This window comes from Mustelus asterias, chromosome 25 (genome assembly GCF_964213995.1).
Source record: "Mustelus asterias chromosome 25, sMusAst1.hap1.1, whole genome shotgun sequence".
In the NCBI taxonomy this organism is placed as follows: Eukaryota; Metazoa; Chordata; class Chondrichthyes; order Carcharhiniformes; family Triakidae; genus Mustelus; species Mustelus asterias.
Genome location: NC_135825.1, coordinates 35,896,798 through 36,040,976, shown reverse-complemented (window position 1 = coordinate 36,040,976; position 144,179 = coordinate 35,896,798). Strand labels below are relative to the sequence as shown.

General features: G+C 43.6%; 2 protein-coding genes and 1 non-coding gene across 3 annotated transcripts; all 3 read right to left on the bottom strand.

Moving 5' to 3' along the window:
- Window positions 1–29,195: 29,195 nt before the first annotated feature.
- LOC144479277 (uncharacterized) lies at window positions 29,196–45,113 on the bottom strand. The gene is made up of 5 exons (XM_078197953.1): window positions 44,748–45,113; window positions 40,560–41,170; window positions 40,211–40,364; window positions 30,355–30,475; window positions 29,196–29,658 (listed from the first exon to the last, which is right to left on the bottom strand). Exons 1-5 carry the CDS (start codon window positions 45,021–45,023, stop codon window positions 29,399–29,401), a joined length of 1,422 nt encoding a protein of 473 aa, XP_078054079.1. The 5' UTR covers window positions 45,024–45,113; the 3' UTR covers window positions 29,196–29,398.
- Window positions 45,114–53,081: 7,968 nt separating this feature from the next.
- Window positions 53,082–140,967, bottom strand: LOC144511893 (immunoglobulin-like and fibronectin type III domain-containing protein 1). The gene is made up of 24 exons (XM_078242324.1): window positions 140,722–140,967; window positions 128,702–128,786; window positions 126,874–126,996; window positions 122,463–122,602; window positions 119,058–119,157; window positions 116,750–116,791; window positions 115,753–115,798; window positions 103,453–103,633; window positions 102,763–102,876; window positions 101,655–101,823; window positions 101,291–101,560; window positions 94,714–96,447; window positions 92,830–92,954; window positions 85,818–85,959; window positions 82,320–82,616; window positions 80,635–80,934; window positions 80,339–80,512; window positions 76,342–76,470; window positions 73,157–73,459; window positions 68,987–69,075; window positions 68,703–68,895; window positions 65,193–65,492; window positions 61,574–61,900; window positions 53,082–53,360 (listed from the first exon to the last, which is right to left on the bottom strand). The coding sequence occupies exons 2-24, from the start codon at window positions 128,742–128,744 to the stop codon at window positions 53,356–53,358; spliced, it is 5,346 nt and encodes a 1,781-aa protein (XP_078098450.1). The 5' UTR covers window positions 128,745–128,786; window positions 140,722–140,967; the 3' UTR covers window positions 53,082–53,355.
- LOC144479312 (U2 spliceosomal RNA) lies at window positions 122,223–122,421 on the bottom strand. Its single transcript, XR_013495504.1, has one exon. It is a non-coding gene; the product is annotated as a U2 spliceosomal RNA (small nuclear RNA).
- Window positions 140,968–144,179: the final 3,212 nt, after the last annotated feature.

Genomic DNA, 144,179 nt, shown 5'->3' with positions numbered 1-144,179 from the left:
CGAAGTACAACGTTTGCTCAAGGAAGGAATTAGTCAGGCCAGCACCAGCCCCTAGAGGGCGCAGGTGGTCGTAGTTAAATCGGGGGAGAAACACCGCATGGTGATCGACTATAGCCAGACCATAAACAGGTATACGCAACTAGATGCGTACCCTCTTCCCCGCATCTCTGATATGGTCAATCGCATCGCGCACTATCGGGTTTTCTCCACGATTGATTTAAAATCAGCCTACCACCAGCTCCCTATCCGCTCGGAGGATCGCCCATATACTGCCTTTGAGGCGGACGGTCGCCTCTACCAGTTCCTCCGAGTCCCTTTTGGTGTTACCAATTTACTCAGTTTTCCAGCGGGCCATGGATCAAATGGTGGACCAGCACGGGCTACGGGCCACTTTCCCGTATCTGGATAATGTCACCATCTGCGGCCATGACCTGCAGGACCATGATGCCAACTTACAAAAATTCCTCCGTACTGCCACACTCCTGAATTTGACATATAACGAGGCGAAGTGTGTCTTTCGGACACGCCGACTCGCTATCCTTGGGTACGTGATGGAAAATGGTGTCCTTGGTCCCGATCCAGCCCGTATGCATCCCCTTATGCAGCTTCCCCTCCCTACTACTCTCAAAGCACTGAGGAGATGCCTGGGCTTCTTCTCCTACTATGCTCAGTGGGTTCCCCATTACGCGGATAAAATTACACTTCTCAAATCGACCTCTTTTCCCCTGGCGGAGGAGGCCCATCTGGCCTTCAACGACATCAAAGTGGACATCGCGAAGGCCGCGATGCATGCTGTGGATGAATCCATCCCATTCCAAGTGGAAAGTGATGCGTCTGATTTTGCCCTAGCCGCCACCCTTAACCAAAGGGGCCATCCGGTGGCCTTTTTTTCCTGGACCTTACAAGGCCCTGAGATTCGACACTCCTCGGTTGAGAAGGAGGCCCAGGCCATCGCGGAAGCTGTCCGGCACTGGTGCCATTACCTTGCGGGCCAACGGTTCACTTTACGTACGGACCAGCGGTCCATTGCCTTTCTGTTCAACACCAGGCAAAGGGGCAAGATCAAAAACGATAAGATCTTGCGGTGGAGGATTGAGCTCTCCACCTATAGATATGATATCATGTACCGGCCTGGGAAGCTCAATGAGCTCCCAGATGCCCTGTCCCGTGGCACTTGTGCCAGCGCCCAACTGGTTCAGCTACAGTCTCTCCATAATGATCTCTGTCACCCGGGTGTCACCAGATTTTTCCACTTTGTCAAAGCCCGTAACCTGCCCTACTCCCTCGAGGAAGTCCGGTCGGTTACCAGGCAATGCAGGGTCTGCGCAGAGTGCAAGCCACAGTTCTATCGGCCAGGTAGGGTGCACCTTGTAAAGGCCACTCGCGCGTTTGAGCACCTCAGCATTGATTTTAAAGGCCCCTTCCCTTCCTCTAACTGCAATATTTATTTTCTGAATGTCATCGATGAATATTCGTGTTTCCCTTTTGCCTTCCCCTGCCCGGACATGATCTCAACGGTGATTTGGACCCTGAACACGCTCTTCACCCTGTTCGGTTTTCCATTCTATGTTCATAGCGACCGTGGGTCCTCATTCATGAGCGGCGAGCTGAGGCAGTACCTGCTCGCCGAAGGCATTGCCTCCAGCCGCACCACTAGCTATAACCCCAGGGGTAATGGTCAAGTAGAGCGGGAGAACGCAACTGTCTGGAAGGCTGTTCTATTAGCGTTACAGTCTAGGGGCCTTCCAGTCAGCCGTTGGCAAGACGTCCTCCCGGATGCACTACATTCAATTAGGTCACTCTTGTGTACAACGACCAATACGACCCCTCACGAGCGGATGTTCACTTTCCCCAGAAAGTCCTCCTCGGGTACCTCGCTCCCAGCTTGGCTGATGTACCCTGGGCCCATTCTGCTTCGGAAGCATGTCCGGACCCATAAGGCAGACCCGTTGGTTGAGAGGGTCCAATCGCTACATGCGAATCCTCAATACGCTTATGTGGCGTACCCTGATGGACGGGAGGATACAGTCTCTGACCGTGACTTGGCACCTGCAGGTGCCCCTGAGGCCACCACGTCCCTCCGCCCCACTGTCCCAGTCCCTTGTGTTGTGCGCCGAGAGACCGCTACGCCCCTCCCCCCTTTAGTCCCAGTCTCCTATATTGTGCGCTCAGAGCCCACTACGTCCCTCCACCCCCCAGCCCCAGTTCCCTCTGTTCTCCATACACCTGAAGAAGGGGCTTAGAGCTTCGAAAGCTTGTGTGGCTTTTGCTACCAAATAAACCTGTTGGACTTTAACCTGGTGTTGTTAAACTTCTTACTCCATACACCGCCAGGGCCACAGCTCACTTCTCTCACCCCTATGTACAGCTCGCTTGAGTCGCCGGTGCCGTCGCCACGCAGTACCCGACTACTAGACGGGACGACGGCTGGTTCCACCTCACACCACCTGGCGCCTCCTCTCGACGCTCAGTGCCTGGAGCCTAGGCTGACATCGCTCCCTGCTCGGACGACTCTGCAACCTGCACTACGACGATCGCGACGGCGGATCAAGCCACCAGATCGTCTGAACTTGTGACATTGTTTCCGCTTCACCCCGTTTTTTTTTAGAGGGGTGAATGTGGTGGACTACAGTTGCGCCTTTGTCCTGTCTGGACCACCGTTGTTGTGTTTGTCATGCCTGGACACATCCCCTGCCGGCTCCTCCCCTTGTCACCTAGTATAAAGGTGGCTGTTTCCTCCCCCTTGTTCAGTTCGGGTCGGTTATCTGTTGGGATATGCCTACATAAAAGCCTACAGTTGTATTGGCACACAAGTAGTCTTTTGCCTAATTGATAGCGCTTCAATGCACTACAGAGACGGTACTATCTGCTTGGATAGAAGGCGATGGGATTCCTCCAAATAGCGATGTACTCTGAGGAGGGCTGCTGTCATCCCTTCCTGATACTCCTCACAACTCTGCCTTTGCACCTCCGGCTGCTGTGAGACAACCAGGCCCAGGGACACATCATCGGCAAGGGGCCCGGCAGAGTGCTGGGCTCCGGCGTCCCTCTGACTGCCGGTTTCCTGGGACGTCTCTGCCTGCCGTGGATATTCAGCTGTGAGGTGCTCACCAGTGAGTGAGCCAGAAGCCTGCCTACTTATTGAACCCACCGAGGTGTGAGTATCTGTGCTGGTGCCAGATGTGGGTGACAACTGTAACGCCTCTTCTACAAAGAAGTGCCCCTCTGAATTGCTGGAGTCCAGTGGGTGCAGGGGGGGGGGGGGGGGGTGGGGGCGTGAGGATGGTCTGGCCAGGAAGAGAAGGAAGATGTCAACAATGCATTATAGGGGATACAGAGAGAACATTGATTACTCACTTGCAATTTGAGGAATGACAGCATATGTGTTGAAGATTCTCCCGTTTCTCTGCTGCCCCCACTTCACCAGCAGTGTAGGCAACGCTCTTCCTCCTCCCCGGCCAGCTTGAGGCTGACTCCTCAAAACATGTGAGTGTTGTCGGCTCGGGCATGACTCCAGCTGGCTGCACCCACTGATGCCTGTTGTGGTTGAGTTTGTCCTGCAATGACACAGATAGGGAGAATGTAGGTGGGGGTGTTGACATTTCAGATGGTGATGAGGTGTGGCAGGTGTGAGGTGTAGCAGCAACAGGGGGGACATGGTGACTGTGGGAGGGTGGGGGGAATCTGGTGCCTGGTGTTGGCAAAGGCCAAGGAGTGAGAAAAAGGGTTAGGGGTATGCAAAGTTGTCTAGTGGGAGGCTGGGGGTGGTTCACTTACCCTGTCTGATTGAAGAAGTTCATTCATCTTCTTCCAGCACTGCTTCCTGTCCTCTTCTGCAGTGCGCTTGCACTGACCAGGGCTACCACTGCATCCCAGATGGGGATGGTGATCTTGCTGGAAGGCCATCTCCTGGAGTGGGGGTAGAGTGTGTCCCACCTCTGCTCCACTCCATCCAGCTTCCTGGTGAGTGTCCCCTCTGAAAAGCGTGGTGCTGCCTTCTTGCCTGCCATCCCCTGCAGTTGTTGTGGAACAGGTGCTGGGGTGCTGTATATATGGAGCCTCCCAGTGCTTGCAGCAGTTAAGTCATTGCAGGGCAGGCAAATCAGCAGGAATGTGCCGCTGGAATGGCGTGAAACTCGTGGGCATAAAAATTATCACTAATGAGACATAAGATTCAGCCTGAAAACACACTGGTGCCATTGATGGGAAACACTCAGTGTTTTTGTGCCGAAACCAACACTCTGGCACTTTTTGGTAAGATTTCACCCCCCCCACCCCCTCTCCTATTGGCTTTACAATAGCCTGGAAAGTTTCTGAGGTGAGACATAAAATGCAATTACCTGTTCTAAATACTGCAGTATACAGGGACTAATAGAACTTCCTTTGGAATATACAGCCAGCAAGGTACTTTAAGAGACTGTTCCAAGCAAAAGAAAGGTCAATGATAAGAATGCTGAACCTAAACAGGCTGCAAAAAAATTGTTTGGTCTCTCTCTTTCTCTCAAAAGCATTGTGGCTGGATTACAAAGTAACCATCCTGAAAGGAGCAATCTACTGCAAATGAAATCTTTTGGGAATAAAATGTGGAAACTTGCCCCATACAACTACATTACAAAGACAACTGAGCACAATGAGAGCAACATGGAATCATCACATTGAAAGCAGCCAGAAAACAGTTAACTGTATACTTATTTGTTTCATCTTCTTCACAAATTGTACAAAAATAACCTCAAGCTATTCTCTTATTGTACCATCTGTGCTGGTGTGTGGGTCCATAGAGAGCGTGTGTGATTTATGAATGGTAATTGCGATTTACCTCATTTTATAAAAAGAAATTCTGGAAATAGTTTCAATGAACTAATTTTGTTCTTTGGTTAACCTTAAAAAACCTGTCTGACCAATTATTTTTAATCGGAAAGTGTAAGTACTGGGACTTGGGGACTTTCACAGTAACTTCATGGAGTGCGGTTACAAGTGGTGTACCTCAGGGATCTGTTTTGGGGCCACTGCTGTTTGTAATATTTATTAATGATCTGGATGAGGGTATAGTTGGGTGGATTAGCAAATTTGCTGATGACACCAAAGTCGGTGGTGTGGTAGACAGTGAGGAAGGGTGTCGTAGTTTGCAGGAAGACTTAGACAGGTTGCAAAGTTGGGCCGAGAGGTGGCGGATGGAGTTTAATGCGGAGAAGTGTGAGGTAATTCACTTTGGTAGGAATAACAGATGTGTTGAGTATAGGGCTAACGGGAGGACTTTGAATAGTGTGGAGGAGCAGAGGGATCTAGGTGTATGTGTGCATAGATCCCTGAAAGTTGGGAATCAAGTAGATAAGGTTGTTAAGAAGGCATATGGTGTCTTGGCGTTTATTGGTAGGGGGATTGAATTTAGGAGTCGTAGCGTTATGTTGCAACTGTACACAACTCTGGTGCGGCCGCACTTGGAGTACTGTGTGCAGTTCTGGTCCCCACATTACAGGAAGGATGTGGAGGCTTTGGAGAGGGTGCAGAGGAGGTTTACCAGGATGTTGCCTGGTATGGAGGGGAGATCCTATGAGGAGAGGCTGAGGGATTTGGGATTGTTTTCGCTGGAAAGGCGGCGGCTAAGAGGGGATCTTATTGAAACATATAAGATGATTAGAGGTTTAGATAGGGTGGATAGTGATAGCCTTTTTCCTCTGATGGAGAAATCCAGCACGAGGGGGCATGGCTTTAAATTGAGGGGGGGTAGTTATAGAACCGATGTCAGGGGTAGGTTCTTTACCCAGAGGGTGGTGAGGGATTGGAATGCCCTGCCAGCATCAGTAGTAAATGCGCCTAGTTTGGGGGCGTTTAAGAGATCCGTAGATAGGTTCATGGACGAAAAGAAATTGGTTTAGGTTGGAGGGTCACAGTTTTTTTTTTTTTAACTGGTCGGTGCAACATCGTGGGCCGAAGGGCCTGTTCTGCGCTGTAATGTTCTATGTTCTATGTGTTAATGCAAATCTACTTGTGACTAATAAATAAACTTTTTTCGGTCGTATTGGCAAAGACTTCTACCTTCACAAAATTCCTGTTAAAGTCAAACTTGGAATGGTAGAATAGGGGAGACATTTCACCCCCTCCTCACGTGGTCATAACAACAGCACAGAAGGGAGTCATTCTTCTTGTCATACCATGTGGGCTATTCCAAGAGCCAACCAATCTTTTACCATACCCCAACAATATGTTCTCCTTTAATTATTAATTTAGTTCTATTTTGAAGATTCTTATTCGATCTTCAGCTGGAATTCTATTAGAAAGTGCATTGTAACATTGCAAATTGTTGGAGTGAAATCAAAGTAAAGGACACAAAATGGTTACCTGGCACAAAATGGACTCTGGGAAAGGACATTAAGAGGCACTGAATTTGGGCGCAGACATTACACAAAGAGTTAAAACCTGTAGTGTCTAAATTGCTGCAGGAAACTGGTCAGACCTTGAGGCACCTTAAAACTTGAGATAAGAGGAGACCCAGAACAACGAGTTTGATAATGAGATCAGCCACTGATGGGAACATAACTGCATAAATGTATAGAACAAGATCAGCCATTGATAGAGGACATAACTGCATAAATGTATCTACTCTATGTACAATGATGTGATAACTGTCAATGTCCGTACCTGTCTATGTATAACGATATGTTAACTGTCGATGTCCGTATCTGTCTACTCAACTTGTAATGATGTGCTAACGGCTAATGTCCGTACTGTCTATTATCTAAAAAGTATAAAAGATGCTCAACTATCATTGTGTGGTTGAGAAGGTGACTGCCTGTACTGTGGAGTGCCAGTGCTTCTCCCAAAGCTTTGTCCGAATAAAACTGTTCGTTGAACCTCCAAGTCTGACTCCGAAGTGGTGAATTTCCCACAACACAAATCATAAACATTCATTGCATAGATAATTTTTTCCCTCATGCCATGGCTGATTCTTCTGCCAACCACCTTAAATCTGTGCCCACCCTTACCCTGCAATCAATGGAAACAAAGGTGTTTTTCATTTACTCAATCCAAATCCTTCATGTGAGAATGGTGGGCGGCATGGTGGCACAGTGGTTAGCACTGCTGCCTCACTGGTTTCGATTCCCAGCTTGGGTCACTGTCTGTGCGGAGTCTGCACGTTCTCCCTGTGGCTTTGTGGTTTTCCACCGGGTGCTCTGGTTTCCTCCCACAGTCCAAATGAGATGCTGGTTAGGTGCATTGGGCCGTGCTAAATTCTCCCTCAGTGCACCCAAACAAGCGTCCGAGTGTGGCGACCAGGGGACTTTTACAGTAACTTCGTTGCAGTGTTAATGTAAACCATTTGTGACACTAATAAATAAACTCTAAATAAAGAGCAGCTGGGATAAAAGAAGATCTTGAGATTCAAAAATACATCGAAAGTGGTGAAGGTCCAAGGACAAAGCGAGAATAGGAAAGGCCACAGTGTGCGCCATGGAGGTCTGCTGGCACAGTGAGAGAAGTGGAGGCCTGAGTGGCTGGCAAGAGCAGTGGGAATAAAAGGAACTCTGGAGGCCCAAAAGCACATGGAGAGTAGTGGAGGCCCATTAGAGAGCACGGCAGTAGAAGCCCAAGAGCAAGGAGGATTCAGCAGTGTTTAAATTCAGAAGCAGTAAGGGACATATCAAAGGATATAGAACTGATTAGCGAGTTGGATAAAAATAATCAGAGTGGGTCAACAAGAGATGGAAAGCTTGACAAAAAAAACATTTTTAGCAATTACAGAATGTGCACATTTGGAGAGATATTCAGTACTCGAAAAGGTTAATGTGCCCTGTTACATATCACTGACTTTTACCAATAGCAAAAAAGTCACTGTGTCTTTTTTTACAATTGCAATTCACTACTGTTGTGACTACTGCAGTTTACTTTCAACATTTTCCCTTTTTCTGATTCAGATAACATGTTAACAAATGAATAAGTTGAACTTGCATGGCTTTCTGCTTTTCAAATGCTGAATAAAAAGGTTGGACGGCACGGTGGCACAGTGGTTAGCACTGCTGTTTCACAGAGCCAGGAACCCGGGCTCAATTCTGGCCTTGGGCGACTGTCTGTGTGGAGTTTGCACATTCTCCCCATGTCTGCCTGGGTTCCCTCCCACAGTCCAAAGACGTGTGGGTTAGATTGATTGGCCGTGCTAAATTGCCCCTTAGCATGGGAATTAGCAGTGTTAATACGTGGGGTTACAGGGATAAGGCCTGGGATGGATTGTTATTAATGCAGGCTCGATGGGCTAAAAGGTCTCCTTCTGCACTGTAGTGATTCTATGATTGCATGCTAGCACAACAGGCTCACTGTGTTCAAGACGCCATTCAAGATACGGCTATAGAGACTAAGGTTGACAGAGGGGAAAATGAAAGAACTAAAAGACTGTACTTGGAAGCATAAAGAACTCACAAGTAATCGGACTAATTAATACAACAGATAAAACTAAATAGATTTAATCTAATAGCCATTGAGGAGACATGGAACAGAATAATACGCTCCAATGTTGGATGGGTGGTGAAGATCCAGAAGTGGGCAACTTTCCAACTTCTAGGCCTGCCATTCAACTTGCCATATAACACATTAATTGATCCAATTGCGAGCAGAGGACGGGTTTGAAGTGTGCAGGCGGTGAACATCCCTCCCAATCAGTGATCTAGGATGGGATGTCCGGCCTCTGAGGTCATTGGCTGTGACCTGAAACAAGATCATGGCCGGTAATTTAAATGGCTCCCTGGCACAGGACAATGTCACGGTGACCAAGCATATGCCAGCATTGTTTACAGTTTGGAAGTCTATTTGAACTTTAGCTACTTTAAGGTTGGGTGTTTATTTATTTGAATTCTGCTGTTGCCACTGCATGGAGGTGGCTTTTTTTAAAACCTGAACAAGTTTTCCACATCTTTGCATGGAGAAGTTGTCTAGTTGTTGGAAATTTCCCACCAGATATGTCTGCACCATTGTAGTGAGGGGACAGGCAGGAGAGAAGCCCCTTGATTTAATGATGACTCTCAGAGCGCTCCTATCTGCAGTGTCCAACCATCCTGACCAGCTGTTGCCTTCGTGGGGTGGGGGGAGTGAGAAGAAGAGGAAGCATAGCCAATCGTATGCTTTCAAGGAGGAGGTATCCCAGGAGGTCAGCAGTGTTGGGCTGGTGAGGAGACCCTTGTATCAATGCCAGAAGAGGCCCAATGACTTCACAAGGGCGGCCAAGGTGCATCAAGGCCTTATTATGAGTAATCTTGTGCCAGAGTGCTAAAGAGCACGGTCGCTAATGCAGGAAGAAAGTGAGTTTGACTGGAGCTCTAAAGCAGCTCGATGCAACAAAGACTTCACTGTCTGTGACAATATCTACGTGCTTTTGATGATTTGTTCCAGTTGGAGGGTGGAAAGTTGGCAGAATGTGCAGATGAGAGATAAGCACAGCATTTAGGCTGCCATGCACTTTGTTAATAAAGAGTTAGCGTTGTGCCATTAAATAAGCTGAACTTGCTAATGAATGCAATCTCACCCATCTTTTCAAGAGAAGCGAGCCTACAATTTCCATTTTTCTCAACCTCTTTATAGTCCTGGAAAATGAACAAGAGATAAATAGAGCACTAAGCAGCTGAAGAAAATGACTCCAATTTATGAGGGTTTGAAAAGGAAATTCTACTCCTTGAATTGAGCAAACTGCTAAATTGAGACTCAGGCACTGCTGAACATTTTAAACCTGCACTAACAAGCTTCCCCTTCTAGAAACGGGAACATGACATGACGCAAACCAAACTCTACTGGTGTATTATTGCTGATGCATTGTATTATAGCAGTCAATTATGTCATTAACAACCTTAAATACACATTTAAATGGAACTTAAATAACACAGGCAGGTTCCTCATTTAAGATTGCCCGCCTGACATTATGGAAGACTGCCAAGAAAGCCATTCAATGTCATCGTATCCGATAATACCGGAGACGGGGAGTGCTTGTGATTTGGGAGCGTATTATTCAGTGCATGGGCGGCACGGTAGCACAGTGGTTAGCACTGCTGCTACACAGCTCCAGGGACCTGGGTTCAAATCCTGGCTCGGGTCGCTGCCTGTGTGGAGTTTGCACATTCTCCCTGTGTCTGCGTAGGTTTCCTCCGGGTGCTCCGGTTTCCTCCCACAGTCCAAAGATGTGCGGGCTAGGTTGATTGGCCATTTTAAATTGCCCCTTAGTGTCCCGGGATGCATAGTTTAGAGGGGTTAGTGGGTAAATATGTAGGGATATGTGGATAGGGCCTGGGTGGGATTGTGGTTGGTGCAGACTCGATGGGCCGAATGGCCTCTTTCTGCACTGTAGGATTCTATGATTCTCGAATTAATTACAAGGGAACCAGGGGGTATGAGGATAGTACATGAAGGTAGTGTTGAAATAGAAGATCAGCTATATTCTTCGTGAATATTAGAGGAAGCCTTAAAGGTCTCCTCTATTTTTTTATGTTCGTACTAGTTTAAACACAGTTGATCAGTTTGCTAGATGTCTTCTACGATCAATGTCATTTACACTACTTAACTTTCCACTCAGATGCAATCAGTTTTTGCTATATCAATCCTTCTTAAGTTTGGGGATACTCATTTGTGTCCTTTATGGCATTAGGCTTCACACTTGCACAAGTTTACAACAATTCAGGATTTGTTATATCTGGAACCCTCCAATGATAAATACAATTTTGGTTCAAATATCTATTAGCTCATTCATAATTTAAAGGCATTATTGCTGCTTAAGTATCAGTTTGAAAGGCCACACCCTTTTTGAACTTTAAGAGCATCACCCCGTTAATGGAAGACAATGCTTTTAATTTTAATACATTTCCACTATCCTTTTCAAAAAGGAAACAATGCAATTGTAAGAAATCTAAAATAAAAGCTTAGAATATTGGAAATACACAGCAGACCTGTAGAGAGGAAAGACCCCAACCTGTGTCTAGGCTAAACCATTAACATTTCTTCTCTTTCCACAAATGCTAACTGATGGGACAATCCCAATGTTATCAGTCTATTTAAGTAGGATCTCAGCATTTGAGGCTAATTAAAATGGCCAGGGTCCCTAACATTGCAAATCGTTCCTTGAATATAATATTGCCGTAAAACTGTAGCTTGAAGTAATAACTTTTTAACAATAAAAATCTCGAGAGAAACGAATTATGTTATCCAAAATGCTCAATTTTGCCGCTGCCTTATCCCTCCCTACATGTCTCTAACATTAAGTCCCTGTTGCCCACTCTCTAATCCGAACTCCAGCCTCCTTCATGCCCCTGCCTCTTTCTCATTGCCAATTGTGCTTTCATCACTTGGATCCTATTATTTTGAATTCCTTCCCTTAATTTCACTCTTCAACTTATCTAATTTCCTCAGATTCCAACTCTGGACAAACTTCTGGTTGCATGTCTTTCATATTATTTTGGTGGCCATTCCTTCCCTTGCTGGGCTCAGCTTCAATCTTTCATAGAAATCATAGAATCATAGAAACCCTACAGTGCAGAAGGAGGCCATTCGGCCCATCGAGTCTGCACCGACCACAATCCCACCCAGGCCCTACCCCCACATATTTTACCTGCTAATCCCTCTAACCTACGCATCCCAGGACTCTAAGGGGCAATTTTTAACCTGGCCAATCAACCTAACTCGCACATCTTTGGACTGTGGGAGGAAACCGGAGCACCCGGAGGAAACCCACGCAGACACAAGGAGAATGTGCAAACTCCACACAGACAGTGACCCGAGCCGGGAATCGAACCCGGGACCCTGGAGCTGTGAAGCAGCAGTGCTAACCACTGTGCTACCGTGCCGCCCACAACCACTGTGCTACCGTGCCGCCCACGGTAGCACAGTGGTTGTGGGCGGCACGGTAGCACAGTGCCGCCCACAACCAGAGTTCCTCAGAGTTCAGCATCTGTTCAACATGGTCACAGGAACAACATGAAAATAGTGCTGTCATCTCTCTCCTACTCCTCACAGCCATTCATAAAATGGGGTACAGCTCTTGCCTGTCTAGGCTCTGTTACAGTATTTCCAGTTCTTTAGCAATAAACTCCAATTCTTTCAGTTTGCATGTTTGGAATGTCCCTTTAAATGCTGGAGTTGAGACAACCTCATGTGGTTTGGCACAATACCACAATACTTGAGGTATTGTTTACGTTAAATACATTGTATAAATCTGAAACGCTGTGGTCGAACCTTTTAAAAATAAGAGGCTGGATTTTAATGTGCAGGTGTGTTTGGAGCATGGGAGTACAATAGCACATGGGAAATTCCAAAATATGTTAAGCGCATCCATTACTGGCTTTTTCATTTCATTATCATCTTCCTCCCCAGTGCCCTCCCCAGCAGCAGGGGGCACGATGCCAAACCACATGAGGTTGTCTCAACTCCAGCATTTAAAGGGACATTCCAAACATGCAAACTGAAAGAATTGGAGTTTATTGCTAAAGAACTGGAAATACTATAATAGAGCCTAGACAGGCAAGAGCTGTACCCCATTTTATGAATGGCTGTGAGGAGTAGGAGAGAGATGACAGCACTATTTTCATGTTGTTCCTGTGACCATGTTGAACAGACAGCTTCAGCGTGCCCCTCACCCACTGCTGTATCTGTTTTTGGGTGTAATTGAATTTCTGGGCCTCAGGGTAATTTTGCCCCATTGTAATTTATAAGCTCAGTCTTTTTAACCATGGATGTGAACTGCTATGTTCAAAAGGAATTATAGTTGTCCCGATAGCACTCAGTAAGTATATATATATCTATGAAAAGTGATCTTAGTTGTATGTGAATGAAAATAGCTTACATTTGAAAAATGCATTGGCACAAAAGCTGAGAGCTCAAGTTGTTGATGATGGCCCAATAACCATTAGTTTTCCCAATAATCTTTACCTCTTGTTAATAGGGTATAAGCCATTTGGTGAAGCCAAAACAAGAGTTTCTTTTTGTTAAGAGAGTTTACTGACTTTCTCGGTCTCAGAATTCTTCTCCCACCCACCCCAGTATCCCAGCTATCCTCTACTTCTAACCTTTGAGTGAGCCAATGGAACGAAAATGAACTAATTAAATTGACAGCCTGTTAAAGGGGCACTCATCTCCGACTTATGTGTGTTCAAAGGCAATTAATACCGATCACCTGATTCTTTTAACCATAATAACCATAATTGACAAGATGTTAACATTGATTAGTGGAGCTCTGGCTATTACCATTCTGAAAAAAACTCTGCGTGCTTATAGTTCACAATCCTTATAAAGAAGAAGTAGATATTTTGTTCCATCTTTCTCAGTGTAATTGACTCAGACTTCTCAGCCCTGATGATACTATTTGTTGAAGTAAATCTCATTGCCTGTATTGAGCTGCAATGATTAACCTTTTAAATAGGGCGGCATCATTGATTTTCTTGGCTTTTTGTGAATCATCTATACCAAAACAAGTATTTACAGGGTGCGCTCACTATTAATCACCCAAGTTTTTAAGGCGTTGAGTATTCAGTTTCTGATTTTGCGTGACAGATTGGGTGGATTCACTTTATCGTGATGTGGAGATGCTGGCGTTGGACTGGGGTAAACACAGTAAGAAGTCTCACAACACCAGGTTAAAGTCCAACAGGTTTATTTGGTAGCAAAAGCCACCAGCTTTCGGAGTGCTGCTCCTTCGTCAGGTGAGTGGGAGTTCTGTTCACAAACAGGACATATAAAGACACAAACTCAATTTACAAAATAATGGTTGGAATGCGAGTCTTTACAGGTAATCAAGTCCTAAAGGTACAGACAATGTGAGTGGAGAGAGTATTAAGCACAGGTTAAAGAGATGTGTATTGTCTCCAGACAGCACAGTTAGTGAGATTTTGCAAGCCCATGCAACTCATGCCCAAATAACTCAATGGCTGCTACTGGAGAAGTAGTTCCATGGATGGCCTCCTAAACTCCCATTATAATATTAGCAGGATCTCAAGAAAAGTATTAAACTGATACAGCCCATGTTGGGTGGAAAGCTTGCATGTAAATGATACCCTTTTAACACATTCATGTAGACAAAGATCAGAGGAGAAATTTGGCTGTTCTTTGAAACATGTTCATCATTCTGTCGGGAAACATTTAGCCCAAGGGCTGCCAGTATTTTGTCACTGCCATCAAGTGACACACCCAAGAATCATCTATATTTACAAAGACTTTGATTTGCCACTCCCAAAATCTAGTATATTTACATTACTTATGATGGATCAGATGTCTCTCCTATATTAATGTCTTTTGCAGAGTGATTCACCCGCAAGTTATTCTGCTCAATAATCCAACACCAAGCAGTTTCAAAACTGGTATGTCACATTTGAACTTTAGAGCTCTCATAAGAGTCGGCATGCCAGACACACACAAAGCAATACTCTTCTCTGAGACACTAAAAAATTTCGAAAACAGGATACTCTAATTCTGCTCACATCGTTTAAGCATAGTCCAAAAGCCTGAAAACTATGATAAAAAGTTGTGATAACAAGATTGAAGTACGATATTTTTTGTGAGCCACACACACTCGTAGAATCATAGAATCCCTACAGTGCAGAAGGAGGCCAATTGGCCTATCAAGTGCACTGCTCCAACTCTCCTTCAGAACATCTTACCCAGGCTCCATCCCCGTAACCCCACATATTTACCCCGCTAATTCCTCTAATATTTTGGGACACTAAGGAGCAATTTAGCATGGCCAATCCTCCCAACCTGCAGATCTTTGGACTGTGAAAGGAAACCGGAGCACCCGGAGTAAACCCACCGCAGACACAGGGAAAACGTGCAAACTCTACACAGACATTGAACCGAGGCCAGAATTGAACCCGGGTCCCAAGTGCTATGAGGCAGCAATGCTAACCACTGTGCCGCCCATTCTTAAGAGAAAATATATTGGATTTGGAAGGGGCACAGTGCCAATTGACCAGAATGATACTGGGTCAAGAAGGTTACATTATGAGAATAAGTTGCATAGCCATAGATTGGATTTCCTTCAGTATGTAAGATTGAGAAATGATCTGATCGAGCAGGTAAGTAAAAAAATATTTTTTTCCTGGGTTTAGTTTCTGGTTAGTCCAGGGTGGCAAGGTGCACATTAGTTAGCACTGCTGCCTCACAGTGCCAAGGACCTGGGTTCAATTCTGGCCTTGGGTGGCTGCCTGTGTGGAGTTTCCACATTCTCCCCATGTCTTTCTCTGGGTGCTCCAGTTTCCTCCCATAGTTCAAAGATGTGCAGATTAGGTTGATCGCCCATGCTAAATTGCCCCTTGGTGTCCCAAGATGTATTTGTTAGGGGCATTAGCGGGGTAAATACTTGGGGTTACGGAAATAGGGCAAGAGTGGGATGCTCTGTTAGAGAGTTGGTTCAGAATAGATGGGCTGAATGGCCTTCTTCTGCACTGTTGGGATTCTATGATTCACAGTTAAATTCAAAATGGTGTGTAAAAATGAGGCTTGCAGTTTTATTATGATAATTAATTGCTTACCTGTCCAATTGTCCACCTTGGACTTGCAGAGTCTCACTGGCTGTCCTGTCTGGAGACAATACACATCTCTTTAACCTGTCTTAATGCTCTCTCCAGTCACATTGTTTATACCTTTAAGACTTGATTAGCTGTAAGTATTCGCATTCCAACCATTATTCTGTAAATTGAGTTTGTGTCTTTATATGCCCTGTTTGTGAACAGAATTCCCACTCACCTGAAGAAGGAGCTTAAGGCTCCGAAAGCTTGTGGCTTTTGCTACCAAATAAACCTGTTGGACTTTAACCTGGTGTTGTTAAACTTCTTACTGTGTTTACCCCAGTCCAACGCTGGCATCTCCACATCAATTGTCCACCGACCAGGAATGGAATGGTCGCCTGCCCTTCCCACCATGTCTTCACAGTGGCACAGTGGTTAGCACTGTTGCCTCACAACGCCATGGACCCAGGTTCGATTCCCAGGTTGGGTCACTGTGCGGAGTCTGCACGTTCTCCCCGTGTCTGCGTGAGTTTCCTCCGGGCACTCCGGTTTTCTCCCACAGTCCGAAAGACATGCTGATTAGGTGCATTGGCCATGCTAAATTTTCCCTCAGAGTACCCAAACAGGTGCTGGAGTGTGGCAACTAGGGGATTTTCACAGTAACTTGATTGCTGTGTTAATGTAAACCAACTTGTGTCACTAATAAAAAAACTTCTGAAACCCTTTTCTCAGAAATAAAAACTTACCTTCTCCTTATAACATGTTTTGCGGCTCAGATTATCTGACTTATTTCAAACTTGAGGAACATCATAATTGGAAGAGACAAACCCTGTAAGGAAATTACTTCATTAGAAATTGAAAGGCTGATTTTGCACACGGAGGGGCTTGGGAGAGAATGAGAGAAGGTTAAGTTACACACATGATAGATTTCTAGTTTCTATGTATTTATTTGTAAGCCATGATGTGGAGATGCCGGCGTTGGACTGGGGTAAACACAGTAAGAAGTCTCACAACACCAGGTTAAAGTCCAACAGGTTTATTTGGTAGCAAAAGCCACTAGCTTTCGAAGTGCTGCTCCTTCACAAATTGAGCTTGTGTCTTTATATGCCTTGTTTGTGAACTGAAATCCCACTCACCCGATGAAGGTGCAGCGCTTCAAAAGCTAGTTGTTTTTGCTACCAAATAAACCTGTTGGACTTTAACCTGGTGTTGTGAGACTTCTTACTTTATTTGTAAGTACATGGTCACAATGAGAGCATGAAACAAGGAAAAAAAAACTTTGCAGTTCTAAATGTTTGGAATTAATTTCCGTTTTAAAGCTCTCAGTGAAACTATTGACCTAAATATCAGAATGCTGTTATGTTTATTTTGCCAAGAGTGATCATAGTGGAGTTTTGGTTTAGCCCTGAAAATCTTTAAAAGATACCTTGGCGAGTATTTGATGAAATTAGAATCATAGACGTAGAATCATAGAATCCCTACAGTGCAGAAGGAGGCCATTCAGCCCATTGAGCCCACAGTGATAACAATCCCATTCAGGTCCTATCCCCATAATACTATGAATTTACCCTGTTCCCCCTCCGTGTACCTGAAAATGCCAGAAATAGAACAGTACTAAACTTTATCCAACATGTAAGCGAGCTGATCTGTGAAAGCCAAGTTCCACAATTTTTTTTAGATAATACTGAAAGGCCATCAAATATAACTTTAAATTTAGATTACGGCTGGAGCTAATAAAAATATTACAAGATGCAAATCAATCATTAATCTAAGTGGTTATAATCAATGCTCAATTAGCAATAACACAGTTCACAAATACTTAGAAGAACGTCTACACCCTCTGCTGGTAAGAGGACGTTTAAACTCCATCTGAAGGAATACAAGTTTTAATGCAAAAGCTCCTCTCAATGGAAGGGAAGGGTTGTGTGTTGGAGTTAAAATTGACAAGAATATTTAAATAGTGTTCAAAAATCTAGTTTTTGTACAAATATTTCTCAACAGCAAGACTCTTTTATGTCTGTCACATACTTTGGGGCTAGACTTTCCGTTCCTTCAGCAGTATATTTGAAGGTGTTGGCGTAGAGCGGGATGTGGGCTCATAAAATGAAGCTCATGGTCTGCTTCTTGCCTGCCCACTGCCCCTGTCCTATCTCCCACCTTACAGGTAACTGTGGGGGCCTCAGGCAGCCCCTCCGCCCTTGGGCCTACAGGGCACCTTAAAAGTGCCTTATCCTGCCCCTGTTTGCCTGCAGCAGGGGGAGGCTCCCACAAACCGAGTGGCCCAACAACTTTTACTGGGCGGACTGGCATTGGGCAAGAGGCAGTAAGATCCTCTGTAGCTATTGGAGGGACCCGGGTTAAATTCTGGCCTCAGGTGACTGTGTGTATTTTGCACATTCTCCCTTTGTCTGCGTGGGTTTCCTCCGGGTGCTCCGGTTTCCTCCCATAGTCCAAAGAGGTGCAGGTTAGGTTGATTGGCTATGCTAAATTGACCCTTAGTGTCAGGTGGATTAGCAGGGTAAATCCGTGGGATTACGGGGATAGGGCCTTAGTGGGATTGTTGACAGTGCAGACTTGATGGGCTGAATGGCTTCCTTCTGCACTGTAGGGATTCTATGATAATCTCCTTCTTTTGGGACTGGCTCTATTCTCTGCAGTGGCCATAGCTCAAACATGTCAATCAGTTTGACGGGAAGCTCTCACTCCCCACTAAGTGGCAAAAGGCTTGCCCTCCCTGAACCAATGAACACCCTGCTGAGCTGTGGGAGAACTGGCTTTTTCACTGGCTGGCTTTTCAGTCAGGGAAGTGGGGGTGGCAGTTGGGTGGTTGTGGGGGGTGGAGGAGCTCATCCCGTAGGTCTCTGGTACATATTCTTTTGGATTATATATCATCAATGAATCTCTTAACCGGACTTCGGGCAATTTTTAAAATTCCTGTCAGAGGCTGCAGTGCCAAAAAACTGTCATCAGAGAGCAGTGTGCCAGTTTGTTGGCATGTTCCTGCCTCTGGCCCATTTTGGCATGGTCAGGATTTTAGAAGTGATGATTATCCATCCATAAGCAGTGGGAACCTTTAAGTCAATTAAAGGGCTAATTCAGGTCCACTGGAGGGGTCCAATCTGCCTGAAGACTCCTGTAGCAGCAACCAGTGAAACATAGCTAATGCATGGAGCAACATACTGGGCAGACGGAAGTAGGGGCAACACTCCAGCATATATTTAAAATGCTCCCCAGAGCAATGGCTGCAATATGGAGATGATCACAGGTGCAGCCACTGTGATGGACTTCACCCTCCACAGTAGATGCCTGGCATCTCTGGTCAGTTTTAATCTAGTTTAGTTTAAAGTTTATTTATTAGTGTCACAAATAGGTTTACATTAACACTGCAATGAAATTACTGTGAAAATCTCCTAGTCGCCACACTCCGGCGCCTGTTTGGGTATACTGAGGGAGAATGCATGGCCAATGCACCAAACGGACACATCTTTCGGACTGTGGGAGGAAACCAGAGCACCCTGAGGAAACCCATGCCGAAATGGGGAGAACGTGCAGACTCTGCACAGTGAGCCAAGCTGGAAATTGAATCTAGGTCCCTGGCGCTGTGAGGAAGCAGTGTTAACCACTGTGCCACCCGAATAACCGTTTGCAATGTCTTAAATTGTGCCTTCTCTCCTACGTACATTAGCAGTTCCCATCTCCGAGAGTGAGGCTGTCAACCGGTGCGAGAAGCACTCCAGCCTCAGAAGCTGAGCTGTTAAACTTAATTAACAGTGATGCACAACCTGACCATTAACTGGCTATCTCTTCAAAAAATCACATGGTGCATCTGATGCAACAGGGAGTCAGCACACAGAATTGCATGCCATGTCCAGGTCTTGGGCCAGGAACTAAAATTCTGCTCCTCACGTCCCGTGAATGGAATCAAATGTTCACTGCTGCAGTGACCAGGAGATCAGAACACAGATTGTCATCTTGTGAGCAGTGAATCTTCACATAGCTTTCGAGTCTTTGGGAAAGGCAAACTGAAAATCAGTCCAAGAGAAAAAATTGATTGCAAACCAACAAAGTGGCTTATTTTCCATAGAATACATGAAAGAACAGAATACTGTTTATTAGTTAGACACATCTTTATTTCCATAACAAGATAAGCAACCTTGCTATCATTTTAGTCAGAGCTCACTCACAACTAAGCGGCCACTTGGCTGACTGGGTGCGTGCAGGCCGGGGATGGTGATTGGTGGTGTAGGACTTTCCTCTGGGGACATGGGCAGAAAATCTCATTGTGATCTCTTAACTGCTTCCATACAGTGACAGTTAGCACTGCTGCCTCACAGCGCCAGGGACCTGGGTTCAATTACTGGCTTGGGTCACTATCTATGTGGAGTTTGCACATTCTCCTCGTGTGTGCATGGGTTTCCTCTGGGTGCTCCTGTTTCCTCCCACAGTCTGAAAGACGTGCTGGTTAGGTGCATTGAACCGACCAGGCACAGGAATGTGGCGACTAGGGGAATTTCACAGTAACTTCATTGCAATGTTAATGTAAGTCTTACTTGTGACTAATAAATAAAGTTTACTTTATCGGATTTGGTCAATTGGCATTTTTTGTTGTTGGAATTTTAAAGATTTTTTTCACCTTTGCCACAGGTGTGTCTATTAGTCAGCTTCTCTAATATCCACTCTCAGGATATGGACATCCTCAGGAGTTGAGCAGTACTTAAAAGCACTTTTTGGCCATCCCTTGTTACTCCTGAAGGTGGTGATCCTTCTTAAACACGCACTTTGCATGTTTAATGGTCAGGTTGTGCCTCACTGTTAATCAAGTTTAGCACCTTGACTTCCGAGGCTGGAGTGCTTCTAGCGCCCACAGATTGACAGCCTCACTCTCAGAGATAGGAACTGCCAATGTATGCAGGAGAGAAGGGGCAATTTGAGATGGAGGCACTCTTCAAAGACTTTGCAAAATGGTTAGATTGAAACTGATCGCAGATGCCAGACCTCTACTGTTGAGCGTTGAGCCCATCAGAAAGTGGCCTAGCTGTGGCTGCAAATGGGTACAAGGGGAGTTCCCCAACTGGAGCAAATAACAAGGGAGATGCTTCACCCTCTTGAAGAACCAGATGGTGTATGGTAGGAGCTGGACATCCACTTGGTGGTGGTAACGTTCCAGGAGACATGGAGGGGCGATTCTCCCTTCCTGGCGCACACATTTTATGGCATTTTGGGATGGGAGAATCGCGTGTCGGCCATGTGCAGGATTTGCATGTATTCCCGATGTATGTTCGTCTCCCAGAGCCAGAGAACAGGCGCAGTCAGGACCGCGCTGGAAACCGGGGGGGAAGGGGGGGGGGGGGGGGGGGAAGAGGAGTAGGTAATTTAAATTTTTAAAAAATGTATTTTAAATCTCATTATTGGTCCCGGCTCAGAATTCTCCAGGCCCGATAGCATCTCCCACATATTTCACTTGCGGGGAACTAATGGGAGACTCTGCCGGAGTGAAGAGGGGGCATTCAGGGCCCACGGGGGGGGGGGGGGGGGGGCGGGGGGGGTCGGGCTGGGTGGTGGTGCCCTGGGGCATGGGCACTCTGGCAGTGCCAGCCTGTGCCCCCTGGGACAGTGCCAAAGTGCTCATGGCCAGGGGCACTTTGGCACTGCCCATTGGGCAGGCAGTGCCAAGGGGCAGGACCCATTGTGGGTGGGGTCTAGGGGGCGAGGGCCCCGCTGCCGCTCTGCATTGGGATCGGTCGGGGTGCTCCGGGACGGGGGAGGCAGAGTCAGGGCTGGCCCAGGAATGCTTATGCGGGCCGCGATTGGGCTATGAAGGGGACTGGAGGGGCAGCAGTATGAGGGTCCCGGGCTGGCCAGCGATAGAGCTGGAGGCTGACAGATCGCATGCGCAGAGGTCTGGAACTGTCAGAGTCTGGCGTGAATAGGCCCCGCCTCCAAGCTTTTAATGAGATTCACGATTGTGACCTCTGCTTTGCACAGAGTGGAGATTCGGGTCTGAGGTTGAACTGAAAAAAACAGTTGTGATTTACACCAATGTTCTCACCAATTCAGCACTTTTGGGAGAATCGCCCCCATGGAACAGGCTGAGGGAATGCAAATTCCCAGAACAACATAGGGTGCTCATGACTCAGTGCTCTGTTCAATCAATGGCATCGTGGCAAATTTAAGTAAGGAACAGGGAAATTCACAAATAGTTCAGGGAAAAGTGAGATTGATGCCTTACTTAGCTCCAGAGCCACATGGTACAGCAGTTGAAGCAAGCCCAACCCGTGAGGTAAGGTATCTCCAAAGATGCAGGACAGAATAGGAATGAGGTCACAAACCAGGTAGAACGCTTTAAAAGAGGAGAGGCCTGCACCCTCATGGGATGTGCAGGCGTTTGACTAGCCCGGATCACCTTTTCAATCTTAGAGGGAGAACGAGTTCAGTGCCTGACAGACAAGTAGATAGTGAGGGGATGCTTCACCTAGTTGATGAGCTGCAGAGCAGTGCAGCAAGAGTTGAACTTTCAGCTAAGGCAGTAGTGTCCTCAAGAACATGGGACAGGTTAGAGAAAGATCCCCATCTAAAATAAAAAGAGGAAGAGCAGGAACTCTACCGTAAAGTAGGCAAAAAGTGTGCAGAAATCACAGGGAGACTAGCAGGGAAATGCATGCAGGAGTAAGCCCTGGTAAGCTTCTACATCCAATATAAATTCATCTGAAAAAGTCAAGTCTCTGAGTGGGAAGAGGCTGTCAAGTAAAAATTATAATTAAGTCATTATGAAAGCAATTCAACTATCCAAAGGATATATTACTGTGAAATAGGTCAGTGATTGATTTTAATCATTTTAAAATATCTTGCACATTAGAAATTTCAAGTCACTAATGAAAATAAGTTGGAAGTAAAAAGGAAAAGTTCTGAATAGGAGTAATTTGCAGGAACCCAGTGACAGGAGTGTGAGAATATGTCACCCTGTGATTGCACAATGAAATAATGTGGCAATATGAAGAATGGTGCCACCATCAACAACCAGTGACAATAGGAGGTATTCCCATGAGTTTTTAATGAATCCACTGGATTTAATATCTAATGGATAAATATGGTCATGAAATCACCAAATAACATTTATTTTTTTTCAATAAAACTAAAGTGGAACTGAGAAATTTATTTCATAATTCAGTTCATATTCCATCCCTGCCCCATTAGCTTCAAATAATTACCAATTTTAAAGCATACAGAAAGGCTGCAAACAATATACAAATGAAAAATTGGATCCAACATGAAAATGAAAACAGTTTTCCACATTTGAAATGAAAAACAACAACAAAGCTTTCTACCCAATACTGCCAGACCCAAGAGTAACATTATAATATTTTTAAAAATGTAATGAATTCAACTGTGCATCTTATCTCTACAATGGATATTGAAGCACTCATTATAGAAGCCTTATAGCACCAGGATACTTGAAAGATTTATCTTTCTCCCTACCTCGCACTCGTATTTTAAAACAGAGGCAAGGATTCTCCAAACTCGTTCACCCCGCCACCACTACCAGCAAGAACAGCGAATTTGGCACTTAGCCAAATCTCCATTCACAGCAGTAGGACCGGACAGTCTGAGTTACGGACAAGGTTGGTGAATTCCAGCCACAATCTTTTCAAGGAAGACAGTAGATGCATCTTCAAGTCATTCTCCATTATGGAAGGTGATGTACACCTTCCATTGAAACTAAATGTCAGCATGTGAAGGCACTCATTTGCATTGGAAGGCCTGTTTAGTAAACCACAAAGACTTTTACCACAAAGCTATTCTAAAGTTGTAAATTAGCTTTAGCCCCGACAGACAGATACAAAAGGTTCCACTAATTGGGTACCTCTTTGTGTACCAACCAAATAAACAAAATCAAATTAATTCAGGGACAACTCAAAAAGGAAAGCTCCCTAAAAAGGGGAATCGCCCGAAACAAAAAACAAAGCAGAAACTTAAAACATCAAATTAAAATGTGATTATTGGGGTCAATAATACACCCCAGTCCCTGCGGTGCCCAGCGGGCACGGAAGGCGTCCACTAATTGGGTATTGTATATTCAACATTACACATATCCAGTTGGATTGATGACTTAGTTGGATCGATTGAGGTCTATAAAATAATGAGGGGCATAGATAATCAACATCTTTTCCTGAAGGTAGGGGAAGCTAAAACTAGAGGGCAAAGGTTTAAGCTGAGATACAAAAGGGTCCAGAGGGGCAATTTTTTTTCAGAGGGTGGTGACTATCTGGAACAAGCTGCCAGAGTAGTAGTAGAGGTGGGTACAATTTTGTCATACAAAAAGCATTTAGACAGTTACATGGGTAAGATGGGTATTGAGGGATCAAATGAACAGATTGGCCAAATGCGGGCAATTTGGAATGGCTTCATGGTTAAAAGCTGGGTAGCATAGACAAGTTGGGGCAAAGGGCCTGTTTCCATGCTGTAAACCTCTGACTCCTATTGTTTTAACACACATCCAATTGGATTGGTGACTCCTATCGCTTTTAGCTAGTTAATGATCTGCCCACATAAAAAGGGATATCGGGTACTGAAACAGTCATGGTCCACTCATTACAAAAGCAGAAGAAATAGGGTTACTCATCCACAATTAAGCATGAATGAGATGAATATGCATTTTGTAGAGTGGCCTCCATTTGAAGTTCTGTAATTCCTTCATCTCATCTGAGAAAGTAAACTGCATGGTCATAATTAACTTACAAATAGTGTCAGTTAATTATAAAATGGTCTAATTTTGATGTAATTCTGTAAGCAGTGCAATTGGAAAAGTACAATACAACTTTTACAAGATACTGATACCTTTAAAGTTATAAATTATTTATATTAAACATATATTTCAAGGAGCAGTGTTCTCCAATCCAGAGAATTAACTAGTTTGGAGGAGCAAAATCAACATTGTACATGGCATAAAGATTTAGAACAGCTGATGGAATCTTTATATATAATGGAATTAAACATTAAAACTGCCTTTGCTAGACTTCATTTGGTGTGGTTGAACTCAGTGATAAACAAAAAAGTTATTTTTGATTTTGTTCCTGTACCTTCCATTTAATATTGCACTTATACCCAGTTTACAATGTTATAAAGAAAATGCGACCTAAAACTGCTGATTAATTTCCAGTATTTCCTATTGAGGCAACTTTATAATCTTGAATATTTCTCTGTACTCTTTCTATTCTGTTTCTAAAAGTAAAATACAGGAGGAAATGCTAGACCTCATTGAAACTTACGGAATATGCAAGGCCGGGAGGAGTGGACATGGGGAAGATGCTTCCATTAGTAGGAGACGAGGATCCGAGGGCACAGCCTCAGAGTAAAGGGACAACCCTTTAGAAATGAGCTGAGGAGGAATTTCTTCAGCCAGAGGTGGTGAATCTATGGAATTCATTGCCACAGTAGGCTGTGGAGGTCAAGTCATTTGAGTATATTTAAGACAGAGGTAGATAGATCCCCTTACCAATCAAGAGCCTAAGGTTACAGGGAAAAGGCGGGAAAATGGGGTTAAGAAACTTATTAGCCTTGATTGAATGGTGGAGCAGACTCAATGGGCCGAATGGCCTAATTCTGCTCCTATATCATATGGTCTTATCACAGTATTGTGAAAGGATTTCCATGTTCAGCTGGAGCTGTTCTGAACTCCATTTTGAATTTTAAACACTTATTGAAGTCAGAGACTGACTTAGATGCTGCAATATGTAGGTAAATGAATTGCCTGCCTTCAGATCTTAAAAGATTTAAATAGTATTTGCACATATTCTAGGTCTTGCATATCTTACATTCATTTTCCTCAGAGAGATTGAGTGACGACAATGTTTCAGGTAATTACAATGTATTTACTAATTACAAGGTATCAAGGTATGTCACGACTAATCAACTGGTGGATAGTGTTAACCAAAGAAGTACTACCATTTAGTGGTATTGATCATATAGATCAATGAACTTCTCAAATATTGCTAACAATTTCATTTTTAAAAGTGTATAAATAATTTAGAGTTGATGGAAGAAACTGATTACATTAGAGAAAAAAAAGTGTGCAGAAATTAAGGCAGATTTTGATTTGCTTTGGAAATCGGGAGATGGGAGACCAAGGGCAGAATTTAACGCCCTCCCCCATGGCAAATTTGGTGACAGGAGGAATATTTAATCAGGTGGGAGGGTGGCGGGTGGGGAACCTGCTATCTTGCCACCTCCACCCGGATTAAATCGTATAATCAAGTCTGCAGATTGTGCACTAAGTCGTGCACATTTAAGCAGAAGGTTTAAAAGAGACAGAGATTGGGGTTAAATCTGGACAAGTATTAAATTATCCACCTTGGGTGCTAAAACAGATAAACCAGAGTTTTTTTGGGGGGAGGAACTAAATTTTAATTGAGCAAAGAGATTTGATTGTTTCAGAGACACAAGGACTGATTAGGGACAGTCAGCATGGCTTTGTGAGTGGAAAATCATGTCCCACGAATTTGATTGAGGTTTTTGAAAGGGGTAACCAAGAAGCTAGATGAGGGCAGTGCAGTTGATGTTGTCTACATGGACTTTAGCAAGGCCTTTGACAAGGTACCGCACGGTAGGTTGTTGCATAAGGTTAAATCTCATGGGATTCAGGGTAAGGTAGCTAAATTGGCTTGATGACAGAATGTGGAGATGCCGGTGTTGGACGACAGAAACCAGAGGGTGGTTGCAGAGGGTCGTTTTTCAAACTGGAGACCGGTGACCAGCGGTGTGCCTCAGGGATCGGTCCACTGTTATTTATCATTTATATTAATGATTTGGATGAGAATATAGGAGGCATGGTTAGTAAGTTTGCAGGTGACACCAAGATTGGTGGCATGGTGGACAGTGAGGGAGGTTATCTCAGACTGCAACCGGATCTTGATCAATTGGGCCAGTGGGCTGATGAATGGCAGATGGAGTTTAATTTAGATAAATACGAGGTGAAGCATTTTGGTAGATTGAACCAGGGCAGGACTTATTCAGGTTCATAGTTCCTTGAAAGTGGAGTCACAGGTGGACAGAGTGGTGAAGAAGGCATTCAGCATGCTTGGTTTTGTTGGTCAGAACATTGAATACAGGAGTTGGGACGTTTTGTTGAAGTTGTACAAGACATTGGTAAGGCCACACTTGGAATACTGTGCACAGTTCTGGTCACCCTATTATAGAAAGGATATTATTAAACTAGAAAGAGTGCAGAAAAGATTTACTAGGATGCTACCGGGCCATGATAGTTTGAGTTATAAGGAGAGGCTGGATAGACTGGGACTTTTTTCCCTGGAGCGTAGGAGGCTGAGGGGTGATCTTATAGAAGTCTATAAAATAATGAGGGGCATAGATCAGCTAGATAGTCAATATCTTTTCCCAAAGGTAGGGGAATCTAAAACTAGGGGGCATAGGTTTAAGGTGAGAGGGGAGAGATACAAAAGTGTCCAGAGGGGCAATGTTTCCACACAGAGGGAGGAGTGTCTGGAACAAGCTGCCAGAGGTAGTAGTAGAGGTGGGTACAATTTTGTCTTTTAAAAAGCATTTAGACAGTTACATGGGTAAGATGGGTATAGAGGGATATGGGCAATTGGGACTAGCTTAGGGGTTTAAAAAATAAAAAGGGCGGCATGGACAAGTTGGGCCGAAGGGCCCGTTTCCATGCTGTAAACCTCTACGGCTAAGTTCACAAAGATGGGTGCAAAAAGCAATCTAAAGGCTAATGGCCTTTATCTCAAATGGGCTGGAATATAAAGGGGGTAAATTAAGTTTAGCCTCAGTCACAAATCAATCCTCATCTGGAGTGCTGCATTCAATTTTTTTCATGGGACCTCAGGGAGGTTTTGTTTGCCTTCAAGGGAGTGCTGCACTTTTGCAGCAGAATGAAGCCAAGGCTCAGATCTGGAGTCAATTATGGTTGCATGAACACAGGTTGCCTAAACTCAGCTTGTATTCCCCTGAGCATAGAAGTTGAGGGGTGATGAGGTATTTAAAGAGTTACAAAAACAGAAAATGCTGGAAAATCTCAACAGGTCTGACAGCATCTGTGGAGTCTGGATGACCCTTCGTCAGAGAGTTAAATGGTTAAGAGTTAAATGGATTTGATAGTTTCTTTGAATCTACCCTTTCCACTGGTAGGGGGAAATCTGTTTCCCATCCTGAAGCATTGTAGAAATCTAGAACTAACAAGCTCCATGTACAAGAGTTGGGAAATCATGTTGCAGCTATATAAAACCTTAGTTAGGCAACATTTGGAGTATTGCATGCAGTTCTGGTCGCCACACTACCAGAAGGACATGGAAGCTTTGGAGAGAGTGCAAAGAAGGTTCACCAGGATGTTGACTATGAGGAGAGGTTGAATAAGCTAGGATTATTTTCACTGGAAAGACGGAGGCTGACGGGAGACCTGATAGAGGTCTACAAAATTATGAGAGGCAATAGACAAGGTGGATAGACAGAGGCTTTTTCCAAGGGTGGAAGTGTCAGTTATAAGGGGGCACAGGTTCAAGATGAGAGGGAGAAAGTTTAAGGGAGATGTGCGGGGGGAAGTTTTCCATGCAGAGAGCAGTGGGTGCCAGGAATGCGCCGCCAGAGGTGGTGGTGGAAGCAGGCACATTAGCAACATTTAAGAGGCATCTGGATGGGTACATTAAAAGGGAGGGAATAGAGGATACGACTGAGTAAGGGCAGAAGATTTTTTTTTAGTTAGTGCATCATGATCGGCACAGGCTTGGAGGACTGAAGGGCCTGTTCCTGTGCTGTACAGTACTTCCTTTTGTAAAACTACAGCTGCAGGATAATTGGAGCCTTCAGACCTTCAGTATGAAATGCATATCGAGTAAAGGCAACCAAATACAGGTGACTTAAAGATAAGCCATGATCCAACTGTGTGGCTTGAAGGCCACATACTGGATCCTAATATTCTTATGTTTGTTTTGAAGATCTGTCCATTCCAGTTTCAATCATTATGAATCCTCACATTATGACCCCAAAACTCCAGCAATAACACTGAAGAAATTTGGATAAGTTTTCCTTCCTATTAGAATTTCAATTTACTTCAGTTCCAAAATAAATGGGAGTAGAACAACAATGTACATTGGAGATCACTCAGCACAAACAACTTCTTTATGAACAGGGACTTCATCTTGTAGCCTCTGCAGTCATCTATGGAACAATCCTTTGGCTTATGCACTCAAACATGAACCCATAGTATAGTGTGGTTCTTCCACCCATCTAGCCGCATGTACTCGTTTTAAAATTGTCATTTTCTCAAGTGAGAATTTGGCTATCTCAAACGTGGCGCTCACCCAATATTCTGCTGGAAATATATTTACATTAGGCACATTTGCAAGGATCAGGCAGCTCGGCGGAACAGTGGTTAGCACTGCTACCTCACAATTCCAGAGACCTGGGTTTGATTCCGGCCTGGGGTCTGTTGTGTGGAGTTTGCAACTTCGCCCAGTGTCTGTGTGGGTTTTCATCAGTGCTCTGGTTTCCTCCCACAGTCCTAAGACGTATAGGTTAGGTGAATTGGCTGTGCGAAGTTACCCCTTAATGTGTTTGGCTGCATTGTCCCTCAAGCTATAAACCCCCAGTGACAGACTAGCAACCTGTTCCAGGAATAATTAGCAACAGAAACAGATGAAAGTCCGACTTATGCACCATCAGGGTACGAAAAGGTTGAGAGAGAGAGAGCGCGACAGACAGACATTTGCAACGGTAGAATGTCATAACAGTCATGTCAAAAATTAATTTAGTCATTCAATCAGTCTTGCCAAAAACAGGTTCATTGTTTCGGTGTTAGAGTCTTCCTACTGATTATTCGTCTCCGAAAACAGTGGTTGTCGCTAGGTTTCCACCTCTATTTGTTCCTTGTACGGTTGCAACAAATGGGCTCTATTCGCAGATTTTTCAAGCTACTACAACTATGCACATGCCATCCAATTTACTCTCACAGTTGCTAGCTTATAACTACCAACGTTATTAATTTGGATCTTAAAGCCAGAGTCCATAACATCAACAGTTTTTACTGTTACTCCAATTGAATCAACGGAACTGATTTCAGCCAAGCTCAGCACAATCACTGGATCCTTCAATATGCGATGAGGAAAGTTAACTTCTCGAATGTGTGGCCAAGCACAGTTCTCTGAAGTTTCACAGAAAGTTCTTACTTCTCCTGAAAGACCTGTTTAAAGGAAGATGAGCAACAATGCTGAGTGTTATTTTCAGCCACACAAGTATCTCCCACCCCTACCCCCTGCCCCCCCACCCTCCCTTGATGGCACAAGACTCACATTTGCTACCAACGATCCTAAAATTAAATTTAATCCAGGTCATGCATTCATTACAATCAAAATAAAAATTCCCATTTTATGTTAGCGGTAAGGATGCATAGACTACCACAGATTGCCTGAATAAAATGATCCATTCCATCCCAATGGTCGAGTTGTATATACAAGGAGTATCTGAGGCCCACAGACCGGCTAAGTCCTCAATTTGTGCAGTGCTGAATTATTCCAGACAGTACAGTGGCTGGGTTGCCACAATTGACTTCCGCACTTCAGAGTTAAGGCTTGGGGAGGCGAGGGCAGAAGAAGATAGAAAAACACAGGATTTCCTCTCCTGATCACTCTCCACTGATCCCTCTAGGTGATTATGTGTATGAATGTTGGGCTCAAGGGTTAATTTGTTTTATGTCGAATGGCTAATCAACAGTCAGATTAAGGCTCACACCTGAATAGTGGACCCACAGAACCAAGTCTGGATGATGCTTCTGCAGACACGGAGAAAATGAGCAATGAAAAAGACATCTTGAAACAAGCACCAGTGAAATATTTATGACTGGTAATAATTCTTAGTTCTCTGGTGTGCCAATACTTACACTGTTCAACAGTGTTCTTCAACTTGGTTTCAATCTTCCCCAAACCTTTTTGCACAATTTGGAATGTTTCATCCATGACATTGGTTAGCTGTTTAATTTGCTTATTCCCCTTATCTTCAACCTACATGTCAGAAAAGAATTGCAATGTCAGTAGTGCAACTTATTTATATGAAGCTCAAGCGATAATCAGCCTCATGTGACATTTTTTTTCTGCTGACTCTATGATCCTCAATCATTTTGTGTGATATGCTATTACATATTTACATGTGTGTGTGGATCTTTAGAATCCTAGAATTTCCTACAGTGCAGAAGGAGGCCATTAGGCCCATCAAATCTGCACTGACCACAATCCCACCCAGGCCCTATCCCCATAACCCCATGCATTAACCCTAGCTAGTCCCCGACACTAAAGGCAATTTTAGCATGGTCAATCCACCTAACCCACACATCTTTGGACTGTGGGAGGAAACCAGAGCATCTGGAGGAAACCCACACAGACACGGGGAGAATGTGCAGACTCTTGCACTATGTTTGAGGTGAGGGACGACGTCAGTGTCCCTGCTGATTACACCTGTGGGAAGTGCAGCAGCTCCTCCAAAACCGTGTTAGGGAACTGGAGCTGGATGAACGTAGGATCATTAGGGAGGCAGAGGCGGCCATAGACAGAAGCTTTAGGGATACAGTTACTCCGAGGAATGAAAATAGATGGGTGACGGTGAGAGGGGCTGGGAGGAAGCAGTCAGTGCAGGGATCCCCTGTGGTCGTTCCCCTTAGCAACAAGTATTCCGCTTTGGATACGGTTGAGGGGGACGACATACCAGTGGTGAGCCGCAGTGAGAGGATCTCCAGCACTGTGTCCATCTCTGTGGCTTGGGAGGGTAAGCAGGAGAGCGGGAGGGCAATAGTTATTGGGGACTCGTTAGTTAGAGGGATAGATAGGAGGTTCTGTGGCAGCAAAAGAGACTCGAGGATGGTATGTTGCCTACCGGATGCCAGGGTCCATGACGTCTCGGACCGTGTTTTCCGGATTCTTAAGGGGGAGGGGAAACAGTCACAAGTCGTGGTGCACATTGGTACCAACGACATAGGTCAGAGAAGGGACGGGGATTTAAAACAGGAATTTCGGGAGCTGGGCTGGAAGCTGAGAGCCAAGACAAAACATGTGGTCATCTCTGGTACGTTACCGGTGCCACGTGATAGCGAGTTGAGGAACAGGGAGAGAGTGCAGTTAAACATGTGGTTGCAGGGATGGTGTAGGAGGGAGGGTTTCAGATACGTGGATAATTGGAACACATTCTGGGGAAGGTGGGACCTGTACAAACAGGACGGGGTGCACCTGAACCAGAGGGGCACCAATATCCTGGGAGGGAAATTTGATACGGCTCTTCAGGGGGGTTTAAACTAATTTTTCAGGGGAGTGGGAAAAGGAGTTGTAGTCCAGAAGTCAGTGTTGAGGGTGGTGAGGTATTGGGGAAGGTATCAAGGTCAAGGGTGGGTACCGGTAGACAGGAAGGTGGGTTGAAGTGTGTCTACTTCAATGCAAGGAGCATCCGGAACAAGGTAGATGAACTTGGGGCATGGATTGGTACTTGGGACTACGATGTTGTGGCCATTACGGAGACGTGGCTAGAACAAGGACAGGAATGGTTGTTGGACATTCCGGGGTATAGATGTTTCACTAAGTGTAGGGAAGCTGGTAAAAGAGGTGGAGGAGTGGCATTGTTAATCAAGGATAGTTTAACGGCTGCGGAAAGGCACTTCGAGGGGGATCTGCACACTGAGGTAATATGGGCTGAAGGTAGAAATAGGAAAGGAGCGGTCACGTTGTTAGGAGTTTACTATAGGCCCCCAAATAGTAATAGAGATGGGGAGGAAGAAATTGCTAAGCAGATTATGGACATGTGTGGGGGTCACAGGGTAGTTGTCATGTCAAATATTGATTGGAATCTTTGTAGGTCAAATAGTTTGGATGGGGCAGTTTTTGTGCAGTGTGTGCAGGAGGGTTTCCTGACACAATATGTGGATAGGCCGACAAGAGGTGAGGCCACATTGGATTTGGTACTGGGAAGTGAACCGGGCCGAGTGTTAGATTTGGTTGTGGGAGAGCACTTTGGAGATAGTGACCACAATTCGGTGTCTTTGGTTATTGCAATAGAGAGGGATAGGGCCGTACGGCAGGGCAAGGTTTACAATTGGGGGGGGGGGGGGGGGGGGGGGGAGGAGGTAATTATGATGCGATTGGGCAAGAATTAGGGGGCGTAAGATGGGAACTAATGAAAAGTGCAACTTTTTCAAGGAACAAATACTGGGTGTCCTTGATAGGTATGTCCCTGTCAGGCAGGGAGGAAATGGCCGAGTGAGGGAACCATGGTTCACGAAAGAGGTGGAATGTCTTGTGAAAAGGAAGAGGGAAGCTTATGTAGGGATGAGGAAACAAGGTTCAGATGGCTCAATTGATGGTTACAAGTTAGCAAGGAATGAGCTGAAAAAGGGGCTTAGGAGAGCGAGGAGGGGACATGAGAAGTCCTTGGCGGGTCGGATCAAGGAAAACCCCAAGGCTTTTTACTCTTATGTGAGGAATAAAAGAATGACCCGGGTGAGGTTAGGGCCGGTCAAGGACAGTAGTGGGAACTGGTGTATGGAGTCAGTAGAGATAGGCGCGGTGATGAATGAATACTTTTCTTCAGTGTTCACCAAGGAGAGGGGCCATGTTTTTGAGGAAGAGAAGGTGTCACAGGCTAATAGGCTGGAGGAAATAGATGTTCGGAGGGAGGATGTACTGGCAGTTTTGAATAAACTGAAGGTCGATAAGTCCCCTGGGCCTGATGAAATATATCCTAGGATTCTTTGGGAGGCAAGGGATGAGATTGCAGAGCCTTTGGCTTTGATCTTTGGGTCCTCACTGTCCACTGGGATGGTGCCAGAGGACTGGAGAGTGGCGATTGTTGTTCCTCTGTTTAAGAAAGGGAATAGAAATGACCCTGGTAATTATAGACCGGTTAATCTTACTTCGGTGGTTGGAAAAGGTCCTTAGGGATGGGATTTATGACCATTTAGAAAGTTGTGGATTAATCCGGGATAGTCAGCACGGATCCGTGAAGGGCAAGTCGTGCCTCACAAATTTGATAGAATTTTTTGAGGAGGTAACTAAGTGTGTTGATGAAGGTAGGGCAGTTGATGTCATATACATGGATTTTAGTAAGGCATTTGATAAGGTCCCCCATGGTCGGCTTATGATGAAAGTAAGGAGGTGTGGGATAGAGGGAAGGTTGGCCGATTGGATAGGTAACTGGCTATCTGATCGAAGACAGAGGGTGGTGGTGGATGGAAAATTTTCAGACTGGAGGCAGGTTGCTAGCGGAGTGCCACAGGGATCAGTGCTTGGTCCTCTGCTCTTTGTGATTTTTATTAATGACTTAGAGGAGGGGGCTGAAGGGTGGATCAGTAAATTTGCTGATGACACTTAGATTGGTGGAGTAGTGGATGAGGTGGAGGGCTGTTGTAGGCTGCAAAGAGACATAGATAGGATGCAAAGCTGGGCTGAAAAATGGCAAATGGAGTTTAACCCTGATAAATGTGAGGTGATTCATTTTGGTAGGACTAATTTAAATGTGGATTACAGGGTCAAAGGTAGGGTTCTGAAGACTGTGGAGGAACAGAGAGATCTTGGGGTCCATATCCACAGATCTCTAAAGGTTGCCACTCAAGTGGATAGAGCTGTGAAGAAGGCATATAGTGTGTTAGCTTTTATTAAAGCTGCAACTGTACAGGACCTTGGTGAGACCACATTTGGAATAGTGTGTGCAGTTCTGGTCACCTCACTATAAGAAGGATGTGGAAGCGCTGGAAAGAGTGCAGAGGAGATTTACCAGGATGCTGCCTGGTTCGGAGGGTAGATCTTATGAGGAAAGGTTGAGGGAGCTAGGGCTGTTCTCTCTGGAGCGGAGGAGGCTGAGGGGAGACTTAATAGAGGTTTATAAAATGATGAAGGGGATAGATAGAGTGAACGTTCAAAGACTATTTCCTCGGGTGGATGGAGCTATTACAAGGGGGCATAACTATAGGGTTCATGGTGGGAGATATAGGAAGGATATCAGAGCTGGGTTCTTTACGCAGAGAGTGGTTGGGGTGTGGAATGGACTGCCTGCAGTGATAGTGGCGTCAGACACTTTAGGAACATTTAAGCGGTTATTGGATAGGCTCATGGAGCACACCAGGATGATAGGGAGTGGGATAGCTTGATCTTGGTTTCAGATAAAGCTCGGCACAACATCGTGGGCCGAAGGGCCTGTTCTGTGCTGTACTGTTCTATGTTCTCTATGTTCCACATAGACAGTGACTCAAACCAGAATCGAACCCAGATCCCTGGCACAGTGAGGCAGCAGTGCTAACCACTGTGCCACTTAACAGGGCGTATATGGTAGGTAGGAGGAAAACTAAAATTACAATCTCAATCTTCCATGAGTTTACAAATATTCCGTTTTTAATGATCTTCTATCCACACATGGACAAGTGGAACAAGAGCTGCCAAAGCTGGTTGAAAAATGGAAAACCAAAGAAAAGTTAGGACAACAGGTCCCAAAGATCAAAGGCCAGGATCTAACCCACTGTACCATCCGGTTTTCTACTTTCCCATTTATGATAGCATTCCTGATCAAATTTAAGATATATTTCAGATTTATTCCAAAGTTAACTAGAACTTATGAGCATGAGTTGTGTTGAGATTGTGATATAATTGGTTTTTTAAACTTGATCATTATCGATATCAGTTCTACATGTTTGTTCACTTTTTTTTCTCTTTAAGTTTTGCCATTCAGGTTTTATTGTTTGAATTTGCTTTCTGCTACTGCTATTTAGTTCGGAAGACAAATTTTTAAATATTCCATCGCCAGTCAAATTTCTATTTGAGTAACACTATAACAGTGTAGAGAAGAAGTGCCATCAAAGTTTCAACACAATTACTACAAACTTATACTTATGTGACTGTCTAGAGGGTTTTAAAACCCATGCACAATCAGGAAAGATTTCAGTATGTTAAACTCTCCAGTACCTTGTAATCTATCATGTTAATGGAAATCCAACTTGCGTTATTCTCATGAAAATTAAAGAAGTGACAGTCCAGATTATGGTTGGCTTGGACTTGAATGGACAATGTTACTCAGGCCTACACAGATATATTTGGATCGGAGACATTTGCATATACCTTGGGAGGCACTTCAATCCAGGCAGGAAAATAGCCGAAAGGTGCACACACAGACAGAGATGTCATTAGCATGATTTTTATAGTGTGTACAAGTCAGCAAAAATCCACAAAAGGATTTTCAGTGAATTGTAAACTTGCAGTTTGAACACAGTTTACTGTAATGTTTATAACATATTATTGGGAGAACACACAAAAAATAGCTTTGCAGTTATGTTCTTATATTGCCCATTGGTTAACAATGTGCATTGCAGTCAATCAAATTATCCCAATGGCTACCAAACCTACATAATGCCGGATTATAGTAACCAACAGATTTAATTCCAAGTGCATAGCACAGTGCCAGGTTTTATTGAATAGCAAATATTACAGTGAATGTAATTTTCATTTTAGTATTCACAAAATTCAGTTACATCAAGAACATTTACAGTACATTTTTGATATAATCTGGATCCTTCAATCAAGGACATCACACACAGTTCAACTTGTAAATTATCCATTGCTATCAGTTTGTTGTTTTAAATAAATAGAATAAAATTGTATTATATTTTGTATTAAGTTTTTTCAAATCTATTTCAACTTTCTGTTGGCCTTGCTCTCTAACAATTTGGTGTTCCAGGAACACAGAATCCTTGCAGTGCAGAAAGAGGCTATTCAGCCCATCGGGTCAGCACTGGCTTTCCGAAAGAGCAATCTCTCCCCCGCCCTATCGTCTCAACCCCATGCATTTACTATGGTTAATCCACTTAACCTACACATCTTTGGACATTAAGGGGCAATTTAGCATGGACAATCCACCTAACTTGCACATCTTTGGGCTGGGGCTAACCAGGCTAGCCCCCTCGAAATTTGGATGCAAAAGAGGCAACTGTCAGAGGGCCATTTTCATATCATCCCAGCCCAGCCCAGAAAGGCTGGCCCAGGTTTCGGAGCCAACTGCGCACCTGTTGCCGTATCAACCCAAAGCACCTAATAAACAGAAGCTAGAACGCTAAATTTAAACTATCACCTGAACCGGAATCCTCAAAGAGGCCCAAGCCTCTTAAAACACCTTCAGACCTCAGCCTTCCCATAGTCCCTGGGACTGAACAGCTGAACTCACAGGTTACCAAAAAGTGGACAGGCAAGAGCCAAGCAGGCCAAGAGCAGCTCAGCCCTATGATTCCAGGACTCGAAACATCAGCCCTTTTCTCTCCTTACAGATGCTACCAGACCTGCTGAGATTTTCCAGCATTTTCTCTTTTGGCCTATGATTCCAGGGCCCGGCAGCCCCCAGAGTGACATGTCCAGCATTCCCCTGAAGACTACCCATCACTCTGAGTGATGACCACCCTGTAAAACCCACAGACCCTTTCAAAGACACTTAGTCAGAAGGTTGGAATGCCTGACATCCAGCAGATGGAAGACAGAACTCCAGCATTGAATAGACTTGCCCAGGCCTATGAATTTCAAATCCTCCCAAGTTACCTAAATGCAGTGGGAATGTACCATTTAAGCATTTCCCATTAGCTCAGTTGGCTGGTTTGTGAAACAGAGCAACGCCAACAATGCGGGTTCAATTCCCGTACCAGCTGAGGTTATTCATGAAGCCCCACCTTCTCAACCTTGCCAACACCCAAGGTGTGGTAATCCTCAGGTTAAACCATCACAAGGGCGGCACGGTAGCACAGTGGTTAGCACTGCTGCTTCACAGCTCCAGGGTCCCGGGTTCGATTCCCGGCTCGGGTCACTGTCTGTGTGGAGTTTGCACATTCTCCTCATGTCTGCGCGGGTTTCCTCCGGGTGCTCTGGTTTCCTCCCACAGTCCAAAGATGTGCGGGTTAGGTTGATTGGCTAGGTTAAAAAAATTGCCCCTTAGAGTCCTGGGATGCGTAGGTTAGAGGGATTAGCGGGTAAAATATGTGGGGGTAGGGCCTGGGTGGGATTGTGGTCGGTGCAGACTCGATGGGCCGAATGGCCTCCTTCTGCACTGTAGGGTTTCTATGATTTCTATGGTCAGCTCTGTCCCTTTCAAAATAAAAGGGGAGAGCAGCCAGTCGTGCTCTGGGACTTTGGTAACTTTCATTCCAAGTGAAATAATTCAACTCAAGAGCTGCAGGCATGTCGGTGTGAATACAAAACATAATAGAATAAAATTGTATTGATTTAAAACAACAAAACTGATAGCGATGGACAATTCGCAAGTTGAACTGTAAGTAAGTGTGTGTGATGTCCTAGATTGAAGGATCCAGATATCAAAAATGTACTGTAAATATTCTTGATGTAATTGAATTAATTCTGTAGGTTCATTATTGTTTCAGAACAGACTTGAAACGATTGCTTCAAAATAAAAGTTTTTTTTTTCCTGAAAAGCTCTTTGAAAATAAAGGACAGTCAGTGCCTAAAGTGTTGGGGCCCTCAGAGTGAGGGGGGCCCCCCAAAATTGAGGCTGGTAGGATAAGGCCCCAAAGTGGCTGCTTAATATTTGAATGGGTGGGTTTCCCGTCCTTGATCTTGTCGGTCCCAAGAGTGAAGTTGTATCTAGGTTTGAGCAGGCTGGTTCTGGGGTGTGTGTGTGTCGGGGGAGGGGGGGGGGGGGGGGGGGTGGCAGCGGCGTGTCCTGTCCATTGAATTGTACGTTACACCCCTCAGAGAGAGGGTAAAAACCTTCCCCTACGTCCAGGAGCCATTTTGTGGTTATTACCACCTGACAAAACCCAACAAGTAATCTGAAACTTTGGCAAGCTACTTTTTAAAAAAAGCAAAGCACAATACATGAGAATGAAGGGGTTCTGTCACGCAGAATATGATATTATGGTCCCTAATATCAACAACTTGATAGTGCTGACAACCCTCGAGGCATACTGGCATTAACTTGCAAAAAAGCCCAGGAAGTGAATTTCCATTCTGGTGAGCTTTAAAAAAAGAATGACTTATTTGATCATGTTGATTAACCAAACCAGTAGCTTCTCACAGTTTGAGATCTACATGCAAGCAACAAAATAAAATTCCAGTTTCATGTCGTAAGAAGTTTCAACTTAAAATATTATAGACCGATCCTTTTTGGTGTAACAAAAGATATGAACATATTCTGTTTGTTATGAAATCCCTAGAGAGTAATTGGATTTTGAATAGTTACAAACTAAACATTCCAGATTAATGAGACTGAATCCCCAAACAATTCCCAAGTGATTAGAAAACAATTTAAAGAGAACTTGTGAAGAGATAATAATTCTATCTTAAAATCTATCAAAATACGAGGTACTTGCTTTCCACATTTAGTCAGATGATCGAAATTTTGAAGTGTCACAAGGTATTTTCCGGATTACTTGTCAAGTATAAAGGATGGCAAGAACTTCTCTTATTTTGACTAATGTTTTCCCCCAATTGTATTCCACTCAAGCGAATACTGCCAAATTGCAGATCTGCAAGCATTACAGAACAGATTCTATGGACCGAATTCTCCGACCTCGCCCGTGGCTGGGATTCTCTGGTCCTGCTGCAGTAAAGGGAGTTTTGGCTATTCACTAAATTCTCTGTTCTGGCTGGCGACGGTGGCCGAGTAAATGAGATCGGAGAATCCCAGCCAATGTTTGTGACACCGGTCATCAACTCGGGTAGTTAAACAAACATAGGTAGGAATCCATCTTGTAAACATAGCATTGTGGGATGGATTTTCCAAAAGGCATTGGGACCTCAATGCCAAACCTATACCCTCTGGCACAACCTTCTGGGTGGCAGCCTCCTAGCTAGCTGTCTTCATGTGGGCTTCCAATGTTGCAGGCCCAATCAAAAGGCCAACAGCAATGTCAGGCCGGCAATCTCAGGAGAGAGAAGAAGGAGCTTCATGGAGGCACCCAAGATGCCTGCGCAGAAGCAACGTATTAAAGAGGCCTGAAGTCAGTACAGCCATCAGGGTCGAGGGGAAAACTCTCTTCAGGTCTATTGATGGATGGGACTTCAACATTTCATCCCTGTCAATCCCCATAGCTCCAACTTTGGAGCACGGAGTCTCTTGCTCCAGTGGCCTTTGGTCTGTTGCTAGGAAATTGCTCCAATGCAAGGATAAAACTGATGTTGACCTGAATTAGATTACTTATTTTCCCATCTCCATGGGGCAGGCCGCCATCCTGATTCCCAACCCACCCTTGGGGAAAGCCCTCAGTAGTAAAAATGCAGCACGGAATCGCCCAGATGCGGCTCCCTTTATTTTTCCAAGTTTCAGCAGACCCCAGTTTGAAAATAGCGGAGGAAGAATCCTCTGCTCATGATTCAGTACTTTGTCCTTGTCCCCTAGAAACCAGCTAGGTTTTTGTTGCTTTGGTAATACATTTCCTCATACAATTTAGTATTCCAATAATTGGCTGCACAAACCTGTTCTTCTAGCCTCTGTTCTGACAATTTAGGAGAAATGCTTCAAGAATCAGGTAACGAAAAGTCCAGGGTGGCCCATTTTAATTGATGCCACTTAGCTCTGCAGCAACACAAAGTATTCACCATGGCTGGGACGGGACACCATCCAACTGAAAAGGTCCAGCACCAAAGTGCCATTCTCATATAGGATTTTGTCCAACCTGTTAAGCAGGTGGTTCTTCAACAATTTTTATTATAGTTAATCAAACAATAAAGCTGCAATTTACTGAAACTTAATGACCAGACCATTTATAAACTGTTTACCTCAGTGATGTGATTCCGCAGATTAACCATCACTTCATCCATTTTGCTATTTCTGTTTTGCAGCTGGCTAACATCGTCAGCCAAAGTACTTCGAACAACATTCTCGAGTTCTTCCACAGAGATCTTCTCTGTTTGTAACCGATGGGTCAATTTTCTGAAATGGATACAGCAGGGCATTATGATATTATTCAGGTAATACCCACTATATGTACAACATACAAAATCTCAAACAAATCATATCGGAGATAAATTGTTCGTAATTTACTGGCTGCTACACATTAAATATCATATTTTTCTTTCAATGTAATTAATTACAATTCCCCACCCACTGACAAAAACATGGTCAAACCTGATATTTTCCAGCTCTTCTTTATTGGAGAGGTGCTCTGCTTGTTGGAATGATGTGGTCTCTTTAAGTCCCAGGAGTTCCTTGCCATGCTGCGTTATCTGTGATTGTATAGCATCAGTCATCAGAGCAGTCTGATTTAATTGTTTTGTTAATGTAACCACTCCATTGGAGAGGGAGGGAAGACTGTGATCCATTAACTCTTTGACCATGCTTATGTCCTCAGCACTTTGTTGTAGGGCCTGAAGATTCAGTCTCTCTGCTTCTAGGTCTGTGATTCGACCTGTTAAACTTGACAAAGAAGCAGAAAGCGAATTCACACTTTCCTCCAGTTTTGAACTCACAGACTTCACACTTGCAACTTGCTGCTCAGTCCCTCTAAGAAGCTCAACTGTCTCCTCCACGTGCTGCAAGTCAGTCTTTGTTAGCATGTTCTTTCTGAGCTCACTCAGGCTTTTGCCCATTTGCGATTGAAGCGTAGCCAACTTATTATCCAGGTCAGAGGATTGAATCTGTGCCACGGCTACTACTGTCTTATCCATTTTACGTTCAGATTCAGACTGAGCAACCTCAAGATTCAGCAACCTTTGTTCATATTCTTCTGTGATCAACAACTGAAATAAAAGCAAAAAGATATGAGGTAAGTGCTTGCTTTTCTTTTTAAAGTTTGAATCGTTCCTACTTTCAACCTACCACATTTCTACTTAGATTAACTGTATACTGAATACTTCGACATTTTCAATGCATTTCCGTATCAGTAGGCTACTCTGTTTTCAATTTTTTCTATGGCCTCACCCCTTCTTGGCTGGGAGCTTTTACATTTGCAAATTGGGTCTTCTGCCATCCTGTGCAGATGTAAAGTCTGGCGAGGTTGTCGTCAGATTGTGAATCTGACTTCAACACAATTATTTCCTATGAAGGGTAGGTGGGTGCCAAAATCAGAAGCCCGTCTGCCAATTAAAAAACATTAGTGAGCAATTGAGCTTCTTAGCAATCCAACTGACCATGGTGTGGTCAGGCAGGTGAACTTAATGTAATACAACAGTCTGGGTTGTTGGAGGGTGTCCTATGATGATAGCCCCTCACATCTGGTCTCTAAAACCCACCCCTCAATAACTCTCCATCCTGCCTGTGATAACCCTCTGGACTGGCATGAGGAATCCCTGATCTACTTTCCAGTAGGGTACATAGAATACAAGTTCCTGGATGACCGAAAATTACCTTACTCGACAGAATTTGTATCCCGAGCTGTTTATAAAGCATGCCCCTGAGCGGGTCCATTATTGTAATGTCCCGTTTGAGACCTTGTGGTGAACCATCGTTGGTTCCCACTAGGTAGTACTGAGCCAGGGTCTGGCCAGTACTACGAGTATGTATATATGTTGCTGTTGGGGTTAGGGATGGGTGGTTCTACTTGTTGCTGTTGGGGTTAGGGTTGGGCTGTTACACCTGTATGATAGTTATTACGGTACATCCCAGTCGGGCTCCGCCTCCTGGGAGAGGTATAAAGGTCACTGCTCTGTCTGGGACCCCTCAGTCTGGGATCGTGTACTATACATGGTAGCTTCGTTGTAACAGTAAATAAAAGCCTTTATTTCCTTGAGCATCTCAAGCCTCGTGTGTGATAACGCGCATCAGACCTGTATGTGGTTTTGCTTTACGCAATGAAGCTCTGTACCTTTACAGTCGACTCTTGTGTTATTACTCTTCTTAGGGTTCCCAATCCTGTGTTGTCTAAAGTCACTTACCCGAATCTATGTCCTCAAGGATCCATTGCTCTTTTCATCTTGCAACTGCTTGCAATCTCAGCACGAACCACTCCTAAATTCTAGTGCTGCCGGGACTGTTAGAGCTGTTGGCCAGGTTCTGCGGCATCTCGCACGCAAGACTTACTTGTACTGAAGGGAGAAAGTCCCACTCCCTGCTTCTTTAAGCTGGGGGCAGTTTGTTGTTGCTTACTTTTGTAACTGGGCAGCGAGCAATATGGCACCCTCCCCTCGTAAAATCCAGACACAATCTCTGTAATCTCCTACAGCTGTACAACCATCTGAGATGCCTGCATTCCTCCAATTCAGACCACTTCAACTTCAGTTGCTTAAACCCTAGGCTCTGGAATTCACTCCCCTAATCTCCATCTCACTTTCCTCCTTATGACACTTCTTAAAGGATATCTCTTCAACCAAGGTTTTGGTCCTCTGTGCTAATGTCTCATTACGAAACAAAATATAACAGTCATATAATATTCCTGTGAAGTACCTTAGAATGTTGTATTACATTAAGTTTAATCAGTGTCACAAGTAGGCTTACATTAACACATGAAGTTACTGTGAAAATCCCCTTGCCGCCACACTCCAGCACCTGTTCAAGTACATGGAGGGAGAATTTAGCATGGCTAATGCACCTAACCAGCATGTCTTTCGGACTGAGAAGAAACCAGAGCATCTGGAGGAAACCCATGCAGAATGGGGAGAGCGTGCAGACTCCGCACAGAAAGTAACTCAAGCTGGGAATCGAATCCAGGTCCCTGGCACTGTAGGGCAGCAGTGCTAACCACTGTGCCACCATGCCACCCAATGCACTAATAAGACGTTGTCTTTGACAACTAAACACTTGAACCTAATTCTCTCTTTTTTCTCTTATATTTTTTGCCAACTTTAAACTCACTTCCAAGAAGATCTAGACAGGAAAATAAACAGCACAAAATGTTGTGGATGAACAACACATTTGTAATTTTTATGCTTTTCCATTATGATAATGGACACAAATTGTTGATAGGTGTGGAAGCAAAGGAATGACTGAAGACTTTGTCATTAGCAAAAACAAGCCTCATTTCCTCTTTCCGGAACAAAATTAAAAGCTTGTCTCAAAACAACAGCTTGCTAGGTCAATGAATATTAAAACAAAACTGTATTCATAACCTGAAAGCACTGTATTTGTGTGTTAACTACATTGGTGACTTTGAAGATGGAAGAATGATCAATGCTATTATGAGATGCAAGCTACATAAAAGAAATCTGCATTTGTTTAATATAATGAATCAAGATTGAATGAAACGTTAAAATGTTTAAAGGCTCATCACAATGGTTCTAATCCTTATCAATAGAATGGTCAAGGCAATCTGATGAATGATTTCTGAGGGCAGGCAGTCCTAAGTTTATTTGCATCAGGGTGTCTGATTTAATCTAAATTGACCCAAGTGCAACAAACAGCTTTGGAGTCACATTCACAAAATGAAATTGAGAAATGCAGCTCAGTCAGTCTCCAAGTTGGATCAAAGGTGAAACGATTACTCAGATAGAAACTTTAAACTTATCTTCAATAATCTAAACTTAAATCAGCATTAAACTTGTGTTTACCAAAATTATTGCCCAGATAAAGATTTTAATATACTTAATGTTTATGGTAGGATGGGGGTGTGTGGAGGGGAAACTAAAGAGCTTGGCCACTAGTGGAACATGAGAGTTTCATAGAATCCCTACAGTGCAGAAGGAGGGCATTTAGCCCATCGGGTCTGTACTGACCACAATCCCACCCAGGCTCTATTCCCATAGCCCTACATATTTACCCTGCTAATCCCAACACTAGGGTTAATTTAGCATGGCCTATCAACCTAATCCGCACATTTTTGGATTGTGGGAGGAAACCACACAGACACGGGGAGAACATGCAAACTCCACAAGACAGTGACCCGAGACCAGAATTGAACCCAGGTCCCTGGCACTGTGAAGCAGCAGTGCCAACCACTGTGCCACCATGCAACAATATTTTATTGGGTGCAAATCACTTCATCTAAATAGTACACTGACCGGGGAAAGATGTGAAAATTCCGTCAAACTCTAAACCAATTAAAGTTACATGGTGCATCAATAGAGTACCACAGTTCTCAAATCCTACGTGAATTACATAAAGAAAAAAGTGTAATCATATCCAGCATTAATTGGAAATGACAATCTGATATAGAGACTTGAAATTGGAAGCTTGGAAATCCCAGAAATTAAAACTTTCACCGAAATTACAAGTTATGACACACGCACACACATAGGGACACTTTCCTGTTCATTGTCTCTCGTAACCCTTTCCTCCCCACACATCATTTCCCCAGGAATAATCCCCCTCCCGCAAACTTGACAATCGATTGTAAGATTAAAGGAGGTAAGGGGGTTGTGTTGTCAGCTTAAGGTAAGTGCATACCTTCTGGTTCAGCTCACGCACTTGCGCCTGGATCTTTTCGAACTGAGACAGTTTCTCCTGCAGGATTTGAATGGTTTGATCCAGGCTGTTAATGGTTTGGAGTTGTTGCTGAATGTACCAGCCGCCAACACCACAGCCGGCCACCAGCAGCAGAAGGGAAGTCCACAGCAAGGACAGGCCGGCTGGAGCGGAGGGAGCCTCGGACACATTCTTGCTGTCAGACCTGGTGAAATTTTCCTCCCCCCGCTGTCCACCTTTCCCTTTCCGACTTCTCATTGTTGCAAAACTTTCCTCCGAAAACTTTTCTTTCCAGTCTGGCCCCCCCGCCTGATTGACAGGCGGAGCCAAACCTGTGATAGGCTGATCTCGCTCGATCAGAGGTGAGGCTGGCTGTCAAAACTAGCCAATCACAGGGGGACACCCAGTGTTTTTTTCGGAGCTAACTCTATGCACCAATCACAAGCCTGAGATCCCACTAATAACAAAAGTCTGGTTGTTTTCTCCATTTCTCTGAACCCATCTGAGCCCAGCTGAGTCCAATGGCACTCAGCATGCCACAGCTTAAAGGTAAAGTGAAATGTTGTTAGCTGAGGTTTCTTAATTATTGTGCACAAATTGTCCACAAAACATCAATGCCTCTATTTCAAAAACAACCAGTAGCTCAGTACTTTCAGATGTCCAGAGCCCTTTGACAAGGTCCCTCATGCGCATGGGATCAGAGGTGAGCTGGCAAGGTGGATACAAAACTGGCTCGGTCAAAGAACAGTAAGAAGTCTCACAACACCAGGTTAAAGTCCAACAGGTTTATTTGGTAGCAAATACCATAAGCTTTCGGAGCGATGCCCCTTCGTCAGATGGAGTAGTTATCTGTTCTCCAACAGTACACAGACACAGAAATCAAGTTACAGAATACTAATTAGAATGCAAATCTCTACAGCCAGCCAGGTCTTAAAAGGTACAGATAATGTGGGTGGAGGGAACATTAAACACAGGTTAAAGAGATGTGTATTGTCTCCAGACAGAATCTGGAGACAAGGCTTGTGATTGGTGACAATACACATCTCTTTAACCTGTGTTTAATGTTCCCTCCACCCACATTATCTCTACCTTTTAAGATCTGGCTGGCTGTCGAGATTTGCATTCTAATTAGTATTCTGTAACTTGATTTCTGTGTCTGTGTACTGTTGGAGAACAGATAACTACTCCATCTGACGAAGGGGCATCGCTCCGAAAGCTTATGGTATTTGCTACCAAATAAACCTGTTGGACTTTAACCTGGTGTTGTGAGACTTCTTACTGTGTTTATCCCAGTCCAACGGCGGCATCTCCACATCATGACTACCATCGGTCAAAGAACACAGTAAGAAGTCTCACAACACCAGGTTAAAGTCCAACAGGTTTATTTGGTAGCAAATACCATAAGCTTTCGGAGCGCTGCTCCTTTGTCAGATGGAGTGGAAATGTGCTCTCAAACAGTGCACAGAGACACAAAATCAAGTTGCAGAATACTGATTAGAATGCGAATCCCTACAGCCAGCCAGGTCTTAAAGGTACAGACAATGTGTCGGTCAAAGAAGACAGAGGGTAGCAGTGGAAGGGTGTGTTTCTGAATGGAGGGCTGTGACAAGTGGTGTTCCTCAGGGATCAGTGCTGGGACCTTTGTTGTTTGTAATATATATAAATGATTTGGAGGAAAATGTAACTGGATTGATTAGTAAGTTTGCGGACGACACAAAGGTTGGTGGATTTGCGGATAGCAATGAGGACCATCAGAGGATGCAGCAGGATATAGATCAGTTAGAGACTTGAGCGGAGAGATGGCAGATGGAGTTTAATCCAGACAAATGTGAGGTAATGCATTTTGGAAGGTCTAATACAGATAGGAAATATACAGTAAATGGCAGAACCCTTCAGAGTATTGATAGGCAGAGGGATCTGGGTGTACAGGTACACAGGTCACTGAAAGTGGCAATGCAGGTGGAGAAGGTAGTCAAGAAGGCATATGGCATGCTTGCCTTCATCGGCCGGGGTATTGAGTTTAAAAATTGGCAAGTCATGTTGACGCTTTATAGACACTTAGTGAGGCCGCACTTGGAATATAATGTTCAATTCTGGTCGCCACACTACCAGAAGGATGTGGAGGCCTTGGAGAGGGTACAGAAAAGATTTACCAGGATGTTACCTGGTATGGAGGGCATTAGCTATGAGGAGTGGTTGGAGAAACTTGGTTTGTTCTCACTGGAGCGACGGAGGTTGAGGGGAGACTGATAGAAGTCTACAAGATTATGAGAGGCATGGACAGAGTGGATAGTCAAAAGCTTTTTCCCAGGGTGGAAGAGTCAATTACTAGGGGGCATAGGTTTAAGGTGCGAGGGGCAAGTTTTAAAAGAGATGTACAAGGCAGATTTTTTACAGAGAGTGGTGGGTGCCTGGAACTCGTTGCTGGGGGAGGTAGTGGAAGCGGATACGGTAGTGACTTTTAAGGGGCGTCTTGACAAGTACATGAATGAGATGGGAATAGAGGGATATGGTCCCCGGAAGCATAGGGGGTTTTAGTTAAGTCAGGCAGCATGGTCGGTGCAGGCTTGGAGGGCCGTAGGGCTTGTTCCTGTGCTGTAATTTTCTTTGTTCTTTGATATAGTGGTGGTGTGCTACTGTTCATGCAGCGAATCCAAGTTGCTGTGGCAATGTGTTGGGAGATGAGGGATTTGTTGGGAGCTTCCTCGGAAAAGCAGCCAACATAATCAAGGATCCCAGAAATACTCTCTTCCACCTTCTTCTGTCAGGAAAAAGATACAAAAGTCTGAGATTACGTATCAACCGACACAAGAACAGCTTCTTCCCTGCTGCCATCAGACTTTTGAATGGACCTACCTTATACTGAGTTGATCTTTCTCTATACCTTAGCTGTAACTGTAACACTATGTTCTGCACCCTCTCCTTTCCTTCTCCCCTATGTACTCTATGAATGGTATGCTTTGTCTAAATAGCGTGCTAGAAACTATACTTTTCACTGTAAACCAGTACATGTGACAATAATAAATCAAATCAAATGTAACACTTCTCAGCCTTTTGGCTAAGATCAAGCGTCAGATCAAACCCAAGATGGGGTGCAATGCCTCAGCTTGTCAGCTTGGATCTTGTTTGTCTCTCTTGTCGGGATAATGAATTAGATTCGATTGGATTTTGAATTTGTTTTTTGGAGCAAACAAGGAATGGATTTGGATTTGCCCGGTCCACTCTGAACATTGGCTTTGTAACTTTAAGGATGGAGTAAAAACTTTTTTAAAAAGAGGAATGTGTAGCTTGGAGGATTTATTTTAAACTGCTGTCAATCACTACCAATCAGACGTGATGTGATGTATTAATACTGTGGCAGTGGCAGTAGAAGCCAGATGTATATATTTAGCCTCCTGGTTAACTGGGGTGACTAACTGTCCCCTGTTTTACTGGATGGTTCCATAATCAAACCCACTGTCCTAGGTTGTATGTATCTGGGAAGCAAATGTGTTAATCGGTATTCTAAAACTCAATTCAATATATACTCAATTCAATATATATTTTTCAAAGTAAGCTGATATATTGGCTATTTAATTCAGCATTATGCTGCACCATCATTCAGTTTTTATAGTCATTGTAGTCAGAGTAAAACATAACAAGTTTGTTTTAAAGCTGAAACCAACACTTTATTATTGCCTTTTCATCCTTAAAACCTTCACACAATATAATTCCAGTTATTGTATTATGCATCAAATATATGACTGTGATACATCATTCATTCTGTGATATCTATAATGCTTGGTAGACATTATTATACAAAAAGAGAGGGGATAGGAACTAACTGAATGGATAACTACAAAATATAATCTTCCTTGTAAATAATATATTGAGTGACTTCAGAAGGTCATCTTCATGGGTAAGCTTAACATATCCCACAGTTACCCAATGAGTATTTTGTTTCTGTTCAAGAGCTTTTATTTTCTGTTTGTTTCAATGAGAGGGTGCTATAAATGTGGAGGACTAATCATAGTTACATGGTGCAGTTTTCAATTCTCATCATAACTGTTTGGATTCCATCCATTGCAACAGTTTTCAAAAGAGAAAATAATTGCTTGTAGCATTCCACTCCGACTTCACATGCTTGAGAGATGATGCAACGTGATAGCTTTAGATTTTCACACTTAAAGCTTTTTCACTACAGTTAGTATACAAAATAAACCTCCAACTTTAATAGACACAACTCCAGAACATACATCTTCAAATTTGGATCCATGGACAAGGAGAGAACCCTAACGAGATTTTGAGGCCCATGGATTTCTGACTGGAGTTAGGAATTTCACATCCAGTGAGCTATTTCTGGAACATTCTATATTCACATGGGATTTTTCTGTGCTTGTTAATTTATCCAACATTTTGATGTTGATTTTTGAATAGTTGGCAATGTATCTTGTATACTGGGGCGGGGGGGGTTCCTGGAAAGGAGTTGCTATTAGCAAGAGTTCCCTGCCCAGAAGTTTGAAATTATTCACCTTGCATTCCTTATGGTGTTTTATTTTCTGTAGCATGCTCATATTTATGAAAGGAAACTGATTACTTATATATTTAAAAAAAAATAACCTTTACAATTCATACTATTCTATATTGATGAGAAACATACTGAATTAAGAATGTAAGTCACATGCTTTTATACATTTGCAATAACAATATTATAGTAACATGGTGAAATAATATATGGCTAATTTGTGACTAAATGTTAACAAGTTACTGCTTTTATAACTTAATTAAAAAGAACTGACTGTATCACTCACATAGTAAAATATCAAGAAGTAGCATTCAGTAAAGTACTGTTCATTGTAACTCTGCATATAATTCTGGGTTGAACACACACAAAATTATGTGGAAGTAGCACAGTTTCAAGAAAATACTAGTGACCAGTGGAAGAATCTGTTATGACAACTTAGCTCAACAGATAATTAAACCTGGTTTATTAGCAATAGGGAACAATTATGGTTAATATAATCAGGCCACATAAATCCACAGTTTTGCATCATGGTGTGGTTTTGGTACCAAAATGGCTTCCGCACTGCACGTGCACAACTTTGACAAGGTCAGTGCTGGATGCCATTTTGTTGAGGGTGAGAACATTAGAACTGATCAGAGTAGGCAGATCATGACATCAGTCAACAATTTCCCAATAAGGAAAACACAGTGTTCTTATTTCCTAGTGTTTACTAGTGTTCTGTTTTAAGGCATACAAGACCAGTTCGAATTTGTATTCTTATTTCCCCATTTTTACTGTTGTTCCCTTCAAGGTTAAAATCAGCTGTGCCATTTTTGCTTTGTCACTCCAGGTAACAGCCACATAAGCTGAACATGTATTCAGCTGCAGGAAGGACCTCCCACCAACACCTTGAAAGGGATCATTAACTATTTTCAGCTTAGTTTCTAATTGATTTCTACTGGATTGATCTCAGATTGTAGAAGTGAATCATAGAATCCCTACATTACAGAAGGAGGCCATTCGGCCCATTGAGTCTGCACCAACACCAATCCCACCCAGGCCCTATTCCTGTAACTGCTAATCCTCTGACACGAGGGTCAATTTAGCATGGCCAATCAACCTAACCGGCACATCTTTGAACTGTGGGTGAAAACCGGAGCACCCAGAGGAAACCCATGCAGACATGAGGAGAACGTGCAAACTCCACACAGACAGAATTGAACCTGGGTTCCTGGCTCTGTGAGGCAGCAGTGCTAACCATTGTGCCACTGTGCCGCCCATAAGTGCTGTTGGGGTGATGTTGTTGGATAAAGCTGGCGAGGTTGACAGGAGTGCTGCATATGTGGACTTGGGTTCTGACCGCAAATGTTCTGGTCTGACCACTTGTGTTCAGTTCTGAGTGATTTAGTTAACCTTGGCTTGAAGCATGAAAGGGAGATTGTGCCGAGGCAGCACAGAAGAGGACGAGCTGCTCTTAGTGAAGGGTTCTCAGGATGAGGCTTTATGCATTGAGGGTCTTCAGCGAGCATTTCTCTTACATCAAACTAAGCAGAAACAGTGAGATGAATGTTTCGGAGGAACTTCAAATGCACTGGGGCTGAAAGCGGGAGGTGAACTCTTTGTTGGACAAGGGTCAGCATTTTGCTGGCAACAGCCAATTAATGATGGCGGTCCACTGCAAGGAGCTGCCAGCCTAATCAGAGAGCTAGCATTTCAGCAGCCCTACTATCAACCATGATCAGTGCTGATGTTGTATCACCGAGGAGGATGGGTGCCAGGTCCTTGAAGATGGTGAGTTTTCTTCGGAAAACCACAGCTAGGCAGGCAGGCCCTCATAATCTGACAGGATAGGTGCTCTCATGGGCAGGGGATGGCCATTGTCGCCGGGTGAACCTCCAAGAAGGAGGGCTCTATCCCACTGCTTGAAACCTTGTTTTCCCTTACTCTTTCATGTAATATTGGTGGCACTGGCAAGGCCAGCATTCATTGCCCACCCCCACTTGCCCTTGGACTGAGTGATTTGCTAGACCATTTCAAAGGGCATTTAATGGCCAACTGCATTGTTCTGAGTCTAGAGTCACATGTAGGCCAGACTGGGTAAAGGTGGCAGATTTCCTTCCCTAAAAGACATTTCTAAATCCGATGTCTTTTTACAACAATCAGTGATTGCCATTCATGGTCATCATTAATGAGAAATGCTTTATATTGCAGATTTATTTGTTGAATTTCAATTTCCTCAGTCTGCCTTGATTGGATTTGAACCCTTTTCTGTAGGACAGCAGCATGATGGCACAGTGATTAGCACTGTTGCCTCAGATGCCAGGGACTTGGATTCGATTCCAGACTTGGGTGACTGTGTGGAGTTTGCACATTGTCCCCGTGTCTGCACGGGTTTCCTCCCACAATCCAAAGATATATAGGTTGGGTGTGCCCAGTGACTGCCTAAGCTCAAATCCTGCCTCTATCAGCCTATAAAATACACATATTGCCAGTTCCTGAGTAGTTGGCTGATCATACGATCTGAAAGGAGAAAGGCAGAAGGGCCAGGTTGCAGTAACGGAAGAGGGAAAGCAGGAAGTGAATGGTTAAATCATCTGCAGCTTGGAACTCCCTCCCTAACAGGGCAGCATGGTGGCACAGTGGTTAGCACTGCTTACCTCACAGCGCCAGGGACCCGGGTTCGATTCCTGGCTTGGGTCACTGTCTGAGTGGAGTTTGTACATTCTCCCCATGTCTGCGTGGGTTCCCTCTGGGGGCTCCGGTTTCTTCCCACAGTCTAAAGGTGTGCGGGTTAGGTGGACTGGCCATGCTAAATTGCCCCTTAGTGTCAGGGGAACTCGCTAGGGTAAATGCATGGGGTTATGAGGATAGGGGACAGGGCATGGGTGGGACTGTGGTCATGCAAACTCGATGGGCCGAATGGCCTCCTTCTGCATTGTAGGGATTCTATTCTATGAAGCACTATAGGTATACCTACTCCACATGGATTGCGGTGGTTCAAGAAGGCCGTTCACCACCACCTTCTTAAGGTCAATTAGGGATAGGCAATAAATGTCTCTGACATAGGCCAATATGTCTAATAGACCAGTGTTAATATTGACCTCTTGGAAACCCCACTATGGAAGTTAACTTCCTCCAATCTGATAAACAACTATTAATTACTCTCAATTTCCTGTCACTCAGCCAATTTTGTATCCAGCCTGCCACTGTCCCTTTTACTGAATGAGCTTCAGCTTTGTTGACAGGTCTGTTATGTGGCACTTTATCAAATGCTTTTTGAAAGTCAATACACATCACATCAATTGCCTGACTTCATCAGCCCTCTCTGTTACCCCATCAAAACACTCAATCAAATTAATTAAACCAGATTAGTCTTTAACAAATTTGCATTGGCCTCCCATAATTAGTTCACATTTGTTCACTTCACTTACTTTTGTCCCAGATTATTTTATGTAAAATCTTTACCACCACCAAGGTTAAACGGACAGGTTTGTAGTTGATTTTCCAATACCAATTTTGAGGGTGGAGGTCTTCTGTTCTCCTGTCCACCTTCCAAACCAATATCCCCAATACTGTTTCATTGAACTTTGGAGCATGCTCCCTGCCTTCCTGTGGCATGTCCACTCTTTGTCTTGCCTCTTTTCCACAAACAGTTCCAGCACCCACTGGAGTCCGAATGCATCTCCCCTTTAAGAGGTGCAGTTTTGTTTTAAGTGGTACTAACCTTGTACAAACCTTGACCCCCTGCTTGCTAAGGCATGCAGCATCTCAGCAATGTGTTTCGCACTAGGCTGCACGCTGCTATTACTTAAGTAAGCAGGCAATCCAAAGTTAATTGTGTCAAGCGGTCCTCATGCCCAATTTTGGGCTTTATCTTGGTTTTCCCCATCAATAATTAATACACATGCAAACAGTGCAAAGCAAAGTGTCAATATAATTTCTGCAGATGTATCCATTCATGGTATGAACAGCTCGCTGTATATCAAACTCTAATGTTGGCCAGAAATGGGAGTTCATTTTGACTCTTGATAATGATTTGATCTAATTTGTTTCTTCCACTTGGTCTGCTTATCTAATACCAACGCCAATGTTCTTTGTGTAGTTGCTTCATTCTGTGTGAAAAAAAGTGGAACAATCACTTTATGTGCCATCTCTTCAATCATTATTCATTATATCATCTACATCAGTACATCAGGTTATTCATGAAGGCCCACCTTCTCAATCTTGCCCCTCACCTGAGGCATGGTGATCCTTAGATTAAAATTACCACCAGTCAGCTCTCCCACTCAAGGGTCATTTAGGACTCTGGCAACTTCGCTTTAAAATATTATTAGACCATAAGATATAGGATATAGGAGCAGAATTAGGCCACTCGGCCCATCGAGTCTACTCTGCCATTCAATCATGGCCAATATGATTCTCATCCTCATTCTCCTGCCTTCTCCCCATAACCCTTGATCCCCTTATTGGTCAAGAACCTGTCTATCTTTTTTTTATTAGGACAGTCAATGACCTGGCCTCCACAGCCCTCTGTGGCAATCAGTTCCACAGATTCACTATCTCTGGCTGAAGAAATTCCTCCTCATCTCAGTTTTAAAGGAGCGTCCCTTCATTCTCAGGTTGTGCCCTCGAGTTCTAGTCTCTCCCACTAGTGGAAACATCCTCTCCACATCCACTCTTTCTAGGCCTCTAAGTCTTCTGTAAGTTTCAATTAGATGCTCTCTCATCCTTCTAAACTCAATTGAGTTTAGACCCAGACTCCTCAACCACTCCTCAAATGATAAACCCTTCATTCCTGGGATCATTCTTGTGAACCTCCTCTGAACCCCCTCCAAGGCTAGCACATCCTTCCTTGGGTATAGTGCCCAAAACTGCTCACAATATTCCAAATGGGGTCTGACCAGAACCTTATACAGCCTCAGCAACGCATCCCTGCTCTTGTATTCTAGCCCTCAAGAAACGAATGCTAACATTGAATTTGCCTTCCTAACTGCCAACTGAACCTGAATGTTAACTTTAAGGGAATCCTTAAAGTCCCTTTGTGCTTCAGATTTTTGCAGCCTTTCCCCATTTAGAAAATAGTCTATACCTCTATTCTTCCCACCAAAGTGCATAACCTCACACTTTCCCATATTATATTCCATCTGCCACTTCTTTGCCCATTCTCTTGCATGAGAATTTTAGTCAAATGTTTTTCCTTTATTTGCTGAATTCTAGTAAAAGGTGTGTATAAAGATATATATAAATATATACACATATATATATACTTGAGTATATATGACAGACAAATAGGTGTGAGCAAATTATTTGAGTAATTTCTTTAAAACTTCTACTGAAATAAAGGTTTAAATATGCCCATTTATTGCTAGCTCGTTAGTATCAAGTTAAGCTATGAATAAAATTCTGAGCCACTGGTGATATTTGGTCTGAGGTTCATGACATTTCACTTGGTCAACTGGGAATTATTTGATGTTGACATTGGACATTGTGCCTGGAGTCAGTGGAATAGATCTTGATGTTATGCAATAATCTATAATGGATGACAACGGTCAACAATCTGTTTTACATCTCCCTCTGTTTTTAATTTGATTGAAGTCAACGGAAATACAAATTGTGAGCGATATACGATAGGCTGCTGATTCGTTATCCACCTGTTTCCCACTATTTTTTAAAATTCATTTGTGGGACATAGGCATTGCTGGCTGGCCAGCATTTATTGCGCATCCCTAGTTGCTTGAGAGCAGTTGAGAGTCAACCACATTGCTATGGCTCTGGAATCACAGGTAGGCCAGACCAGGTAAGGACCTTCCCTAAAGGACATTAGTGAACCAGATGGTTTATCCGAAAATTGGCAAAGATTTCATGGTCATCATTATGAAGTGGGGAAAAATATACAGATGAGTACACTTTAAAAATGACTGCCTGGCACATAAAGAGTTAACTGGGAGAGAGACCATAAACAGGCACTGACTCTTAGCCCAGACAACTACTTGTAAATTAAAACATGCAGGAATCAGATCCTGCAGGAAGCCAGTGGAAATAGGGACAGTCCCGGGACAAAAGGGCCTGTTAAAGAGATGAGCCACAAATGGGAATGGGAATACATAAATGCAGGAAAACCAATTATTATATGAACGAGCCGAAACTAAACCATTGATAATCACTGACGTAGGAAATGTATCCATTCATAGAACAATGCGATGTTAACATGCTTATGTCTGTATTTGTCTATAACGAAGTGTTAACGATCGATCACCTACTTGATTACAACGATGCGATAATGGCTAGATGTCCGGTCCATCTATGGTGTAAAGGGTATAAAGATGGACCGCTCCTATTGTCTCATTGAGAGGTGGTTTGCTACTGGTTAGTGCCTTGTCTCCACAAAGCTTCATTAAAATAAAACTGTATTCTTGAAACCTTCAAGCCTGACTCAGTGGTACATTTCCCACAACAATTAGATTCTTAATTTCAGATATTTTTGAACTTCTACGACCTGCCGTGACAGGATTCAAACCCAGGTCCCCAGAACATTAGTTAGGTTTCTGGATTAATAGTCTAACGACAATACCACGAAGCCATCACCTCCCCTCCACTAGGCCATCACTTCCCCTCCACTAGGCCATCACCTCCCCTCCTATTACACAAAGACGAGATCTGTTCCTGTCAGTCACACCTAGACCCTGATGATTGGCCAACTCCTGACAGTAAAGCATGTGTTAACAATAGGGACAAATGAAGCAATGCTACATCAATAAGTTTCCTTTAAGATACACCAATGCACATGTATGAAGGAGAAGATGTATATGCTCCAGTCCTATATCTCATGAAAGTGGCTGGAATTTAAAGGTTTTGTGAAGGGAACAGTAATCAAGATTATCTGCATCTTAAATATGCAAAGAAGCAGATAAATCATAGTACAAATGTATCTGTGAGACCAGTATCCTTCATCATCAGCATGCAATATTACTGGGGTGGGCACAGCAAGAAGTCTCACAACACCAGGTTAAAGTCTAACAGATTTATTTGGAATCATGAGCTTTCAGAGCGCTGAGTCATCTGACTCAAGTTGGAAGGGGTGAGATGGAGGAAGAGTTCTTAGAATGCTGTCGGGATAGTTACCTTGAACAGTATGTTACAGAACCGACGAGGGAACGAGTTATCTTAGATCTGGTAATGTGTAACGAGGTAGGTAGAATTAAGGATGTTCTTGTGAAGGACCCTCTTGGGTCAAGTGATCACAATATGGTCGAATTTCTGATACAAATGGAAGAGGAGAAAGTAGGGTCCCATACCAGTGTCCTCTGTTTGAACAGAGGGAAGTACGATAGGATGAGGGCTGAATTGGCTAAGGTGGACTGGGAGAGCAGACTGGTAGGTAGGACAGCTGAGGAACAGTGGAGGATTTTTCAGGAGATCCTTTTCAGTACTCAGCAACAATAAATTCCGGTGATAAAGAAGGACTGTAAGAAAAGGAATAACCAGCCGTGGATAACGAAGGAAATTAAGGAGAGCATTAAATTAAAGACCGATGCGTACAGAGTGGCCAAAAATAGTGGAGAATCGGAAGAATGGGAAAACTTTAACAAACAACAAAGAATGACTAAGAAAGCGATAAAGAAAGGAAAGATAGGTTTGAAGCTAGGCTAGCTCTAAATATAAAAAATGATAGGAAAAGCTTTTACAAATATATAAAAAGGAATAGAGTGGCAAGAGTGAATGTTGGACCCTTGGAGGACGAGAGGGGGAATTTAATAGTGGGAAATGAGGAAATGGCTGAAACTTTAAATACGTTTTTTGTGTCGGTCTTCACGGTGGAAGACACAAATAGTTTACCGAATATGAACGATAGAGGGTTGGTAGGAGGAGAGGTACTCAATACAATTAATGTTACCGGGGAGGCAGTGCTTGGTAGACTAACGGGACTGAAGGTGGACAAGTCCCCGGGCCCGGATGGAATGCATCCCAGGATACTGAAAGAAATGTCAGAGGGAATAGCGGATGCGTTAGTGGTTATTTATCAAAATTCGTTGGATTCTGGGGTAGTGCCGGTGGATTGGAAAACGGTTAATGTTACGCCGCTGCTTAAAAAAGGAAGTAGACAAAAGGCGGGTAACTACAGGCCGGTTAGCTTAATGTCTGTAGTTGGGAAAATGCTGGAATCCATCATTAAAGAAGAAATAGCAGGCCATCTGGATAAGAATGGTTCGATCAAGCAGACGCAGCATGGATTCATGAGGGGAAAGTCGTGCTTGATGAACTTGTTGGATGACGGAGGGGAACCAGTGGATGCGGTGTTTTTGGATTTCCAAAAGGCGTTTGATAAGGTGCCTCACAAAAGGTTGCTGAAGAAGATCTGGTCACACGGAGTTGGGGGTAGGGTGTTAGCATGGATTGGGGATTGGCTATCCGACAGGAAACAGAGAGTCGGAATAAATGGGTGCTTTTCTGGTTGGCAGATGGTAACTAGTGGCGTGCTGCAGGGATCGGTACTGGGGCCTCAACTATTTACCATTTATATAGACGATCTGGAGGAGGGGACTGAGTGTAGGGTAACAAATTTTGCAGACGACACAAAGATAAGTGGAAAAGTGAATCATGTGGAGGGCGTAGAAGGTCTGCAGAGAGATTTGGACAGGCTGAGTGAGTGGGCAAGGATCTGGCAGATGGAGTATAATGTTGACAAATGCGAGGTTATTCACTTTGGAGGAAATAATAGCAAATTGGATTATTATCTAAATGGAAAAAAATTACAACATGCTACTATGCAAAGGGACCTGGGGGTCCTTGTGCATGAGACGCAAAAACCCAGTCTGCAGGTGCAACAGGTGATCAAGAAGGCAAATAGGATGTTGGCCTATATCGCAAGGGAGATAGAATATAAAAGCAGAGATGTCTTGCTGCATTTGTACAGGGCATTGGTGAGGCCACAGCTGGAATACTGTGTGCAGTATTGGTCCCCTTATTTGCGGAAGGATATATTGGTCTTGGAGGGAGTGCAGAGAAGGTTCACCAGGTTGATACCAGAGATGAGGGGTATTGATTATGAGGAGAGTCTGAGCAGATTGAGTTTGTACTCGTTGGAATTTAGAAGGCTGAGGGGGGATCTTATAGAGACCTATAAGATAATGAAGGGGCTGGATAGGGTAGAGGTGGAGAGATTCTTTCCACTTAGAAAGGAAGCTAGAACTAGAGGGCACAGCCTCAAAATAAAGGGGGGTCAGTTTAGGACAGAGTTGAGGAGGAACTTCTTCTCTCAGAGGGTGGTGAATCTCTGGAATTCTCTGCCCACTGAAGTGGTGGAGGCTACCTCGTTGAATATGTTTAAATCACGGATAGATGGATTCCTGATCGGTAAGGGAATTAGGGGTTATAGGGATCAGGCGGGTAAGTGGAACTGATCCACTTCAGATCAGCCATGATCTTATTGAATGGCGGGGCAGGCTCGAGGGGCTAGATGGCCTTCTCCTGCTCCTATTTCTTATGTTCTTATGAAGAAGCAGTGCTCCGAAAGCTCATGATTCCAAATAAACCTGTTGGACTTTAACCTGGTGTTGTGAGACTTCTTCCTATTTCAGGGAAGAGCAAACTGCCATTGCAAGTAGGATTCGGAGGCAACTCAGGAATATGAAAACACACATTTGAGTGATCCAAATACTTGTGAGCCATACCAATAGAGATCAACATTTTTGTAGATTTCACTTCAAAATATTTTCACAAATTGGAATGGAAATGCAAATAAGCGGTGGGCTTATTTCCATGCTTAAAGCAAAATGAGTTGGTCAATTAGATTTCTCTTCATATAATAAGCCTCCATGCCCTTGCCCCCATGCAATCATGGATTGCCCTCAACCTAATGAATCAGTTATCATCCGAGGATTCAATCATTAGCCAAAATCAGCAGTTGAATCTCATAAGGGCAAGCGTCAGATCAAGTCCAAGATCCGGTACAATGCATTTTCTCATCAGCTAGGATCTTGTGTGTCTCTCTTGTGGAGATCACAAATTAGAATCATAGAATTGATACAATGCATAAAAGTTAACGTTTATTTATTAGTCACAAGTAGGCTTATATTAACACTGCAATTAAGTTACTGTGAAAAAAGGAGGCCATTCAGCCCCTCGAGCTTGCATTGACAAAAATCCCACCCAGGTCCTACCCCCATAACCCCATGTATTTACGCTGCGTCCCTCTGACACTAAGGGGTAATTTAGCATGACTAATCCACCTAACCTGCACATCTTTGGACTGTGGGAGGAAGCCAGAGCACCCAAAGGAAACCCATGTAGATATGGGGAGAACATACAAACTCCACATAGACAGTGACCTGAGTCCGTAATTGAGCCGGGGTCCTAAGCACTGTAAGGCAGCAGTGTTAACCACGATGCCACCATGTCACCCAATTAGATTCAATTTGAATTTGGTTTTGGATCAAAAAAGGAGATGGATTTGGGTCTGCCCATTCCACACTGTGCATTGGCTTTGTAACTTTAAGAATGGAGTAAAAGTTTACAAAATATGCTCATGAGACAAATATCTTCTCTTCCACACTCCCAAGATTGTTCTTAGAACATAGAACAGTACAGCACAGAACAGGCCCTTCGGCCCACGATGTTGTGCCGACCTTCATCTGAAACCAAGATCAAGCTATCCCACTCCCTACCATCCTGGTGTGCTCCATGTGCCTATCCAATAACCGCTTAAATGTTCCTAAAGTGTCTGACTCCACTATCACTGCAGGCAGTCCATTCCACACCCCAACCACTCTCTGCGTGAAGAACCTACCTCTGATATCCTTCCTATATCTCCCACCATGAACCCTATAGTTATGCCCCCTTGTAATAGCTCCATCCACCCGAGGAAATAGTCTTTGAACGTTCACTCGATCTATCCCCTTCATCATTTTATAAACCTCTATTAAGTCTCCCCTCAATCTCCTCCGCTCCAGAGAGAACAGCCCCAGCTCCCTCAACCTTTCCTCATAAGACCGACACTCCAAACCAGGCAGCATCCTGGTAAATCTCCTCTGCACTCTCTCCAGCGCTTCCACATCCTTCTTATAGTGAGGTGACCAGAACTGCACGCAATATTCCAAATGCGGTCTCACCAAGGTCCTGTACAGTTGCAGCATAACCCCACGGCTCTTAAACTCCAACCCCCTGTTAATAAAAGCTAACACACTATATGCCTTCTTCACAGCTCTATCCACTTGAGTGGCAACCTTTAGAGATCTGTGGATATGGACCCCAAGATCTCTCTGTTCCTCCACAGTCTTCAGAACCCTACCTTTGACCCTGTAATCCACATTTAAATTAGTCCTACCAAAATGAATCACCTCACATTTATCAGGGTTAAACTCCATTTGCCATTTTTCAGCCCAGCTTTGCATCCTATCTATGTCTCTTTGCAGCCTACAACAGCCCTCCACCTCATCCACTACTCCACCAATCTTGGTGTCATCAGCAAATTTACTGATCCACCCTTCAGCCCCCTCCTCTAAGTCATTAATAAAAATCACAAAGAGCAGAGGACCAAGCACCGATCCCTGCGGCACTCCGCTAACAACCTGCCTCCAGTCTGAAAATTTTCCATCCACCACCACCCTCTGTCTTCGATCAGATAGCCAGTTACCTATCCAATCGGCCAACTTTCCCTCTATCCCACACCTCCTTACTTTCATCATAAGCCGACCATGGGGGACCTTATCAAACGCCTTACTAAAATCCATGTATATGACATCAACCGCCCTACCTTCATCAACACACCTAGTTACCTCCTCAAAAAATTCTATCAAATTTGTGAGGCACGATTTGCCCTTCACAAATCCGTGCTGACTATCCCGGATTAATCCGCATCTTTCTAAATGGTCGTAAATCCCATCCCTAAGGACCTTTTCCATCAATTTACCAACCACCGAAGTCAGACTAACCAGTCTATAATTACCAGGGTCATTTCTATTCCCTTTCTTAAACAGAGGAACAACATTTGCCACTCTCCAGTCCTCTGGCACCATCCCCGTGGACAGTGAGGACCCAAAGATCAAAGCCAAAGGCTCTGCAATCTCATCCCTCGCCTCCCAAAGAATCCTAGGATACATTTCATCAGGCCCAGGGGACTTATCGACCTTCAGTTTATTCAAAACTGCCAATACATCCTCCCTCCGAACATCTATTTCCTCCAGCCTATTAGCCTGTAACACCTTCTCTTCCTGAAAAACATGGCCCCTCTCCTTGGTGAACACTGAAGAAAAGTATTCATTCATCACCTCGCCTATCTCTACTGATTCCATATAGGGATTATGAATTGTGAAATATCTTTAATTACCTCGAACCAGTAACTTGGTTGAGGTGGTAGCTCTTCCAATTGAATTCTCTGCAATGGCCGTATATTCTCCAGTATCCTTTGGGCTTGCACCAAAAATGCAAAGGGAACAAACTCCATAGACATTTGTTGACCAGAAGTTTGCATCATCCGTGATATTTATATTATCTTTGAACCAAGTCACTTTAGGTGCAGGACATCCTATAATGGCACAGGTCATATTAATGTCAGATCCACTAGGTGCAATGTGAGTCTTTAACTTCACAATGAATTGAGGGGCCTTCGTATTGTTCCGAGCCTTGTAGTTTGGCAATTTTAACGTAAATGGATCTGTAAAAAGTAACAGAACAATAAATTAAGAGTTCATAAAAACAATTCCTTGAATTATTTCAAACACAGCTACTCCTGCCTAAGTTGCAAGGTATGATGTGTACACACGCGAAGTTTGCATTTGTGCATATCAAGCATTGAAATCATCAGGAACATGCCCACACCCTTGTTTGCCAGCACCCATTCTGCAAAAGGTGGGAGTGTTGTGTTTTTCCACTGTGTTTCAGACTTTGTACAGACCAGACTTTATTAAAATGGAGATTTTCTCTCTCTTCTGCATTGGTTTGGTCTGTGCCACCTTCGATGTAGGCAGCTGCCTGGGACATCACAGACACTGGTATCATACGCATTGACATTGTATGTGTACATGTTCAAGAAGTGTGCCCTCTTTCAAATAAGCAACATTAACATTTTTGAACAATATTAACATAGAAACAGGTTTTTGTTTTCAAATTTGAACATTTTTATAGACTACGTGTTGCCAGTTTTCATGCAACAGCACAAAGTGCAACTCTTAGCCACAAATATGTTAGACCCAAACTGTTGTGCTCCAAAATGGTATTTCATGTCAGACGTCATCTCGTAACGTTGTCAATGTGCCTTGAGAACGCAAAGATTGGAGATCTCCATACTGCAGACAAAACATAATGACTGGAGGCCATTTTTGGGGACAAAATGCGTGAATATTATTGGCAAATGATAATGCTTTTGCACAGAATAATATACAAGCTGCACATCTACAAAGGTTGGTAGGATGAAACTTAGATGTTTTCTGATTTGAGAAGCCTGGTTCTGAGTCAAGCCAATTTTCCCTCTTCTAACAATAATTTTTGAAGTATGAAATACTTCCAGTAGCTGAGTTTTTTCAAAAGGAGCCGAGCTAAAATAAACCTGCGAGTCAAATATGCACTTCACTGTCACTGGGACAAAATCTTGGAACTCCCTCCCTAACGGCACTGTCAGTTTACCGACAGTGCACAGACTGCAACAGGTCAAGGAGGCAGCTCCCCACCACCTTCGAGGGGAATTAGTGATGGGTAGTAAATGCTGGCCTCGCCAGCAACACCCACCTCCTGCAAAATAATTTTTTAAAAACCAAGGAATTGTTTGTGATAATACTTATTTTGTGACTCTAATTAACCAAGGAAAGGCAAAATATGTTTTTAAGTATTAGTGTCACAAGTAGGCTTATATTCATACTGCAATGAAGTTATTGTGAAAATCCCCCAGTCGCCACGTTCTGATGCCTGTTCAGGTACACCGAGGGAGAATTTGGTCTGGCCAATGCATCTAACCGGCACATCTTTCGGACTGTGTGAGGAAACCAGAGCACCTGGAGGAAACCCACACAGACAAGAGGAGAACATGCAGACTCCGCACAGACAGTGACCCGAGGCCGGAATTGAACCAGGATCCCTGGCACTGTGAGGCAGCAGTGCTAACCACTGTGCCACCGCGCTGTCCTCCATTTTCAGAAAGTTGGGTGTTATTTACGGATCCATGATGCTAGAACTAAAACATTTTGCTTTGTTCTGTATAGTTAAATCAAAAATTAAATGCAAACTATAGTGCAAGTTTTCAAAACAAACTGGACAATGTTTTCTTATGTATTCGTACTGAAATAGTCTCTTGATTATATTTCTTAATTAGTTCTTGTCTCCCTCATATTTGCAATTATTTGTTTAAACAGTCAGACCTTGAAATTTTACATGCCCTGTACAATGGTTGAACAGGCACGGAGGTCCTTCAGTTTATTTCTCATTGCTCTGAAGTCTCGGACAAGCATGCCCAGCTTGTGGTATGGTAGCATACCTGCCAAATGGCACTTCTGAAATATTAACTCAATTTCTCACTCCACAGATGCTGCCCTGACCTTGAGAAGTCCCAACATTTTCTGTTTTTATTTGAGATTTTCAGCATCTATAGCATTTTGCTTTTGCAACAGCAGATTTGTGTTCCGACTCTGTCCTGGTCCCTAATAGGACAGAAAATTGATTTTGAATAAAAAAGCTGTGACAAAAGGTCATCTGGACTCAAAATGTCAGCTCTTTTCTCTCTACAGATGCTGCCAGACCTGCTGAGATTTTCCAGCATTTTCTCTTTTGGTAATTGATTTTGAATGTTCTACCAGGTTAGGTTCATATTCCAGAATGAAAAGCATTAATAATATTAAAACAATATTTCATAGAATCGTAGAATACCTACAGTGTAGAAAGAGGCCATTCGTCCCATTGAGTCTGCACCTATCACAATCCCACCCAGGCCCTATCTTGATAATCCCATGCATTTACCCTAGCTTGTCCCCCAACACTTCTGGGCAATGTAGAAGATCATAGAAACCCTACCGTGCAGAAAGAGGCCATTCGGCCCATCGAGTCTGCACCGACCACAATCCTACCCAGGCCCTACCCCCATATCCCTACATATTTACCCACTAGTCCCTCGAACTTACACATCTCAGTACACGAAGGGGCAATTTTAGCATGGCCAATCAACCTAACCCACACATCTTTGGACTGTGGGAGGAAACCGGAGCACCCGGAGGAAACCCACGCAGACACGAGGAGAATGTGCAAACTCCACACAGACATTGACCCAAGCCGGTAATTGAACCCAGGTCCCTGGAGCTGTGAAGCAGCAGTGCTAACTACTGTGCTACCATGCCGCCCATAAAGGAGGCCATTCAGCCCCTCGAGTCTGCACCAACCACAATCCCACCCAGGCCCTATCCCCATAACCCCATGCATTTACCCTAGGTAGTCCCCCTGGCACTAAGGGGCAATTTAGTATGGCCATTCCACCTAACGTGCACATCTTTGGACTGTGGGAAGAAACCAGAGCACCCGGAGGAAACCCACGCAGACACAGGGAGAACGTGCAAACTCCACATAGACAGTGACCCAAGCCAGGAATCGAACTTGGGTCCTTGGTGCTGTGAGGCAGCGGTGCTAACCACTGTGCCACCATGTAGCATGGCCAATCCACCTAACCTGTACATCTTTGGGCTGTGGGAGGAAACGGGAGCACCCGGAGGAAACCCACGCAGACACAGGGAGAATGTGCAATCTCCGCACAGACAGTGCCCAATCAGGGAATCAAACCCGGGTCCCTGACGCTGTGAGGCAGCAGTGCTAACCACTGTGCTCCTGTGCTACCGTGCCACCTAGTATTAAGCTGGGAGCTAATTTATTCTTCATGGAGATCATAAAGCACTAATTGGTTTTAATTAAATAATCACACTCAAAGTTCATTTAGAGTGTTCTGGTTTGCGTTACTTTAAAAATTTGCTTACCTCTATGCTTTGAAATGCACCATGGCTCTTGTGTATCAGAAGACTCACTATAGCCCATATCATTTCTCGCCAGAACTCTAAAGTAGTATTTGCATCCTGGAACAATATTTATGATTGTAAATTTGTTGTTAACGATGCCATCTCCTACTGTGTGCCACTTCAGTCTGTTCGAATCTCTTTTCATAACAACGTAACGCAAGTGATCATCCAGAGGTTCATCCTTGGATGGTTCCCAAGAAATTGTCACTGTGTTAGGGACATTTTCATTCAGTGTTACTGGACCTGGAGGTCTGGGAATAGCTGCAAAATAATACATGCCAGTTAAATTAGAAAAGAGACTTCTAAATCATTTTCACAATAAATGTTGGAATGTCCAAGATAATTACTATCCAATAACATTTTGCCACATAAACTACAGATTATTCACACTTAATTTAAACATAATGTCAATGGGAAGGCAATGGAGTAGTGGTGTTGTCACTGGACGAGTATTCCATATGTAATGCTCTGAGAGCCTTGGTTCAAATCCCACTGCAGCAGATGGTGAAATTTGAATTTGATAAAAAAAATCTGGAATTAAAGGTCTAATGACCATGAAACCATAGTTGATTGTTGTAAAAAAAAAAGTCTGGTTCACCAATGTCCTTCAGAGAATAAAATCTGCCATCCTTACCTAATCTAGCCCGCATATGACTCCAGATCCATAGCAATGTGGTAAATGTCCTCTGAAATGGCACAGCAAGCCACTTATTTCAAGGGCAATTAGTGGTGGGCAACAAATGCCAGTGACGCTCATGTCCCATGAAAGAATTTAAACATAATCTCACTGGCACAAGAATGGCAAATTAAGCAAAGCTGTTTCATAGAATTATAATTTGTACGTTACATATTAATGTATTCTTCCAATTCAGGTGAGCCTGGGCAAGGTTATTTCAAATTAAAGCCAAACTTATTGGGGCAAATTTTCCTGTTCTGCCCGCCATGGGAACCGTAGCGGGTGAGGGGCGGACCATGGAGAGATCCATTGACCTTGGATGGGATTTTCCAGTTTCAGGGCAGGAAAATCCCACCCGTCTGTTCTCACTAGGCATAAAGCTGCACATAATGAAGTTCATTTTCTAATAACAGTGCCCCAGGGATCTGTTCTGGGACCCTTGCTGTTTGTCATTTTCATAAATGACCTGGATGAGGAAGTGGAGGGATGGGTTGGTAAGTTTGCTGACGACACCAAGGTAGGTGGTGTTGTGGATAGTTTGGAGGGATGTCAGAAGTTGCAGTGAGACATAGATAGAATGCAAGACTGGGCGGAGAAGTGGCAGATGGACTTCAACCCGGATAAGTGTGTAGTGATCCATTTTGGCAGATCCAATGGGATGGAGCAGCAGTATAAAATGAAGGGTACCATTCTTAGCAGTGTAGAGGATCAGAAGGACCTTGGGGTCCGGGTCCATAGGACTCTTAAATCGGCCTCGCAGGTGGAGGATGCGGTCAAGAAGGCGTATGGCGTACTAGCCTTCATTAATCGAGGGATTGAGTTTAGGAGTCGGGAGATAATGCTGCAGCTTTATAGGACCCTGGTTAGACCCCACTTGGAGTACTGCGCGCAGTTCTGGTCACCTCATTACAGGAAAGATGTTGAAGCCATTGAAAGGGTGCAGAGGAGATTTACAAGGATGTTGCCTGGATTGGGGGGCATGCCTTATGAGGATAGGTTGAGGGAGCTTGGTCTCTTCTCCCTGGAGAGACGAAGGATGAGAGGTGACCTGATAGAGGTTTACAAGATGTTGAGGGGTCTGGATAGGGTGGACTCTCAGAGGCTATTTCCAAGGGCTGAAATGGTTGCTACGAGAGGACACAGGTTTAAGGTGCTGGGGGGTAGGTACAGGGGGGATGTCAGGGGTAAGTTTTTCACTCAGAGGGTGGTGGGTGAGAGGAATCGGCTGACGTCGGTGGTGGTGGAGGCAAACTCGTTGGGGTCTTTTAAGAGACTTCTGGATGAGTACATGGGATTTAATGGGATTGAGGGCTATAGATAGGCCTAGAGGTGGGGATGTGATCGGCGCAACTTGTGGGCCGAAGGGCCTGTTTGTGCTGTGGCTTTCTATGTTCTATGTTCTATAACATATATCGTCATTTTCTGTTCATTTTCACATTAAGCTTTTTTGGATTAATTCTAAATTTGAGATAAAATTTATCTCAAGAATATCACTAATAAATCTGACAAAAACATTACGAAAGAGAAAAGGAAGTAATTTTCTGTCAATGTACATTGTCAGGGAAGTTTAAAAATATTTTAAATTAGCATAACAAATTTTCTGCCTGACTTGTAGCAAGCCCGCTAATGAGAATCTCTCCAGAATCACAGAATCATTGGGGGTGGGGTGGGGTGGGAGGGGCACGGGGGGTGGGGGGAGGGGGGAGGGGGCGGTGGAATTTTCCTGTCCATGTAAAGGTCCGTTGACCTTGGGCAGCTTTTCTCGGTTTTGGGGCGAGCACGGCTGGAAAATCCCGCCCACAGAATTCCTACAGTGCAGAAGGAGACTATTCGGCCCATCGAGCCTGCACCAGCAACAACCCACCCAGGTCCTATCCCTGTAACCCCACATAAAGGGCAGCCCAATGGCACAGTGATTAGCACTGCTGCCTCACAGCACCAGGGACCGGAGTTCAATTCCCGGCTTGGGTCACTGTCTGTGTGGAGTTTGCATGTTCTCCCTGTGTCTGGGTTCTTTCCTCTGGGTGCTCCGGTTTCCTCACACAGTCTGCAAGACGTGCTGGTTAGGTGATTTGGCCGTGCGAAATTCTCTCTCAGTGTATCCAAACAGGCGCCAGAATGTGCCGATTCGGCGATTTTCACAGTAACTTCATTGCAGCGTTAATGTAAGCCTACTTGTGACACTAATAAATAAACTTAAAATTAAAGACAATTAAGGGTCAATTTAGGGCTAATCAACCTAACCTGCAAATCTTTGGAGTGTGAGAGGAAACCGGAGCACCTGAAGGAAACCCACACAGACACTGGAGAATAAGGAGACTATTCCCTTCTTGAAAATTTCTACAAATTCTACATTCATGGTTTACCCTATTTGTTTGGATCAGAACAGCAATATATGATCATCATGTGATTTAGTCAACTTTACATAGATTTAACTGTCATTATCACCAAAAACAGATTATCTACTCATTTGTTCAATTGTTGCTTGTGCGACCTGGTGTGTAAAATTATCTCCCATGTTTGCCTGCTACTAAATGCTTTGCAAAGCCCTGAGGATAGGACAAGACAGTGACTCAGTGGTGACAATACTTTATCCTAATGCAGTTTTTGCAGACCTTGCTATGTATAAATTGGCAGTCACATTTCCCCATATATGACAAGCAATGAATACATTGTCAAAGTATTCATTAGTTGTGAAATGCCTCGGAGCATCCTGAAAGTTGGTCTGTTTATCCAAGATTTTTTAAAATATAAAAGCAAGTTCTTCCAAATTTTATATGCAAATTTAAGATCACCTGTAACTCTCATCTCAAAGCTAAACGATTCTTGTCCAAGAAGATTCTTCAGCATCACAGAATAAGTTCCAGAGTCAGATCTCTGGGAAGCTGGAATAATAAGCTGAGTGCCATCATTGGAACTGGTTACTGTAGCCTTCTCTGAGAGCGGATATCCATCTTTTAACCAAATCACTTCAGGAGGAGGCGATGCCTGAAAAATGTACAGGGAAAAGCCCAAGCTTTAAACTTTCTGCTATATCTCAAATGCAAAAATACATAAACCATTTTGTGGAGTTTCTCACTTTAAATGGCATGTGGACTCGAAACGAATTTCCTTCTTTGACAATCATAAAATCTTTTACAGATCCATTCAATATGAACTTTGGGCACACTGAAAAGCAAGAAAGAAATAAAACCATAACTTTGCAGCCAGATATATGTTTGTAAAATTTTTAAAGACGTCATTGGTGTATCTCTACAATAATAGACAATAAGGTCATTTACTATATTGCTATTTGTGGAATATTACTGTGCATAATGTGTCACATTCTATATATTGACGGTGACTATACTTCAAAAAGTACTTTATTGGCTGGTATATTTGAAGATATGAAGATGCTAAGAATAAAGTATTATTAGATTTTGTTCTGGGAGATGAAATGGGGCAAATATCCAAAATGAAAATGGGGGGGGGGGGGATTAGGAAATAGTGATCACAACATAATTAGGGCTTGAATATTTTGGATGGTTCCCTTCGTGCCATCCTGGCCAACTCTGACTGCCTGGCAGCCATTTCACATTCCAACAAGTGTTAACTGGTTGCAGGTGGTATTTCCACCCCCTCATTCAAGAGGAATTGCCACCTTAGAGAACTGCCGGCCAAAGTGATTGGCCGGCAACTGTCTATTCCCTGTAGTGACAGGAGTTGCAGTGAGCATGAGAGGAAATGCTTCAACATGCCAGCACCTAAGTCCTGGGATTGGACGGCCAAGGTCCTTGGTAGGGAAGGGAGGGAGAACCTTGAGGCAGGTGGGTCATGAAAAGTGGGTGTTTGGGGTGTCAGGTCATAGACCAGAGGGCTAGGGAGGTCCAACGGCCCTTGGACTTTAAGAGGGGCATATGTCCAAAGGCAAAAGTGGGCGGGGGGGGGGGGGGGGCGGTGCAGTCTGATGGAAGCCACCCTCCTCCTAACCAAAACTTATGCCCATTCATTTTCAGGCTTTCCTCATACCAGGTAGAATGCCGGGTGTGAATTGGATTTTTGACCTTTCATGATATCTGCCCGCTCACCATGCTGGTCAATGGGCATGGTGTGCTGGTAAGGTCACACCCAATGTTTATAACCATGTGGCTAACAGCTAAAACCTTAAAGCATGCTGGGAAGAGGGTCCAGAGAAGTTTCATGAGAATGATTCCGGGAATTAAAATCTTGACGTATGAGGAGCATTTGAGGACTCTGGGTCTGTACTCAATGGAGTTTAGAAGGATGAGGGGGGATATTATTGCAACTTACAGAATACTGAAAGGCCTGGATGGAGTGGAGGTCGGCAAGATGTTTCCCAGGGCACAACCTCAGAGTAACGGGCTGATCCTTTAGAACTGAGATGAGGAGGGATTTCTTCAGCCAGAGGGTGGTGAATCTATGGAATTCATTGCCATAGAAGGCTGTGGAGGCCAGGTCATTGAGTGTACTTAAGACAGAGATAGATATGTGGAGAACCTGGAGGAACAGCTTCTCATCTTCCAGCTAGGCATGTTACAGCCTTCCGGTCTCAACATCGAATTCAACAACTTCAGATGATTAGCTTACCCAACCTTGATCCCTTTGTTTTCATTTTATTTAATTTTTAACTATTCTCTACCTTTTATTTCTTTGTCTTTCTTTATTTTTCTTTCCCCCCACTCTTTCCCCTAGTTTATCCCCTTTCCTTAATTTTTCTCCTCCTTTGCTTCCCCTTTCCTTTTTTTTCTCAATTTTACCTCTCTCTCACCCCCCTCCCCCTCCCCCCACATCTTCATCTGTCACAGTTTACCCTCTGATTTCAGCTTCTCTGCCGTTTGGCCATTCACACCTTCTGTTATTTCTATGGACTGTCATTAGCAGCCTTTCTCCTTGTGTTTGTGGTGATGGCTCATCTTTCGCCCTACAGTATAAATATCTCCCACTTACTATGCTGTTTAGCTTTGACAAAGGGTCATCTGGACTTGAAACGTCAGCTCTTTTCTCTCCTTACAGATGCTGCCAAACCGGCTGAGATTTTACAGCATTTTCTCTTTTGGTAGGATATACATGAAAGAGATTATAGGTTCTTGATTGGAAAGGGGATCAAAGATTATGGGGAAATAGCAGGAGAATGGGGTTGAGAAGCTTATCAGCCATGATTGAATGGCAGAGCAGACTTGATGGGCTGAATTATCATAGAGTCCCTGCAGTGCAGAAGGAGGCCATTCAGCCCATCGAGCTGCACCGACCACAATCCCACCCAGGCCCTATTCCCGTAACCCCACATATTTACTCTGCTAATCCCCCTGATACTAGGGTCAATTTATAATGGCCAATTAACCTAACCCGCACATGTTTGGACTCTGGGAGGAAACCGGAGCATCCGGAGGAAACCCACACAGACACAGGGAGAATGTGCAAACTCCACACAGATAGTGACCCAAGGCTGGAATTGAACCCGGGTTCCTGGCACTGTGAGGCCGTCGCATTGTATCGGGCAATGGGACCCTGTGCAAGAACCTCTCCGGCTATGTCGAGGGCATCTTGAAACCCATTGTACAAAGAACCCCCAGCTTTTGTCGCAACACTACGGACTTCCTACAGAAACTCAACACACATGGAGTAGTTGAACCAGGAGCACTCCTCGTCACAATGGATGTCTCTGCACTCTACACCAGCATCCCCCACGATGATGGCATTGCTGCAACGGCCTCAGTACTCAACGCCGACAACTGCCAGTTTCCAGATGCAATTTTACAACTCATCCGCTTCATCCTGGACCACAATGTCTTCACCTTCAACAACCAGTTCTTCATCCAGACACACGGAACAGCCATGGGGACCAAATTCACACCTCAATATGCCAACATCTTCATGCACAGGTTCGAACAAGACTTCTACACCGCACAGGACCTTCAACCGATGCTATACACTCGATACATCGATGACATTTTCTTCCTTTGGACTCATGGTGAACAATCACTGAAACAGCTATATGATGACATCAACAAGTTCCATCCCACCATCAGACTCACCATGGACTACTCTCCGGAATCAGTTGCATTCTTGGACACACGCATCTCCATACAGTATTTTCAAAATATGGATGGGGAGATATATATTTTGAAATATTTTCCCAAATTTTTGACTCATGTTTTTAGTTCCTGCGATTATAATTTTGACATTATCTTCCAAAGGGAATTCCCCTAATTCTGTGCAATGTTCAGATGAAAACAAGATTTAGTAATCTCCTTGAATCTTATTTCCAACCAAGTTCCACCACGGGGACAATTCTTCCAAATTCACCACAGGACTCTGAACATTTGAGCATCAACAATCCAGTTACAGATCACAAATGTATTATACAGGTCACTAATTGCTCACTAGGACACTGTAGTTTAATCACTTTTCCCATAGATAATTAGGCAGCACAAAGACGATGCTACATTATTTGCAGTTTGCAAGATTCTCACAAATCCATCCTCCCCCCCCTCCCCCGCAACCAGAGATCCATCTGAGCCAGCCCCCCTCCTCCGGCGGACGCCAGCGGAAGGCCAGGAAGATGCTGCAGGCTCTCGAAAGACTGCAGGTCGGAAGGATGGTGGAGGGAGACCAGCGATCGAGGTAGGTTGGGGGTGTGCTCTGCCGAGGGGGACCTGTCTCCCAGGGGTGTCCGATCCCGGGGGGGCGGGGGGGGGGGTGCGGTCTGCTGGGGTGGTTAGCGGGGGGGTCCGCGAAGGATGGTCGGGGAGGATGAGCTTCTGAGATTCCCCTGCAGAATAGAAATCCGCTTCGGACTTTTATTCTGCAGGTCGCTAAAAACGTAGATCTGGATTGGGCCGCATGGTGGTAAAGTGGGATTTGGTGGCAGAGAGTTGGGCACGCGGTTCATTAAGTCGATTTAAATGCATGCAAATGCATTTAAATCGTCGGGCCGCCCGATTCGGGCATGGGCCGGACCCGCGCCCGAATCAGGTATCGGTAAAGCCGCGATCTGCTCGGATTCGGGTGCAGATCGTGTTAAAGGCCCGATGCCCAACTTTACCATGATTTCGCGCCTGGAAACATGCGTGAATGTTTGGTAAAATCAGGCCCAGTATCTTGAAGTCCAAGTTACAGAATCTTATTCTTATCATTTATTGGAAATACTCATTTATTAGTAGATCCATTAAGTGTGTGTTTATCCCCAATTCCAGTTGAGCAGAGTAGGACTCTGACCCCTCAACAGTTAAACTATAAATACAATTACCTGGTGGAGGCATGGCAATGACATAGTTGTCTAATTCTATAGGTTCCCCCATTCCGCCATCATTGGCAGCTCTCACACGTAGAAAATGCATTCCCATTTTTGTTAAGCCTTTCACGGTATATGAAGTCAGCCCCACAGGAACAACGTTGCATGTAGTCCACGTTGTACTCTCAGAAGATTTCATTTCGACTATGTACCCTTTAGGAATATCATTGCCCTGGTAAATTGGCGGGCTCCAGGCAAGAGATATGGTTGAGTAGGTGGAGTCTGTTACTCTGAGGTCTCTTACAGCTCCAGGTAGCTCTGCAAGTAAAAGGCAGCGAAAAGTTATCAAGACATATCTCTATCATAGCTTGAGATCAGCTTATAAATTATTGAAATTAAAAAATGTTTCAAACACATTAAGACAGAATTTTACTTTCCCCCATTGGCATATTTGTAGGTAGGGGGTGAGTGTAAGCACAACCTTCCCACATGCTTCCTACCTACCTCATATTCTCTGCAATTTTATGCTTAGATGGTCAAGACCAGCTCACTCTTGCCCCAATTGCCAATTATTGATCACTTAAGGGCTGCTTCCACCCAGCTTCAATTTTCAGGCTGGTGGATAGAGTCCTCAGGACCAAAAAGTAACCAGGTTCAGACCTCGGGCGGGAAGGGGAGCGGGTACCTCATCACGAGCTTTCTTTTAACATCGGGCACCCCTGCAAAAGGTCCAGTCCCTGTAGGTCCTTCCTCCTTCCTTCACCCAGCCTCTCCACCAACACCCGACTCCCAATTATGCCCAGACCCCTGCGCTTCATCCTCCCACCCTGAGAACCCCAAAACCTAGCTGGCCCTGGACATCCGGGACTTAGGCTCTGGGGATTGTTTGCAGGCCTAATTCTGTCCATTGTAGCTTCTGGCACCGTAGGGACTGGAGAGCTGTTGACCAATCAGATTAAGTGGAAGATCTCCGAGACAAGACTTCCTGCCGATTAAGGGGTTGAAGCCTATCTCCAGCCAATTAAGACTCATTGGAACATAAAATAGCTGTGGGGCAGGCCGGATGGGTGGAGATGTGTTTTCTGTCAATGTTGCTCCCCATCATCCACTTTATGTGGGTGAGCTTGGGGTTGGAGAAGATGGTGGAGCAGACACTCATACTGTTTTATGTGCCCCCTGCAGGAAACATGCTTAATAAAAGCAAATTACTGTGGATGCTGGAATCTGAAACCAAAAGAGGAAATGCTGGGAAATCTCAGCAAGTCTGGCAGCATCTGTAAGGAGAGAGAAAAGCTGACGTTTCGAGTCCAGATGACCCTTTGTCAAAGCTTTGACAAAGGGTCATCTGGACTGGAAACATCAGCTCTTTTCTCTCCTTGCAGATGTTGTCAGACCTGCTAAGATTTCCCAGGAAACACACCTGCTGGGGCAGATAAAATTCAGCCCCATCATCTCTCCTGGAATACAATAATGACAAAGTGACATCCTGACAACATTTGCCCCAATCCTCCTGAGCATCAATAAACATTTAAATAAAATTAATTTGATGAGTAGAGAACAAGTGCAACTTTTATAACAATATACTCTACATTGGGCCTGCCCATCTGTGAGGGATCAAACAATTTTCTCAGCTCCATGGAAACAGGGTTGAAGACAATCATAGAATCATAGAAACCCTACAGTACAGAAAGAGGCCATTCGGCCCATCGAGTCTGCACCGACCACAATCCCACCCAGGCCCTACCCCCATATCCCTACATATTTACCCACTAATCCCTCTACCCTACGTATCTCAGGACACTAAGGGCAATTTTTAGCATGGCCAATCAACCTAACCCGCACATCTTTGGACTGTGGGAGGAAACCGGAGCACCCGGAGGAAACCCACGCAGACACGAGGAGAATGTGCAAACTCCACACAGACAGTGACCCAAGCCGGGAATCGAACCCAGGTCCCTGGAGCTGTCAAGCAGCAGTGCTAACCACTGTGCTACCGTGCCGCCCTCCACTGTGCTACCGTGCCGCCCTCTATCCCCAATGTGGGGATAGAGGGAGGGGTGGCTGAGAAAATGGTGGGTGCCATACCATGTTGGGTCCCCGATGTTGTCCCACTACTGGGAAACATTCTCAGACTTGAGCTAGTAACAGGATTGGCTGCTTACTCCAGGGAGGTGCAAAGAGCAAATGAATGATAACTTTGTGACATCGCCTGAACTTTCCCACTCATGGGGTGGCAAAATGGCACAGTGATTAGCACTTCTGTCTCACAGCCCTAGGAACCTGGGTTCGATTCCAGCCTTGGGTGACTGTGTAGAGTTTGCATGTTCTCCCTGTGTCTATGTGGATTTCCTCCTTGTGCTCCAGTTTCCTCCCACATACCAAAAATATTCAGGTTAGATGGATTGGCCACGCTAAATTGTCCCTTAGCGCCCAAAGATGTGTAGTTTTGGTGGATTAGCCATGATAAATGCACGATGTTACAGGGATAGGGCAGAGGGGAGAGTCTGGGTGGGATTCTCTTTCAGAGAAGTAGTGCAGACTCAATGGGCCGAATGGCCTCTTTCTGCATTGTATGGACCTATGGTTCCCCCACCCCACTGCATGTTTATTAGAGGCATGGCCCTTTCAGAGTGGAAGTTTCCATACCCGAATGACAGGGCCACAGGGGTGAAAGGTCACCCAATCACGGCTGCATAGAGGTTTCCCCTCTATCTGTAATGCAGCCCTCCCGTGTTGCCCAGCAAGAATGACTCCAGTGTTGATGCTCTTTCTCAATCCTTGACCTACTTCAGCAGCGGTTACCCCCGCTTAAGGTTCTGGAGCTGCTGAATCTCTGATTGGACCTACAACCTGAGAGTCATTCTGCCATCCTTAACAGGACAGCGAGTGTGGAGATGGCCAATTAGGAGGCCGCCTCCTAGTGGATTGCACCACCTGTGTTGCTGCTCAAAAGAGTTTGAGACCCCCATTTGGGCCTGACATCAGGGTCCTGCAGCCCATGAATACAAACAGCTCACAAAATTTGTAGAAGTGTTGGATCTGGTTAACTCCACTTGCAGGAATTATAGATTTCACTCCTGTATATGCTACATTTGTTATCTCATTATTGTGCAATATAATTTATTTTTACTTCTTGCATTGTATCATATCATTATGATGGACAATTATCCTTATCTGTAAAGTGCATAGAGAGCACTTACTCATAGGCTCACGAGCAAAGATTGCTTCAGTTTCACAGCTGGGCTCTCCTGGACCGGAGGAGTTTACGGCAATCACTCGGAATTCATACTCTAGCCCCTCGACAACATCTGTAACCGTCCACTTATTACCTGTGTGAAATGGGTAGTAATCATTTTAGAAATCACAGCAAGTACTTAAGATGCCTTCCTGCTCTTCTTTCAGTTAATGTGGAACTCAGTGAAAAGACTATTAAAATGGATGTTGGTTCTTAATTTGCAATCTTTCAGACTTTCAATTTTTTTTTAAACTGAGTTTTTTTTTAATGGCAGCATCTACAGCATGGGTGGAGTTTGTGAACATTTGTGTATTTAAATAAACCAATTTTTATTCAGTTTATACCATTGTATCATTCATAAGAACTGATTCTTAAAAACAGATATGGTTAAACATATCCTAAACACCAAACTGGAACATAGAATTAACTCTTTCCTTGTGAGGTAATGCATTTTGGAGGGTCTAATACAGATAGGAAATATACAGTAAGTGGCAGAACCCTTACGAGTATTGATAGGCAGAGGGATCTGGGTATACAGGTACACAGGTCACTGAAAGTGGCAACACAGGTGGAGAAGGTAGTCAAGAAGGCATACGACATGCTTACCTTCATCGGCTGGGGCACTGAGTTTAAAAATTGGCAAGTCATGTTGCAGCTTTACAGAACTTTAGTTAGGCCGCTCTTGGAATATAGTGTTCAATTCTAGTCGCTACACTACCAGAAGGATGTGGAGGCTTTGGAGAGGGTACAGAAAATATTTACCGAGATGTTGCCTGGTATGGAGGGCATTAGCTATGAGGAGAGGTTGGAGAAGCTTGGTTTGTTCTCACTGGAACGATGGAGGTTGAGGGACGACCTGATAGAAATCTACAAGATTATAAGGGGTGTGGACATAGTGGATAGTCAGAAGCTTTTTCCTCGGGTGAAAGAGTCAATTACCAGGGGGCATAGGTTTAAGTTGCAAAGGGCAAGGTTTAAAGGAGATGTACGGGGCAAGTTATTTTTACACAGAGGGTGGTAGGTGCCTGGAACTCACTGCCGACGGAGGTAGTGGAAGCAGATACGATAGTGATCTTTAAGGGGCGTCTTGACAAAAATACAAATAGGATGGGGATGGAGGGATATGGTCCCCGGAAGGGTAGGGGGTGTTAGTTCAGTCGGGCAGCATGATTGGTGCGGGTTTGGAGGGCCGAAGAGCCTGTTCCTGTGCTGTAATTTTCTCTGTTCTCTTTGTTCTTTGTTCTACATGATGTAAGGTCTTAATATATTGCCCTTTTTTTATATTCACCTTCGATTAAAGATGATTTGCATTGAATCTTAAACTGAGACACAATTTTTTTCCAGCAAAATAACACTTTGCAGATGTGATCATTTTGTTTAGGAGGAATGGCGCTAAACATTGGTAGTTTATAATGATCCTTTTAACAGGTTAGGTAGAAAGAACAGCTTTATTCCTACTGATGTGTTTGGAGTGTTAGGAGTAATTCGAGTAATCTATGTCATCTATATTGCATTAAAGATAATGATTTATTATTTACAAAGAACAAAGAACAATACAGCACAGGAACAGGCCCTTCGGCCCTCCAAGCCCTGCGCCACTCCCTGGTGCAAACTAGACCATTCTTTTGTATCCCTCCATTCCCATTCCGTTCATGTGGCTATCTAGATAAGTCTTAAACGTTCCCAGTGTGTCCGCCTCCACCACCTTGTCCAGCAGCACAGGAACAGGCCCCCACCACCCTCTGTGTAAAATACGTCCTTCTGATATCCGTGTTAAACCTCCCCCCCCTCACCTTGAACCTATGACCCCTTGTGAACATCACCACCGACCTGGGAAAAAGCTTCCCACCGTTCACCCTATCTATGCCTTTCATAATTTTATACACCTCTATTAGGTCACCCCTCATCCTCTGTCTTTCCAGTGAGAACAACCCCAGTTTACCCAATCTCTCCTCATTACTAAGCCCTTCCATACCAGGCAACATCCTGGTAAACCTCCTCTGCACTCTCTCTAAAGCCTCCACGTCCTTCTGGTAGTGTGGCGACCAGAACTGGGCGCAGTATTCCAAATGCGGCCGAACCAACGCTCTATACAACCGCAACATCAGACCCCAACTTTTATACTCTGTGCCCCGTCCTATAAAGGCAAGCATGCCATATGCCTTCTTCACTACCTTCTCCACCTGTGACGTCACCTTCAAGGATCTGTGGACTTGCACACCCAGGTCCCTCTGCGTATCTACACCCTTTATGGTTTCTGCCATTTAGCTCCCCCCTACGTTACTTCTACCAAAATGCATCACTTCGCATTTATCTGGATTGAACTCCATTTGCCATTTCTTTGCCCAAATTTCCAGCCTATCTTATTTGAGTATTAATGCCACTTTCTTACATAAAATAAGCTACAATATGAGATTACGTTCACACTTCTGCCTCACAGCGCCAATGACCCGGGTTCGATTTCCAGCTTGGGTCACTGTCTGTGTGGAGTTTGGACATTCTCCCCATTCTGCGTGGGTTTGCTTTGGGAGCTCTGGTTTCTTCCCACAGTCTGAAAGACGTACTGGTTAGGTGCACTGGCCATGCTAAATTCTCCTTCAGTATACCCAAACAGACACTTGAGTGTGGCGCCTAGGGGATTTTCACAGTAACTTCATTGCAGTGTTAATGTAAACCTATTTGTGACACTAATAAATAAACTTTTAAACTTTAAACCCAAGGCCAGAATTGAACCTGGGTCCCTGGTGCTGTGAGGCAGCAGTAATAAGCCAATTATCTATCTATCTGTGTCAAATTAATTAATTGAATTTAAATTTTGATCTCATGACTCCAGAGCAATGAACTCAGACCTCTAGATTATTCATCCAATAACACTTCCACCAAGCTTCCCACAATGCGGAAGACATGCTGATTAGGTGCATTGGTTATGCTAAATTCTCCCTCAGGTGTATCCAAGCAGGGGCCAGACTGTTGCGACGAGGGGATTTTCACAGTAAATTCATTGCAGTGTTAACGTAAGGCTACTTGTGACACTGATAAAAAATAAACTTTCAAAATAAACTTTAGGTATTAAATATGAGTTATTATGTATCATGCATTTAAATTAAAAAATTCAATACAACAGTTTTAAACTGTGGCCGGAATACTCGAGCTCTTCATGCTGGTGGGATCATCTGGTCCTGCTGACGGTGCCACAGGTTTCCTGACTGTGTGGGGTGGAGTCAGTGGGAAATCCCATCGACAGCGGCAGGACCAGAAAACCTTGCCGCTGGTGAACGGCGTGCTGCCTCATGCCGCGGGGAGCCCAGACAATCCCCCCCGCCCCCACCATGTCTTTGTTATGGCATCAGTATGGTGAGTGTTGAGTCAGGTTTTTTACCAGCCCTGGGGAGCTGGGGTGGGAAAATCCTGGAGAGATGGGCCAGATTGTCATTGGGGCATTTTAGTGATGGTGGGACCAGATGCAGAGAGGCTTCCCACTCTAAGTAGGGGAAGGACAGCAGGTTTACATAATTAATGGTCCAGTTAGTGACAATTCTACATTGCCCTTAGCTTTGTGGGGGGGAGACTATCAGCTAAATGGAGGTGGCCTCCCTTCTACTGTCTGGGGAGATATTTGAGTGGAACAATGGAGGAGCTGTGGGCAGTGAAGAGGAAGGGTTTCCCTGCGAATTTTAGTTTTTTTTCTTTAATTACCTACTAGGACCAAGGTCTCATGTGTACCTCAGCAGCGACCACCCCCTCTCAGTGGAGCTACAAAGTCTTCAGAGCTTCCAGCCCTGTGACTGGGCTGGCAGCATCAGGCCCCACTTTACTGTCCTTTTTGGATAACGGGTCCACAGATTGCCAGAGACTGCATGTGGTAAAGTTGCCGAGTGGGTACCACACGGGGCTGTGGGGTCACTTTTTACCCCAATGTCGGGGTCTCAATGCCCCTTGTAAAATCCAGCCCTTGCCCTTACCTGTGATTGGAGTATCAGTGACGGCACTCCAGGTGTTGCTACCTTTCTTGCGCTTTTCTATGATATATCCAATTATTCTGGAATCACCAGTATTACGTGGTGGAGTCCATGACATGGTAATGGACTTGCTGTTTGCATTCAAGATGTTTGGTTTTTCTGAAGGTCCAGGGACAGCTGGAAAAAAATATTTGCATTAAGCATTAAATTTGGTAGCTATTTTGAATGAAAATTATTACATTGTCCTACTGTTGTATATAAATGTAACCATACAATGGCCCAATGTTACAAGAACTTACCTTTTCTACCAGCTCTGACTACATCAGACACCAATGCTTCACTTACGCCTTCTGAATTCACTGCCCAAACTTTGAACTTGTAATTCTTTCCATGCTCCACTTTGTCGGAAGTGAATGTTGTTGTTGACTTGTTCACTTCACCAACTTTGGTCCACGTACTTCTCCCCACCTGTTGTCTTTCGATTGCATAGTGATCTATAGGTTTCCCACCATCATCTTTCGGGGGCTTCCACTTAAGGGAAATGCAATTTCCAGAGCTTTCTAGAACTTCTACAGGCCCCTGAGGTGCCTGTGGTTTATCTGAAACAGGACACCCATGATATCGTCAATAATTTATTTAAATGAAATTAGATACTAATATTTCTGCCAAAGCAATTAATACCCTGTAGTTTAAGGCTTCAAGTGATGTCAACAAATGTTTTGTTGTTCGTTGATACTTCTTTAAATCTGAGACTTTATAAAACTTTGCAATGCTGAGTTACATAATTAGATAACAATTTAATAATGCTTATCTGAAATTCTTGTTATTTAAGCCCATCATGGATAAAAGAAAATACACAAATGACCATGGCCTCAATTATGATTTTGTACCAGAGTCAAGGGCAACTGATGCCCTCCAGCGCCGACTCTGCTGGAATATTAAAAGGAAAATAACCTTGTTAGGATGAATTGTTGGACATCTGCATGACAATGCCTGGACCATGAGTATCTACTTGCTCCAAACTGTTGGGAGATCTGGTCTCTGCTTCCACATCCAGCAAATATGCCAGCACTATTTGCTATTTTCATGAAACATGAAAATTGGCCTCAGGTAATCCCTTTGGTAAGGAGTTTGCATTGACTTTAAAGGTAAATTCACCAATTGTTCGGTCTTTGAGGTCCAGGTCATGTACCTGGCTTATCACTCTTTGAAGGTAATCACTTGGCCTTTATCAGTGAGTGTCCTAGCATCCACTTAGATCCTTGTGACAGGAAGGGCTTGGGAGCTCCTAACATAGGGAGTCTCCTCATTCCTTAAAGATGGGTACCCTAGGAAGAAATGGCAGGTATGTCCAGTAGGAATGTAGAAGCTTGGGCCATGATATGCCAGCCATAAAAATGCATGCTTTTCATTTCAAGTGGTAAATTCAAAGCATTCAAACCTCAAAATAAAAAGATATATGGTTTCTCTGGTCAGGAATGGTCAAAACATAATAGAACAGATTGAGGCACTAATAAATGAAATCATAGGCACAGATTTGATGCGCTGGTGCACTCAGTTTCTAAACTCGACCATGCTGAATGGGATTAGCTTTTCCCCCCTTAGATGAAGGCGCCATCAAATGAGAAGTTCCCATTTCCCACCTGCTAGCCAGTCAACGTTAGGGGCCTAGTAAGAGTAAACTTTTGTGGGAAGAGAGGGTATACATCATTATCCCCACATCATAAGAGTTTGCGTATAGTCTAAATAAACAGAGGGATCATGAAGCCAAACACGATGGGCGGAATTTTACTGGCACATCTGCTCGAGTTTCGTACGATCCTGCCCGAGGCCAACAAAGAATATCATTCTCCGAGCTTTGTCCGTCCCTGGAATTGGGGCGGGTGTGCCGGTAAAATTCCGGCCAATATTGAATCTGACATAAATATAACTTCTGCAAAACTAGCACAAAAACAATAAAAGTGGTAAGGTATAAATACATTACCGGTGACAGCCAGGCTAATGTTTGCACTTGCTGTACCACTTTCATTCTTCAATTTAATTGTCATGTTTCCACTGTCCTTTCGATTACATTTGGAGATCGATAGTCGTGTAAAATTTTTGCTTGTGTCAATGCTAATTCTGTTGTCTTCAAACATTTCTTCCCCATCTTTATACCAAGACACCTTTACTGGTGGCTTTCCTGAGAATGGCACTTTCACTGTTGCAGTCTGACCAGCCTTAACAACTGTGATTTTCTTTTCCAATTGGTCAAGCATATCCTGATCAAACTCTGGAGGATCTGATATTAAACAATAGCAACAAAGACAATAATTTACAATCATCGAGTAGCTATAAATTCTATTGAATTGTTTAATGTCTATGTTTAATTATGTCTAATTTTATGTGGTCTGCTGATCAGTTCATATTGCTACTTGGATGAACATGTACTTTTTAAGTAGAATTTTCAGATATATATGTATCTTTGCGTTAAGGTAAGTAGAGTGATTTCAGTTTTATGTGTGTGGTTTGTGAGCCATGGTGCCTAAAAGTCTGGATGGACCTGTGGCTGAAAGGTCAGTCTTTTGGATTTGTCCCCTGAAGATAAACAGATGGGTTAAAGAAGGGTTAGAAATTTAGTGATTTTTGGGAAAAAAACACAAAGGAGGGAAAACTGGACTTTTGCCTCGTGACAGTGGTCAAATGAAACAGAGAAAGACAGGGAAGAGTTCAGCATGTGTCAGAGAATGAAGACAGGGATTGTTCAGCTCTCTAAGAAAAGCCAAGTGCAAGGCTAGAGAATCATAGAATCTCTACAATACAAAAGGAGGCAATTCAGCCCATCGAGTCTGTATCGACCACATGCCACCCAGGCCCTATTCCCATAACTCCATACATTTACCCTGCTAATCCCACTGACACTAGGGTCAATTTAGCATGGCCAACCCGCACATCTTTAGACTGTGGGAGGAAACCGGAGCATCCAGAGGAAACCCATGCTGGCACGGAGAGAAAGTGCCAACTCCACACATACAGTCACCCGAGGCTAGAATCGAACCTAGGTCCTTGGCGCTGTGAGGCAGGAGTGCTAACTACTGTGCCACCATGCTGGAGGGACAGTAGTAAACTCAGTAGTCAGTTATAGGACTCAGTAAAACGATCAGCTTAGTGGTATTGCTGTTGAAATAGTGGCTGGAATTCTCTGGCTGTTCACGCTGGTGGGATCTCTGGTTCCGCCGGCAATGCACCCACTCCCGTGGGTATCCTAGTGACATGGGTTGACACTAACGGGAAATGCTGTTGACATCGATAGCACCAAAGAACCCTGCCATCAGCAAACAGTGCGCCGTCTCCTGCAGCTGAGAAACACGCGACTGGGAAGCCGGAGAATGACGCCCGGTGAGTTTAAAGTGTTATTTTTGGGTGTCTCGGGGAGAGCTATGAGTTGGGTGAGAAGCATTAAGTGAATGTTCAATAAATTGCTGGAAGAAAACTATTTGCAAGTGGGCCAACCCCAAGCAAGGAACCTTTGTGTCAGGCTAGTGGTAACTCTTCATGGATTGTGTGTCTGTAAATGCATTGCTGGGTAAAGGGATGTCAGGAAATTGACTAATCTTCTTGGATTGAGATCTTTCTAATCTTTTTGTCTGGTGTAATATAGTCCATTTTTCTTGTTTAACAAATATTTTTTTCTTTGTGTTAAAAGTTCATCAGCAGATTCCTGTGAATTTGTTCGGTAACCTTCCTCTGTGGTTTTCTAGAAAAGGTAAGCTCTATCAAGACAGGTTTAACTCTGGATCATAGATCATAGAAACCCTACAGTGCAGAAGGAGGCCATTCGGCCCATCGAGTCTGCACCGACCACAATCCCACCCAGGCTCTACCCCCACATATTTACCTGCTAATCCCTCTAACCTACGCATCTCAGGACTCTAAGGGGCAATTTTTAACCTGGCCAATCAACCTAACCCGCACATCTTTGGACTGACTTTTCCAGGATTATCAGCTGGGATCATGACACTACCAGTTATAACATGGGTTCTTATGTGGAAAAAAAGTAAGAGCACGTATACTAATTAACTGCGATATGAGTTAAGCTAATGAAGGTGGCTGGAAAGTTAGTTCAACAGAACTTGGAGCACATTTGAAAGGACTAACGTTTGCTTCAGAATTGATTCAATGTAAAGCACTTCAAAATGTCCTAAGAGGCATATAACGTGCCATATAAATGGAAGTTCTTTCCGGAATTTACACATGGGCTATAGCTAATTAGGGAAAAAAAACATAGCAAATGGTATGTTTAAACATGTTAATTTGTCAGTTTGCACAGTTCACAGCACAGAATCAGATTATTTCACCCAGTTAGTCTATGTCAGCATTTATATGTATATGAGTCTGCTTCCCCCCCTCCCACAACTACTTCTTCCCATTCTGCCACCAAAGATCAAAACTTAAATGATTGATAAATAACACAAAATGAAATAGCTATCTCCAAAATATAAACCTATCTGGGGTACAGTGACAGTGTGTCTGCAAAGGATATTGCATAAATGTTCCTATGCCTGAACAAACTTGAGTTGAGTAGCAATGCCATACTTTATCTGTCATTCAGGCAGCACTAAACCATCAGATTCAAATGTGCTAATATGTCAACGCACATGAAATCATTTTTTTTCAAGCTTCAGTGGAAAATGAAATAATACTTCACTGATTTGGTCAAATACAAAAACACTGTCAATTTGTTCTTAGCCACTTTGCAAGACCAAGCTATTAACTGCACTGCTGGCTAATCTCCAGGTAACGATTTCAAGTCATATCTGCAAGCTCAGTGGAAACTGAAAGGCTATTCAATTTTCTTTTTACAAGATGTAAGATTTCAGGAACTAACTTGTAAAAAATGAAAATCTGAAGCATGAAATGTGCATGTATCAGGCGTTTGAATATGTTGGTGACCTGTGAGTCACATTGTGAAGCAATTTATTTCGTGCATAGATTTTTACAGCCTGTAAATTTAACATTCTGCGCTTCTGGTGTTGTTATTTCATTTGGGGCAGAACGGTGACAGTGGTTAGCACTGTTGCCTCACAGCACTTGGGACCCGAGTTCAATTCTGACCTCAGGTCACTGTCTGTATGGAATTTGCACATTCTCCCCGTGTCTGCGTGGGTTTCCTCCGGATACTCCAATTTCCTCCCACAGTCCAAAGATGTGCAGGTTAGGTGGAAAGACCATGCTAAATTGACCCTAATGTCAGGGCATTAGCAAGATAAATATGTGGGGTTACAGGAATAGGGCCTGGGTGGGATTGTGGTCGGTGCAGACTTGATGGGCCAAATAGCCACCTTCTGCACTGTAGGGATTCTATGATAGGAATGTATTGAGAGGAAGTTAAAGCAATAGGTTAGATTCAAATTCTCCTTTTTCCTGTTGTGAATATTTGTTGGTTTTGCTGTGGATTTGAATTGAATCGGGTGATGTTACTTTCATAAACATTGCGATTTACCTTCAACAAACAGAGAGGCTTCAGTTTTTCCTCCATCAGCTTCAAATGTATATGTCCCTGAATTTTTCTCTTGGACATTTTCTATGGTCAATTTGTGTACAGCTCCCTCCTGGGTAGCTATTATTCCATCTCCTGAAGTAATCTACAATCACACAAATACAGACAAATACAGTTAAGTTTTAAAAACTTCCAAAGTATTTCCAAGAAGAGAACAAAAGAGTTGCAGTGTACCTGCATTGTAAATTGCTGTAGTGTATTACAACAAAATTCTCCATAATTAAATCCCAATAAAACTGCTTACCAAGTTCATTTTTTGTTTTACACACCATTAGTTTGTTCTCCCACCAGCAAAGGTATAGAAATGATAACTTTATCACTTTGGCCTGTAAAATGCACCACTTGGCAATAACCTAACAGTCCACAATGCAATCATTCTGACTGGCTCAAAGTCTTGGAACTCACTCTCTAATAATATTGTGGGAGTATCTTCAGAATATGCACTGCAGTGATTTAAGAAGGTAGCCCAGCAACATCTTGTCAAGGTCAACTAGAGATGAACAATAAATTGCCAACAATGTCCAGATCCTGAATAATTACTAGAAGATAATCATCTGAATCTCCTCCCTCCTTTACTTCAGTGGTAGGTCATAAATGGCACAATTACTTAGTGATTGCAGCACAGAAACACATCAGGTTTGCTAATTTGAGGTTTCAACAAGTGCAATATAATCTCTTGGTTTGCCTGAAGAGGCCAGCATACACATTAGGCATTCAAATAAGCAAAATACTGTGGATGTTGAAATTTGAAACAAGAACAGAGGATGCTGAAAAAACTCAGCAGGTCTGCCAGAAAATTTCATGTTCTGACAAAGAGTCCATGGACTTGAAACGTTAACTCTATTTTTCTCTTGATAGGTCAGAAATGGCAACCTGCGGCCCAAGGACAACATGCAGCCCATCAGGTTTCTAATTGCGGCTCATGAGACATTTTGTTGACCATTGCCGATGTGCAGGGCTGCCACATTCTGCCGAGTTCTGTCCGCATGGCTTTTTCTTACCAATATTGGTGGTTTGCACAAAGAACAAGGGCAAGTGAAGTGACATGTGTGCTGATTACACACAACATTAATTGTGAAAACCACGCGCTCCCTTTGCATCCAAAGCTTAAATATTTCTTTTTTTTCTCCATTTCAAATTGGTGAGAGTTCCATTAATATATAATTGATTAAGCATTCTCTATAACTCATTATGAAATATTCGACATGTGTTTAATCTTACTCATGGGGTCATGGTTAATGAATTTCAGCCCAATTTCAATCTTGTGGCCCACTGAGATGAAGGCAGACCACTCATGCAGCCCACTCACTCGCCTAGGTTGCCCATCACTGTGATAGATATTGGCAGACCTGCTGAGTTTTTCTGCTGTCCTCTCTCCTTGTTACTTTAGGCATTGTTGGCCAGTATGGATCATCCTCTGGCCAAATTCCCTGTTGTTGATGAATCTGCAATGTAACTGTTAAATTTGCTATAACTGAAAGCAGCATGTGATATTACAAAAAACTAATTCTTTGCTCTTTGACTGATGATTATCACCTCAATACCTTGATGTATTACCGCCTAGCCTGTTGTAGAAGGCCTCAGTTGCCATGACGACAAACTATTAATTCGGGAGAGCACAATGAGCTATCCTTTTGTTTTGTATGATATAGTGCCATTCAAGAAGGGATTTTTAACCCAGAAACAATAGTGACAGCATGGTAACCAAGGGACTGAAATGAGAGCACATGACAATAGCATGGAGAACATTCTTTTGCCTGAAGTTTTTTTTAAGTCATGGACTCACCAAGCTAAGAAGTTTGTTATTAAACTGAGCTTGGAAAATCATTTTTCCAGGGATCTTTTTCATCATTCTGTCTGAGGCAGTTCTAATTTGGTTTGCATTAATATCTACCTGAATCTTGTGTATGAAAAGATATCCCAGTCTTTCTGGATACTCTCATTTTCATAATAATTTACAATTCAAATTGCAACTGAGACTGGCTTCAGAATGACACAATTATTGGAGGAGGAAAATAGAGTGGTAGTCAAATTTAGAGGAATGAGGACAATAAAATGTCACAACACTGGAGCAGACAAGGGATAGAGGGTGACAGTGGAAGGAGGTATAAATGCCGACCAATCAAGGCTGACTTGCTTATACTCACAGAATCATGCCTTACAACCAACATCCTCCACTCCCCCAACACAATCACTGGATATGTCCTGTCCTAGCAAGGGGCAGCATGTCAGCTTTGACAAAGGGTCATCTGGACTCGAAACATCAGCTCTTTTCTCTCCTTACAGATGCTGCCAGACCTGCTGAGATTTTCCAGTGTTTTCTCTTTTGGCACCTTTGGCACCACCAAAGGTGGTGACACAGTGTTTTGCAGTTAGAAAGAAATGGCCCTGGAAATCCTCAACATTGACTCTGGATACCATGTGCGCTCATTACATTGGATCAAACATGGGATTGCCTGCTGATTGCCACTTAATGCCTTCCGTCGACTGATGGATCAGTACTGTTCCATGTTGAAGATCATTTAGAAGTACTGAGGGCAGAAAAATTACAATATGTGCTATGGGTGGGGGACTGCAATGTTTATCATCAAGAGTGACTTGATACTATGACCATTAACCAAGTTGGTATAGTCCTGAAAGACGTAGATGCCACACTGGGCCTTTGACACACAAGGAACAACCTCCTTGACCTTGTCCTCAAACAATTTACCCGTCATAGAATCCATAGAACCCATGAATCTTTACTGTGCAGAAGGAGGCCATTTGGCCTATCAAGTCTGCATCAACCACAATCCCACCCAGGCCCTATTCCCATAACCCCACATATTTAATCTGCCACTCCCCCTGACACTGGGGTCAATTTAGCAGAGTCTATCAACCTAACCCGCATGCACATCTTTGGACTGTGGGAGGAAACCGGAGCACCCGGAGGAAACTCATGCAGACACAGGAGAACGTTCAGGGGGGAATTTTACCATTTTGAGTCTAAGTGCCGGATCTGGGCGTCAAATAGATCCGCGCCTGGAATCCTCTTTGCAGCGCGCCCATATGTGTTTTGCCGCAGTTCAAAAAAAATGACAGCGTGCCCGGGCGTGAAAAAAAAACTGAAACCGGAGAGAGCGGGTCTCTGACGATCATCCTCTGGTGGGGGGGGGGATGGGGGGTGGGAGGGGAGGGGGTGTGATGTCTCATCCCCTGGGCTGGGGGGGTGGGAGGGGGGGTGACCGATCATCCCCTGGGGGGGTGGTGGAGAGGGGGTATGACGTCTCATTCCCTGGGGAGGGGGGGAGAGGGGAGGGGGTGTGACCGATCATCCCCTGGGCGGGGGGGGGGGAGGAGGAGAGGGGTGTGACGTATCATCCTCTGGTCGGGGGGGGTTCCGCTGCCTGTCTGCGGCCGATCCCTCCTGGCACGATCACTGGTTCACTACCAGCCACAGCCATCTCTCCCCCTCTCTCGCACCTGCAGGGAAGAGTAATCTGTGGCTGGTAGTGTACCAGTGATGGTGCCAGGAGGGATCGGCCGCAGACACGCAGCGGAACCCCCCCCGACCAGAGGATGAGTCGTCACACCCCCTCTCCTCCCCCCTCCCCCCCAGGAGATGGTACATCACACCCCCTCTCTTTCCCCCCCCAGGGGATGATCAGTCACACCCCCTCTCCACCCCCCCCCTCCCCTCCCCCGCCCCAGGGGATGATCGGTCACACCCCCTCCCTTCCCACCCCCTCCAGAGGATGAGACGTCACACCCCCTTTCCACCCCCCTCCCCCCCAGGGGATGATTGGTCACATTCCCCTCCCCCAGGGGATGAGACGTCACACCCCCTCTCCACTACCCCCCCCCAGGGGATGATCAGTCACACCACCTCCCCTCCCACCCCCCCAGAGGATGAGACATCACACCCCCTCTCCACTCCACCAGGGGATGATACGTCACACTCCCCCCCCCCCCCCCCGGGATGAGACGTCACACCCCCTCTCCTCCTCTCACCCCCCTCCCGCCCCGACCAGAGGATGACCTGGGTTAGAGAGCTGTTGCAGTCTCTGACCCCGCTCTTCGGAGGCTGCAGTGGCGACTTCTGACTTTTATTTTGCAGGTCGGTAACAGCGTGGACGCGGATCGGGCCAGAAGACGGTAAAGTGGGATTTGGCGGTAGAGTTGGGCGCACGGTTCATTCAGTCGATTTAAATGCATGCAAATGCATTTAAATCATCGGGTCGCCCGATTCGGGCACGTGCCGGACCCGCGCCCGAATCGTGTGTCGGTAAAGCCGCGATCTGCTCGGAATCAGGTGCAGATCGCATTATAGGCCCGACGCCCAACTTTACCGCGATTTCGCGCCCAAAATCAGGCCCTCAAACTCCACACAGTCAGTGACCTGAGGCCAGAGTTGAACCCGGGTCCCTGGTGCTGTGAGGCAGCACTTTCCCACCCACAGATGCATTTTCCCGCCTCAGTATTGGCAAGAGTGATCACCACATGATCCAAGTGGAGATTAAACCTTGTCTTCACACTGAGGACAATTTCCATCATGTTGTGTGACACTAACAATGTGCTGAGTGGGATAGAATCGGAATAGATCTAGCAGCTCACAATTGAGCCTCTATAAGTTACTGTGGGCCAACAGTAGAAGGATTGTTCTCAGCCACAAACTGTAACTCATGGCTCAGCATTTCCCTCATTCTCCCATCATCATCATCATCATCAAGTTAGTCGATCAATATCAATGAGGAGTACAGGAGAGCATACCAGGAACAGCACCAGGCAAACCTAAAAATGAGGTGTCAATCTGGTGATGTTATAACACAGGGCCATAGGCAAATCAAACACACAACAAGCACAACTAAGTGATCCATCAACCAACATATCCGATCAAAGCTCTCCAGTCCTGTCAACTCCAATCATCAATAGTGTAGACAATTAAACATCTGACAAGAAGAGGAGTCTTCTTGACCATTTCAATCCTCAAGGAAGTGAGAAACAAGAATGCGCGTACAAAAAAAACTAGGCTGGATGATTTTGACCTTGCAGTCATCTTCAGCCAAAAATACTGACTGGAAGATTCATCTCAGTTTCCTCCTGAGGTCACAATTATGACAGAATCCAGTCATCAGACAATTTGATTCACTTCATATGTTATGTTGCAGTATGTACGGCAAAGCTATGAGCTCAGACAACATCCTGGTTTTATTGCTGAAAATTTGCGCTCCAGAACAAGTCACACCTTTAGCCAAGCTATTTCAGTATAGCCACAACACTGGCATCTAATGGATGAAATGGAAAATTGCTCAGGATGTCCTGTTCATAAAAGCAGGAAAAATCTAAATCGGGCCAATTAGTACCCTCCTCGGTCTGCTCTCAATCATCAGTAAAATGATGAAAGTGATCAAGGACGAAGAACTATCAAGAGGAATTTACCAATACCCTGCTCACTGATATTCTGTTTGGGTTCTGTCAGAGCCACTCAGCTCCATACCTCGTTACATGCTTGGTTCAAACATGGACAAAACAGCTAAATAAAAGAGATGAGGTGGCATCAAGGCAGCATTTGATCCTGTGTAGTATAAAGGAGCACTAGTAATATTGAAGTCAATGGGGGTTAGAGGGAGGAGGGAACTCTGCAATGGTTGTAATCCTATTGAGCATAAAGAAAGAGGATTGTATTCATTGGAGACAAATCAACTTAACCTTCAGACATCACTTCTGGAGTTCCATGGCCTAACCATCTTCATTTGCTTCATCAATTATCTTCCTTGCATCATAAGGTCAGAAGTGGGGACATTCACTCATGATTTGGCAATGTTCTGATCATCTGCAACTTCTTAGATAATGAAGCAACCTGTATGCAGCAAGACTTGGGCAATATGCAGACTTGGACGGATAAGAAGCAAGAAATATTCACTTCATACAAGTGTATCCAACAAATAAGAATTATCTACATTCTCTTGACCTTCTATGACATTATCAGAATTGAATCCCCTAACATCAATATGCTGGTGATCATCATTGACCAGAAATTTAACAAGACCACTGCCACTTAAAGAGTCTGACTACAGAAGATGTTCTGTACACCATCTTCTGTAATGGGAATTCTGCAATGAATCACTCACGGCGGCAGGGACCCGGGTTCGATTCCCAGCTTGGGTCATTGTCTGTGTGGAGTTTGCACGTTCTCCCTGTGTCTGTGTGAGTTTCCTCCGGGTACTCCGGTTTCCTCCCACAGTCCGAAAGATGTGCTGGTTAGGTGCCTTGGCCATGCTAAATTCTCCCTCAGTGTAGCCGAACGGGCGCCGGAGTGTGGCGACTAGGGGATTTTCATAGTAACTTCATTGCAGTGTTAATGTAAGCCTACTTGTGACAATAACAAATAAACGTAAACTTAAACACCGGCTCACTCTCCAAAGCCTTTTACGCAAGTCAGGAGTCTGCTGGAATACTGTCACGTGCCTGTTTGAGTGGAACTCAACCAATGCTAAAGAAGATCTAAAACAATGCAATCCATTTGATTTGCAGCCCATCCCCGACCTTACATACTCCTTCCAGCACTGGTGTACCATCTGCAACATGTCAAGGCTTTTCTAAAAGAACCTCTCAAACCCACAATCTCTAACACCCAGTACAGCAAGGGTGCCTGGCGCATGAGAATATCACCACCTCCCTGTTGCCTTCCAAGTCAAAATCCTGGAATGCTATTCCGAACAGTGGAAGTACCTGTACACAAAGACAGCGGTAGTCAAGTAGACGGTTCACCACCACATTCTCAAGGGTAATTAGAGGGTGGGAAACAAATGGTAAATTGTCCATATGATCCACATCCCATGAATTCATTAGGAAAAATTTACCAGAAGAATCAGAGAGTGGGGAGACCAAAATCAACTCTTTATTTTTATTGTAAACAGCAGCTTTAATTTACTAACTCTATTTAATAACGTCAGGAAAAATAAATTTGAACTACCTTTGTGCCATCCTTAAACCAGATGCCTTGTGCATTTTGATTTGCTGTTGTGCAGCAAAGTTCAGCTGCCTGTCCCTTTCGAGCACTCACATCCAAAAGTCCACTTTTGAAACGTCGAGCTGGCCCTGTGATAATCCACAAGAAAGTGAGAAGTAAAAGTATGTTTGTTGTGAATTAGAAATTAATTTGCACTTGAATAGTTTGCATATTGAATGTGAAAGTGTATTTTTCTTATATTACAAGATGCTAACTCACTATATCAATCAGGTCTGAGTTTCAGTTGCATTCCCTGGGCATAGTGAAACTTTCATGTCATGGTAATATCTGGTTTTGAACAAAATTCTAGTTTCTGGTCAAAGCTTTTTGATGACTCTTCAAATGAAACAACTATTTATGATTCAAGTTACTGTTACATCCTAATGAAAGAGCAGACGGTGGCACTGGAGTGTTCATGGGCCAAATGCGGGCAATTGGGACTAGCATAGAGGTTTAAAAACAAAGGGCGGCATGGACAAGTTGGACCGAAGAGCCTGTTTCCATGCTGTATACCTCTATGACTCTATTTATTCGATGTTCCAAAATTTCTTTAGCTACAAGTTCTGGTGATGTCGGGAAATTATTTCAAGCGCCATATTAAATATGTCCAGATATTTGGAGTTTTTTCCCCTATACCTAACACTAATAACCCGGCCTACCTCTATACAATACATCCAGCTATAAGTATGCCATCTCAAATGCTGGGTCAAATTAGTATTGAGAGCATTTGAACAGTACAGTGACCTGGCGTTTCTTCCTGGTAGCACTTTTTAAAAAGCATTATTCCACCAAAATTGTCCTAACCAGCTCTAATAATTACAGGATTTCAAGCACAATTTGTGATTCCATGATTTTTTAAAACTAGTTTAAAGAAGCACTGCACTAGAAGGTTGCGTTGTCCTCAAATCTGGTCATGCCTCAGATCAAATTTAGCACCAATGTGAGTATGAATGGACTATGCCTGTACCTTTGATGAGGTACTTAAAAATCCACCTTTTTTAGGAGCAGGTACGTTAATAAGCCTGTTTTCAGATAAGAAGTTGACTTCTATACTCTGATATATCTAGTAAATGGTTCTGTGTAGCTTTTAAAGTCATCAAGGTGGTGAACTAGACACACTGATTGAAATGTGATGTGATTTTTTAATGATAAATCAATTTTGAGCTGCACTAATAAAACCGTGACAGATTACCTCTTGAATGAATCAAACAACGCTTTCAAGCAACTTTTAAAAATAATAACCTAAAAAGCCAGATTTCAGTGAAAGACAAATAAGTTTGAACATTGATTTGAGGGATGAGAAGTTTCCTTTATATAGATAGATTGGAGAAGTTGGGATTTTCCTTGAAAAAGAGGTTGAGAGGAGATTTAATAAAGATATTCAAAAACATGAGGGGTCTGGACAGAGTAGATAGGGAGAAACTATTCCCATTAGTGGAGGGATGAGATAACAGGTCATTGGCAAAAGAAGCAGTGGCAACATGAAGACAAACGTTTTCATGCAGCAAGTGGTTAGGATCTGGAATGCCCTGCCCAAGACTGTGGTGGAGGCAGGTTCAATTGAGACATTCAAAAGGCAATTAGATTATTATCTGAAAAGGAAGAAGATGGAGGGCTGCAGGGAGAGGGCAGGGGAATGGTACTCGGTAAATTGCTCCTTCAGAGATCCAGCATAGACATGATGGGCCAGATGACCTCTTTCAGTGCTGTAATCATCCTGAGTTTCTCCACATCATTTCTAATAATCCAGTTATAGTTATGGGTTCTGTCTCTTTCATAATGCTTCATAAACACAGAAACATGTATTATTTGACTCATTTCCTGAAAGGTTTGTTCCAGCTCTCTTACCTTTGTTCTTGCGGTTCTGTTCTGCTTCAGTGATGTCACTTTCAGAAAGTGCTCCTTTTCTTCTTCTGGAACTCCCACTCTGGTGTCTCTGAGATGCATCAGAAGTCAACATGCCTTGATTACTCCCGGATTCATTTTGGTTTGACATTTGATCTTCTCCCAGCAAACCTTTTTGTTTGCCCAGTGATAACGGATCACCCGATATACTTAAGGCATCAATATCATTCAGACCAAATTGACCTTCACCACCTGTCCCAGCACCGGTAGAGTCATTGTACCCTGACAGACCATCAGCTGACTTACTCTGCATTCCTCTTTGTCCTGATGTGTCTAATCCATTTTGGCCTTTTCCGCTGCCATCCAAACCTGCAAGGTTATTTATTCCACTGCCATGCATTCTGTTACCATCTTTTCCCATTCCACCCATCCTGCCTTTGCCATCTTTTCCCATTCCATCCAATCTTCCCTCACCATCTTTTCCCATTCCATCCATCCTGCCCTCACCATCTTTTCCCATTCCATCCATCCTGCCCTCACCATCTTTTCCCATTCCATTCATCCTGCCTTTTCCATCTCTTCCCATTCCATCCATCCTGCCCTCACCATCTTTTCCCATTCCATCCATCCTGCCTTTGCCATCTCTCCCCATTCCATCTTTGCCATCTTTTCCCATTCCATCCATCCTGCCCTCACCATCTTTTCCCATTCCATCCATCCTGCCTTTGCCATCTCTCCCCATTCCATCTTTGCCATCTTTTCCCATTCCATCCATCCTGCCCTCACCATCTTTTCCCATTCCATCCATCCTGCCTTTGCCATCTCTCCCCATTCCATCTTTGCCATCTTTTCCCATTCCATCCATCCTGCCCTCACCATCTTTTCCCATTCCATCCATCCTGCCCTCACCATCTTTTCCCATTCCATCCATCCTCCCTTTGCCATCTCTCCCCATTCCATCTTTGCCATCTTTTCCCATTCCGTCCATCCTGCCTTTGCCATCTTTTCCCATTCCATCCAATGTTCCCTTGCCATCTCTTCCCATTCCATTTATTCTGCCTTTCCCATCTTTTCCCAGTCCATCCAATGTTCCCTTGCCATTTTTACCTATCCCATCCATTGTGCCTTTGCCATCTCTTCCCATTCCATCCATTCCATCTTTGCCATGTTTTCCCATTCCATCCATCCTGCCTTTGCCATCTCCTCCCATTCCATCTTTGCTGCCTTTCCCCATTCCATGCAATGTGCCCTTTCCACCTTTTTCCATTCCATCCATCCTGCCCTCACCATCTCTTCCCATTCCTTGCAATGTGCCTTTGCCATCTATTCCCATTCCATCCATCCTGCCTTTGCCATCTTTTCCCAGTTCATCCAATGTTCCCTTGCCATCTTTTCCCATTCTACCTAAACTGTCCATACCATCTTTGCTCATTCCATCCATACCATCTTTTCCAACACTATTTAAGCTACCACTGCCATCTTTTCCTGTTCTGTCATAACCACCTTGGCCATTTTTGGCAGCACCAGCTGAGGAACTTAGCAAACCTCCTCTACCAAAGTTCATGCTGTCATTCTCTGATGAGTTGTCACTTTTTCCCTTCAGACCATCTTTAGCCATTAAATTTTTGTCATGTGTTGAACCTCTTGTGCCTTTTAAACCATCTTTGCTTGAATCATCCAGCTGTTCTTTCATTTGAATGTCTAAAGATGATGGTGATGAGGCAGTATCTTGACTTTCTAAAATGAGAGTTAGTTTATATTGTTAGTTAACATAAATAATTACAGCATTATTATTAAAAAAACAGAAATTATCGGAAAAAATAATCTGAAAATTAAAAGCTATTTTAGCAGGTACACCTGTAACAATTTAAACATTGCAAAGGCTTCATAAAACTATTGAAATATTTGGAAAGTTTCACAACAAAAGTGACAAAGAAAGCTGACTCTAAATCAAATTGCAGCATATTTTGCCAGACTAGTCTGCAAATCTCACACGTCATTCTCTTAAGAGCAACTGATAACATTCATAATTTTAAAAATGATGTGACTATTTACCTTCTGCTCCCTACACCCATAATCACTGGTCTTAATTCCTGCATCTTTTCTTGCTTTGTCAGATGATGCTCTCCTATGCATCTAACATAAATTATATCCAATTATGTCCCTGATCCACTGGTATAGGGCCCTCCTTCATATTCATGCTTCTGAATGATCCCTTCTTCTTCTTCTGCCATTGTATTCACCTCAGACCATAACAAGACCATAAGACCTTGAGAAATAGGAACTGGAGTAAGTCATTCTGCCCCTCGAGCCTGCTCCGCCATTCAATAGGATCATAGCTGATCCGAAATTCCTCACATCCACTTTCCTATCCTTTCCCCGTAATCCTTGATTCCCTTACTGTTCAAAAATCAATCTATCTCAGCCCTGAATATACACAATGGCCAGAATTTTCCCATCTCACCCACCACGGGAATCGTAGCGGGCGGGACACGGACCATGCAAAGGTCCATTGACCTCGGATAGGACTTTCTAGTCTTGGGGTCAGCGCGGCCGGAAAATCCCACCGAATGACTCTGCCCCCACAGCTCTCTGTGGTGAGGAGCTCCAAAGACTCACAAGCCTCTGAGAGAAGAAATTCCTCCTCATCTCATTCTTAAATTTACATACACCCCTTTATTCTGAGATTGTGCCCTCTGATGCTAAACTCTCCCATGAGGGAAACATCCTCTCAGCATTCACCCTATCAAACCCATTAAGAATCCGATATGTTTCAATGAGATCACGTTGCATTCTTCTAAACTCCAATGAATAGAGCCCAGACCATTTAACCTTTCCGCATAAGACAATCCCTCCAAATGGGGGAATCATCCTGGTGAGCCTTCTCTGAACTGCCTCCAATGAAATTATATATTTCCTTAAATAAGGGGATCAAAATTGCGCATAGTACTCCAGATGTGGTCTCACCACTCTGTATGTCAGCAGTTCAGTCCAGCAGGGTTGGAGTTGGAGTGGGGGAATCCTAGGTTTCCTTGTACGGCAGAATGCCTTAGCTTGCAAGAAAGCAAAAAGAAGTTTATAAAAACTTTCTTTGCTGGTTTATTTTGTGCTGACTGTTATTGCTGGCAGGTCTGCCTGAGCAGGCACACTCACCAGCTCTGCTCAGGCCTCAGGTTAAAAAGAACAAATTGGGATCTCAATGATATAGTTGGAGCCTGATTTACATTTTTTAAGGAGGGGCCCAGTGGCTTGGCGTATGCTTCCTTACCACTGCAATTTAATATTGAAATTATTCAGATTAGGTCAGGAATGGTTTGCTAAGGGAGATTGGGAAACTAAGCTAAAAGATCTAATGGTAGGTAAACAATGGTGAACATTCAATTAATTAATTAATTGGCCGCAATACATTTCATCAAGGGATTAAACATTACACAGAGAAAGTAGTCCTACTATAGTGAAAGAGAGAAGTTAAGGATAGTAATAGATTAAATGGAAAGGCTGAGAATATTGTCAAAAAGGATAGCAAGCTTGGGGATTAAAAATCAGCAAAGGATAACCAGCACTTGATAAAAAGGAAAAAATTGAATGTAATAGTAAACTCACAAGAAATATGTAAATGGATTATTAGAGCTTCTGCAAGTATTTAAAGTGGAAAAGGTTACTGAAAGTAAACGTGGGTCCCTTAGAGGCAGGGACAGGAGAAATTAGAATGGGAAATAAAAATGTTAAGTCTTTTCTATCTATCTCATAACAGGAAAAACAAAAAATATAACACAAATAATGGGAAACTAAGGGTCAAATGAGTGATGATATTTTTATTTTTATCCTTTAAGGGAATGTATTTTGTTTTGATCTATAAATTATTTCATTAAATGTTGTCGTATCTACAATCATACCTTTTAATCTAATTTCCCAATCTACCTTCCCCAAGAAGAAAATTTGCCCAAGAATGCTCTGCCCACAAGGGTTCAAGGTACTTCACCATTACCTTCTCAATAAATGTCGGCCTTGCTAATGATGCCCAAATCCCATGAAAGAATAATAAAAAGAGGAAGTTAATTAATATTATTAAAGAAAAAATAGACTGAAGATATTAGTGCAAGTAAGAGCCTATAACTACACTGAAGACCTCCATCCTCAGCTTTTTCAGAAGTGGCTACAGAGTTGGTGGATGGACTTAATTTTCTAAGATTCCCTAGATTCCAGAACAGTCTCTGTGGATTAGCAAAAGTAACTCTTCTGTTCGAGGAAGGGAAAACAGGAAAAAAGGTTTGTTTAGCCTAACATCTGCAATCGGGAAAATGCTAGAAATCCAATATTAGGGATGAAGTAACTGGGCACATAGAAAATCACATCATAATTAGGGGGTCAACCTGGTTTTATGAAAGAAACATCATGTTTGACAAATCTATTAGAATTTTTTGACAACGATTAGTGGGAAGCCAAAGGATTGGGAAGCCTTTAAAAGCAAGCAGAGGACACCTAAAAAGGCAATAAGGGGGGGTGAAGATGAAATATGAGTGTAAACTAGCTTGTAATATAAAAGAAGATAGGAAGAGTTTTTTCAATATATAAAAGGTAAGAGAGAGGCAAACATAGACAGTGGACCACTGGAAAATGAGGCTGGAGAAGTAATAATAGGAAACAAAGCAATGGCAGAGGAACTGAATAGCTACTTTGCATCAATCTTCATGGTGGAAGACACCAGTGGGATGCCAGAGCTCCAGGAGAGTCGGGGGCACAGGTGAGTGTAGTGGCCATCACTAAGGAGAAGGTTCTGGGGAAACTGAAAGGTCTGAAGGTGGATAAGTCACCTGGACTAGATGGACTACACTCCAGGGTTCTAAAAGAGATAGCTGAGGAAATTGTGGAGGCATTGGTGGTGATCTTTCAGGAATCACTGGAGGCAGGGAGGGTACCAGAGGACTGGAAAGTAGCAGATGTAACACCGCTGTTTAAGAAGGGAGGGAGGCAGCAGATGGAAGTTATAGGCCAGTTAGCCTGACTTTGGCCATTGGCAAGGTTTTAGAGTCCATTATTAAAGATGAGATTGCAGAGTACTTGGAAGTGCATGATAAAGTAGGACTGAGTTAGCATGGCTTTGTCAAGGGGAGGTCATGTCTGACAAATCTGTTAGAGTTCTTTGAGGAGGTAACAAGGAAGTTAGATAAAGGAGAACCAGTGGACGTGATTTATTTAGATTACCAGAAGACCTTTGACAAGGTGCCGCATAGAAGACTGTTAAATTAAGTGCCCATGGTGTTAATGGTCAGATCCTGGCATGGATAGAGGATTGGTTGACTGGCAGAAGGCAGAGGGTGGGGATAAAGGGGTCTTTTTCAGGATGGCAGCCGGTGACTAGTGGTGTGCCTCAGGAGTCAGTGCTGGGACCACAACTTTTCACAATATACATTAACGATTTGGAGGAAGGAACTGAGGGCACTGTTGCTAAGTTTGCAGTTGATGCAAAGATATGTAGAGGGACAGGTAGTATTGAGGAAACAGGAGAGCTGCAGAAGGACTTGGACAGGTTAGGAGAGTGGGCAAAGAAGTGGCAGATGGAATACAATGTGGAAAAGTGTGAGGTTATGCACTTTGGAAGGCGGAATGGAGGCATCGACTATTTTCTAAATGGGAAAATGCTTCGGAAATCAGAAACACAAAGGAACATTGTTCAAGGTTCTCTTAAGATTAATGTGCAGGTTCAGTCGACAGTTAGGAAGGCAAATGCAATGTTAGCATTCATGTCGAGCGGACTAGAATACAAGAGCAGGGATGTACTTCTGAGACTGTATAAGGCTCTGGTCAGATCCCATTTGGAGTATTGTGAGCAATTTTGGGCCCCATATCTAAGGAAGGATGTGCTGGCCTTGGAAAGGGCCCAGAGGAGGTTCACAAGAATGATCCCTGGAATGAAGAGCTTGTCATATGAAGAACGGTTGAGGACTCTGGGTCTGTATTCGTTGGAGTTTGAAAGGATGAGGGGGGGATCTTATTGAAACCTACAGGATACTGCGAGGCCTGGATAGAGTGGACGTGGAGAGGATGTTTCCACGAGTAGGAAAAACTAGAACCAGAAGGCACAATCTCAGGCTAAAGGCTTAAAGCAGAGATGAGGAGGAATTTCTTCAGCCAGAGAGTGGTGAATCTGTGGAACCCTTTGCCGCAGAATGCTGTGGAGGTCAGGTCATTGAGTGTCTTTAAGACAGAAATAGATAGGTTCTTAATTAATAAGGGGATCGGGGTTATGGGGAAAAGGCAGGAGAATGGGGATGAGAAAGAAAAATCAGCCATGATTGATTAGCAGAGCAGACTCGATAGGCCGAGTTGTCTAATTCTGCTCCTATGTCTTATGGTCTTAAAACGTTGCCCCTTTTTAGATTGCTTATTTAAAATTTAGCTGGTCGTAGAATTCAATGTAATTTTTGTTTCCCTTTCTAACTGGCTTTAAAATCTCATGTCCTTTGTGCTTCGGTGACTTGCTTCTGAAGATGAAGTTGTAACAATGATACTTCTTAGTAAAGATTTAGAGAAGTCAGAATATAGAATATAGTACGATCTTATGAAACACAAAACTTACTTTGCACATTAAGGTATGCAGTACAGCACCCAGCTCCTGCAGAAATCGTATACACTCCTTTGTCCACAGGATGTACACCTTTTACAATTAGGCGGTGAGTCAAACCGTCAGGTGAGACACTAATTTCATATTTATCGCTGTTTTCCAGAGGTATCTTTTTGAATGACCACTCGACTGGGAGGGGTAATGAAATGGTGCACTCAAAGACACCATCGCTGCTCTCCTTGCATTTACAATCTTGTAATCGCTGTTCAAAGTGCACGGGGATAACTGCAATAAAAAAAACAAACAGCACAATTCACATTAGAACAAAGTTGTTTAATCAGAATACAATGGTTGTGTAATAAGAAATGATGGCACTTACAATTGATATCCACTTCTGTTACAAAAATCTCTGCATCTTCAACATTTACTTTGTACAGTCCAACATCGTCAAGCTGGAGATCTTTAATGCAGAAGGTATACTTTTTGCCTACACGTTTCAGATTATGCTTTTGGTCCTGGTCCAGCGAATGCTTGATCAGTTTTCCGTCCTTTAATGAACATGACAAACAGCTTATTGTTGAATTTAAAAGACAGGATTATTTACATTTTAGGCTCAAGATTTGCTTTGGCTACTTTGATTGCAAACTAGTTGTGCAGTTTAGTCTAAATCGTACAAAAGTGGAACCACTGTCCAATTGTCCAGCCCATTGCATTTCTAACTGTGACACCAGTTTGTGGAAGTCAGAAAGAGGCAGAAAAAAATAATGAAAGTGATAGGTGCCTTATGCAGCAGAACGAAACAAGCAATACACCATTTAGTACACTGTAACACATGTAAGTAGACACATTAACCAGTCTCGGTAACTGGAAAAGGACAGAAGGGTTTGAAGGTCAGGAAGATCACCTCAAGTGAAGGCACCAGATAAATCACACACACAAAAGAAATGTTCTAACCAACTTATTGAAGCAACTCTATTCCATAAAAAAGAAATATCTAATCATAGAATCTTGGAATTCCTACAGTGCAGAAGAGGCCATTTGGCCCAATGAGTCTGCATCGACTCTCTGACAGAGTACCTTACCCAGGCCCTCTCCCCTGCCCTATCTCCATAAATCCTTACACTTCCCACGGCTAACCCCCAAACCTACACATCTTAGAACATTAACGGGTAATTTAGCATGGCCAATCCACCTAACCTGCACATCTTTGGAGTATGGGAGGAAACTGGATCATCTGGAGGAAACTCACGCAGACACGGGTAAAACGTACAGACTCCACACAGTCACCCAAGGTCAGAATTGAACCCAGGAGCTGTGAGGCAGCAGTGCTAATCATTGTGCCACCACCGTGCTGCCCATTATTAACTTCTAGATCCAAAATTGTGACTTTTGTAAATAACAGGTAAACACAAAATAAATGTTCTGGTCTATCTATGAAACATCTTATATTACCGCTGCAAACTCATTAAGGCAAAACTAACAATCACCTTGTATAGATAAATATTTAGGTCTGGATTTTTGAGTTCCATATCAAATCCAAAGCTAGCTGATCCATCTGACTTTGATTCAACGGGTCTCAGGTTATTAAGTTCTTTCACATACTGGAAATAGGATAGAAGAGATAAGAAAAAAATGTTAAGAGAGTATATTGATCAATATCTATCTGCTAAAGTTATTAATTGACAGTCTTACCATTTGAATCGATTGACAGAATATACATTTATTGTCAATATTTGCATATTTTTCTGAATTGCCCAATTGTTTACAGGTGTGAATATTTTGCATCTGGTTCTCAGTAAGATAGTTTGGGCCCCCCCTTTAAATGTTAATGATCAAGCTACCAGATTTGCTGTCAGCAGAATTCAGAATGGGTCACAAGGCCTCCTTCATTCCTCTGTTTTACACTAAGTTAAAGACTTAGGCAGGATTTTCTGACCGCACTCACCTCAAGGTCTGAAAATCCCACCTAAGGTCAACGGACCTTTCCATTGTCCGTATCCCGCCCGCTATGATTTCCGTTGGGGGTGGAATAGTCTTAGTGCCAACATGCAACAGCATCATAAATCTCATATTTGTTACATTATTGTAACATATTCTTTAAGCCCCAAGTTAATATTGGGGAATGATCTAAAACTAATTTGTAGAATTGGTCACCAGCTGTAACAAAGGTACATTACCAGATCTTGCTTTTCCGCTCTTTCCTTTTTCATCTGCGTCAGCTTTGTCAACATGCCTCGGAAATCAGTGAGACCATACTCCATGCAAATCCTTTCATAGTCTTTCTTGTCAGCCTGCATTAGAATTTCCCAGATCTTTTCATCTGAAATCTTTTGTTTTTTCTTTCCAGGTGTCGGAGCACTGCAAGATTTGTCAGTGTAGGAGGAAATTATTTAATAAATTCATTTTAATGATATATAAAACACACAACACACAAATATTTAATGTTAGTTTTGTTTAACCAAATCAGCAGACAACAGTTTGAGTTCTCTGTCCATGTCCTTCAATTCAAAAAGATGTGGACCTTAAATGTCCTTAGAATAATTGTAAATTTTATGATCGATTATGTGGTAGAAACATAGAAAGAAACATAGAAAAACTACAGCACAAAACAGGCCCTTCGGCCCCACAAGTTGTGCCGAACATATCCCTACCTTTTAGACCTACCTATAACTCTCCATCCTATTAAGTCCCATGTACTCATCCAGGAGTCTCTTAAAAGACCCTATTGAGTTTGCCTCCACCACCACTGACGGCAGCCGATTCCACTCACCCACCACCCTCTGAGTGAAAAACTTCCCCCTAACATCTCCCCTGTACCTACCCCCCAGCACCTTAAACCTGTGTCCTCTCGTAGCAGCCATTTCCACTCTGGGAAAAAGCCTCTGAGAGTCCACCCGATCTATGCCTCTCAACATCTTATATACCTCTATTAGGTCTCCTCTCATCCTACGTCTCTCCAAGGAGAAAAGACCGAGCTCCCTCAGCCTATCCTCATAAGGCATGCCACTCAATCCAGGCAACATCTTTGTAAATCTCCTCTGCACCTGGTGATAGTAGTTGCGACAGATATAATATATATATATACATATTATATATGTAGTTTTTTATGTTTAAGGGGATTGTTTTTTTTGATTCAGTTTTTTTCGACAAGCAGTCAATATGTCTGGAGGGAATGCAGCACAGATGCTGAGAGAGCAGGATAATTACCAACTTTAGTCATGCATGTAGTGTTTACTAAGATAGAGTTAATGGCCTTTTGTTTTAAAAAGAAAAGGTCCCTGAGGATTTTGATCAAGGGAATGGAAGGTGGGTTGAGGTAAGCAGGGTCATGTGATAATGTGTGGTTCATGGGAGGAGCTAGGTATGTAGCAGAGGAAAAACAGCTTTCAGTTTTGGCTGGGGTTTGTTTAAAGACGGAAGTCTGCAAGCTGCTCTGAAACTCAAAATCACTCTCTGAAAGCTTCAGGACTGACTACACCCATGATAGCAAGTATGTTTATAGTTTCTAATTGTATTTAATATGGAGTTTTAAATCAATAAGAGAATGTTGCTGATTTGGAAATGATAAGTTATAAATTAATGTTGTTTCTTTTCATTTTATAACTATTGTTAAGAGTTAAACTGCTTCATTTTGTTAGCATTATGGTTAAACTGTGTTATTAAATAAAGTTTGTTTTACTATAAATATCCCCAATTTATCAGTGGAATTACTCCTGGAGTGAAACATCCTATCCTTACATTTATGCAAAAATAGAAAAATAGTCGGAGCCTAGTCTGGCTTCCTAATGTAATTTGGGATTCTGGTTCAGGGCACTAACAAAAATTGGGGGCTCATTTGGGATTAAAAGGTATAATTCCTTGTTTGGTTTGGGATTATTATATTTAAAGACCGTGTGTGTTGAGGAACTGGTGCTTTCTTCAGGTGTTGCATTTGGTTAGTTTAAATAGGAAGTGCCTTGGGGAAATTGGCTCCTTCAGTGGCTAAAGATTTGCTGCATGAGGAAGAGGTCACTGTGAATGGTTTACAAAGGGTGGCGAGAACAAAGCTTTTTGTATTTGGCAAACCAGCTGAAGTTTGAAGAAAAGCTGAAGAAAAGGAACCAAGACAGCTTGGACTGGAATTAAAAACAAAGGAATGGCAGAACAACAGGAGAGAGAATGAGAGAAGAAAAAGAAAAAGGGAGAGCATTTGTACTTCAGAAACTGGAAATGCAAAAAGATTATTGACTTGAAATGGTGGTGACAAAGGCAGAACTTGAGGAAAGTGAGAAAGAATTGAGCCTTCGTAGTCAGAGGCCTAGGGTGGATATGTGTAAATATATTCAAGCACTGCCAAGCTTTGACGGGAAGGATGTAGAATCCTTTTCCATTTCATTTGAGAAAGTAGTTAAACAATTAAAATGGCCACAGACCATGTGAGTATTGTTGGTTCAAACAAAGTTGGTTGGTAGAGTTGGTGAAGTGTTTGTGTTACTATCAGAGGAGGTTACTACGGATTATGATAAGGTGAAAAAAACCAACATAAGCACATATAGAGTCATAGGGTCATAGAGGTTTACAGCATGGAAACAGGCCCTTTGGCCCAACTTGTCCATGCTGCCCAGTTTTTACCATTAAGCTGGTCCCAATTGCCCATGTTTGGCCCATATCCTTCTAAACCTATCTTACCCATGTAACTGTCTAAATGCTTTCTAAAATACAAAATTGTATCCACCTCTACTACTACCTCTGGCAGCTCGTTCCAGACACTTACAAACCTATGTGTGAAAAAATTGCCTCTCTGGACCCTTTTGTAACTCTCATCTCTCACCTTAAACCTATGCCCTCAAGTTTTAGACTCTCCTACTTTTGAGAAAAGATTTTGACTATGTACCCGATCTATGCCCCTTATTATTTTATACACCTCTATAAGATCACCCCTCAGCCTACACTCCAGGGAAAAAAGTCCCAGTTTATCCAGCCTCTCCTTATAACTCAAACCATCAAGTCCTGGTAGCAACCGAGTAAATCTTTTCTGCACTCCTTGTAGTTTAACAATATCCTTTCTATAACAGGGCAACCAGAACTGTACACAGTGGGCCCGATTTTACCAACGAGCGCGAAAACGTGGTAAAGTCGGGTGTGAGGCCATTAACGCGATCCGTGCCCGTGTCCGCGCAAATTGCCACTTTACCGAAACCCGGGAATGGGGGTGATCCGCTTCGCACCCAAAACGGGCGCAACGGTGATTTAAATGCATTTGCATGCATTTAAATTGAATTAATGAACTGCCCGCCCAATGTTATCAGCATTTGCCCCTTTACCACCGCGTTTGCCAATCCCGAACCGCGCCGTAATGGACCTGCTAAATAAAAGTCTGAATCGGGCGCTCCAGCTGCTGAAAAGCGCGTTCAGTGCTTCCAACGGCTCTCTGACTCAGATCAGTGGTGGGGGGGGAGGAGGGAGGCGGGTCAGATCATTCTCTGGTTGGGGGGTGGGGGAGGGGAGTGAGGTCAGATCGTTGTCTGGTTGGGGGGGAGGAGGAGGAGGAGGAGGAGGCGGGTCAGATGTATCTCTGGTGGGAAGGGGGAGGTGGAGGGCCGATTGTTGTTTGTTGGTGGGGGGGGAGGGCTGATCGTTCTCTGGTGGTGGGGGGGGGGGGAGGGCTGATCGTTCACTGGTGGTGGGGGAGGGGGGAGGGCTGATCGTTCTCTGGTGGGGAGGGAGGAGGAGGCGGATCAGATGTTCCTCCGGGGACGGGAAGGGGGGGGGGGGTGAGTGAGGCCAGACCATTCTCTTGGGGGGGGGGGGATGAGTGAGACCAGATTGTTGTCTGGAGGGGGGAGGGGGTGAGTGAGGCCAGATCATTGTCTGGTGGGGGTGGGGGAGGCCCGATCGCTCACTGGTGGGGGTGGAGGCAAATGGACCTCTGGTGGGGGGAGGGGGGGGCAAATGGATCTCTGGTGGGGGGGGGGCAGATGGATATCTGGTGGGGATGCGGGGGGGGCGCAGGAGGGCACGCTGCCACTCTGCGGGTGATCGGTGGGGGGAGAGGGGGGGCAGGGGTGGTGATCGGTCTGGGTAGCAGGGGTGGGGGGGGGGTGTGGGTGTTGTAGTGGGGAAATTAAAGAAATGGTTACCTGGCACACAAAATGGTTACCTTGGGAAGGGACATTAAACAGGCACTGGCTTTTAGCACAGACAAGTTACTTAAAGTTAAAACATGCAGGAACCAAAATGCTGCAGGAAGCTAGTCAGAGCTTGAGGCACTTTAAGATAAGGGCAGACCCAGAACAATAAGACTGATAATAAGATCAGCCACAGATGGGAACATAAATGCATAAATGCAACAAAACCAATCACTGAATGTATAGATTGAAACCAGTCATTGATAGAGGAAATGTATCCATTCTATGAACAATGCTATGTTAACTGCCCATGTCTGTACCTGTCTGATTGTAACAATGTGTTAACCATCAATCATGATCTGCCTATTCAACTTGTAACGATATGTTAAATGGCTAATGTCCGGACTACCTATTGTCTAAAAGGTATAAAAATGATCAAGTAGTGCAGAGTACCAATGCATTCTCCCCGAAGCTTCGTGTCCGAAATAAAACTGTATTATTGAACCTCCAAGTCTGACTCCGGTGGTAAATTTCCCACAACAGTGGATAAGGGGGACAGTGATGTGTGTGTGTACCATCGCTCCCGCTTGTCGCCCCGAGCTGCTTTCTCCACTTTCTGCGGCCCAGGAGCGATCTGACACGGGCGCGCTTTTTCAAATTTGTTTCTAACTGCGCATGCGCAGTTCAGAGCTCCGATCGTTTTGGGCATGCTAAGCCCTGCCCACAGCGCGAATGGGACTGGAGATTTTATTTTCAGGCTGAGTGTGTATGGGGGTGCCTGAAAGCAGATTTCCAAGTCGGATCTGAATTGCGCCCAGATTCAGCACTTAGAATGAAAATGGTAAAATCGGGCCCAGTTTTTCAAGTGTGGCCTTACCAATGTTTTGTACAACTTCAATAAGACATCAGGGATGGTGATCAAGACGTCCCAACTCCTATATTCAAAGTTCTGACCAATGAAACCCCGCATGATGAATGCTTTTTTCACCATCCTGTCCACCTGTGAACCCACTTTCAAGGAGCTATGAACCTGTATCCCTAGATCTCTTTGTTCTAAAGCTCTATCATTAACACCTTATCATTAACTAAGTCCTGCCCTGGTTCGATCTACCAAAATACATCACCTCACATTTATCTAAATTAAACTCCATCTGCCATTCATCAGCTCACTGGCCCAACTGATCAAGATTCCGTTGCAATCCTAGATAACCTTCTTCAGTGTCCACTATGCCACCAATCTTGGTGTCATTTGCAAACTTACTAACCATGCCTCCTATATTCTCATCCAGATAGTTAAATATAAATGACAAATAACAGTGGACCCAGCACTGATCCCTGAGGCACATCGCTGGTCACAGACCTCCAGTTTGAAAATCAAACCTCTATAACCACCCTCTGTCTTCTGTCATCAAGCCAATTCTGTATCCAATTGGCTACCTCACCCTGGATCCCGTGAGATTTAACCTTATGCAACAACCTACCATGCAGTACCTTGTCAAAGACCTTGCTAAAATCCATGTAAACAATGTCGACTGCACTGCCTTCATCTACCTTCTTAATTACCCTTTCAAAAAACTGAATCAAATTCGTGAGACATGATTTTCCACTCACAAAGCCATGCTGATTGTCTATAATCAGTCCTTGCCTCTCTAAATGCCTGTAGCTCCTGTCTCTCAGAATATCTTCGAACAACTTACCCACTACAGATGTTAGGCTCACGGGCCTGTAGTTCCCAAGCTTTTCCCTGCAGCCCTTCATAAACAAAGGCACAACATTTGCCACTTTCCAATCTTCAGGCACCTCACCTGTGGTTGTTGATGATTCAAACACCTCTTCTGGGGGACCCGCAATTTCCTCCTGAGCCTCCCACAATGTCCTGGGATACACTTCATCAGGTTCCTGTGATTTATCTACCTTGATGCGCTTTAAGACTTCCAGCACCACCTTCTCTGTAATATGTACACTCCTCAAGACATCACTATTTATTCCCCCAAGTTCCCTAACATCCATGCCTTTCTCAACAGTAAATATTGATGAGAAATGTTCATTTAGGATCTCACCAATCTCTTGTCGCTCCACACATTGATGACCTTGTTGATCTTAAGAGGCCCTATTCTCTCCCTAGTTACTCTTTTGTCTTTTATGTATTTGTAGAAGCTCTTTGGATTCTCCTTTGCCTTATCTGCCAAAGCAATTTCTTGTCCCCTTTTTGCCCTCTTCATTTCTCTCTTAATTCTACTCCAACACCCTCTATGTTCTTCAAGGGATCCACTTGATCCCAGCTGGCTCCTTCTTCTTGGTAAGGAGTCTAACAACACCAGGTTGTATTGATCTGTATTGGTGAGAACAAAACACCCAGCAACAGACAGTACTGTAGTGTCCTTTGCTTGGCATTTTCAAAATGCTGGCAGGGATGATCTCCTCGAAAATGCATTGTGCACTTTATTTGTTTTATAAAAGCAGGTTCCAGAGTAATAGCAAAAATTGGTTATGAAGTTGTTTTATCAGCGTTAATGATTTTTGGAGAGGTGGGAATAGACTGTCCTGGAGCTAGCGTTCATTATATTGAAAGCAACTTTCTGGCAATGTTTATTTCAGATCAACATTAACAACGCTATTTAACAATGAATAAACCAGAGAATTTGGGGCATTCTGATTAACAAAGAGAGTTGAATATAGTTTGGTACAAGATTATTTTATGGGAAAGGGATTTAAAAAAAAACTTTTGTGCTTAGGATGAAATAATGAACATTGAGTACATATATTTTAATAACCAGATAACGGGATAGTGCTTATAATATTTAACTACATATGGAAGAGTTTTACACGCATTGCTTTACTAAAATTTAGTGTGTTAACTTCAACCTTCTGTGGAAATTCTCTTGGTGTGAATTGTCACTGCTATTACTCCTATTTAAATACAGGAACGAAAGGGTATTAGGATAGTGCTTGTTTTGGCCCACACCCAGAGAAAGGTTAAAGTCCAACAGGTTTATTTGGTAGCAAACGCCACTAGCTTTTGGAGCGCTGCTCCTTCGTCAGATGGAGTGGAAAACTGCAAACTGCCGGCTGCAAGTGGAGAGGATCTCCAAGAAGATCGCGCATATTGACACAGACATCAGATTTCCACTCCATCTGACGAAGGAGCAGCGCTCCGAAAGCTAGTGGCGTTTGCTATCAAATATACCTGTTGGACTTTAACCTGGTGTTGTTAGACTCCTTACTGTGTTTACCCCAGTCCAACGCCGGCATCTCCACATCCTTCTTCTTGACCAGGGCCTTAATATCCTGAGTCATCCAGGGTTCCCTACTTCTGCGAGCCTTGCCTTTCATTCTAAAAAGAATGTGCTTACCCTGAACCCTGTTTAACACACTTTTGAAAGCCTCTCACTTACCAGCCATCCTTTGCCTGCCAACGGTCTCCCCCAGTAAACTTTTGGAAGTTCCTGTCTAATACCATCAAAATTAGCCTTGCCCCAATTTAGAATTTTAACTTTTGGGCCAGACTTAACATTCTTTAGAACTATCTTAAAACTAATGGAATTATGGTCACTGGTCCCAAAGTGACCCCTCACTACACTTCTGTCACCTGTCCTTCCTTATTTCCTAAGAGGAGGTCACGTTTTGCCCCCTCTCAAGTTGGGCCATCCACATACTGAATGAGAAATTCCTCCTGAATACGCTCAACAAATTTCTTCCCATCCAACCCTCTAATACTATGGCTGTCCCAGTCAATGTTGGGAAAGTTAAAGTCCCCTACTATTACCACCCTATTTTTCCTGCAGCTATCTGTAATCTCCTTACATATTTGCTCCTCAATTTCCCATTGACTATTTGGGGGCCTATAGTGTAATCCTATCAAAGTGATCTCCCCCCTTCTTATTTTTCAGTTCTACCCATGTAGACTCAGTCAGTGAACCCTCAGAAAAATCCCCTCTCAGTACTGCCGTGATGTTCTTCCTAATCAAAAATGCAACTCTCCCTCCTCTCTTGTTCTATCCTTCCTATAGCATCTGTATCCTGGAACGTTGAGCTGCCAGCCCTGTCGCTTCCTTAGCCATGTTTCAGTAATAGCAATAATATCCCAGTCCCATGTACCCATCCATGCCCTGAGTTCATCTGCCTTGCCCGTCAGACCCCATGCATTGAAATAAATGCAGTTTAATCTGGACTTCCCTTGCTTTCTGCCCTGCTCTTGCCTGACCTGTCTAATACTAGGATTACTGACTGCCTTTACAATTTAATGTGCTTTCTTTAACTTCTGTACTGTCCTCAACATTCTCTTCTATCTCCCAACTGCTTCAGCTCCCTGCCAAACTCGTTGATGAACTAGTGCCAGAAGCCTATGAACTGAAGTTTAGAAATTTGAGGAAGTAACCAGATCAGATGTGTATAGAATTTGAAAGTATCAAACCCAGTAATTTTGATTGGTGGATAAGAACATTGAAAATAGGTCAAATGTATGATGCTCTTAGGGAAACGGTTATTTTGGAGGAATTTTAAAATTCATATCCTGAGGTAGTGAGAACTCATGTGGAAAGGCAAAGGATTAAAACTGTGGGGGTGATTTTACCATTTTGATTCTAAGTGCTGAATCTGGGCGCAATTCAGATCCGACTTGGAAACCTGTTCTCAGGCACCCCCATACGCACTTAGCCTGAAAAAAAAATCGCGAGTCTGAATCGTGCTATGGGCGGGGCTTATCACGCCCGAAACACTGCTGCTCAGATCAGAGCCTTCACCTGCGCAGTGAAAAAAAAAATTGAAATACGCTTCCCTGTCACATTGCTCCAGGGCCGCAAAAACCGGATAAAGCGGCCCGGGAGCGATGGCCCCCACGGATATCGCCCCACCCCCACAACATAACTGTCCCCCTTATCCACCCCCCCCCGCTACCCAGACTGATTGTGACCCCCTGTCCCCCTTCCCACCGATTGCCCGCAGAGTGGCAGCAGACCCCCCCTGCCCCTGCCCCCACCAACCAGAGAGCGATCTGACCCTCCTCCTCCCCTTCCCCCCCCCACCAGAGAACTAAGGGGCCTTCTCCTTGCCCCCTGTCACACCCACCAGAGAATGATTTGGCCTCCCTCCCACCCCCCACCAGAGAATGATCGGGCCTCCCAACTCCCTGCCCCCCCCCTCCCCTCCCCCCCCCCCCCCCCCCCCCACCAGAGAACCATCTGGCCCTCCTCTTCACCACTCCCCCTGCCACCAGAGAACCATCTGGCCTCCGTCCCCCCCCCCTCAAACAATGATCAGGTCGCCCTCCTCTCTGCCCCCCCCCCCACTAGAGAGCAATCTGGGCTCTCTCCTCCGCCCCCCCCCCCCCCTCCCTCACCACCAGAGATACATCTGACCTGCCTCCTTCTCCTCCCTCCCCCACAACAGAGAATGACCGGGCCTCCCTCCTACCCCCCTCCACCAGAGATACATCTGACTTGCTTCCTCCTCCCTCCCCCCCCCCACATCAGAGAATGATCTAGCCTGCTTGCCCCCCCCCCCTCCCTCCACCACCATCACCAATCTGAGTTAGAGAGCCATTGGAATCTATGAACTTACCTCTTCAGAAGCTGGAGTGCCTGAAACAGACCTTTGCCGAGCATGTCTGTTTTGCACTGAATCTGGATGGGCGAACACGATGGTAAAGGGGGAAATGCAGGTAAGATTTAGCATCCAGCTCGTTAAGTCAATTTAAATGCATTCAAATACATTTAATTTGACGTCGCACCATTTATCGGGCCTTGCTAAAGTGAGAATCTGCGCAGACGGGTGTGCGGATCACGCTATTTGCCTCATGCTCAACTTTGCCAAGTTTTCACGCCCGGAAATGTGCGCAACCCAATGGTAAAATCGGGCCCTGTGAGACTGGCAGGAGAAATGGTCGATGACTGTGAATGATCTCGTAAATCAATGTATGGATTTTGACGTCAATTTCAATCAGTGAGGGATAGAAACTGGGGAAAAGAGAAATCCACAGATGGTCAAGACAAAGGAGGTCTGATTAGAGATAGTAAAGATATTTTGCCTCAGGTTAAAAAGGAAATGCATGGGAGTGAAAGAGAGATAAGAAACGTTAGATGTTTTTATTGTCATAAATTTAGACACAAAAGTCGCAGTGTTGTTGGCTTAAGAAAAGTACTGGGAAGACAGACGTGGTAAAACAGAATAAGCCTGATGAGTTGGTTAAATTGGCAAAGGAAACCAAAGTTGAAGCTGAAGAGGTGTAAAAGAATGTACAGCTGTTCAGAGGACTTGACTGTCAAAGAAAATGATCTGAAAGGTCTTGCCTCTGGAGACTGTACCTCTCTGCAGGGGTTATTCAGGAGCTGAGCTGAAAGCAGTGTTAAGATTTCCAGTTTAGGTTATCAAGGACCATTATCTATTTCAGTGAAATAGCCACTGCATGAATCTTTTTGCAGCCTTGTGTGTCACATTTGTTAGGCAGCAGTTAGCCATCACAGAAAGCAGCTCGCAAGTGTTTGAATCATAGAATCCCTACAGTGCAGAAGGAGGCCATTTGGCCCATCGAGTTTGCACCAACCACAATCCTACCCAAGTCCTATCCCCGTAACCCCATTTACCCTGCTAGTCCCCATGACATTAAGGTGCAATTCATCATGGCCAATCTACCTAACTACTGTAGTACAGGTTGGTGATGTCGGTGGGATGGGAAAATTTGGAAAACATTAAAATTCAACCGCATTCCAAATGTTCTCTTCCCACATGTGACAATGCCCACTAGTGTTAGGGCTGGAAAATCCTACCCAATCGTTAAGGTCGATTATGTTTCATCTGAAATGGAAAACTATAGATGTATAATAAGGGCAGCATGGTGGCACAGTGGTTAGCACTGCTGCCTCACAGAGCCAGGGACCTGGGTTCAATTCCAGCCCTGGGTGACTGTCTATGTGGAGTTTGCATGTTCTCCCTGTGCCTGTGTGGGTTTCCTCTGGGTGCTTCGGTTTCCTCTCACATTCAAAAGATGTGCCGGTTAGGTTGACTGGCCATGCTAAATTGCCCATTAGTGTCAGAGGGATTAGTGGGGTAAATATGTGATGTTCCAGGGATGGGGCCTGGGTAGGATTGTTGTTGGTGCAGGCTTGATGGCCCAATGGCCTCCTTCTGCACTGTAGGGATTCTATGATTCTATGGTTTTAAGCCAGTGGAAGAGGCAGGAAGGACAGAAGACAAGGTCAATAATAAGGTGGATGGCAGGAAGAAAGGTTTCATGGCAAAAAAGCAAAAGAGATTGGTAATGGATATAGCGAAGGAGCAAAGAATCTGATCAGATGAGATGCGAATGCCGACATGTCTGAATGCAGCATGAAGGCATTAAGTAAAAAAATAATCAAAACCAACCAGCTAAAACAAAATAGAGGCAGATGTGATGATCTGAAATTGTCAAACTCATTGTTGAGTCCAGCAGGCTGTGGAGTGCCATGTCAAAAAATGTCTCTCAAGATTGCAGTGAGATTCTTTGGAAGACTGTAGCAAACCATGAACAGAGAGATCAAAAAACAAAAAGGGGGAGCAAGGTGGAGAATGAAAATGACAAGTGGCATGAAGCTCAATGTCATGCTTGCGGACTGATTGAGGATGGTCTGCAAAGTGATCAAGCAGTCTCTGTTTGGTCCCTCCAATGTCAAGGAGACCAGATCGTGAGCAGAGTATGCAGTATGTTGATTTGAAAAAGATAAACGGAAATCACTGTTAGACTTGGAAAGAGTGCTTGAACCTTGGATGGCAAGAGAGGAGGCAATAGGACAGGTGTTCCATCACCTGCACATGAAAAGAAGAGTACCTTCGGAAAGGGCGGGGACATGAGGAGTGACTGAGGGTGCTGTGTGGAGAATGGTCCCTTCAGAATAATTATTGAATTAATTGCAAAGATAAACATTCCCAGTGCATTGTGGGATCTCTGTTCAATTTTGGCTCTGCTTATCCTCTCTGTTGTTTTTAGTACAAATTCTAATTGCTTGCGCAGCTGTCATGTCACATGTCATGTATCGAGGCTGTCTGCATGCTCAGGTAGACATAAAAGAGCCGTCGACAGTATTTTGAAGAGGAACAGGGATGTTATCACCAGTGTATTGGCCAATATTTATCCCTCAATCAACATCACAAATAAACAGATTAGCTGCTCATTATCACATTGTTGTTTGTGGAAGTTTGCTGTGTGCAAATTTACTGCTGTGTTTCTCACAGTGCAACAACAGCTACACTTTTTCATTGTCTGTAAATTTTTTTTGGTTATTCAGTAGTCATGAAAAGTTCTATATAAATACAAGTCTGCCTTTTTTTTTCACCATTCGTGTTTCAGAATCTAATATTATTTCACTGACTACTTAATAATATTCTTAAAATGCTTACCGCTTTTTCAACATCTTCCGAAAATCCATTGGGTCTGTATTTATTTCTGCAGAGATTAGAATATGATAGCCATAATGTGTTTAATTGTGGGGCTTTAAATTATTAGGTATGACATATATCTATAATGGAGGTCTTATGGCGCGGTGGATAAAATTTAAAGTTTACTTATTAATGTCACAAGTAGATTTACATTAACACTGCAATGAAGTTATTGTGAAAATCCCCTAGTCGCCACACTCCGGCACCTGTTCAGGTACACTGAGGGAGAATTTAACATGGCCAATGCACTGAACCAGCACGTCTTTCGGACTGTGGGAGGAAACCGGAGCACCCGGAAGAACCCACGCAGACACGGGGAGAATGTGCAGGCTCTGCACAGCCAGTGACCCAAGCTGGGAATTAAACCCAAGTCCCTGGTGCTGTGAGGCAGCAGTGCTAACCACTGTACCACCTCTTGTCATTCCTGCCTCTGAGCCAGAAGCTCCAGGTTCAAGTCCCACTCCCAGGACTTGATGGCCAAGGAAGGTGCATTCATAATGCAGCCAAACAGCTTGAGTTTCAACCTGCAAATCCTTCCAACACATCAATGGCTAGCAGTAAAAAGCAGCAGAGACTCCTCTACAGCCATGTTTGATGTGGAGTGGCGGCCCTGATGCTATAAGCCTCTGGCAACAGACTAGCAACCTATTCCGAATTACTAGCTATGGAAACAGACTAAAGCCTGTCTTATTGCACCACTAGGTGCAGGAAAAGAATTGGGATGGATTATATGTCCATACATACAAGGCTAATTTTTCCAGCTTTGTTTAATCTATATTTGTTACCTCAGCATTACTTTCTTTGCCCAGTAAGAAAATATAGTTCTGCCCCCAGATTATTCTATCACTGGTCTCCCCATCAAAGCCAACATGTACTATTGAAGGACCCACATGAAAATTCCTTCCTCTGTTAAATGTGGTTTAGATTTTTTCCTTTTTAAGTAGATAGAAATGCTCACCTTGTTCTTCTCCAGGTCTTTTAAGTTTCTTCTTGTATCCAACTAATTAAGAAAATATCAGTGGCACACAAAGAAAAGAGGAATACATTAGTTGAAATTCAGAAATGTTAAGGCAAAGGAAACAAAAGTAGTTTTGTATTTTGCAATCATGCATTCATGAACAATATAAAATTATCAGTATAGACAGATAAAGCGGCAGGTCTAAATGTGGGGAATTACAAAGATTCATTACTGGGAGGTTTCTTTCATTGTAACATTTATTGGAATATTCATTTTAAATAATAAGCTACTTTCCAATTCCCAATGTCATCAGACAAAGAGAGCTTTACTTTTGTGAAAATGTTATTTTGGAGCAAGGCAGCAATCCAGTCTTATATTAATTCTGACAATCATGTTGAAAACAGGGATATCTTCTCCAAACAGAGGACCTGCCATGACCAGCAAAATAAGGTAACTTCAAAATAAGGTAGCTACACAAATCTCCATGTATAAAACCATTGTGGACCCAGAGCCTAAAATGAAGGCCCAAGTGGACAAAATCAGGATACTATTTTAACTACTGCTAGTGCCACCAATACTCACATTGCTTGATACTTTAATTTACGTACATTTTATTGCTTCAAATAAATTAAGAGCCTTATTGAGGTTTCTACAAATACAAAGTAAGAGTTTTCATTGGGGATATGTTTTTTTTCATCCTACTTAGTGACCATAAGAACATAAGAACATAAGAAATAGGAGCAGGAGTAGGCCATCTAGCCCCTCGAGCCTGCCCCGCCATTCAATAAGATCATGGCTGATCTGACGTGGATCAGTACCACTTACCCGCCTGATCCCCATAACCCTTAATTCCCTTACCGATCAGGAATCCATCCATCCGCGCTTTAAACATATTCAGCGAGGTAGCCTCCACCACCTCAGTGGGCAGAGAATTCCAGAGATTCACCACCCTCTGGGAGAAGAAGTTCCTTCTCAACTCTGTCTTAAACCGACCCCCCTTTATTTTGAGGCTGTGTCCTCTAGTTTTAACTTCCTTACTAAGTGGAAAGAATCTCTCCGCCTCCACCCTATCCAGCCCCCGCATTATCTTATAAGTCTCCATAAGATCCCCCCTCATCCTTCTAAACTCCAACGAGTACAAACCCAATCTCCTCAGCCTCTCCTCATAATCCAAACCCCTCATCTCCGGTATCAACCTGGTGAACCTTCTCTGCACTCCCTCCAATGCCAATATATCCTTCCTCATATAAGGGGACCAATACTGCACACAGTATTCCAGCTGCGGCCTCACCAATGCCTTAAGCTTGAAATTATATCTGTTCAAGATATAAGAGGACTGAGTCCAACAAAAGTCCAAATTAATCATGAACAAGGTTTCATCCCTTAGCTGGTATAATTGACTTAAATCAAGCTGGAAATTTCAAGCAGTTGCTGGAATATTTTACATTTCAGGAACACATCTGTGAAGTTATGCAGGAAACAGGATTGAAACTGACTTCCAAACAGATCAAGGTTCTAGGTTCTGGTAAGGTTAACCATAACAAACTTCCAACTTTGCCTTCCATGAGTTATTGAATTAATTACATAATTGGAAATATTTATCCTATATACTGCCAACCCTGATACACTTATATATGCTTGATATTGATTTCCTTAATATAATAACTTCAGGAGTCAGCTGTAAAGAAACAGTCATTTATTGCACAAAACAAAGTAAAGCAAAACCACAAGCCTGTGGTGAACACAAAGCAGTTCCAAACGGGACAATTACAATAATGGACCCACTCAGGTGCCTGCTTTTCCAGAGCTCGGTACATGAGCTCCACCTGGTAAGCAATTACCAATCACCAGGGAACTCATAATTTACAAGACCTACAGGGAGTGATTTCCCCATGCAAATCCTGGGGGGTTATCACACTTAATATTTTGTTTATATGCATTTTCGGGATGTCCATTACTAATCAATAGTTACAACTGAATGGATTGATAGGCCATTCTCAGAGGGCAGTTTAGAGTCAACCAAATTGGTCTGGGTTTGGAGCCACAAATAGACAAGATCAAGCAAGGACCACATGTTTCTTTGCATGAAGGACATTCATAAACCATTTAGGTTCACCAGTTGGATTATATTTCTCATTGTATACCATTTTTCTCTCTTCGGTAACTTTTCATGTTATGGCATTTCTATTGATTGTAATAAGGCAGTAAATATATTAAACAGGACACAGCTTAAAGTATTTGTGTATTTCAAATATTCAATTGAAATGGCAACTTTTAAACTTGTAGAGGTATTGTACTAAATTCTTACCTTCTATGATATTGAGATTTACTACACATCTGGCCTCTCCATATTTATTCGACACAGTGCACGTAAAGGGACCAGCATCCTCTGCAGTCAGTTGGTTAATCTTAAATAATAATAAACATAGATTAATACATTTCTCTCTCAAAAACTCAAATCTATTCCATGCACCATGTTCCCCATCCAAATGGTCTTAGTGTAAACTTAGAATAGAGGTTCTCAAACCAGTATTTTGTAATGACTTCAATCAGGCCATTGAGGTTGGCCTATTGGAGTATGAACTCCCTGATTAAGGATCCTTCCGTGCCCACTGGGCACCGCAGAGATTGGGGTGTATTATTGACCCCTTTAATCACAGTTCAATTTGATGTTTTAAGTTTCCTTTCAGCTTTGTCTTTTGTTTCGGGTGGTTCCCCTCCTTTTAGGGAGCTGCCCTTTTTGACTTGTCCTTAAGTTAGTTTGATTTTGTTTATTTGGTTCAACACACCATGCCTGATGAGTCCTAATTGATGGACCAATCAGGAAGCCTCATGCTTCCTATTTAAAGCAGGTATGTCGGTCTCTCTGCCTGCAACAAAAGATGTCCTTGATTAAGGATCATCAGCTGTTTCTGTAGTGTAGTGGTTGTCACACTTGCCTCACATGCGCAAGGGCCCCGGTACATTAAAAGATGTCCCTGATTAAGGATCCCATCAAAAGATGTCCCTGTTTAAGGATCCACCAAAAGATGTCCATGATTAAGGATCCAATTAATGGGTCAATCAGGGAGTCTTTGCCTTGTACTTAACTAGGAGTGTCAGTTCCACTGACACCCCGGAGATAGACAGCTAACTACTGGCACTCTGTGTACTACTGTTAGAGTTTATAAATAAAGGGATTTTGGTGAAGGGACTTCTGCCTCCGAAGACTGATTACAGTTTATAACTAATGAAGTAGTGGTTGGGAGTTTGGTGCAGATGGAAAAATGAAGTTATATATTTCAAAGTTTCAAAGCTATATATTGGGCCATAACCTCTTCAGAGTGGCAATTAACATTGGATTGTCACTTCATACCCAGTTCCTACAATTCTTAAGTGACTGACTTGCCTGATCTTCCTGACTCAGGCTGGGTGAGATGCAGGCAGTGCAACATTTCCCTGCATCCAGCATCAGAGTCCAAAAGAAGCAGAGTGAGAGAGGTCATGCCCTCTTCCTTGTAGACAAGGGGCTTGGGTCAGACATGGGGAAGGGCAGTTAGACATCAGGAGGGAATCGGGCATTAGGAGTATCCGGAGTGGGTTTGGACATCAGGTAGTTGACAGACATTGGGGGTGGGGGAGTGGGGGCGGAGGGGTTTTAAGTCAGGGTCAGATGTCAGGGAGGGTGTATGGGTCAGACATCGGGGGTGGGTGGGAAATTGGACATGGGGGGGTGGGTGTTGAGGGTTGGGACAGGTTAAGGGGATATGCAGCCAGGTCAGGGGGTTATGTCAGTTTTGGGGAGGGGAGGGTGGGGGTCAGGTGAGGTTGAGTCTTTGGAGGTGGGGGTTGGGTGTATGAGAGTCATGGGGAGGCAGTGCCCAGATAGGTTGGGTCAGGTGGTGGTGGTGGTGGTGGGTTGCGGGGTGGGGTGGGGGGGGGGGCGCGGGGGGTAAGTATTGATGTCTCCATGTGGGGACCAGTCAGTGTCTTTAAAATAATTAATCTGAAGCTCGAACTGCTTTTATTTCCTCTACCTCATTAAGAGTCATCATTAGCATAACACTGGCAGAACCATTGGAAATCACTTTGTCGGATGGTTCCCAGTGTAGCACAATTGTCCAAGGGAAGTGAGCACTTCTGGACAATTGCTGGGTAAACCCTTACCTGGGATCTTGCCACGTAACAAGGGACTTTGTGAATGAGGTTAATTTTCTTCTGATTGGGAAGTTTCACAGTAAGAAGTTTAACAACAACAGGTTAAAGTCCAACAGGTTTATTTGGTAGCAAAAGCCACACAAGCTTTCGGAGCCTCAAGCCCCTTCCTCAGGTGAGTGGGAATTCTGTTCACAAACAGGGTATATAAAGGCACAAACTCAATTTACATGAATATGAATTTACATGTTCTCCACATCTTGGGAAGTTTCAGACAGGTTAGAGTGACCTCACCTTCTGACATGCAATTATCTTTGATAATGAAGCAGTTCAACTTTGGCAGATACCTGTTCAATATAGTTTGGGCTGCATTTGGTGCGTTAACTGGTTCTGAGTTATAATTGGTGGGGAGAGGTGTGGAATTTGCAGCTATTATTGGGCGGAATTTTGCACTCTGTGCACAGAATGCTGGTTCTCCAGTTGCACAGCTGAGATTTCTCTCTAGATTCTCTGGCACTCTGTGCACAGAAAATCTAAGGGTGTGGTTTTCATCGTTAAGCTGGCAGGGTGGGAGCTATGATGTGGAGATGCCGGTCTTGGACTGGGGTAAACACAGTAAGAAGTCTCACAACACCAGGTTAAAGTCCAACAGGTTTATTTGGTAGCACAAGCCACTAGTTTTCGGAGCGCTGCCCCTTCATCAGGAGCTGGGCAGTGCCTGGCATGGGTCCCCTGGAGAGTCCGATCCAATCTGCACTGAAGAAATATTCCACCCTCCACATCCAACCACATGGAAACGGGAACCGCCCCCCCCCCCCCCCCCACCCCCGGAACACAAGCATGTGGGCAACCTCCCATACATGGAACTCCAGGGGACCCATCCCAGGTACTGCCCTTGACAGGGTCATGTTGGTACTATCAGGGTGCTGGGGCTGTACCAAGGCACTACCCGGGCATATCCTCTCTTTCCTTATGGACCGAAAATACAGACTGAGATTGAATAAACGTCACCATCCAATGAACTGTGTTTGTGAATTTGAATTAATTTCCATAGCTGATAATGTTACTAATCGGGACACTCAGTGGCTACATATGGAGCTCTAATAGAAATCTATGTTGGATGTCTGATGTGAGGGAATATTGTTCGTCATCAGCATTTTAGACTGATTGATTTTCTGCTCAAGGACTCTTCAGGAAGGGTCACACCAGGAAAACTAATTGAATTTTTTTTTTGTTTATATATCCAATTCAATCCAATCAAAGTCCAATTCCGATCTCAGCAAATGAGACATTCCCGATCCAAGCTGACAAGACAGGTCTCTCACTTCCTGTCTTGGGCTTGATCTACATGATCCAAGCTGATTGGAGTAGGCATTGCACCTCCTCCAAGGCTTGATCTCATTTGCATCTTAGCCAAAAGGCCGAGATGCTACTTTAAAAAATTGCTTCAAATGAAGTCGCAATGTAACCTTATGACTCCAACCAAGTATAGCATGTCGATACTACACTTGATCTTAGCCAAAAGGCCGAGAAGCGATACATGATATTATACATAGCCAGATGGGTGTACAGTCCTTACCTGCAGAACATGTTCATTCATAACCATGTCAAAGTAGATCTTATGCTTGTTACTATTTCTGAGTTCTTCTTTTTTAAAGTTCCAGACTACTGTAGGCTCTGGATTTCCTCGAGTAGCGACTTTAAAATGAGCAGTTTTACCTTTTAAAGAATTATTAAACAAAAATGTTAATGAATTCATTTCCAAACCAGAAAAAAAATGCAAGTGTCACTACAGTTCGTAAATAATGAATTCATCAGCCCCTTCATGCCAGGGAGGACATTTGTAAATACATACAAAAATAAACAGGCTTGGTAGTTTACAGATGGCTTTGTCTTTGTTTCCCCTTCTGAATGATAGGGGAACTAATCGAGTGTTAGGGTTCTTTTATTCTTTCGTGGAATGCGGATATCTTTGGTAAGGCCAACACCTTTGTTCATCTCTAATTGCCCTTGAGAAGGACACAATAAATCAGAGATTGCAGTGAGGGCAGCATGGTGGCACAATGGTTAGCACCGCTGCCTCACAGCGTCAGGAACCCGGGTTCGATTCCTGGCTTGGGTCACTGTCTGTGCGGGGTCTGCATGTTCTCCCCATGTAAGCATGGGTTTCCTCCGTGTGCTCCGGTTTCTATCCACAGTCCGAAAGATGTGTTGGTTAGGTGCATTGGCCATGCTAAATTCTCCTTCAGCGTACCCGAACAGGCGCCGAAGTGTAGCGACTCGGGGATTTTCACAGTAACTTCATTGCAGTGTTAATGTAAGCTTATTTGTGATTAATAAATAAACTTTATTCAATGCATTGGGCAGGAGTTCCCATTGTTATGATGCCCAGTTACACTATTGTTTAGCCACGCTTTGGAGAGTAAAGATATTCTTTTGTTGGAGCCATGAGGTCAACTAATGGAAATGTCGCGTGAGACTGCTCAATCGTTGCTTTTCTGCTGCCATTGTGTTATTAAAAATATAGGGCAAAATATTGTCACTAGTAAAGAACTCCCAATATCAGGTTGCAAACCAGGTTTGGTGAGCAGTAGAAAATGAAAGCGAGTTTGGTTAGAGTCACTCAATTAGTAACCAAGGCCGGAATTCTCCCATCCCGCTCGCCACTGGAATTTTAACAGGGGAGTTGTAGAGAATATGAAACTCCATTGACGGTCGAGCAGGAATTTCTGGCTTTTAGACCAATGAGGTCGGAGAATTCCACCCCAACAATGTGGAAGCTGGAAAAATGTGTAAGCCTCTGGAGCATACCATTTAATTGACTTCTTAACAGGCTCATTTGCCTGTTCACCACCAATTAGTGTGCTGTCTATTTGGCAGCCTAGCCACCTCCAGGAAACTTCAAAGGCTGCAAGAGATTGTTGTGCTTCCAGACTGTGTGTTCCCTCCCTTCGCAGCCCACATGGTTCTCAGTCCTTTGACTACAGTGCGAGAAAATTCTGCCCATACATTCTTACAGCACAGAATTTTAAAAATTCTTTTATTGGATGTGAGTATCACTGGCAAGACCATCATTTGTTGCACTTGAACTGGTTGCTTGTAAGACCATTACAAAGGGCAGTTAAGAATCAACCACATTACCGTGTTTCTGGTGTCACATGCAAACCAGATCAGATAAGGATGGCAGATTTCCTTTCCCAAAGGAAACCTGATGTGGTTTTTGTTCCAACAATGTTTTTATGGTCATCATTAAACTTTTAAATTTTTATTGAATTCAAATTCCACATTTGCCATGGTGGGATTCAAATGCAGAACATTACCCGAGGTCTCTGGATTAGTAGTCTAGTGACCACTAAACCACCACCTGTGTCAACTCTTTGAGACAAGTATTAGTTCCACTCCTTGCGGCAACCTTGTAGACAATGCAATCCAGACCATAATGATTCTCTGCATGATTTTTTTTTACCTCATCTCTCTGCTGGGTCTTTTGTCAATAATCTTGTATCTGTGTCCTCAATTTACTAAAGTCCCTGCCAGTTTCATTTTAGCAACGTCAGGAAAGGTGGTGACTTTGTGTTATTGTCACTGGATTAATAGTTCAGAACGCCAGGGTAATGCTCTGTGAACCCAGGTTCAAATCCCACTATGGTGAAATTTAAAATCAATTTTTTAAAAATCTTACAAGGCTAATGATGACCATAGTTGGTTGTTGTAAAAATCCATCTGGCTTACTAATCTGCTGTCCTTAGTTGGTCTGTTCTGGCCTACATGTGATTCCAGACCCACAGCCATTTGGTTGTCTCTTAAATATCCTCTGAAATAACATAACAAGCCAATAAGCTGAAGGGTAATTAGGGTTGGGCAACAAATGCCAGTGACGTCCATGTCCCATGAAATAATTTTTAAAAATAACACCTTTAAGCACCTCATAAAATAACAAATTCCCCTTAACTTGCTCTGTTTTAAGGAGAACAACGTCAGTTTCCCTCATCTCTCTCTGCTCTGTCATACTTTGCAGCATGCAATGAAGCTGGGCTGAGATGACCTCCTCAGAAGTAAGTCCCCGTCTACTACTCCCTGGAGTCAGGCCAAACCCAGAAATTCAGATTTACAGTTTCGGTTTCGCAACTGTTATGACCTCCGAATAACATTGCATCCCCACGAAATTGGATGCGTGAATGCACTCCAAAGGTAAGTTTTAAGTTTAAGTTTTGAGTTTATTTATTCGTGTCACAAGTAGGCTTACATTAACACTGCAATGAAGTTACTGTGAAAATTCCCTAGTCGCCACATGCCAGTGCCTGTTCAGGTACACTGAGGGAGAATTTAGCATGGCCAGTACACCGAAACACCACGTCTTTCAGTCTATGGGAGGAAACCGGAGCACCCAGAGGAAATCCACGCAGACACAGGGAGAACATGCAGACTCCGTTGTGACCCAACCCAGGAATCGAACCCTGGTCCCTGGCGCAGTGAGGCAGCAGTGCTAACCACTGTGTTGCCATAGAGTCATAGAGGTTTACAGCATGGAAACAGAGGTTTACAGCATGGAAACAGGACCTTTGGCCCAACTTGTCCATGCTGCCCTTTTTTAACCACGAAGCTAGTCCCAATCACCCACGTTTGGTCCATATCCCTCTATACCCATCTTACCCATGTAACAGTTTAAATGCTTTTTAAAAAACAAAATTGTACCTGCCTCTACTATTACCTCTGGCAGTTGGTTCCAGCCACTCACCACCCTCTGTATGAAAAAATTGCCCCTCTGGACCTTTTTGTATATCTCCTCTCTCACCTTAAACCTATTCCCTCTAGTTTTAGACTCCCCTACCTTTGGGAAAAGATGTTGACTATCTAGCTGAGCGAGATGACCCTCATTATTTTATAGACCTCTGTAAGATCAACCCGAAGTCTCCTATGCTCCAGGGAAAAAAATCCCAATCTATCCAGCCTTCCTTATAATTCAAACCATCAAGTCATGGTAGCACCCTAGTAAATCTTTTCTGCACTCTTCCTATTTTAATAATACCCTTTCTATAATAGGGTGACCAGCACTGTACACAGTATTCCATGTGTGGCCGTATCAATATCTTGTACAACTTCAACTAGGCGTCCCAACTCCTGTATTCAATGTTCTGACCAATGAAACCAAGCCGAATACCTTCTTCACCACTCTGTCCACCTGTGACTCCACTTTCAAGGAGCTATGAACCTGTACCTCTAGATCTCTTTGTTCTATAACTATCCCCAACACCCTACCATTAACTGAGTAAGTCCTGCCCTGGTTCGATCTACCAAAATGCATCATCTCGCATTTATCTAAATTAAACTCCATCAGCCATTCATCAATCCACTGACCCAATTGTTCAAGATCCCATTGCAATCCTATATAAGCTTCTTCACTGTCCACTATGCACCAATCTTGGTGTCATCTACAAACTTACTAACCATGCCTCCTAAATTCTCATCCAAATCATTAATATAAATGACAAATAACAGTGGACCCAGCGCTGATCCCTGAGGCACACCGCTGGTCACAGGCCTCCGGTTTGAAAAACAACCCTCTACAACCACCCCCTGTCTTCTGCCTTCAAGCCAATGTTGTATCCATTTGGCTACCTCACCCTGGATCCCATGATATTTAACCTAATGCAACAACCTACCATGCGGTGGTACCTTGTCAAAGTCCATGTAGACAACATCAACTCCACTGCCCTCATCTGGTTCTAGGTTACTCCTTCAAAAAACTCAATCAAGTTTGTGAGACATGATTTTCCACTCACAAAGACATGCAGACTGTCCCTAATCAGTCCTTGTCTCAGGACATCATGATTTATTTCCTCAAGTTCCCTAACATCCATGCCTTTCTCAACAGTAAATACTGATGAGAAATATTCATTTAGGATCATGCCACCCAAAGGTGCTGCAAATTTGGGGCACTTTTGAACATTAGGACAGTTGAGGTAGATGATTTCTATTTAGTTCCTTACCCTCTTGCATGGTCAGCGGGACTGGTCTGCGTTCAATATCTGGTCCGCAACATCCTTTTGGGACATTTTCTGTGAACTCTGTTAATATGACTCCTGGAGTTGATGATCTCTTTGTTTTGACACCTAGAGCGTTTAGTAAAAATAAAACAAATTTTGTTACAGAGGAAAAGTAACTAACACCTTTCAGTTTTTGTCTCAAGATTCGGATTATTAGGAAACACTTGCAACTACAAGGAATGCTATTTTAATTTCCCAATGATGCTATTCAAGATCTATAAAGAGTTGCTGTTAATTAGAGGCATTAGGGGGAATTTTCCGCTCCCATTTTGGAGGGGGAGGGAGGAGATGGGGGGGACGGGGTGGTTCTGTGGCAGGAGTGGGAAATCCCCTGGGAGTCCCAAATGTGGATTCCTCAGAGTGATTCTCCCTGTCCCCTGCCAATTATGTAATGGGACTCCCAACATTGCGTTCCCAATTTGAAGACATTTAAATGTTATTATCAGGCCTTTACATCTGTTAACCTCCCCCCGCCCTACCCCCCCAACCACCACCACCACTCTCCAAGAGGTGCCAATGGGCAGTGTCTGGAGAGTCCAGGGCCAGGGCTAAGTGCCAGGGGGATCTGCTGAGAGGGTCATATGACCTAGGTAATCAATCATGGACCAGGGTGGGGGAAGTGTGGGCGTTTGTATCAGTGTGATCCTGGAAGATGACTGACAGCCATGAGGCTGCAAGCCTCTGTCTTATAGTTGAATGTAAATAAATGTTGCAGTTGTTATTTACCAGACTTAATTACCTGAACAGGAATTATTATAGATAGATTTCCAATTTAGACAAAAACCATGGAATTGTTTAAGGGACAATTGGATGTGATAGGGGTTAATAAGTATTTTACAGGAAGGATCACCTTAATTTACATTCAAATGCATGCCATCTCATATAATAAATGCTCATTGTAAATTCAATGTATCCACTATCCCCCCAGTCCACTACTTTGTCATTTGCATTTCTCCTACAATCTAATGAATTGGAATTTACTTAAAACCATGGGCGGGATGCATGTCCCAAGACCAGAAAATCTTGCCCAATCTCAAAGGACCTTTAAATGGTCCGCCTAATTTACTGTCTCGCCCGCTATGATTCCTGCGGTGGGCGAAATGGGAAACTTTTGGCCCAGGTGTTTAAAGGCTCCTATTTTTCCATTGAATAGTCTATGATAGTAAGTCTAATGATAAACACTTGCTGAAATGTTGCTGGCATTACACTGGCAGGATTTTACAGTCCCGCCAATGGTGCACCCGCTGCCGGTTTCCTGGTGGCGAGAGGTCTGTTCATCGGGAAACCTCATTCCCACCATCAGTGAGTGGTGTGCCGCTTCCTGCCACCACAAAACACACAAGGGGGAAGAATGAGTGATATTAATTGTGTACTGATGCAAAGTGGTTTCAGATGAAAAGTGTCCGCAAAGTGTAACCAATAAATCAGATAAGTAATTTGACTTCAGATTGGAACAATATAGGGAATTGGACATTGGGGCAAGTTTTCCCATTCCGCCCATCAGGGGAATTGTAGCGGGCGCAGGCTGGACCATGGAAGGTTCCGTTGATCTCAGGCGGGTTTTCTGGTTTCGGGGCCAAAGAATCTCACCCAAAATCTCCAAGTTGTGGTCCCATGTTTGAAGCTGTAACTCCAGCCAATTACAAAATCCCAATTTAAAAATGTCCAAGGTGGACATTTTACTTCCTGCAAACTTGTTAAATCTACATGCCAATCTATTTAGCATTAATTGAATGCAGATATTCTTATCCATGGTTCCATAAAGCATTACCTGGTCTGGTGCTCTTCATTGATGGATTCATTTTCTTGTCCATGTTTGGCTTCTTACTCTCCACTTAAGGATTATAAAGTCAAAGCTGTTAATTGGAAGAACATGATACAGATTAATATTGTACTTCTATGTATGTAACCTTAAAGTGTTATCCATTGAGACTAATGTAAAAGGTGTCACTCTGTGTGAAAGGTATATATTTTTAAAATTGTACACACACTTACTACATCATTAATTCTCATAATGTATAAATGGAAGTATAAAATTTGTATTCTGAGTCATGTGAAGGATCTTTAATCTTTCTCCTGGACTACCCAGAGAAGTAGGTGGAGTTGGAGCAGTTTTTTCAGTTTATAACATTCAAATGCATGGCATCTCATATAATAAATGCTCATTGTAAATTCAATGTATCCACTATCCCCCAGTCCACGATTCGGTGTCTGAGAGTGCTGTACATTACTGCACCAAACATTGCTGTACAGCCAAAAACACTGTCTAATGATTTATTAAATAATTGAAATTTAATTCAAGGATAAGACTTTCCCTTTTTTTTCATAGAATCATAGAATCCCTATAGTGCAGAAGGAAGCCATTTGGCCCCATTGAATCTGCACCGACTTGTCAACAGAACATCCCACCAATTCCCGTAATCCTGTTATTTACCCTGCTAATCCCCCTAATCTACACTAAGGAGCAAATAAGCATGGCCAATCCACCTAACTTGCACATCTTTGGACCGTGGGAGAAAACCGGAGCACTCGGAGGAAACCTACACAGACTCAGGGAGAACATGCAAATTCCATAGTCACCCAAGGCCAGAATTCAACCTGGATCCCTGGCGCTGTGAGGCAGCAGTGCTAACCACTGTGTCACCACTTTTCTCCCCAATTTATTATTATTGCGGGCAATATACCAGAGTCAGTTGTTCGTAGAGCTGTTCAGTTAGTTGGTTTAATGTTAATTAAAGTATCTGCTTTAAAGAAAATTCCAACAATAATTAAAAACTGAATGAATGAGATGCCACATTGTAATAGTTAATTGCCAGCGTCAGGTTGGTGGTAATTTATCACATCATTAAAAAGATGCTGAGATTTGAACTGACAAGTTAACTTTCCATGGCAAGTTGGACATTGTATCTACAGTATGAGTATAGAAACGTCATGCCACTCAATATATTTGAATGGGGTGTTCTCCTTCTTAATCCATATAAAATCACAGATTTAACTAAATTTGAACACAGGAGGAGATCACACTGATCATTTTCCAACTCCAAGTCAGATTTATCTAACATAATCCTATTTTCCTGCTCCTTCCTCATATCATTTTCTTCTTCAAATGCTGATCTACTTGCTTCTTCAACACTATGACAAAGTCAAAACATTAAAAATGACTTAAATTTATAAAATACTATTGGTGGAAATGACAGGCGTGGGCATCTACTTGAGAAAAGTCAATGGTCAGAATCTTACCACCATTTACACCGATGGGATGTTTCCATCCCGCCACAGTGAACCAAGATTTGGCTGGCTGCCAAATTCTCTGACTTCGCTGAAGCAGAAGTGTGGCATGAATGGCAGGAAAGATTGCTCCCAAACTGTTTACTTCCTTTTATAATCACTTTACATCCATCTCACAGCTTTGTATCATCAGTACACTTGGATATATTACACTCATTGAAGTCATTGATGCAGATTGTAAATAGCTGAGACCTAACCACTTTTTATAACTTTATTTAGAGAATGTAAACCCTCAAGGCGAAGCGATAGCCTTCCAATTTGTTGAGTATAAGGTGATTAGTCCGCCTTGCAGAAGGGACACTCCTCGGTAAGGTGCAGCATTGTTTGTGTATCCCCACAAGTGCATAAGAGGTTTGTGCAGAGATGGTGGAGGTTCGGTGCACTGTGGTCTTGGCATTTCCTGAATGTGTCTCACTAGCCCCAATCTTGCCGTGGTTGTTCAATAGTTTCCATTCCTTGATCCAGAGGACGTCTGTTGGTAGACCTTGCTCGGGAAGGTTGCACTATGTGGGGAGGGGGTCAAGATGGAAGGTGGGCAGTAGATTGTTTGAACAGATCATCATGGATTGGTAAGTGGGATGCAGCATGGATAGTTTCAACCAACTTAGGGGATTTGTCAATCAGTGGATGTGTGGTGGAGTAATATCTGCGAGGGCAGGAAGACAAGGGAATAGTGTTGAGCAGAGGATTCCAGGTGTGATGTGCATTGTTACATAATTTTGGTTGACCACAAGATGTGTATGTGATGACTTTTGACACAGTACTTTGCTATGCATTATGATAGGGCAAGTGTCGATGTCCAGAGCCCACAACTAATTCCTGTGGCACTCCAATAATTATGTCCTGCATTTCCAAAATGGCCCATTTATTCCTAACCTCCTTTTTCTGTACATGAGCCAAACATGACTCCCTGTTAATAGATTACCCCTATTCATAGAATCTAGTATTACAATCTTTAGTGTGTTACCTTATTCAATGTCTTCTGAAAGTCCAAATTTACTATATTCACTGGAGCCCTCTTATCTACCCTGCTAGTGAAACCCTCAAAGTTCTAGTAGATTCATTAAGCACCATTTCCCTTTTGTAAAACTGTGCAGCCTTTATTTATAGAAGCCAAGAAACATAAGATAGGAGCAGGAGGAAGCCATTTGGCCCTTCGAGCCTGCTCCACCATTCATCACGATCATGGTTGATCGTCCAACTCAATAGCCTAATCCCGCTTTTTCCCCATAACCTTTGATCCTTATGCCCCAAGTGCTATATCCAGCCACCTCTTGAATACAATTACATCATATTATGGTTTTTCAACTGCCCTGTTAATAGATCCTTTATACATTCTTGTACTTATCGATGTCAGGTTAACAGGATTCTGGTTCCCTATCTTTGCTCTCACTCCTTTCACAAAAAAATGGGGTCATATTTGTTATCTTCTAATCTGAAAGGAACTTGGCGAATGCTGAAAGAGCAAAATTAATGCGTCCATTATCTCTTTTAAATCCTAGCATATTAATCAAGTGGTTCGGGTGATTGATGACTTTTAGTGCCATTAGCTCCTACAGTATTTTTCCCTTACTAATATTAATTGCCTTACATTCCCGATTCTCATTAAACCCTTGGTTCCCCAGAATTTCCCATATATTCTTTGTGTCTTCCACAGAAATCAGAAAATAATTGTTCAGTGTCTCTGCCATTTCTTCACTCTCCGTTGTAATTTTCCTGTCTCTGCGTTTAAGGGACCCCATTTACATTTTCAAACCTCTTCATTTTAACATGCTTGTAAAAGCTCCAACAGGTGGGATTTTCCGGCCACACTTGCCCCAACGCTGGAAAATCCTGCCTGAGGTCAACAGACATTTGCATGGTCCGTCCCCGCCTGCTACGATTCTCATGGCAGGCGAGATAGGAAAATATTTTAAAAGTTTATTTATTAGAGTCACAGATAGGCTTACATTAACACTGCAATGAAGTTACTGTGAAAATCCCCTAGTCGCCACACTCCAGTTCCTGTTCAGGTACATTGAGGGAGAACTTAGCATGGCCAATGCACCTAACTAGCACTTTCAGATTGTGGGAGGAAACCGGAGCACCTGAAGGAAACTCACGCAGACATGGAGAGAACGTACAGACTCCACACAGACAGTGACCCAAGCCAGGAATCGAACCCAGGTCCCTGGTGTTGTGAGGCAGCAGTGCTAACCACTGTGCCACCATGCCACCGCTATTCAAACAACAGGAAAGCAACACAAAAAAAAACTTCTTCCAAATCTTTCAATGAATTAAATATAACCTCTGCATGTGATGTGCTTTAAAGAAAATGCACATAACAAAATTAATTTAATTTTGTTATTTTTGATTTGAAAAGAACAAATAAAACAATGGAAATGTGCTTAGAGAATATGAATCTGTTAAGGTATTTTAGTTCTGTGGGTTGACAACAGTTAATTTAAATCTAAATGGTAAATTATAATTGTAAATAGTAAGTTCTTGAGAATTTCAACACGCTCATGAAGGATTTTTGAGAACTAAACTGTTGCTAATTTGTTCTACTATTTCACAGATATCCCCTTCTGCCATGGCTCCAGATGTTTTCAATATACCCCAATTAGGGGTATAGAACTTGAATAGAATCTTACAAGACCGCACTGCATACAAGCACCCCGAATTAAAAACGATAGAATCATAGAAGAATCATAGAATTCCTGCAGTGCTGAAAGAGGCCATTGGGCCCATCCAAGTCTGCACCAACAACAATCCCACACGAGCCCTATTCCCATAGCCGCATACATTTACCCTGCTAATCTCCTTGACACTAAGGGGCAATTCAACATGGCCAATCAGAGTATTTTACCCAGGCCCTCTCCCCGCCTTATCCCCATAACCCCACACATTTACCATGGCTAATCCATCTAATCTACACATTGTGTGACACGAAGGGGGGATTTGAGCCTAATTGCACATTTTTGAACTGTGGGAGGAAACCGGAGCACTCGGAGGAAACCCACGCAGACACGGGGAGAATGTGCAAACTCCACACGGACGGTCACCCAAAGTCGGAATTGGAACCAGTTCCCTGGAGCTGTGAGGCAGCAGCGCCTCCATGCTGCCCTCTAACCTATATATAAACAAAATAACTTAAAAATCTAGGGATTGAATGAGCATTTTTCAACACGTACAAGTTTTCTGGTCCCACAAAGTAATGACACTACCAAATTGATGCTATTTATTTATGCCTGTAACTTCAATATTTGAAAGAATTTGAGCTCTGCTTTAACTTTTAAATACACAATTAAAATAATTTTTACATTCCAAAGATATTCTGCAGCGAGGGATCGCTAAATATTTTAAGACATGAACCTTGATGGAAATTTATGGATTTCATTACTTTTTGTTCAGATAGTGTAGGAACCTTTTGATGTTACGCAAATAATAAAACCACAGACAAGCTGGGTCATATTTACCTACCTATCCATACATCGCTGTTTAAAGTGCTATTGCAGCATAATATATCAAGCCATTTATAAAACAGATGTTCTTTATCCAAACCAGTTGTTCTGGAGCCGTGTGTCAAGATGAAAATAGCAAAGATTCACAGTCCAGGCAGAGGTGTAAATTCAGAGGAACACACTCCTTACTTCCTGAGACTTATTCTGCTTATGGTTAATGTATCTGTTATTGATACATAAAGATTAAGATGTGCTCTTATTTGTGGCTAATCCTATTTTCACACATTTTAGTATAAAATAGAAAATTATCCTGGCACCAGAACCCACATAATATTCAGATTTTCACCCACACCCATTCTTGACTCAATTGTAAAGGCTCAGTTGCAATATATTCAATGGAATCAATGTCGAACACAATTTAATTTTTATCCACTAGATGGTGCCATGCAAACACAAAACAGAGAGTCACCTTTAACATTCAACAAAAAATTATATTTACCTAATACATTTAATATAGTAAAATATTCTAAGTCATCGGTACTTGTATAATTTGCTTTAATGTTTTACATATAAATGGATTAGTTAATGAGGGACAGTAGTTTGGTGGAAGTGTTATTGGATGAATAATCTAGAGATCCAGACTCATTGCTCTGGAGACATGAGTTCAAAATTTAAATTCAATTAATTAATTTGGCACAAATAGATAGATAACTGGTTTATTGCTGCTGCCTCACAGTGCCAGGGACTTGGGTTCAATCTGGCCTTGGTGTTAAAGTTTATTTATTAGTGTTACAAGTAGGCTTACATTCACACTGCAACAAAGTTACTGTAAAAATGCCTTAGTCGGCACACTCCAGAGCTTGTTCGGGTACACTGAGGGAGAATTTAGCATGGCCAATGCACCTAACCAGCACGTCTTTCAGACTGTGGGAAGAAAGTGGAGCACCCGGAGGAAACCCAAGTAGACATGGGGAGAACGTGCAGAATCCACACACACACAGTGACCCAAGCCAGGAATCGAACCCAGGTGCCTGCTATGAGGCAGCAGTGCTTGCCACTGTGCCACCCCATTACTGATGTGTGGAGTTTGCATGTTCTCCTTGTGTCTGTATATGTGGGGTTATGGGGAAAGGGCCTGGATGGGATTGTTGTCTTTGCTGGCTTGATGGGCCCAATGGCCTCTTTTTGCATTGTAGGGATTCTACGATTCTTCTATGATATTTGTGTTTGTAATTTGGGGTGCTCGTATGCAGTGCAGGCTTGTAAGATTCTATTCAAGTTGCCAAATTGTGATGATAAAAATAAAACAAGTAATCATAATTCATACCGTGGTTATGAACAACTTGGGCGGCACGGTAGCACAGTGGTTAGCACTGCTGCTTCACAGCTCCAGGGACCTGGGTTTGATTCCCTGCTTGGGTCACTGTCTGTGTGGAGTTTGCACATTCTCCTTGTGTCTGCGTGGGTTTCCTCCGGGTGCTCCGGTTTCCTCCCACAGTCCAAAGATGGGCAGGTTAGGTTGATTGGCCAGGTTAAAAATTGCCCCTTAGAGTCCTGAGATGCGTAGGTTAGAGGGATTAGCGGGTAAAATATGTGCGGGTAGGGGGGCCTGGGTGGGATTGTGGTCGGTGCAGACTCGATGGGCCAAATGGCCTCATTCTGCACTGTAGGGTTTCTATGATTCTATGATTCAATACATTTATAAAAGGGTTGCATAATAATGATCATTTCAGCATACAAATAATTACAATATTTTGCAGAATAGAAATAAAAGGTCTACTGCACTCTGCATTTTGTATTAAACTCTGCACATTATGGGTGGAATCTTCCGGCTGTTCATGCCGGCGGGATGTTCTGGTCTCACCAATGGCACACCCCCACTATGGGTGGCCTAGCAGTATATGATGCGAAACCACATGTGGTCCATTGTTATAAAGACCCATCTCATTCAGTAATGTCCTTTCAGGGTAGGAAATCTGCCATCCTTACGTGGTCTGGCCTATATGTGACTCCAGAGCCACAGCAATGTAGTTGACTCTTAAATGCCCTCTGGAAAGGCCTCAGTTCAAGAGCAACCAGGGATGGGCAAGAAATGTTGGCCCAGCCGGCGATACTTACAACCCATGAATGAATAAATAATATTTAAGGGGAAATCCCATTGACAGCAACAGGATCAGAAGATCCTGCTGCTGGCCAACAGTGTGCTACTTCTCGCCGCCGAGAAACATGCTGCAGGGAGGCCAGGGAATCTTGCCCCATATGTTTTCACTGTTCAGGTCCTTGAATTCTTCATTCATAAACTATTTCTGATTTTTATGAACTAGGGTGTTGGGTTGTCTCATAGTATATTCATTCCATATCGTGTGTGGAAATGTCAGTTCTGTTACTAATGATCATAAAAGTACTGGATTATCATAAAAATCCAGCACCACATTGATGTCCTTCAGGCGAGGTATTGTCTTTACTTGCTCCTGCCTACATGTGACCTCAAACTACAAATTGGTGTAGTTGACTTTTAACTGCCCTCTAGAACGGTGTAACGAGCCACTCAGCTGCTCAAGGGCATTTAGAAGGGGAAACAAATGATGCCCTCATCAGCAACACTCACAAACCCCCAAGAATGAAGCAAAAAGAAAAAAAAAGGTAATAATTAAACAAGCCTACTCCACTACCATATATACAATGGCTTAGATTTTGCCATAAGTGCTGAAGTGATAGCGACTTTCCCGACTTTAGTTTGAATTGGCACCAAGTCAAGGGGGTTTCAGACATCCAGCAACATGCAGGACAAGCAGCCAATCAAGCTGAAGTATTCTCACAGACCGAAATCCAGGAAGTAAAGTTAAGTTTTAAACATTTGTTTATTTAACAGTGTCACAAGTAGGCTTAGATTAACACTACAATGAAGTTATGGTGAAAATCCCCTAGTCGCCACACTCCAGCACCTGTTCAGGTATACTGAGGGAGGATTTAGCATAGCCAATGCACCTAACCAGCATGTCTTTCGGACTGTGGGAGGAGATCAGAGAACCAGAGGAAACCCACACAGATGGGTAGAATGTGCAGAATCCGCAGACTGTGACCCGAGCCAGGAATAACCCAAGTCCCTGGCGCTGTGAGGCAGCAGTGCTAACCACTGTGCCACCGTGCCACCCTGAAATGAACTGATTATCCTTCATTTTCCATCAAATTTCACAGAGATCAAATTAAATAATTGGAACATATGCATAAGATTAAAGTTAATTTTAAAAAACGTGTTTTCTTTAAAATAAGAATGGAAAACCTCTCATTCCAAAAATGTAAAAATATTTTTCCAGGTCCAGGGAGATGTCTTAGCAATATTTAGGAACTTAATACATCACTAGAAACACAATTACAGCTCAGTCATCAATGGATTTTGTAGGAATAATAACAGCATAAAAGAGCAAGTTCCAGTCAGTACAGTGCTTTCTATTTGATTGCAGTCTGGGTGATTTCAACATCACATTTATGGAAAAATATGGAATCATCGGCAGCAACTTCTGGATTTACACAGTTAACTGAGCAATTGCAGATTGCAGACTCCAGGACTGGAATTCTCCAGCCTCATACGCTCCACCACCACTGCCAGTGAGAATGGAAAATTTGGTACTCAGCCAAAAGTCCATTCACTGCAGCAGGACTGGAAAATCTCAGCTGTGGGCAAGGTCAGAGAATTCTGGCCCAGATGTTTCTGTCAGTTTTAGAGGATTAATGATGACCGATGCTAACAATTCTATCATCATTTATATTGAAAAATCTGGACACTAGGTTTTTCATTTAAATTCAAGTCTCTTCATTAACATTTCTACAAAATCCTTCTTTTGAAACCTCAACAAATCTCAACACATTATTTATTCCCTAATAATATACTCTGTATATGGATGACACAATAAGTCATTACCTGTCATTTTACTGTAAGTATAAAATTATATTCTTTATTGAGATTTTTTTGCATATGGCACACTTTTCTTTTGTTAACCAAGAAGCTTGGTAAATCTCTTACCTTGGGCACAATCTAAAACCTTTATACTGCAGCTTCTGAGCTATTCTGGGATTGGGGTTTGGGTGCGGTGGGGTCTGGAAGAGGGGATTGGGATGGCTGGAGAGGTTCAGGCAGGATTGGGTGGGGGTAGTTGGGGTGTAGGAATGTCGAGGAGTAGTCGGCAGTGGGCGGTTTTGGGGAGTCGTTGGGAGTTCAAGGGGTAGTGTGGGATTGGGGGGGTAGTCGATGGGTGGGTTGGCTATTTGTGGAGGGAGTGCGGGGGTCCAGTGTAGAGTCAGTAGCTGGAATTTCACCAGCACGCCTGCCCCGGAATCGCGGCGGATGCGGCTCACAGAATGGAATTCCCCTTTGGCCTCGGGCGAGATTTTACGAGCCTCACCCGAGCGAGGTTGTAAAATACCGGCCAGTAGTACTGTCACCCAAGAGTTAGAACTGAATCCTTCTAACTTTTTCTGGTTAACTAATCTGCTTAGTGAGTCCGAACCATCCAAAGTTGCCGACTTTAAATCAGAGTTTCTGAAGGTTCCAGACAAAGGCCAAATGAACAGTGGAAGTTGAAACTTGCTAGGCAATTCCCATAAGGCCTTGTCATGGAGACTTCCGAGAGATCTCTCAGCACATTTTCCAGGGTACAACCTTGCATGAATGGAAACTCTGGACTAATGGGGGCAGTGAACTTTTCTCATCTGGTGGCTAGTTTTCTTGACCTTCAGATTTAACGAATGGGGAATCCCAATTTTTTCACGTCAATAAGTTTTAGAAGTTTCTAGCAGCTTTGTTGTGTCAGTGTTCAAAATGCAGCTCTACATTAGACCAGAGGAACTAGTCAAGCATAGAACAGTATCATACTGTTTTCCTTTTAAAATTTATTCTTTCACGGTTTGTGAGCGTCGCTGGCAAGGCCATCATTTGTTATCCATCCATAAATGCCCCTGTGCTACAGGGTGTAATGATTTCAATCAGGCCATTGAGTTGGTCTATTAGAGTATGAGCTTCCTGATTAAGGATCCAGTCAATGAGTCTTTGCCTTGTACTTAACCGGCAGTGTCAGTTCCTCTGCCCCCCCCCCACCCCCGAGATAGACTGCTAACTACGAGCAATCTGTGTACTGCTGTTAGAGTTATAAATAAAGGGATTTTGGTGAAGTGACTTTTGCCTCCGAAGACTTACTACACACGGTTTATTGTGCCATTCCCGAGGGCACATGATCTGGAGTCACATGTAGGCCAGACAAGGTAAGAGGTGGCAGATTTCCTTCGTGAAAGGATATTAGCGAACCAGATGGGTTGTTATGACAATATGGTCACCATTACTGAGACTGGCTTTCAATTCCATAGTTTATTAATTGAATTTAAATTCCACCAGCTGCCATAGTGGTTCTGAAACCAAAGCATATAGCCTGGGCCTCTGAATTACTAGATGAGTGACATTACCACTACACTACCATCTCTCCTAAATAGGGTCTTGCAATGGATTTGCTGTGCTTACAGGTTTGGTTAGTAGTAGGTCACCATTTTCAACATTTTACAATGTACCAGGCATCAAAAAAATGACCTCACTTTGATGCAAACACTTTTTAAGCACGTTTTGCACCATTTATATTTAGCCGATATGTCAGCCTTGAGATTCTGCCTGGTTGTGCTGTTTCACTTTGGCGCAATTCACTCCAAATTAGCATAAAGCACTTCAGATCTTTCAGCACCGTTCACACTTAGCACAAATCAAGATCTTTACTTCGGCAGTCTTTCCAACCAGTTTGAAAAAGTTGTGGGAGAAGAAGGCCCTGCCCACAAAACCCGGAACTAAAGCATTTTGGATTCCTGTTATTTTATGTCCATTTACAGGTCTTCAAGTGGTCTCTAAGATTATGTTTGTTCTTTTGTACCTAAGGAACTTACGGGCAATTTTTAAAAGCTTATGAATAATTATTTTAATCTAAATTACTAGAAAATTGACTACTATACATCAATGTAGCCAAGAAACGATTCTGTATAGTTTGAAGTGATTAGCACTGCTGCCTCACAGCACCAGGGACCCAGGTTTGATTCTCTGCTTGGATCACATCTGTGTGGAGTTTGCACGTTCTCCCCGTGTCTGCGTGGGTTTCCTCCGGGTGTTCCAGTTTCCTCCCACAATCCGAAAGACGTCCTGGTTAACTGCATTGGCCATGCTAAATTCTCCCTCAGTGTACTTGAACAGGTATTGGAATGTGACGACTAGTGGAGTGTGGTAACTTTATGGCAGTGCTAAAGGAAGCCTACTTGTGACACTAATACCTAATCTTCAAACTTTAAAGTCATTTTTAGTTACTTAAAATCAGGCCACTCACAGGCAGTGGAATTGCTATTTTTGTGAGAAACTATTTTTAGCTTCATTAATCAAACTGTACCAAGATTACACACACAAACTGTATCAAGGAATGCTTTTAAAGCAACATTTTTATAAATCTACATTTTAAAACATTACACTGGTTCGGGACAGATTTTGAATTTGACAATGTGCAAATGATTTTTGCTTTTCAAGAAGGGTGACATTTTGGGTGTAATTTACTGTCAGTGGAACCAATCTTTTAAAAATCATATTTTATGAAAATAAACGAGTTGAGCAACAGAAGCTTTCTATTTTCCGCTGTATCTATTTGGTCTCATACTCAGTTCTGTCATTTTTGCAAAGTTAAACATTAGGTTGCAATCATTAACCGGTTTATAGTTGTTCTCCTGTTTATCATATTCCTCCAACATAAAGAATGTGGCAGAAAATCAAATTGTTTCACAGCAACAATTACATCAGTATCGAACTCATGCAACTCTGGGGAAAAAAAATATTTTACCCAACATCCAAGATGACCATTTACTAGAACTGCCGCTTAAAGGAACATTCCATGATATGCATTGGAATTGATAAACAAATGCCGCATGAAATTATTACAATGTACCAAACTATTTCTTAAACCCACAATTATTTAAGCTCAGTCTGTCAAGGTAGTGTTTGAAAGGCACAAGTATTTTCATTGCGCATTAATGCTCTCCTACATACCTTTCCCATGTGAAGTGCACAGCTTGCTTCTTAATAGACGAATGTGCTTTATCCCTAAGGGTTTCACACTTCAGTCCCCAGTAAATATCAACGTTTCGTGGACCTTGCCAAAACATTTGTCAGAGATATGAAGCAAGAGTTCTCAAATTTCTTCCAGCCATTGGCAGATAGTGTCCACTTTCTGCCTTTAACACCCTCGCTGCTCTCTGATTCTAGGTGTACTGCAGCTGCTGACCTGGGAGTAGTGGTGAGCAGTCACAAGATGAGCTCCATGTGACTGGCTCCAAGGAGGTGCAACATGTCTGCTTTGAAAAACATACACAGAGCTCTAATAAATTACAAATAATTTCTAATTTTTCTGTTGTTGCCATGCACACTCTCTTTAAAATATTGTATGTTAAGTTTTACAGGTTCTCAAGCAGTCTGGTAGATATTTTGAAATGTGGTTTGTGACCATTAATTATTATGATTTAGTTATGACTTAGCATGTGAAAACGGCAGGTCGGGTTGTCAGGGTAACCCTAACCTGACCTATCCAGGCACCAGAACAGCATTTTCAGAAGGCCTGCTTAATGGTTTTTCTTCCAGAAGGATGGCTTTAGTCGTATCACCTCGGTGCTTGTGTTTGGGACTCCCCTCGAGACGTGAGTAGCCATCGCTTAAAGTGATATTGCCTATCACTAAGGATCCATCCACAGATTTCAAGGGATAGGGTGAAGAGCTGTGGCAGCCTGCACCAACAGAGGATGGAGAGGACCTGGTAGTTTCAAGGAAAGTGGCGCAGACATGGAGGAAGCACTTGTTGTGGTCACAGACCAGTTGGACGTTGAGGGGGTAGAATCTCTTCCTGTTGAGGAATCTGACTGGGCAATACTGGATGCCTTAGTGGCCACACAGAAGTTATCGATACTGGTCTGTACCTGGGGGAATGGTGGCGAAACCCACTGCCCTCTACGCCTATGTGGCTTTATCTGTCCTGAATTGTATTGTCCAGCTTTAGCAAGTGGGGCATTCAGTGATCTGCAAGATGCAGTGGTATGTAGCTGTTTACAGATGCCACCTTGGACTGCAGCTGATCCTTAGAGTGAAGCAGAAGTGAAGAAGTCCAAAGCCACAGTGGCTTTGATGGTGATAAGAAGTTCATGGATCAGTGCTGTGTGTTCTGAGATCTCCAGTGATCAGAGCACAGATGTCTATGGCCACCTGCCTGGAGAGTTGCAGTCTGCTGCAGCACTTTCTTTTGGTCATGTTGAGGTAACTCCTTTTTTGTGGGTGGATCCTATGCAGAGGGGAGGCTCTTTATGGTCCTCTCTCTTGCCATATCCCTGGGCCCTGGCTTTCCTGATGAGGATGTAGCTACTCCTCACCACTAGGCCCAAAATCTGAGCATCTTCTGCCAATTATCATTGCTGCATTGTATTCAGGTGACCCTCCTAATTTCCTTGGCAACCTTTCACCCCACTCTTATGCTCCTGAAATGCCAGGAGGGCAACAATCCCTTTCACTGCCCAATTGCTTACTGCATACTCTGCTCGCTACCTGTACTGCGCCAAGGGCACACAATTCCCAATGGCCAAGACCCACTCTGCACTATTCATCCTTTTATGGGTCTGAGGTAATTCCCTCGGGAAGCAGTGACTGACTCCCCACAGTTTACCCACCTCCCTACACCTTGTTATCTCCCGACAGTATCTCCTGACTGTGCCTCACCATTAATGAGCTCTTCATATGCGCCAGTGACCATATAACCTGCTCACGGATGTTAAGTTTGGGTTCCGCCAGGGCCACTCAACACCTGACCACATTACAGCCTTGGTTCAAAATTGGACAAAAAAGCTGAAAGCCAGAGGTGAGGTGGGAGTGATTGCCCTTGACATCAAGGCAGCATTTGACCGAGTATGGAATCAAGGAGCCCTAGCAAAACTGAACTCAATGGGAATCAGGAGAAAAAACCTTCCGCTGGTTAGAGTCATACCTGGCACAAAGGAAGATGGTGATTGGAGATCAATCATCTCAGCTCCAGCACATCACTGCAAGAGTTCCTCGTGATAGTGTTCTTCAGGGATTGGATGGGATCGCAATCAGGTCCTCCTGCCCAACAGTTTCAGGGTCAGCATGGCAAGTCGATTAACACTAGTATATTCAGACTCCCACCCCCTCCGTTCCACTCCTGACAGGACACAGAAATTCAGCCGTCAGCGAAATGAACGGTGAAAACCTGTTTTCCCCTCAGAGAAATTGCCCCACTCAGGAGGCACCACAACTTTACATTGACAACTAGAGGTTAGTTTTTTTTTTGAAGGGACTTCCTCTAGTGTAAGAGTGCTGTTCATTTCTTTCATACCACCGTCCATTCCCTGTGCTTACTTTTAGGTCGCTACTGCGACAGGCACTGCATAAGGGTTTAGGACATGCAGAGTGGTGTTCCGGGATTCTGGAAGAAGCAGGAAGATCCGTGTGTGTATCTAATATAACCTGCTCATTGTCATGCACATGTTGTATGTGCATAATGGTTTATTGCCTATCCAAAGAATAGGTAACCGCAAATAGCAGCTGTAATGATATCATCACACACCATAGCTTTAGAGGCTGGCTTCTGGTTCTGGGCTGAATCTAACTCAATGCTACTTCATCATAAGACCACGTGACTGAATGTGGTTAGTGGAGTCAGCATTGTTGGCTGCTCCGTTATAGATTTCACACCATATTTACAGCACATCAAATAAACACAAAAGCCCAGCACTGCAAAGACAGTAAATAGGCCTATGCTTCTTGTAAAAACATTGTAATGGTAAGATTATCACTGTACATTGTACACTTGGCCGAAGGCACTGGGTACTGCAAAAGCTATGGACCCTGACAAGATTCCAGTAATATTATTGAGGATTGTGGTCCAGAACTTGCCACAACTCTAGCCAAGCTGTTCCAGTATAGCTACAACACTGTCATCTACCCGACAATATGGAAACTTGCCCAGATCGTCCTGTACACAAGAAGCAGGACAAATCCAACCCAGCTAATTACCACCCCATCAGTCTCTCTCCATCATCAGTAAACTGACTTGGGCTTTGGATATGGTGGATAGGCTTCAACAGTGCTATCAAGCGGCACTTACTCAGCATTAACCTGTTCACAGATGCTCAGTTTGAGTTCTGCCAGGGCACTCAGTTCCTGACCATATTACAGCCTTGGTTCAAAATTGGACAAAAGAGTTGAATGCTAGAGGTGAGGTGAGAATGACTGCCCTTGACATCAAGGCAGCATTTGACCGAGTATGGCATCAAGGAGCCCTAGCAAAACTGGATTCAATGGGAATCAGGGGAAAAACCTTCCACTAGTTAGAGTCATATCTGGCACAAAGGAAGATGGTTGTGGTCATTGGAGTTCCATCATCTCAGTTACAGGTCTTCATTGCAGAAGTTCCTCATGGTAGTGTTCTAGACCCAATTATCTTCAGC

What these genes read in the sequence shown, in the direction of transcription:
- LOC144479277 (XM_078197953.1), bottom strand. Translation starts at nt 45,023, where the DNA reads ATGAGAAGTCGGAAAGGGAAAGGTGGACAGCGGGGGGAGGAAAATTTC. An exon ending in GAAGAGCTGGAAAATATCAG is followed by an intron (nt 40,365 to 40,559) that starts GTTTGACCATGT and finishes TATCCATTTCAG; the next exon opens with AAAATTGACCCATCGGTTAC. An exon ending in TGCGGAATCACATCACTGAG is followed by an intron (nt 30,476 to 40,210) that starts GTAAACAGTTTA and finishes TCTGACATGTAG; the next exon opens with GTTGAAGATAAGGGGAATAA.
- LOC144511893 (XM_078242324.1), bottom strand. Translation starts at nt 128,744, where the DNA reads ATGGACAAGAAAATGAATCCATCAATGAAGAGCACCAGACCAG. An exon ending in TGCATACCTTAATGTGCAAA is followed by an intron (nt 96,448 to 101,290) that starts GTAAGTTTTGTG and finishes CTCTCATTTTAG; the next exon opens with AAAGTCAAGATACTGCCTCA. An exon ending in CTTTGAGATGAGAGTTACAG is followed by an intron (nt 65,493 to 68,702) that starts GTGATCTTAAAT and finishes ATTATTTTGCAG; the next exon opens with CTATTCCCAGACCTCCAGGT.